Here is a 144,179-nt window from a genome sequence, read left to right on the forward strand (position 1 = left end):
AGCTAGCTGCTATACTCTCTCATCTCTCGTGCATGGTTCGTTCGTGTACGTCCGATCACGTATCATCGAGACAAGTCTTCACTCGTTTGCGCTTGATGATAATTATATAATATTGACTGGCCCTGAGGGAGGTACCAGAAAATATTGCCCAAACTGAAAGCATATTGCCCGAGTCGAAGACGAGGGCAATATGTTTTCAGTGCGGGCAATATTTATCTGGTACCTCCCGAAAGAAAGGCCAGTCAATATCATAATTATTACCTATCCCCTAGGTAAATTAAGAAAATATGTGAATACGGCAATACACAATGATACAGATCAAGCCACATTTGACTACCTGTAGACCATCAACATGTTGAATAATTGCAAAATTGTTCGTCAATGTATATCATTCAACTCCAACTTCAGAGACACATAATATGTAGTTGTAACAGGCAAACTTCAAACATCTGAACGCTCTTACACTTTATTTTTACTTCTCTGTTTAAAGTTGGAGAGTTGTAAAACTAATGGTCACTGTGCAATCACTGAGCACAAATGGACTAGTCATTGTTTGACGCCCAGTGCTGCTGTTAGTGGTCGACCTTGTATGAGTTGATTTATCAGCGTTCTTCTGCGGTGCGTGTAACTGACACCCTGGACGTCCTGGAATGTTTTCTTTTTGTGGTCGATCGGAATGTTTACGTTTAAAGTAGGGAGGTGGTGAGAGATTCTACTCTTTCTCTACCCACTTCCCTGTTTTACAGTGCACTCCTATTATAACGACCACGGTTATAACAAAATTCTGGTTTTAACGAAGTAAAAATTTGAGCTGCAATGTCATCCACTATATGTATTTCTATTGTTTATTTGTTCAGTTATAAAAACATTCCGATCTAAAGAAAGAAAACTGCCGGTCCCGAGGATTTCGTTATAACAGTAGTCCACTGTATATGTAAAACCCCCGGATGCTCGTGATATGCTCTAATGTCGCCTGCTGAACTCCCGACCCTGCAAAATACCAACTGTAATTGCCTCGCAAAACTACCTCGTATAGGTAATAATCAGTGATAACACCGTTGTCTTTTTGTACCTCTAGCTACATTTTCGCTCATCACTCGATCGTGGTGTAGATTTTGTTGTTGTCTTGTTTCTGGCAAAACCGTTCAGTTCTTGCTATGTTTCGGGCTCGGCCCAAGCAAGGAGGAGAGCCGTGAGTTCCTCCTCACTATAGTTCGAGCCCTTCGAGCAAGCCATAATTACCACTTGACCATGGAATGAAGGTTAGTAACTATTGTCCAACGTGTATTGACCTGCCGGCCAGCCGCAAATCTTCACCAACTCAAGTAATTGACAAAAATAGAAGTTAAAAAAAAATCAAAGTAAAAAGGGAAGCATAAACACGGCCTGAGAGTGGTTGTACCATTCAACCAGATGGAGAGTACAGATAACATGCACAGTAGCGAAAAACACCGCCTAAACTTAAAGGGATGGTACGTTATTGGTGGAGATGGGAATTGCCGGGGCTTTTAACTCTTTGTGATATACCAAGAAAACACTTGGATATAGCACAGAGCATACCATTTTAAGAGGAGTTCAAAGTTTATTTGATGAAAATCGGGTTTGGAATGACTGAAACATCCAAAAACAAAGTAAAACATAGCGATCGTAATAAAGTGTGGGTCCCACACTTTATTAGAATCGCTCTTTTTTGGATATCTCGGCCATTTCAAAACCAATTTTCATCAAATAAACGTTGAATTCCTCATAGAATTACATGCTCTTTCATATTTCATAAAAGGTTTCTCATTATTTCACCAAAAAAATGTTAGAAACCTGAAATTAGGTCTCAACCAAAAGTGTAGATCCCTTTAAGAAATGCTATCAGAGCTTCAAGTGTTACGACTGTTTTAAATTTCTCATGTGATACATAATCATAAGGAAAAGAAGTAATTAATTAAAGTAATAAGAATTTCCTGTGCTTCCATTTCACAGAACTCTGAGGGAAACTGAAAACAGCGCAAGAGTCCGACATTAACAATGATTTGTAGAAGAACTTTGCATTTTTTGGCTTGGTATATATCACAATATATTACTGTTTTGACCTGGTCTGAATTTCTTGACTTGCTCTCCCCTTCTTTTCTACATACAACCACTTACTATTCGGGGCTTACAGCCAAACAATCTGCTATTTGTTATCTTGACATTAATGCTTAAAAACAATGTAGGTCCCCGTCATACTTCCCTAATATTTGTACAATCCGAAACATAAATTCCGGTACACAAGTGGTTATTATCAACATTATTGGGTACATAATAATATATGATATGCGTGTATTCCTTTGCTTGTTCACAATTGAAAAAGAACAATAACGTACCCTCATACAATTTTTAATATGATATCCAATGAGGAAAAAAACACATGAAATAAAATAAATTCTAATTGAATTCTACATTGCTTGCGATTGTTCCATCTTCTGATTCGTTCCTATCTTGAGATTAATGGAGATGACACAATTATCAACTTGTACACCTTCCTAACCTGTTTATATAATACACTCCTCATCTCCATCAAGCTATATTGTGTCACATAAAACTAAAACATAAAAAACAGACATGACGTTTTGTAAGTTATGCTCTAGCCATTTTTTTCTATGTTGTTCAATTAATTGGGCATTTGTTATTTTGTGTTTTAATTGTTTCCTCATGGCATTTCCTACATCGCGAAATCGTACAAGTTTAACAAGGTGAATAGTAAAGTCAGGAAATGGTATTTACTGAAAAACAACAACAAACGGCCTAATATACAATCAGAGAAATTAAAACGGTGAATCGGTTGTTAATTCATGATATAACGACACAAACAGTTTACTTGTTTGATTATGAATTCCTATATGATACTAATCAAAGTAATTTTGAGTACTATAGTTATGACCGTCTTTTAAGTAAATATCTTGTGTATCTAAGGTTCGAGGAACTCGAAAGAAATGTCTTCTTATCAAAACACTGTAAATTATATCTAAAACTGCTACAAATTACAAAAATTGGCTGGCACCATTGAAGTGAAATGTAAGTGCCACATTCGTATGCATATATGAGTGTAACTGTAAACAAGTTTTAATCTTGCGAAGGACTGAGAAACAATATAGATATAAGTATACCCAAATCTGAACAGGCACGATAATACTATTCAGAACATATCTGAAAACCTTGACTGCTGACGGCCCTTCAACCACACTGTCGTGTCGTGTATCAATCTCTCATAAACTGCAATATTCAGTTTTGTAGAAGCCACGGCCTGCTGGAATTCTCGCGCGCTAGGGCCAAGATCCCGCGAGCTTATAAAATCTTGAATCTGTTGAAAACATTGAAAATGAAGAGACAGAAAACTTTTACTTTGAGAATAAAATCACTTTTCCAGACTTTGTTCGAAACGGTATCTTTTGTTCTCCCAGCGACGTCAGGGACGGCAAATAATTATGACATGATATCAGCACAATTTATATGCTGTCCTATATCGAGTAATGTCTTTATCTTTATTATTATTATCATTATTATTGTTTGCATACAGTAGTTAAATGTATAAGACATCTTAACTGAGGAATGAGAAAGACATCCCGAGAAGAGAGGAAAATGCTAAGGAATATTAGGTGATTCAGTTCAACATTACTACCGATCTTGCACTTTTCCTGTGCACTGTCCTTCTCCTGTATTCTGGCCGAAATTCATTTCAATTTGTGAAGAGATCCACCGTGGTGGAACCTAGATGTATATCTTGTGTGTGTGTGTGTTGTGTGTGTGTGTGCGTGTGTGTGAATGCGATAGTGCCCTGAGTATGCCAACGTAGTCAAATTTCAGAAATTTTGGAATTGTGTTAGAATTTACGCATTTTTGGCATGGATACGATTAAGTATTTTGATATAACGGAATTAAGAAGTGTAGATCGGCAAAATATGCACGTGGGCATCGAAGGGAATATTGCTCACAGAGTGAAATGGTGCAATACGGTTATCTTGACAACTAAATTTATTGTATATAAGGCAAGGTTGCAATAATAAAGGTACATATTGTGAGGAAGAGAATAAAATCTCCAATAAATGAAATGAATTGGGTTTACATTGATTGAAATGGGAGTGTTTTGAACATCATAAAAAATAATTTTCATTCCCCGCAGGTGTTTTTTGTGTCCAATATTTTTAATCATAACAACGGCGATACCTGGTACATCTTTCTGACAGGTGTTTAAGTAGGTGTCGATAATTTCTCTTCTTTTTAAAATCATAACAACGGCGATGTTGAGTGGTAAAATAATAAAATTGTAATGGGTAGGGTGGAAGGGAAAAGATGCATGGTAATTATGTATGGGTGAAGTGGGGTTCCCTTTATTTTTCTTCCTTTTTTTTTGGGGGGAGGGTAGTGTATAGTAAGAGTAATATATTATGGCTAGGGGCCGGGCGTTGTGGCGTGCGTCTGTAATCCAGCTACTTTGGAGGCAAGGGCGGTGATAAGGCTCAGTCAGTAGCGCGTCTACCTTCACATCCAAGAGTACCGGGTTCGATTCCCGAGTCTCACCGAGCAATTTTGTGTGTAAGCATTCTGTCCCCTCTGCAAGAGGCAAAAACACTCTGTCCCTCGGATAGGACTTAAATGGAGGTACCCTTGTGGGCGTTTTTTACATTTGTGGGCGTTTTTACATTTGTTGGTTTCAACAGTCCCCCTACCCGTCTACTACACACAAAAACGGGCGAATGATGCCGACCCCTTGTGGTTTGCCCCAGGTGACTTGTAATAGTCAGCAAACGGTATCAACCAGTCAACCACTGTACCATAAGCTTGGAATGAATATGGTTAGAAAAGGTAGTGAGGTTTAATTAGGGAAATGGGTTTTATCAAGATAATTTACTTCCATTTCTTTTTTCTTTTGTTATTTCTGTACTATTGCCATTTTATTTGTTATATACTGAAAATAGAAAATGTATAATTATTTAAGGTATCTTCAAAAGAATTATTCCCTTATGTTTGTATAGTGACACCAAAGAGAATTTATGTATTTTGTATTTTGAATTGATTGGAAGTGAATGAATATCATTTGAAAAAAGGATACATCTATACATTGCTGACGATGTCGTTTCAATAAAGTCTTTTTAACCTTCTTTAAATCGGGAGTCATGCTCAAGACACAGTCATGCTCAAGACACAAGACACAGTGAATCCTATTATTTTTCCCCTATCCGTACAGTTTTAGCCCTTAAGACAATTACTTCGACCGGCCCTTCTTTCTGGAATGAGTTAGATTCTGTTCGGTTGCAATCAAGTTCTTTAAGTTCCTTTAAGCAAAATCTTAAAGCCAATTTTCTAAAACCCTACGTTTAATTATTTTACCATGATCACTTGAAAAATTTCTGCACACTCATATGATGCCTCGCTCGGATGACTTCATTTGTTTGATCAACTTGCTACTTTTCTTAGCATTGAAACTATAAGTTTAATCATAAACATCATACAATACTTTGTACATTCCGTAAACTTTATAATATTCTCGACATCTTGTATTTTTTTTTTGCATGCTACGTCACTTTTGACATTGATATACTGTACTAAAAGCCTATATTATATTTTTGGAACCCACATCCTACAAGCTTTGCTTTTTAGTGATTTCCTCATATTACACGTCAATTAGACGTCCTTGTACATTTGTGCAATTTTGTTTCAAACTGACCATATTGTGTTAATAACATTTCTTTTTCAAAACCAACTGGAATATAAAACTTGTATGAAATGTGGAATATGGAACATGAATTAAAAAAATGTCCCATTGTTTATTTTCAGCCACTTCAGATGTATGGCAATAATACGAATGTTTTAGTACGTACGTTTACAATTCCAATCTATATCCTTTATACTTGCTGCTCTCTATCACTAATAAAACGTAAATCGATTGTTAATGTCAATGCTCTCACATGAGAGGAATTTCATCTATTAGCTGGGTATTGTCCTCACATTTTGATTGAGTATCATGTCTTCTTGCATGACGTCGTTTTACTATTTTCTTTGTCTTTTTCATGAATGTGTCTCTCCTTTTCTCCTTTCTTTCGTTTACCGGAGATCTCGCTTGAACCCTACAAACTGTTACTTTTTTCCAAGTTGTTTCTGTTATCGCTTCATGTAAGCCCACAAAGAATGGGAGTTATATCCTCATTCAACTGTTGTATGTGTTCTGCGCTTTTCCTCCTCTGTGTTACTGAACTTTCCAACGTAAGTACCCTGGTCTTTTCCTTGTTTCACATCTTCGCAGCGAACCTCTACTCATCCGAATTCTTGTACCACCCATGTACATCGATTGTTTCCCTATCTCGCTACATGCAGCTGCCTGGCCTAAATTTCGCGCTGTGCACTCATTCACAATAGGGACGAGTACACGAACAACCCCATATAAGTTTGTAGTTGATAATTGAAATTTAATATGGGCAGATAGAATAACTAAAAAAATGTACTATGCTGTAAGTATTGCAAATGTACATGTAAATAATTCTCCTTTCTCACAAATATTGTATGTGTGTGTGTGTGTGTGTGTGTGTATTTCTGATAAGGAGAACATTTGACCAAATTATTTGTCAGCATAACCTCAACCCTATTTTTTTTATTTGAACAAATGGGCGTGTATCTACTGAAATTATATATTCCTTGAAGAATTGATTATTACAGTTACAGTTAAAACAAGATGAATACCTTTTACTCAAAGGTGTTATATCCTCTTCTGCTGATCCATTATAGCTCATATACTACACTTTCATGTCAGTTTGTAATGATTCATTCCCTGATCAAAGTAATTCCAGTCTTCAAGAAAGGCGAACATTTAGATGTCAGTAATCATTGACAATTTTCTCTATTATTCTCATTGTCTGCAGCCATAGAAAAATATCTATAAAATATCTCGAAACTTCTCAAAATATTTGCATATTCTCACAGTTTGGTTATCATCACAAGCACAGTACTATTCACGCACTGCTGAGATCTGATCACAAAGTGGTGATCACTCTCATCTGATTAGTACTAGGTGTTACAAAAAAAAACATTTCCCACTTTTGATCCTTGATAGTTCAAAAACAATACGTCGGATAACACTGTCATTGATATGAGTAATAGCTGAATAGTGTACAATTTAGTTGGAAGTTATTTGAATATGAGATCATGAATCAGTTTCATTAAATCCATGATTAATTTCAAAGTTAAGTTCCAGATTTTGGTCAAATTTGATCCCTCTGTACAAAATCGAACTTTACACAAGAAGAAAATAATGACGTGTATATGAGAGTGTGCTTACAATGACCCTGAACAATAGACATAAATACTACGAATATCCCCTTTTCAAAACTCTGCTGACTATACTCTTGCTCCAGGGCACATCATTGCTTTGTTGATAATTCATGATGGATTGCCCTTGGCACTGCTAGTCTGATTTCCTGGTAAAGGGTAAAATGCATGTACATGAAGGAAATAGGCACATGTTTTCATGTGCTTGCATATACTACATTTCAGGATGAATAAAGACTAGCTGTGACAGTGGAATTTCTCATAAATATATAATCGAGCATTCCAATCCAGGCCATTGTTCAGAGTTTTAACCACACACTGCCATACACACCAGTTGACCCCAGTGCAAAATTAAAATTTTGTACAGAGGGTTGAAAACAGAGCTAAATCTGGAACCCAACTTCAAAATAAATCTTGAATTTAATGAAAATGATTTATGCTATTATTTTCAAATCACATCCAAAAAAAATGTACACTATTTAGCTATTGCTCATATCAATTAATGTCAGTGTTATCTGATATATAGTTTTTAAACTATTAAGGATCAAAAGTGGGAAATGTTTTTTTTTTTTTTGTAACACCTGGTATTTGCCTGACTTCTCCAAGGCCTTTGAAACAATCAATTACGATATAATTGGAATTTTTTTCAAGAAGTATCTGAGCGGCAGAAAACGATTAGTTTCTATCAAAGGTAATGATTCAATTAACAATTAACAAGTCACATAAAATGTATTGTTTACTTTGCAGGAGCTGTTTATAATTTAAGATTTGTTTTATTCAGTTTCGGCATGTATAACAATATGCACTTTCCTCCACTTTTTATTCTCCACCCCACACCCTCCCCCCCCCCCCAATAAAAAACCATCAATCACATTATAAATATTCCATTCGGCTTTCAAGTGAGTATCCCTGACTTCTATTAGCTCTGAGCACATTATGTTAATACCTGCCCATTTTTGAACTCCCTGAATAACGATATCACAATTGTCCCGTCTGTTTTGTTCATTCAAATAGAGACTAAAACCTTTCTTTTTTCTTTTTCATTCTTACGATGCCACAAAATCGAATTAGCCTGTAGATCAATCATTAATGTACTGCCACTATTACCCGATTGTAATTATCACCGTTTTTATCAAGCCTTATTTCTCTTCAAGTCATCTTCACAAATCCCCTTTTTACCTTTCCCTTTTCACTCTGCACAACTATTTGTCTGTAATATATTTCAACAGGTCGACTTGTGTCTTCTGTTAATTTCTTGCCATGTCCGCCTTGTTTCATATTTTCTTGTTGTCATGTCAATCTTGTTTCTTTTGTGGGGTTAGGAACCTATATTTGTTCTGATTTTTTTTTCCTTTTGGGGGGGATTCTTCACATTACACCCACTGGCTTTTCGATGGGTCTTTGCTTTTTTTTTTCGTACATACACATTGCTTGATTCGGTGATTTATCACGATGTACTCTAATACAATGTTGTTTCACTACAAGTGTTTACTCTGTTCATCCAACAAGATCGTCTATATTAATTTGTTACACAAAAGAATGAAGTGTATTTCATGTTTTTTTCGAAGAATGAACATTAAATATGAATTGGATTTATTCGAAATTCTTGATGAAAGATAAGTTATGCTCCATCTCTCAAAGAAATATCTCGGGAAATTTAGGCTAGTACGGGGGAGCTATCTACGTTTTTGCGGCATATCACATTTCATCATCTTATTATCATATTAATTCCTTTTTAAGATTGAATACAGACAATGGGACCTCGTGCCTATCATTTTATCAACATTTCACAAGTATGATGCTTAGTACATGTATACCAATTGCCAATGATACAACGTCCCAACGTTAAACATTTCACAAAAGATAGCACGTAAAGAAAACACATACGTATAATGCAGTTTCTTCATAATGAAAACCTCACAGCATCGAGGATAAATATCTAGTTAATGGGCGAAGTGCCTCTAGAATCGATGGTGCCTTACTGTTTTTAAATTTAAAAAAAAATGCGGCGTTTATGTTGAAAGCTGTTAACAAATTCTGAAGTCACATCTCATGAGCAAGAGTACGTGAAATGAATGAAAATGAGGTGGAAAACACGGAAGCACTTTAAATTTTTGTTTGACATGGAACTTAGTGTTGGAGAAAAGCCATATTATGTGATTTATCATCATTAAAGAGCATGTAGAAGTTTATTTCATTAGAAGTACTCATTGTATTGTAAAGTTACTTCAGAATTCCACAACCAGAACATGAAAGAATAGATCATGGTCATTGGAGTTTAACAAGAAAATTATTTTTTTTAAAGGAATTACTTTTATTCTTTTCTTGTAATTCTAGCATCATTATCTGAAAATTTGGCAATCATAGCACATCGCATCAGACGGCATAATGTATCTAATTAAAGAATGGGATATTTGTATTCGTGGACACTACACTTACCTCGTTTACCTCAAGATCAGTATTGAAATTTGCTGTCACTCGCCGTACCAACAATGGGAGCCGAATGTCACGTTGGTACCTAACGCACAAAAGAGAATCAAAGTGCGTGCAGTAACAGATTCAACTAATTGAGGAAAACAAGTGGGGTAAAGGATAGTTTTATTTACATGTTGACAGTGTATCCGATAATTTCGGACCTTGGTAATTAAAACTCTTCTGCTTAAAGCAGGTTTTAATGTATAGTAACATGAATATCAATATACCGTAGTATTCTTCAAGTTACATGTATAATAAAAAATTTCAACTTAAACATATCACTTTTATGTTTAAGGGTTAAATTGTAAGCGATTTTTTTTTTAAACATTGTGTATGATAAATGTTTATTTCTTCTCATCTCAAGTATTGATTCGAGTGTAAAAAATCAGCTGAATATCTCAAATTTACCCTTAACACTGTTCTTAGAGATTAATTTTGGAGAATTTTAAGACGTTGAATATAACTATATTAATGTTAGACCATTTAACATCAAAATAATCAAAATTACTTTGAATTATTGATTTATGAAATGTAATAGTCGTTTCAACTGATATCAAATGCCTTATTCTTTTTAACAAATAAAATTTTTAACTGTGCGTTTACACACAAAAAATGGCTCCAGTCGAGTGACTATCATTATACACACCAAGATATATTTAAACCAAGAGACTTGACTTATTCTGACATTGTTTTCAAAGCTTAACTCTTATCAATTTCTCTGTATAATCCAAATAAACCACTTAGCTGTATGAATAAAAAAATATAACCCCAAACATGTGTGTGTGTGTGTGTGTGTGTGTGTGAAATATCGCAATTATCATGGTAATATGGTAAAGTTCGGAATCCTCATTAGTAGAACTAATCTAAGCTGCTTTAGTTTTACTGAAATTGATTTACATCCAGGTTGGCCAAATTTCCACAATAAAAATAATGGAAAAACCGTATAGGCCATGGGGTGAGCTGGTTTTTTCGCTTGTTTCGTTCCGACAACTGCGGCACTAAAATTTCTCCACAGCTACGTGTAAACAAATAACCAAAAAGGCTACAGGAAAAAGTTCGACACAAACCCTCCTGCAGTATTTTGGTAATTTAGGGGGAAACAGTGAACTTTTTTGTCACTGAGGAGCTGAATATGTACACTTTGCCGTGTACGATATTCATTCGCGAACGATCATGTGATGTATGTTATCCAATCCGAATCGAGAATTATTGTTTACGAGTCAAAATGGCCGCCCCCTGTGAGCCTGTCGACGCGTCTACGTCGTCTGCTCAGCCGAAACTTATTATGCGTTATTATGCATGTAACATCGATGAAGTTTGAAAATTTCACGGCTATGACAAACCTAAAATAGACGAAACCTATTTTGTGTGCCAAAGAGTGGATCAAATTGAGTGGGGGAGACCGTGAAATCGCAGACCAGAACGAAGTGATTCAGCTGCTCAGGGCAGGGGGACTGACTGCAACCTACGTAGTAGGATAATTTACAGGTTAGTTTACGTGCGTACAGTCGAGTCGTAGCAGTCGACACTGCAGTGCAGTCTCACTCATAATAATGTTAATGACCATGATGACTACAAGTACAATTGTACAACGTTTAATAGCTATGTTATGAACGTTGCTTGTGTATGTTATAATGGGCGCTAATACAGTAGCTTAGCCGTTAGCGTTAGCGTGTCTGTTACTTAGATAAATTATCTTGCATTTCACCTTGGCATGGCATAGCGCCGTTATAATGTCGCCTAGATGTAATTTTACATGTTGTTCTATGTACAGCCCAGGACCAGGTTAGGTTGATGTAGCTGATCGGTGATATTGTTTTGTAAAAGTCTTGACACAAAGGACTGGATTGAAAAAAGTCTAAACTGCATGTAAATTTATATTTTCATAATCATGGCCATGGAGTATTAATATTAAAAATCCATCCTGTTTCTCTCACCCCGAAATTGGCGAATCCTCCCTCAAAACACACATTTAGCATCTCATTGAATTAACTTATTAATATTTGATATAAATAGATCTAAAAGACCAACAATGACAATAACATAATTGCAACAATTAAACTCCCTAAAACATATGATTACCATTATGTTGTGCCAAACTATAAAGCAGTGGGTGGTGGTGATAGTGAAAGGCCAAGGATTACTAGTATTAATGATGATAAGGCAGTTGTATTCATAATTATGATAATTGATATTGCATGTGATCAGGTGCTGAAAGCTGTAGATGTAACTTGAAATCAGTAATTGCACTGCAAGTACAAGTTGAAGTAGTTGATGATGACAATGATCATGAGGTGTTAACAAATGATTACCTGGCATAGTACTAGGGCCTGTGTATTGGTAATTACAAGATTCAAATATTGGCAGTCAATAGTCTACCGTACATTTAATGATATATTGAGTGTAATGTTCAACCCCTCCCTCCAGCATTTAGCCTTTTTTCCCCCTAACAAAATCCAACGGCTAATCATTGCTGTTCATTTCTCCATTGTATTAAATAGGATTCCATGAAACGTGCTACAAGAGGTTTATAGATAGCAAACGCCTGAATCTCGCTAGGAAACGAAAGCTGAAGGAGGAGCCTGGTCCGTCAGCAGGAGCATCTGTTTCCTCCCCTAAGACGCTCACATCAAGATCAAGATTTTCTTCTGGAAGCTCTTCAGGTTCTGCTGTGTTGCCTGTGAAATGCATCATTTGCAACAGAGTCAACCTGCTCATTACTTGCCAAGGGAAATAGGTTAATATGATTGATATTGAAGCATGAAAACATTGTCATGTTACTATAAGTTGTCCTTGATAAAATGGAGCAATATATAGGCCTATACACCACTGAAACATTCACACACATACACAAAGAACTTCAGTGCAAAGTTCAGAAACAACAGAATGTACTGTATATGCACCAATGCTTTGGTCAATGTGATTGATATTCAAGAATTGACATCTTACCAAAGTTGTGCATGATAAAATGTCTTTGTAATACAGATTGCTTCCTGTATTTTGAATGCCAATGTTTATGCAACATGTTTTGACTCCTTGCCTCAGTATGTGATTGTTCGCCCTTTAGCAAACATTTCTGCCCACTATTATGATTTGATTAGGGTTGAATTATTCTAAGAACAAAGATGTTTTCGTAAGTGTGTTTTTTTTCCATAAAACTGAATGACTACAATTAAAATTTGTTTCTCCCACTCTGGGGAAAAAATATGTAACTATTATTAATACTGAAACAGAATGTTCATGTAGAAAGGTCAGTACAATGTAGGTGTGAGTACAAAATCAGTTTGCTAAAACTAATACACACCAGCCAAATGAAAATTGTGCATAAGTTGAGTCAGGTTTGCACAGATCCTCTGATATTGGATGTTAATTGCAATGTTATCATAATTTTTAATGCCAAACCTGTTTTATTCTCTCCAAGATTTTCAGGTACACATTGCCTCCAATGCAGAATCCAACAGTTTTCACTCATGAATGGGTAAACTATAATTTTGCCTTTATTTTATATATTGGCATTTTTCAAAACTTTTACACCCTTCAAGGATATTTGGACCATGGAATGTTCCAGGAAATTTATTAAAACTAGAAAATTTGACTGATTATCATTTTGAGCTATCTTACATGAAAGGAGGTAGTGTCCCACCATGTTGTAACCTAATGATAGCAATGAAAACTTCAGGAAATTTTATGAAGATTAAATTTTCTAGTGCTAAAGTAATGTATAATATTTCATGAACAACGTGATTGCTATGTGATCTAAGTATATTAACGCTTCTTAAGAAGAAGAAGAAGAAGAAAAGAAAAACATGTTTACTGATAAACAATATGATCTGTTTAATAGTAATGTCTCATGTGTGTAAATGAGTTTGTATGTGTGTGTGTGAGTGTATATAATATGTCAGCGTTTTTATGCACCTGTGTATGTGTAATGCACTGATCAGTACATGTATTATATCATTGTGTGTGTTCATGTTTATGATAATCTTTTTTATGATGCTGATGTGATAAATGGCCAAGGCATGTAGAATAATATTTTAATACACTTGGGTATATTGAATCTTCATAACTATGTGTGTGCGTATGTGTGTGTGCATGTGAGGGTGTGTGTGTGTGTGTGTGTGTGTGTACAATAAGATTCTCCCACATGCACGCGGACACACACACAAACAAACACACTGATTTTTTTTTTGCCTTGAATGATTAGTCATTTAATAACATGTCTTTGAACAGAATATAAGGCATTTGCCTTGACCTCTGACGGTCAGTCAGTGCTCTCTCTCATATGGTCTTGAACCACTTTGCTCTTGTCCTCCTTTGCATAGCCAGCATCAGGAAAAGCTGAAACATGAGATATAATGCAACTATTAGACCAAAACTTCACTTTTTTTTCTAGGTATATGGCTAAAAGCAGTGCTTTACAAATGTGTATAAGATGTATTTCAGCTTAGAAACACTATGGGAACTATACTGCGGCTAGCAGCCCCATACGCATAACTGCGGCTAGCAGCCCCATACGCATAACTGCGGCCAGCAGCCCCATACGCATAGCGTCATGGGGCTGTGAACTGTAGCATACAGGATCATGACAGATATTTTATCGCGGACAAATATCAACTTAAAATCGGAAAAAAAAATCTTCAATTTGAAGACTTATTAATAAATTTGAAGTATTGATAACAGAGTTCGTGCAAGGTTTGCTTCTGCAAATAGTTCCTTTCTGTTCAAATTGATGACTAAATGTGACTCGGTCGAGAGGAAACTGGGAGAGCTACACTGAATTGACGGCCAGCGCATGCACACACAGACATCTAATATCCAGTCAATGGATACGAAATTTGTGCGCAGTGATGTGTGCGCCTGCGCTGACCGTCAATTCAGCGTAGCTCTCCCAGATTCCTCTCGACCTAGTCATATTAAGTCATCAAATCGAACAGAAAATGACTATATGTAGAACCAAACCTTGCACGAACCCTGTTGTCAATACTTCAACCTTACTTGTAAGTCTTCAAATTGAAGAATTTTTGTTCGATTTAAGGCTGACATTTGTCCGCGATACTTTCCTGTCATGATCCTAAATGCTACAATCCGCAGCCCCATTACGATATGTGTATTAGGCTGCTGGTCGCAGTTTATAAAATATGGATTTTCGCAAAAACTGCAGGATATTTCGAGGAGAACTTTTTACAGTATATTTAGGATGTACAAAACATCACATTTCCGCATTCAGAAAGTAGTGCCAGTGTTGCTGGAACGAAACCCATTTTCTAAGCCTCTTTTTCAGCTTCACCCCATGGCCTAGTATGTCTGACCCATCTAAGAAATATACACAATCATTAGCAACACTCAAGTTTTTGCAACTACACGCGTATTACATATAAGCATCTTGTTTTGACATACTAAATGCCCAGTCCATCATTCAAGGGTTGATCAGCTGTTGTGTGATCATAATTCATCAACGTTTCCTTTACATTTGGAATCTGCCCTTCGGTTAAGTATATATCACATGAACGCTTCGCTGTGTTTGGAACCACCTCTTCAGTTGGTGTAAGGAGTCGAATGACAACTTTGAGGAGTTGGTAAACAGGCCTCAGCATTAGCATTTGCAGCTAGCCTGTAGTAATGTTCATTTGAACAAAGATATGTTTGGCTCGTTTTACAGTGGATTTATTGGTTATTGATGTCTATTCGGATAAAATTTAGTATCGGGGTAAGAATTAAGCATCCTGACAAATGCGTTATCTAACATCGCACTCATAACTCACATTTGACCATGATCTCTATCACGTACCTTGAAAAAATCGTGTAACAGCAAGAAACGAACTTTTCATATAATTGTGAAATACATGTAGCTGCCACTATCATAAAACCCAAATACTATAGTAAACAAACAGACAATAATTCAAGGAAACTGCCAATTAGAAAATGAGAAAAAAATCAGGAGCACACAGGTTCAGGATGGTCAACAGGTTCTCCAAATCGTGCACGGACCTGCCCGATAAATACGTAAAAGCTTTGCAAAAAGCAGCAAAATTACTTAAGTCAAAATCAATGGAAAACTTAAAGATTAAAAGCACTCCTTAGAAGCTATATCTAGGTAATTTGTAAAATTACCCCAAATGAAAAAAAAAAAACCCACAGGATTGTTGTATGAGTTTTTTTCAATTTTGTCTGCCTTCTGTACAAATGGAATTTATAAGATCGCAACTGCTGCAACTGTAGATCAGCAGTTGGGATCTTAAAAATTTTATTAGTACAGAGCAGATGCTGAGGGCAGACAAAATTGAAGAAAACTCACACCTCATATCTTCTCTCTCTCTGCTTAATAATCTCTTGCGTTCATTTAAGACGGTGATTAGTGTTAAATTATGAGCATCATCATAAATTATTCCAAATAGACTTGCTAACGTAACTATAAAATGGGAAACAAAGGCCAAAGTTCAAGCTTAGAATCTACTGAAGGAGGAACCATAGTTAAAGTATAATCAGATAAGTGTAAACGAGTCAACAACACAAGACCGGATAATGATTTTGGTTAAACTCTATATTTTGGGTCCAATTGGATCAAGTACTCTGAACGCCAAACGGTCTGATGGGAACATAAAAAGAGAGTTCTTGACTCCTCTTCACTGATCCATCTTATTTCTGAAATCAAAGACACGCTTCCTGAAGTCTTCAATTTGTTTCCTATATACAGAGCTCGACATTAGCGATGGCCAGGTGGGCCGAGGCCACTAAAAATCGAAGTCGGGCCACCAAATTTCTAAAACGGTTATATTTCGGTGACCCGATCCGTCAGCTATAATTCTAAATGAATTTTTGCATTTCCCCTTATTTCGGGGCACTACATATCCTTTTTTTGGGTTACAAAAATGTCCAATTCAAAGATTATAGTGACCCGAACGGGCCATCAGAGAAAAAAAAAAGTTAATGTCGAGTCTCCCTCTCTCCCTCTCTCCCTCAGTCTCTCTCTCTCTCCCTCTCTCTCTCTTTCTCTCTCTCTATATATTTATCGATTCGTATGAACTCGAACTATCTCTAGCTGGGAAAAGCTTGATAAGCAAATTAGGGTCATTCTAAGTTTCAGTGGTATAGGCGGCTCTCCATTATAGTTTTGGAAGCTGGCTGACATCTCTCCATGAAATAGTCTGCCGGAGACAGTCAAGTAGATGGCAAAATATTGTGATCGCCTGAATATACCTTTCATTTTGTTGAAATTCCCTGATCCCGTAGAAAAAACAAAACAAAAAAAAAAAACTTTACGAGACCTGTTCTCGAGGTCATCAACTTTCAATGACAGAGATTTTTCGATTTAGCTTAGTGACTTCTACCTGAAACTCACAAACAACGATTTGACATTCCAGCAACGTTTTACCATGATCCTTTGCGTTCCTTAAGAGTTAATCGATTTCTAGCTCGCACATGAAAGATTCAATCTCTAGTTGTTTTTTTTTTCAAACAGAGATTCAAAACACTGGAAATACGAGATGAACTCACAAGGAGTTTCGTCCTTGTCATTCTATGAAGGTAGCCTCAAAGCTCATTTTTGAAGCGCTCTGTGCTGGAGGCGAAGTTGTCACTTTCTGAGGCTATATTTCCGACAACGAGCGTCGTGTCTCATTGACTTTGAAGGTTGGTTGAGATTGCACGGTGTAACTCTAACTGCACATACACTAACACTAACACTGACAGTGTACAGATGCGTGACTTCTTTTTTTTTATGAACCATTTCTGTTATTGCCAGCCAGTCTTTGATGTTTTTAACCTTCCATATTGATCACACTTGGTCTTCAGGGATGATTGACAGAATAGGATCCTTTAATTGAGTTTAAATTAAACTTTTGTCAAAAAGGCGGAAAAATTAACTCAAGATCATCTTGAAAGTCCCGAGAGCAGATTCTCATTGTAGAAGCTCTCGTCATACTAGTATCCTCTGGAATAGGCTTTTGCCCAAAACACACATCTAAGGGTGCGTATTCTCAGTCCCTATTCTCGAAGCGTGCCAGAGCGAACTGCACAGGTCCCGAGTGGTGTATCGACAGTGTCTCTTGTGCAGGGACTGAACGCTTTCAAAGCAAATCGTGAAAGGGCGAACCGAGTACGTTTAGCAACTCACTTCTGGCGCAAAATTAAGGTTTCCAAACAACTTACAGGGAGTTTTTGGCAGCTGATAAACGCAAAACTGTTTTGATTAAGGGATCACAAAATCAATGCGCTTCTGAAACGCGTCTCTTTAAAGTTGATAAACGTAAAGTGGTTTTGAAACGCGTTTATAGCTCGGACCTGTCCTCGCCAACCACTACCAACAACGCATCTCCGCTTTTCGGGTCAAAATGCGCAATGGAGCTCCGCAGTGACAAGTCCTCACAATCGACTCATGACAGAGTTGAGTAACGCAACAACTTGATAAATACGATCCGAAAGGTGCTTGCAAACACGTTTTGATAGTCGGCATTGAAACACGTATCAAACATGGCAAAGCTTTCGGTCACGAGCGGTGGATCACCTCGTGATGTGGCCCAGAGGATGCCCGAGAGAGAGAGAGAGAACCGTGCCGTGCCAAAGAATATTGGCCATAACACAACAGTGCCGCATTGAGTTTGTGTAGGGAACTGCTAGTTTAACATGTAAACTGTTATCGTACATTTGAAGGATAAATACATAAACTTACACAATATTCTGCAAGTTTTGTGTTTTAACTAAAAATCTTGTTAAAAATGAAAAATTATTTTTGACTTCCATCAAAACACCTTACACGAACACAGCACAGGCAATGTGGTTTGTCACTTACTGTTCTGTCTGACTTTAGAACTAATAGCAAACAAAACTTCTCAACAGGTAGGTACGTTTGAATACCCTTCACTATCTGCGAGTATATTACTCAAGCACATTACTTGACAACTATGAATTCTTTTTCAGTACGATTGCAAAGCAAAAAGTAATTGGAAAATAATAGAATGACACATAGTATGTGCTTATATCCCACCTCTTTATATGAATGCTCATTAGGTCTACGTTTTCTCGTAGCTAATTGTTCGTCTTGAATGAGTGAAGGGTTCCTCCAAGGTATTTTTGTGGTATAGTCTGGATCAGGCTGGTTACCCTGGCACGGTATACTGTCTATGAATGTTCGCTTGGGACTGCACGAGGCGTACGATATTGCACTTCTTTGACATGTGTTTTGAGGCTCTGAAAGGGAGACACTTTAGTGCATGTGTCATATCGACGGGGAGTGTCTTACATGCAATAATGAATTGTAAGAGACGTGCACGTTGCCAGCTAGTAAACTCACGTCTCGTAGAGTCCATCCCAGTTTTCCCGCAAGAAATCCCAGGCCAGGGAGCGCCCGACAGGTGTGGATGCGATTTTTGGCAGGACAAAGAAGAGAATACCCAGCTTGTTGGGTTTGGCCATGACATACTCCAATAAACTGCGATTAAGAAAAAGAAATACCAACAAAACCCAAACCAAATAAGATGGAAAAATAGTAGATATTACACAAAACCTTGATTATCTCTATCAGAAATAACAGCCAATCACTCGTAATTGTTCATTTGTATCTCGTAACACTAGTATAGGCACAACATAATTTTTCCCTGTGTGTATTTTCCTACTGCAGGGCAGTGGGAGGTGGGGGGGGGGGGGGGTCGGGCATTCTCCCTCACACCTTTTTTTTTTTCTTTTAACCCCGAAAGTGACACCCCAAAAGTGTGGTTAAGTCTTTTTTTTCTTTCTTTCTTTCTGCTTGGCACCAGAAAAGTGCGATTAGTTTTTGTTTTGTTTTGTTTTGTTTTGTTTTGGTTTTTTTTTTTTTTTTGGGGGGGGGGGGAGGGGGCTCGTCAGTCGATTAACCCTGGATGTGGCTCCATTGCCAAAATGCAGCACCGGCACTGTACTGTGCATTTTAGGACAAATTGACTGGACCTGCATTGCCGTATTTCTTTTGAGGCAACCTATATGCTGTTTCTTAGATTTGCACATATTAAGTCAAAAGTTCTGAGAACCGGTTTCGATACTGGCTGTTACGTTCAATTTTAGTTTCATTTAAATTCAATTAAGAATTTTCTCTATTGAATACAATATATCACAAATGAAATGCAATCATTTTTTTTTTTCGAACGCAATAAGGCATAAGCCCTACAATCTGTACATCATAACCTAACTGAAATTTACGTGTACAACTGACTGTTTACGAATTGAAGAAAAGAAAAAAGAAAACACGTCGATTAGGAGCTACTCCGGATAGTGGAACAACAATTATCTGACTGAACGAAGGTACATGTATTGTAGTATTCAAATGCAGAGGCTGTCGTCAAATAAGCAAATAGCTTGAAGATATGACAGCCTTGAAAAAAAAAACCCCTACAGCGAAAAAAAGCAAGGTGAATTGTCCGCTATTCTGGCGTCATATTAGTACAATATTGCTTTCTGAACTTAATTTGAAGGTCGTCAACATAGTAATCATGATAAACAAAAACATCATTATTCAATATTGTACTACAAACCTCTTTATCTCCCACGGTCTCAATGAACAGGTAAGTGCGCTCAACCACTTCTTCCGATATGCGTTGGGCATCTTTGGGTGAAGCAAGAGTGACCTCATGAAGCTCCACTCCTTTGTACTGCCTTCACGAATCCCCACGCAAAGCACAGTTTCCATCGTAACGTTGTCTGAACTGAAATTGAAGTCACATATTGTCTGCAATGTGAAATTGTTTACGGCCATACCCCTGGTAATAGCAGTAAATATTCGAAAAGATGTAATTGTCCATACACATGTGCCTTCTTCTATACCTTTATTCTGTATTTATTTCACTACACTCCTCGCGTCTGTTTTGAGACATTCTAACGTCCTGTCCCAATTTCCTCTTTTTATATTTCTTTTTCGAAAATTTGAGGGTTGCCTGTGTTAAAAAAAAACCAAAAAAAAAAAAAAAACCACCCCAAGTTGAATCATCCTTGCGGTTTATGTCAGGTTTAAGTGTGCGCGCGTGTGTCACATACAAACACAAGGCTAAAGCTTCTGACCATTCGAGCATTAAGAATAAAGGGTTTCTGAGACGAACATTGTACTACAGCTTTCTATAGCTCAGTCGGAAGAGCACAAGGCTATCAATCCGGAGGTCTCGGGTTCGAATCCCGATGGAATCCCATTTCCACTAAAAAATATTGACATACAACCCTTTTGTAATTGATTGTTTCATTTCTTAGATTAAAAGGAAACTACGTATCCAAGTTGACTTTAAGAAATGAGATGAAATCAAATAAAGAGGATGGTAAATGTTTAATTAAAATTTTGAATATAAAATTGTTCTTCGCAAGTCGCACGAAAGGCTTGCGGAGAACAATTTTGCTACCCGGAGGTCCCCGCAGATGACAGTACATAGCACGTATCTCGCCCGTAGTAAGCCGGAGTTGCGCACGCGAATCCTATTTACCCGCAGCCAAGTTTAGGCCCTAGCTGTCAAACCTTTCCACGCAAGCTAGCGGGCTTGTTGCATGTGGGGATTTTCCAGCATGCAGGACAACTTTTGCGGATGGAATAGGATTTGGACGAGTTTCGCATGCGTCTTTCCCGCTGGACCCGTGCTACTTATGTTCTACTTACGTGCATTCCGTGTGACCTGCGTGTCAGGCGCATGGATGGCGAGTGAGGGCTGACAACTCGGTGAAAGAATCCCTCTGAAGGAATTTGATTTGGCAGAAGTCCCACAGCATGTCATTATCTTGGCCGCAGCCGACTCTCAACTAACCAGCAGAAAGGCGGTAACTGACCATCAGCATGCACATAATTTGCTCGTATAGCTCGCTCCACGCCTGCAGAACTGACCAGCTACACGGATATTGGCAGTTTCGACACCGTTCCTTGCCAGTAAAACACCCGTATTATGCTCGTAGAATGCCCGCAGATGCACGCGCATCCGGTGCATAGGCATAGATCCATGGGCAATTTACGTACTTCAAGCAGGTCAACTGCCTGTGACTTGCGGTAGATACGGGCCTCCTACTGGTGTTCTGCGTGGACCTCTGCGGGCAATTCCCGCGACTCACCCAGAATTCCTGAAATGAAGTTTCCTGTCGAAAGGCCGCATGAGGGCAGTACAATCGTTGCCAAACGAGACACAATAAAGCGAAAACGTAGAGATCCTGTTGATCAGACTGGGGAGACTGTCAGTGACATCAGTGTACAAACCACCTGGCACTAAATTCGTATTCAAGGAACCTGACACCTTCGATCACCAGCAAATAAATGTCATCATTGGAGATTTCAATAGTCATAGCACTACCTGGGGCTACAGTGAAACAAATGAAGATGGTGATTCGGTTGAGGAGTGGGCTGAAACTCACCAACTCAGCCTAATACATGATGCAAAACTTCCTCCCTCCTTCAACAGCTGCGGCTGGAAAGAGGGTATACAATCCAGACCTGGCCTTCACTAGTGAGTACATATCAGCCCTCAGTTAGAAGCATGTACTAGAACCTATACCCAATTCCCAACACAAGCCAATTTCCATCGATATCATTGCTGCTGTGGTGCCCCAGAAAATTCTTCTCAGGCGACGTTTCAACTTCCAGAATGCCAACTGGGAGAACTTTACAAACGATCTTGACAAAGCCTTGGCTGATCTTGACCCAACTCCAGCCAACTATGACAGATTCATCAAGTTGATACGAGAAATGAATTATCTAAAAAGCATATCCCCCGTGGATGTAGGGAACATTACATTCCTGGCATCTCTGCAGATAGCTCAACCTGAAATAGATGAGTACCTGAGGCTTTATAACGAGGATCCCTTCTCAGATGACACCCTGAACGCAGGAGAGATGCTTATGGAGAATATTGTTGTTATTATTATCATTATTTCGTTTTATTTATACAGGGTGGCCCCGTCAGTAATCAGTACTGTTTTCCAGGGGGCCCTGTACACGCATACATGCAAGGTAACAATCACAACAAATAACATTAACATAACTGAATAGGTCGTACATCAAACAGAACAGAACTGTTCATGAAAATGAGAAAATGAAGAATGAGACTAAATGTAACAGTTTGCGACCGGGATGAAAAAAAAAATCCAACTTACTGACTGAGTTTATAAAGAACGATGCACCCCTACAATAAATATAAATATATCATATATATCAAAATATACGTGCCTGAAAAAAATAACACAACCATTAGAATTTATTCTATCAATTTACCAAATCAAAAACTATTATCTATACTAAACTCTTAATTCACTTATACATTATTCTATTCTGTACTTCAAAATTCAACATTCATTTCTAACAACAAGAATCAATTAAACACAACATTAATCATCGTACAATATTAAACAACATACAATCTCCTTCTTCTACTACCCTCCGCTACAAAATAAATCAGCATCCAGCGGAAAGAAAAATGATAGAAGTTATTATCCAGAACACCATTTCAAATACTGTGAACAAAAAGCGTTCTTACTCTGGGCATTTCGCACTTGGGGTGGCAGGCTATTCCATAGTAGAGCACCGTCAACTGAAAGGGCATGTTTACCACATTCTGTTCTTACTCTTGGAATGATAACACCAAAATTCTCCGAACTTCGTGTTCTATATCCATGAGTCTGGGTGGACAATGTGATCATGTCACACAGGTAAGATGGTGGACTGTCATTCATGATATCAAACAATAGTTTGCTTTTCTGGAACTCCCATCTTTTTTCCATGTCAATCCATTTCAAGGTACGGAACATTTCGGAGGTACAAGTGAGCATGTTTGTTTTAAGGACAATTCTTGCCATCTGCTTATGTTGCTTAATCAGAATATCTTTTGTTCCTTTACTGCAGTTGCTCCATGATATACTGCAATAGTCATAACAAGGGAGAATAAGAGAATTGGCGAGCAGTTTGGCACTATCTGTGGTAAGGTACTTTCTGACTCTGCGCAATAGGGCCAGCCTAGAACCAATTTTGCTTGAGATGTACTTTACATGATCCTGCCAAGTCATGTGCTGGTCCAGCCAGACTCCCAAATATTAACACTGTTAACCTGGTTTATTGATACATCGGACACATTGATTTTGATTGGTGGGTGTTGCAATTTTGATATTTTTTGTGGTGTTCCAAACATCATGAAACATGCTTTTTCGGTATTCAGGGTGAGGTGGTTTCTTTCTAACCACATTCTCACGCGATTCAGATCATGATTAAGGCATGTTTCAATGTCCCTTGGATTGGAAGCACAGTACATAAGAGCAGTGTCATCTGCGTACATGCTTTACCGTGGTCAATGACAGACGGAAGATCGTTCATAAACAGAGAAAAAAGAAGAGGCTCCAATATCAATCCTTGGGGGACTCCAGATTTTAACATCAGCACATCAGACGTTCTACCAGCAAAGATGTACATAATATAGCAGAAGAGCGAAGGAAATCTTGGCAAGAGCTAATCGAAAGTGTGAATATGTCACACAATAAAGCCTGGTCGACCATCAAAAAATCAACAATGACCCCAAGAAGTCAACAGTGCATTCCAACGTTACTGCAACCAGGTTGCCCACCAGATTCTGTTCAATGGGAAAACTCAACAGAAGCTGAAGCAAAGACATCCACCGTGGAATCAGTCTAATGAAGAATCCCCTTGGACTTTCACCTTCAAAGAACATCAGACAGCAATCGGCAGTCTTAAGAACGGCAAGGCAGCTTGACTTGATGACATCTGTACTGAGCAAAATTCGCATTAAGACAGGTTGCTCAACTATGTCTTCTCATCCTGTTTAATAATAATGATAATAATAATAATGATAATAATAATAACAATAACAATAATAATAATAATAATAACACAGGATACTTATAATGCGCCAATTCCACATAACTAACGTGCTCAAGATGCAGAAGTTATTATCATTTATTATCATTATATACGCTGACGACCTTGGCATCACAGCTCAGAACAGCAACATCAGTGAATTAGAGGACACCTTGACACTACCCTTGGACAATCTGTATTACAGAGACAACCAGCTGCAGGCAAATCCGACCAAGACCCAGGTTTGCTCATTCCATCTTGATACGCAACCAAGATGTTAGGAAGAAGTTGTCACTCGCATGGAATGGTGCACCGCTTGAGCACTGTGAACATCTGGAGTAGTGTAGTCAAAACGACCTGATGGCTGCAAATGAGAAGGCTCTGTGATGTGCCAGGTCATGGCCAAATATCTAATGACTATGTAGATATTGGATACAACGAAGAAGAAGACCCAGAAAAGGTTTTGGTCATGCTTAAAACATGGATGCGGGTAAATCGGACTTGCGTGCACACCTCCGACCAACAACGGGCAAGATACGTGCTAGGTACTGTCAGGTACTGCCAGGTGCGGGCCAACTGCGGGGAGATCCGGGTAGCAAAAATTTCCCCCGCAAGTCAACCCGCAAGGCTTCCCCAGACACGATGTGACAAGGCCTTGAGCATGCTCAAAACTTTTTACGGGTAAGACGCCGGGGTTTGCCCGCAGAGGTACGCGCAGAACACAGTAGGAGGCCCTTAGCGGTAGCACCTCGCAGGCACCTCCCACGAAGGTACTTCGCAGTCCCGTATGTCGCTCGTAACTGAAAACGGATCGGTTTCGAAGATTTCACGCAGGTCACACAGAATATAGTAGGTAAGTAGCGCGCGTCTAGTAGGTAAGACGCAAGTACGGAACTCACCAACATCCTTGCCCGCCCCCAGAAAATTCTCCTGCGTCCTGGAAAATCCTAAAGGCCGTGTCACACCATAACGCGGGCTTGTGGCGAGGAGGTAGTTTCCAGCACGGAGAAGATTTTCAGCGGGCGAACAAGAATGTTTGCAATTTTCATTCATGCCTTGTCATACCGTACGGGGGAACTTCTGCGGCTTGACTTGCGGGGAAACAAATTTACTCCAAGGAGCTCTCCGCAGTTGGTCCGCACCTGACAGCATCTAGCGCGTAGTTGCCCGGAGGTGCTCATGCAAGTCCGATTTAACCGCAGCCTAGTTTTGAGCATGACCAAAACTTTTTCCGGGTGAGTCGCGGGAATGCCCGTAGAGGTCCACGCAGAACGCCAGTAGGAGACCCTTAGCGGCAGTACTTCCCAGGCAATTCCCACGCAGGTACTTCGCAGTCCCGTATGCAGCCAAGATAATGAAATTCTGTGAGATTTCAGCCATTCCATTAGAGGAATTCCTTCACTAAGTTGTCAGCCCCCACGCGACTGGTACAAAGGTCACACAGTATACTCGCAAGTACAACGCGTCCAGCAAGTAAGACACATGCGCTGACTCGCACAAATCCTTTTCCGCCCTCAGGAATGTCCGGTATGCTAGAAAATCCCTACACGTAACAAGCCCGAGTAGCTTGCCCGGAAAGGTGTGACAGGGCCTAAACACGGTTGCGGGTAAAAAAATATGCGTGCGCACCTCCGGGCGACTACTTTTGAGATACATGCTAGGTACTGTCATGTGCGGGTATCTACGGGGACCTCCAGGTAGTCAAAATTGTTCTTTGCAAGTCGCATGCACGGCTGGTGTGACACGGCCTTTAAGGAGTGTAATATGGACCATGTGCACTTTAAGGCCGTGTCACACCTTTCCGGGCAAGCTAACCGGGCTTGTTGCGAGGAGGGATTTTCCGCACGCAGGAGAATTTTCCGCGGGCGGACAAGAATGTTTGCGAGTTTCGCACCTGTTTCTTACCTACAAGACGCGTGCTACTTACCTTCTACTTGCGTGTATTCCGTGTGACTTGCGTGAGAGCTTTAAACCGACCCGTTTTCTGTTACGAGCGACTTACAGGTACTGAGATGTATCTGCGTTGGAGTTGCCTGCGAGGTGCTGCTGGTAAGGGTCTCATACTGGTGTTCTGCGTGTACCTCTGCGAGCGAACTCCCATGACTCACTCGGAACAGGTTTTGAGCATGCTCAAGGCCTTGTCATACCGCATCTGGGGAAGTTTTGCGGCTTGACTTGCGGGGAAACGAATTTGCTACCCGGAGCTCTCCGCAGTTGGTCCGCACCTGACAGTAACTAGCGCGTATCTCGCATGTAGTTACCCGGAGGTGCGCACGCAAGTCCGATTTAACCGCAGCCAAGTTTTGAGCATGACCAAAATTTTTTCCGGGTGAGTCGCGGGGATGCCCGGAGAGGTCCACGCAGAACGCCAGTAGGAGACCCTTAGCGGCAGCACCTCGCATGCAACTCTCACGCAGGTACTTCGGAGTCCCGTATGCAGCCAAGATAATAACATTCTGTGGGACTTCTGCCATTCCTTCAGAGGAATTCCTTCACTGAGTTGTCAGCACCCACGCGACTGGTACAAAGGTCACACAGTATACTCGCAAGTAGTATTTAAGTAGAACGCGTCCAGCAAGTATATAGGACACATGCAGTGACTCGCTCAAATCCTTGTCCGCCCTCAAGAATTATCCAATATGCTGGAAAATCCCTACACTCAACAAGCCCGCGTAACTTGCCCGGAAAGGTGTGAAAGGGCCTAAACATAGTTGCGGGTAAAAAGATTTACGTGCGCACCTCCGGGCGACTACGGATGAGATACGTGCTAGGTATTGTCATGCGCGGGTCATCTGCGGGGACCTCCAGGTAGTAAAAATTGTTCTTCGCAAGTCGTACGCAAGGCTTGCCCGGAAAGGTGTGACACGGCCTTTACGCGCAACAAGCCCGCGTAGCTTACCGGGAAAGGTGTGACAGGCCTGAACACAATAAACGGAGACTCGGGGCCAATATTATTCTCTAGCATGCATGTGACACCTTGCTTTAACGTCCCAGTCACGTCCAGCATCATACCGCCATCTACGACGCAGTCAGAAGAAGCCACCAGTTGGAGGCAAAAGTACTCGCTAATGTACGAAATAACTTTCGTGATTATGAAAAAAAAAATTCTCTATTACCAAAATCAGTAATGGCGACACAACAGAAACAAACACATATATACACGATAACATGTGCACTTTGACACCAAACTCGATATGAAAACCTCGAGAGAACTAAAAAATATATGGTTCTCTTTATTGAAAGTATACCACCGACTGGCCAACAACATCGACGTCCCATTTCAAAGAAACATTCACTGTTCCAATTTACGCATAAATACACACGCTATTGGCAGTTATTTACACGATTCTATCGACTACCCCAATCTGGTGAAACAAACAAACAAACAAACGAACAAACAATAAAATTGAACGGTATCGCACGAGAACATATTTTCTTGTCACACACCAACACGCACATACGCACAGAGACATACGTACGCTCAGTCTTGGACATTCGAGTTACGTAAACGAGCATTACATGCACAGACCTATCCTGATGTAATTCAGAGACGTTGAACGATTCCATGAAGTTTTGAAATATGCTCAGAGCTTCTTGGACGCATTCTGGGTTTCGAACCTTGCACGCGATGGGGAGGATGACTTCCCGTGTATTCCTGCAACCATATCAAGTACGACAACCAAGGCTCTTCATTAGGTCATGAATTTTTGTATTCATAAATCGCATTTCTTACATCTCTATTCAAATCATATTCAACTGGAACAAAATATTAGGTAAATCCATTCTATGCTGTGAGCTGACTCACTGAGCATGCAGAATCAATGAAACAGAGCAACACAGGTTCATAAAATCTGATACCAATGATATGATCTTTTTTTCTTTTTCTATAAAATAGTGTTTATTTATATTTTTTTCACACAAAGAAATGATATTCACTTAACATTCAGGTACAAAATAAATTTCACATATGATACATAAAGACAAATAATACAAATTGACATGCAGCTACAAAGCATCTAAAATGATATGAAGACGATTCCAATTAATATTAGATACAAAACCTTTATTTTTCAGACATATATTCTACTTCTGTCTTTCTAGCTTGCTTTAAAAATGGACAAAATTGGCAAAAATCTAAAGATTTCTTTTTATTTCTGGCAGAAAATATGAAATATTTTTCACACAAATAAAACACATTGTAACACTTAAGGTTTTCTGTCGAACCAAGTATAAAAGTACTTCTATTAATTTGAGTTTGATTCTTCCTGTATTTGAGAACACCAATGAAATTATGAAATTTTTGTTCTTTATACAGGTATCTTCACAAAACAACAGTATCGGTCACATCTATCGTAAATTAAGATGAGGTGATGATGTCACCTCTTCAGAGCTGTCTATTACGGTTTCTAAATGGAAATGTCACATATGCATGTTTTTGTCGATAATTCAGCCACTACAACCACGCCCCCATAAGAATGGTCAAATTATAAAATTTGTCAGTACGGTGAGGAGGACATTATTCCCTTTCGAAAAGGAAAGTTTAAGTGAAGACTTGTGCATACAGGTCAGTGTGAGGATTGAAACTGTTTCATGAAACATGTGAAACTTTGAAATGAAATTTACTTCTTGTTGAAGTTGACTAAGAAAGAGAACAGTAACATCAATCATTGTCAATTAATATAATAATATAATCTAGAATATTATCATAATCCCCGTATCAAGTGTTTTGTAGAATTTTTGAAGAACTCGACAACGATCTCTTTGAAAAAGTAAATGGGTATAGTTACAAGGGGATGAGAAAATCATTTCCCGTAGAAACTCCCGTGCCCCCCCCCCCCCACACACACACTAACTTGTATGTCGTGTCATAGCAATGTCAGACTATTGATGGGATGTGATATAGATGACTTCATTCAAAATTGCAGGAACATTCCGAGAAAGCAGACCCCGAAAGGGCAGTTTCTTCAACACAAATTTGGGGGTGACGGAACATCTACAAGATACATTTGGTGGAAATTTGATCATCCATTGTGGGACCTACGCTCAACAAGCTTAAGTAGGTTCCATCATATTTCTTGAGTATTTGTGCTCAGATTCCAACTTTCATTGATTGACCACCATGTTCTATAATATGTTTGCAATATTCTACACTCAAGGAAAAAAAAGAAAGTATACACTTTTTCAAGGTCATATTTTTCATAGAAGAATAACATAAAAATGTATATATCATATACGATATTAAAGGTAATTTTATTGACTATCCACTTGATAGGTTGATACTGAGGAAAACTCTATGCATGAGTGAACATAATCGATTTTATCATCCAAAGCCCAAAAGTAAAAATTGCAGAAATTGATATTTTGTCATTCATTTACAAATACCCTTCAAGATAGCAATGATTATTAAAGACCAATTCAACTTAATGAGAGACATGAATGAATTTCCCCCCAAAAGTTTTTGTTCTCTTTTATCTCTTTATTTCATGAAACAAAAACGAAGTGGGAAACTAAAGAAGGAAAATAAGAATTTTCTGTCCATTGAAGCTTCAAATAACAGAAGGGAGTAAGCCGCAAAAATGATAAAATGGACAGAATTTCACTCTGTTAATTTAGAAAATGAAGAATACATGAGACGATTATTCAAGAACGAAATATGGTTTTCAATTTTCATAATTTGAAATAGCATTTCAAATTTCTACCATTTTTGTTAATATTGCTGCTTCTCTGACGTTATTTGAATTTGGATTTGACAGAAGATTCATTTTTCTCAATTATTTTTTAACCTTTCTTTATCTTTGGGTGCTAAAAAGGAATTTTAGAGATCATAGGTTCATTTTTTGCAAAGTAATTCGTGTTTCCTTTTGTGTTAAATGTGTCTTTTGTTGTCATTGCTATTTGGAAGTGCACATATGCATGAATGACAACTTGGTAATTTTTGCAATTGGAAGAGAAAAACGCATTGTGTTCACTCATGCGCAAAGTTTCCCTTTTGATTGACTAATCAGGTCGCTTAATGTCAAAATTTGGGCTTACCGTTACTGAGCGGATAAAAGCACCAGATTTTGAGAGGTAATCCCCTAGGACCTACTCATTGATATTAGAGTAGAAGCCCTCTGGAATTTTTCGATTTTTAGGGTGAAAATGCTGAATTTTAATATTTCTTTATAATATGAAAGATATATACTGTACTGCGTAAGTAAGGGAATATGATAACATATAAGTTTAGATCTGTTGTGAATTTATTTATTTTTCATGGAACTGAAAACATAAACCCAAACTTGAAACCATGATCAACATCAAAGCATCTGAAACATGGAGTTGGTGGAATTAATTACCGATTAAATATAATATACATATATCATATACTAATCAAATATAATGTATGCAGTTTAAATAGACAGAAGATAGTTTCTTCTGTGAGAAAGGAGGAGAGGATGGAGGATATGTCCTCCATGAAGTGTCAACATCTTGACATGTCAACACATCTCAACATGTCTGACACTCGCAAGGCAGGCCAGACACCAGAAAACATAGATGAGAGGGCTCCTACTCTAATATTGTTCCATGATCTCAAGGAATCCGTGTGCTGAGTTTTAACCTCTTATCCGCCGTGTAAGAGCAAAACGAAAAAAAAAGCACTCAAAAAAAAACAAGCAAGCACATTTTTTAAGGGGTTCCCACTCCTTTTGCCCTACCCCCCTCCCGAGTTCAGACACTTATATTACACAAAAATGTAAACAATGCTCCTACCACAATGTCCAAATTAAGGTTCTAAGCCAAACCAAATATAAAAATATACAAATATTGTCATCGAATCACCCATATGGCATGAAAAGCGGGGAGTTTGCCATAAAGTGTTGGCCACTTTGAAATTTGATTTCGTGTGTGTGTGTGTGTGTGTCTGTATGTTTTCCTTAAAAATTGCAGGAGGACTCCTATATACTCTAATGAGAAATCCGTGCGCTAAATTTGAAGTTTTTATTGGCCATGTATAAAGCAAGACGAAAAAAAAAAAGCACGCAAAAGAACAAGCGATGCACCACTTTTTAAGTGGAGGGCCGCACCCTTTGCCCTACCTCTCCCCCAGCCGTTCAGAGACTTTACATTACGCAAGAATATAAACAATGCTCCTACCGCAATGTCCAAATTCAGGTTTTAAACCAAACCAAAAATACAGATATATTGTCATGGTATCACCTATAAATATCACGTGAAAAGCAAGGGGATTGCCATAAGTGTCGGCCATTTTGAAATTTGATCTTTTGTGTGTGTGTGGTGTGTGTGTGTTTTTTTTTTTCTTTCCTTAAAAATTCCAGGAGGGTTCCTACTCTAATATTGTTTCTTAGTCCTCAAGGAATCCGTGAGCCAATTTTACGCTTTTATCCGCCGTGTATAGAGCAAAACGAGAGAAAAAAAAAAGCACTCAAAAGAACAAGCGAACAACCATTTTTGTTAAGGGGGGGGGGGTCCCACCCCTTTTGCCCTACCCCCTCCCCCAGCAGTTCAGAGACTTTGCATTACACAAGAATATAATGCTCCTAACACAATGTTCAAGCTAAGATTCTCAAGCAAACCAAAAATACAAAAATATGTAATATATTGTTATCGTATCACCCATGTGAAATGAAAAGTGAGGGTTTTGCCAAATAAATGTCGGCCATTTTGAAATTTGATCTTTTTAGTGTTCTTCTCAAAAATTCCCGGAGGGCTCCTACTCTAATATTGTTTAATACTCCTCAAGGAATCCGTGTGCCAAATTTGATGCTTTTATCCGCCGTGTAACGGTAATTTCACTAAGCGACCTGACTGGACCTACCAGGTCAATAGCCAATTAGATTATCTTTAACTTGGTATATATGGCATTAATATTTAGCTAAGTATTCTATGAGAAATATTATCTTCAAAAAGTTTTTACTTTCTTTTCTTGTTTACCAGCTTCATAGCTGGATATTATGTAAGGAATATTAATTAGTTTTGTTACATTTGATGTTCTTTTCACTCGGAAATATGAAAATGAATTGAAATTGAATTTAAATTAAGATTGAAATTAACCTCATTTTATGTCCTTAATGACCCTATATGACCTTTGACGTCATGATCCCCAGCTTCATAGCTGGATATTATGTAAGGAATATTAATTAGTTTTGTTACATTTGATGTTCTTTTCACTCGGAAATATGAAAATGAATTGAAATTGAATTTAAATTAAAATTGAAATTAACCTCATTTTATATCCTTAATAACCCTATATGACCTTTGACGTCATGATCCCCAAATTGTTTTTTTTTTTCATTTTTCCTTCACTGTGAGCACAGAAGAAAATCCAGTTATTCGTTCTTGAGTAATTGGGAGATTAAACTTATTTTATGTACTTTATGACCTCCTTGACCTTCGACCTCATGGTCCCAATATTTCATCCTTTCTTACTTCATTATGGCACACCCTGCAAGTTTGGTGAAAATGAGATCTTCTTTTATTGAGTTATTGAGAAATGAAGCTTTATTCACATAGTTAAGATTTAGCATATCATAAATTTATCATCATCTAATATACTTGCTGTATATCCTTATCGTCCGTTTGTATTTCTGTCACAAAAAACTAGATCTGTCGTCTTTGCGACAGGATACATATATGGTTTAAGTTTGAAATTGATAGACCGAGCACTTTCTGAGCTAACCTCTGCACAACTTTTGGGGAGAAATAAAGAAAGAATAAAGAATCAGTACAGATACAGAAGGTGATCCGAGAGGATACTCGGATCACCTAAAAAAATTAGTGCCTACAGTCTGTAAATGACCAAGAGAGCATGCTGGCCTTTTATTTCATAATTCACAAATGCAAAATGTTTTATGCACATCGTCTGCAGCACGATGTTTCTAATATTTTTTTTTTTTTTTAGAATTGAGCATAGTTATGATAGAAGACTAAAAGAAAATATGAAGTATAAGGCAACAGACATAAAATCAGAAATTGATTCTATGTCATATGCGGGTGATATGATTTGAAGAGGTTTGCCAAATTATATAAATTTAATTTACATAAGAATTTTCGCAAATATTAACGAAAATATCTTCTTTCGAATAGTGTTTAATGATCCCCAATTAAAACCTGTAAGTTTGTATATCATAGCATCACTTCCGTAATACCGTAAATCCGTAATATAATTCGTATTGTGAAAGGACTGGCCTCGACTAGCTTGCTAGTTATTGCTGATTCGTTTATACGAACAGTAATGCAGTAGTGCTCTTAAACTTTTTGCTATTTTATGTTTATTATCGATGTTATTGTTTAGTAAATAATTTTTATTTCATTTCATTTCAAAGCTTATCTTTTGTCCTTTATTACGCCTAAGACCTCTGACTTTCAACTTCATGACTCCAAATTTTCTGACTTTAACATAAATGAACCCTGCAAGTTTGGTTGGTGAAAATGCGATCATCCGTTGAGTTATTGGGAGAGTAAGCTTATTATATGTCCTTCATGACCTCTATGACCTTTAGCCTTTGACCTCATAACCAAAAATTCCATCGTTTCCTTCTTACCTTATTAACACACCCTGCAAATAATGTGAAAATTCATGCATCCGTTCACGAGATATGTACAAAAACAGGCAGACAAACAGACACACAAACATATATGGAACCGAAAATATGACCTCCGAGGTGACAATGTTTCTATCATTTTGAACATCGTTTCAGTGTACAGTGTAATTTATATGTGCATACACGATGTTTCCATAATCGAGCATTCAGATACAAGAAAATGTGGTCACATTCCACTAAGCTTTAAGTCATATGTCGATTATGAAAAACTGTAGTCTGGATGGAGGTAGAGGTGGGATGAGGCACTCTCGTAGTTGAATCGCGGGTGAATGCACATACATTAATTTTCCTTTTTTTAATAAAAAATTCAAGATTACAGTGATCATCCCGATTGTCATCTTGATAATTACATGCATTCAAATATAATTTGCATATCAGCTAGAATCAAGCTGAGAGTTAGCTCCGCTAGTAGGTGAAACCTACAGTTGGCGGAGGTAATGATTTCGGTTCCGTACGTTTTTCTGTCTGTTCGTCTGTCTGTCTGTCTATGTACAAGTTGACGATTTTCACCAAACTTGCAGTGTGTGTTCATAATGAGGTAAGAAAGAAATGGTTAAATTTGAGAGTCATGAGGTCAAAGGTCAAAACGGTCATAAAAGTAATGAAATAAGCTTAATTCCAATAACTCAAGAACGGATGATCAGATTTTCATCGAACTTGCAGGGTGTATTCATAATGAGGTAAGAGAGAAACGCTTCCAGTTCTTACCAGTTTACTTACTTCTAATCACTTGAGTTTTATAATAATGTATAATTATCTTAAGGTGCTACAATCATTGTACATTCTCTACATCCTACAAAGTTTTACGCACCTTATTTTCTGTTATCCCCAAAAAGTGATGTCTATATGTTCTTGGTGAAAAATGAAATAAAAAATTGAACTGAAAATTGACTTGAATTACATTTGGGGTCATGAGGTGAAAGGGCAAAGGTCATGGGATCATATAGGACATAGAATACCTTCGTCTCCCAGTAACTCAACAATGGATGATCAGATTTTCACTTAATGCATTCTGTAGATGTGTCTATACCTTTGTGTTTGTGTTGAAGATACTGCCCACGAAATTGCGATATTTAGATCAAGGATGCTTGGCAGAGCTCTGTTCTCTCAGAGTGCTTTTGTTACTATTGGTTTCGAAGTTGTTCGTATACCTTCATCATTTTGAGGAAGGAACTCACTTTTCATCGGTTGATGTGAAGTTACTTCCAAAGCTCAGCCTGTATCTTTGATATAACGGTCTCGTTAGATCCCTCAGAAACTCCTGTACATCAAAATCGGAAATAACATACGCAGACAATGTTAATGAGTACTACATGCCTCTGGTTTTTCAACAGAAGGATGGTAATACCCTATTCCATAAATATAGTTAAGGGGGGGGGGGGTGCGGTATTCACTGATTTTAACACGCAGAACAGTGAAAGTTCTTTATAACTAGGGCAAAGAGGATAATATTTCGGAAGTTTTGGAAGTTTAGAGACTTGAAATATTTTGACGACATATCCATAACGGTGACGAGTATGCACGTTATACGAATAGATTTTTTATTTATTCGTTCATCGGTGACAAGCACGTTATGCGAACAGATAACATTATCCTATGTTCGTAATAACGTGCTTGTCACGGCATTCAATGTGTCGTTAAAACATGTAAATCTTTCAACTTCCACAACTTCCAAAATATTCCATGCCGTAAGGTTGCCATTTTTCTCATAATTAAATCAATGCCTCATTGGTTCGCAATCCTTCAATAAATTGTCCTTTTCATGAATTTGATAAAGGAGAATATAAATTCTTAAATTCAATTATCATGAAATCTATGTACAGGGTTCAAGGCTGGGTTGTATGAATTGCTGTAATCATAACCGTCACACCGTCTTTTATCATAAAGACATGTTGTACAATGTTACGACGACAAATTGAGAATTGCAATCCTTTCCACACAACCAAATCACAATACTTTACTTTTTGGTCTATCAAGAGGTACTAAAGTAGTAAAAAGCCGTGGCAATAAATGTGTTCATTGCAATGAATGTGTAACGACAACATGAACAAACCGAACTTGAGAGCGCGCAGGGCAGAGCAGGAAACAATGTAGTCATTTCAGTTCATGTGACAGTTCCTCCCAAATCCCATGTCCACGGCTCTTCTCAATTATATGTTTTTATCCGATTTTGCCAGGGGTATGGGCGGCATGTCCTCATTCCCCACTCAGCCCTCCCCACCACTTAGGCCACTGTTGAGCCCGAATTTATATTTTGTGGATTGTTGGTGTGGCTAATTCGTGACTGACAGCTTCGATACACGTGCTTCCAGTCATTGGCGAGAACGTACCTAACTGGTACGATTACGGTACGATCTTCAAACTTTATTCAGTATTCAATAATATAAATGATTGATATCGACATAATATGTCGTCTCATAAGCATGACGTATTGGTGGAGAGATTGGCAATTCACATGCAGGAGTTGTACAATTTCAATATCCTCATTATTGAATCTATACTTTACTTTGTGGTAGACAACATTTGGGTTTACACGTAAAGATACATACACTAAGAGCGCCACAGGGCTCACTCCGTGATACTGCTGTCCGGAGCTGTCCGGGGGAAAAGTACCCGCAAAAGTTCCATCGCGTACACTATACATACTTCAGGTTTTTCATGTCAAATATCCGCAATATCAGAGCAGGTACAAATGTCCACTTAGCAAGACCTGTGTTTTATAAGGTAACTAAAGCTACGGTCACAAAGGTTCGTACGAATGATGCGTTCGTACGAATGTACGAATTCTGGAGTTCGTAGAGATTCGTAGATGGGGCACAGATTCTGACGGCCTTCTTACGAATTTCGTACGAACGCTGTTTTCGATTCGCAAGAACGACTTAAGACCTCCTAGGGAAACGGAATGCCATGGCCCTAGAATTCGTGCGTTTTTCGTAAGAATGCCTTGAGTTATGCTTTCGTCAGTCTCACGGCCATCTTACGATTTCTTTTTGTCGTAAGATGGCCGTACGTGCAACTCACGGCAATCTCAAGTCATTCGTAAGAAAATTTTACGATTTTTTTTTTAATTGTATATTTTGTCGGGTTTAAAAAAAGACGCTGCCTTGTCCTGTCGAAAATTCTGTAACAGCCTGCCTTGTCCTGTCGAAAATTCTGTAACAGTTGACAGTTTTATACTTCAAGACGGCAGAAGTGCCAAGGAGACTACAACTGCAGCTGCATCTCCAAGTAGAGGAGGAGGAGGAAGAAGAAGATCAAGTGGTTGTAGCGGTTGCTGTAGCTCAGAAGAGACAGATGCTCTCTGGTCGAACACCTATAACAGAGTGAGGATTTGAACTTCGCGCGTTTGGTTTTAAACCCCCTAAAACTCAACAGTTGCGCAAATTCTATACCTACGCCTTACGAGTCCCTTACGAACGCCTTACAAATTCGAAGAGTTGTTCGTAAGAACGCCGTACGAATCTCCGTTCGTAGGGCATTCTTACAAAAGACGTAAGAGCCCTCTATGAACGACTTAGGGCGTTCTTAAAATCATCGTAAGAATGTAAGGCTTCTAGAATTGTCTCTCGACCCTACAAGATCTTGCGTAGTTCTTACGATGTTCGTACGACGTTCGTACGGCCGCCTTTCGAAGAAAGGGCTTCGTACGAAGTTAAAAAAAAAATCTTGGACAAGACCACCGACCCGGCCACGAACTTACGAACTGTCTACGAACAGTCTATGAACGCTGGTTTCGTACGGCCTTCTTAAGAAGATCTTACGAAATTGTCTAAAAATCGTTCGTACGGCGTTCGTAAAGGCATTTGTGACCGAGCCTTAAGATGTCCACAGCCAAGTCAAATATCCACACAATGGAAATTCTTGCGTCACCTCAGCTCAATGAGACCATATCGGGTCAATCCTACTGATTCAGATGTCACACAGTTGATTTTGATATCAGTTGACTCCAAAACACAGCTGATAAGCATTATCAGGTGAAGACAATGGCATTATCATGCAGAGACAATCTTTCATGACTTTAGCAAAACAAATAAGAGTCTTAATCATTGTTCCCTTTTTCTTACAAGAGCACTTTTCATTTTTTTCAGGGGGAACGAAAGGGTGATGAATCATTATTTATATATAGAAAGCTGAAACTTGAGAAACAATTTTGAATTTGCAGTAAAATGACAGGAACATATTTATAAACTTCAACGAAACTGTAGTAAACGTAGGTTCATTTTTCCATGAGATGATGCAAAAGAGTTAAGAATAATTCTCATGAAGAGTGATTTCCTACGTGTGTTTTTTTTAACATAAAAAGTAAAAAGCTACAAGCCTGAAAATAGTTGTTAGTAGAAGCTTTTGAATAGATTGAAGTCTATTCATGAGATCTACAAAATGTTAGTTCTTTGTAAATTCTTGTAAGTGTACATCCACACAAAGATTTTTAAAAATTTTACATTTTACGGATACCCCTTTCTCACACCCTCCCCCATCCCCTCGGTCGCCGCGCTTCCTCGCACACGATCTTCCCATCGTGAAAACGGATCGACGTCCCTGCGTAGAATATTTGGAATCGAATGTTATGTGTTTATATCTTGTGCTTTATTCGATGAAGCAAGGAGTTCATTTCCCCCCAGTATGCGTCATTCGACACGTACGTACCTCGTAGGGGCCTTGAGCCGAAGAGCTCCCGAGCATGTCACGGAAAAAGATAAAAAAGTGCAGCGCCGTACTCCAAGGCGCAGAATTGAACTCGCCACTGAGGTAGCTCATCATATCGAAGACAGTGACGAGTGGAACATCGCCGTTTATAGCCAGAGCAAAAGCGTCGTCGAGCAACTTCACTCTATTCAGAAGGGGAATGACCTATATGATCACCGGGTATATGGGAATGACAACAACAAAAATAAATAGATAAATAAATAAACAAAAGTGAACTGCCGAATGTTGTCATCTTTAGAGACATCGAACCAGGGAAAACAAGAAGGAAACGAATCGTGATCAATGATGCTCATGAGGTGAAAAAAAAAATATCCATTAAAGGACAAGTTCACCTTCATAAACATAAGGATTGAGAAAATGCAACAATATTAGTAGAACACATCAGTGAAAGTTTGAGGAAAATTGGACAATCGATGCAAAAGTTATGAATTTTTTAAATTTTTGTGTTGGAACCGCTGGATGAGGAGACTACTACAGCTTGTGAGTCATATGCGTACAACAGTATAAAGAAAATGTAAAAGAAAATTCAACATATTTTCACTTTTTTCGCATAATAAAAGAGCACTTGACTTGCCTCTTTCTAAAGGAAGGGGGAATAATATTCCCCATAACATTTGTCGGTAACGAGTCAGGGGAATGGGTACTTTTTTCAAAAGATGGAATTTTGTGAAATTCTCTTTATATTTTCCTTGAATTGTTGTACGCATGTGACATCTAAGTTATTCATACACTGCAGTAGTCTTCTCATCCAGCGGGTACTGCACAAAAACTTCAAAAATTCAAAACTTTTGAACGGATTGTCTGATTTTCCTCAAACTTTCAATGATGTGTTCTACTAATATTGCTACATTCTCTCAATCCTTATGTTTATGAAGGTGAACTTGTCCTTTAAGGATATCAAATCCAGAATTGCAAAAATACAAAATGTCGGAGAGGGCACACACACAATATTAAAACACAACGTTCTCATTGAAGTTACATCAAACTATAAGAGATGGAAGAGAGATGGTCCAGACGTGATCTGTGCGTTTCCTGTACAGGGGCAGCGAAGAAGATATAGTGAAATAAAAGTGAATTCAAAGAACGACAAGGAGAAATGAAGATAATGAAGAATGAATCAAAAACAAGGAAAAGTTACAGAATGGCAGAGGAGATTGAAAAAAAGGCAAAGGGAGGGTAAAAACAGAATGGTGAATAAAAAATTGATTGATTGTAATATGTATCGTATATGTCTTCAATCATTTTCTGTCCATTTTGTGTACCCACTAAGCTCCTCCACCCCTCAAAAATATTCATTGCCTTTCGAAAGGAGAGCGTGGGATGAGGGGAAGAAAACAATAATTATTTTACTTCCTTCAGTGAGAATAAGCCCACATTAAAATATCAAGGTCTCGTTCCACAGGGTAGTCTTTTGAGGCCCTTCTGTTTATAGTGGACATTAAGACTTTTTTGTCTTTGGATCATAGTTCAAATTTGGTGTGTTATATCGGACAACGTCAAACAATTCGATTCCAAACATTTTGACATTTCATTTGTTGAAATCGTATAAAGCGTGTGAACACAACTGCGATTCACATGCAGCTACCCCCAATATAAAATTTACAGCAATCCCGACGCAGGTACTATAAAAGCATATCCTAGAAGGTACATGTTTTAGTGTATACAGAGGAAATACAAACTTAAAAGGTTTCAATCTTACGGCACAGACACTATTCATTGAGACGTGTGTATCACTGAAATACAGTGATAAAAACAACAATGCATACAAACACACATGATCGGTCAGGCAATGTTATATGTATGTATCATTCTTGATACAATATCACGTCTTGTGTTGATGTATAATATGTGTGATAAAACCTAAAAGTTTATGCAAATTTACGTTTTTATTACACATATACATCAACACAAGACGCGACATTGTATCAAGAATGAGAACATATATTACGATACAACGAAGAACATGGGAAAAAGGAGAAGGAGCAGAGAGAGGTCTGTGAACAAGTGAACGTGATACTCAATCACCGGGACAGGTAAAAGTACGTAGGTTAGACCTTATCGCGTAAACAATTTCGTTATCTAGTGTTGTGTGAAAATAACATATTTTCTTTGTTTAAATATCTAAATCTAATAAATATTTAGAAGACGCTTTTAAACTGTTGTATGAGCTATTCCAAAATATGGGTGCAACATAAACAAATGTACATTTGACGTGTACAATACTCTTTTAATGGGAGATGGAACTCACTGGATTGTCGCATCAGATACATGTAGTAGTGTGATTATTTCGATGAAATAACTCGTGAAATATTTTATACAAATAATTACAATAGAATTAAACATAAACTTGCCAAATTTAAATGAATACAAATCTTTTATTTTCATAGTTTTGATGTGCAGAAACAAAGCTTCAGTTCATGTGCTGGGGTATGGAGCTTAAGAACAATTCCAAGCGCCATCTTTTGCAATAAAATGAGTTTGTCTTGCAACGCAAGATAGGTATCGTCCCAAGCAAAGGATTCCATTATGTAGATACGCCATACGGTAACAAGGGTGCACGTCACGAGACCAACACCAACGAGTCAAAAAGCTTAAGAGTCATACAGCCCATGAGTTCGACACTAAGCTAATAAGGCCCATGAGACCGACACATTAAGCCCCGTGTTACATCTGTCAAACTCGTGGGCTGTTTTTACCTAGTGTCGAACTCATGGGCTGTATGACTCGTGAGCTGTACGACTCATGGACCTGTTTCCAATGTCGAACTCGTGGGCTGTTTGACTCGTGGGTATCGGTCTCGTGGGATGACCCCGGTAATAACAATAAACTTGAGTAAGCTAAGTAATGCAGATGAAAGAAGACAACATTTTTACCTATTCATTACACATACACTCACTGCAAAATGGTTCTCCAATAATATTATTGATATGGCACTTCCATAGAAGCTTGTTGTCAGTACAGATAATTAAGATGTACTGAAAAAGGGAGTAATATCAAATGCAATTTTTTCCTGCAGTCTATCCAAGGAGTTGCTGAAAACTTTATATTGTATTTTGTCATTCTAATATTCAATGACAATTTATTTGCGTAAATCTATTGCGTATCAGTTGGTAATGCATCACCTAAGGGGGTATCTCATCGAGCTTGAAACTAGTTCGCGACTAGTTCGCGACTCCAGAGTTTGCTAGTTGCAGAGACGTCTGTGAGACGTCTCCGAGACGTCTTCTGAAAATTACAGAGTCTCCGAAGAGTCGCAAGAAATTTAAACATGTTCGATTTTTTTGGAGACTTTTTCCAGTCTCCGCGAAGTCTCCGCGACGTCTCCGAGACGTCTCCATCAGTTGCGGAGACGTCGCGGAGACTAATTATATCCGCGACTGCGGAGACTTTTCCGCGATGTCTCCGCGATGTCTCAGAGACGTCTCAGAGACATCGCCGAGACTTGCTGGAGACCAGAAAAACTAGTGAGAGGTCGCAGAGACGTCTCCGCGACTCTATTTGACGCTGTTTGACCTACTTTAGAAACCACGTGACCCATCTGCGTGCTGACATGCTGCCTAGATCGAGTCAGGTAATCCTGCAACGGCTCCATCATATCTAAAACTTTTTGACACCTGCCATTACTCGTCTCAGAGACGTCTCCTTGGTGAGACCGCGACTGCTGCGACTGATAAGTTGGAGACGTCGCGGAGACGTCTCCGTTGGTGAAATACGGCCTTTACTGTTCATATCAAAATATTGGGATTAGGGGAAAAGTAGACAAAGCTTGAGCCTTCCGTGAATAAGAATGAAGTTACATCTGAGGAAACAAATAATCATTGATGTAAATCATGAATATGGCAATGAGCCCAGCAAACTTATTTGTTGAAAACCATATTCAATTGTTTCATTTGGGAATCACACCCGTTGGCGTGCACATATTTTTTATCTGTTATAAATTAACTTATGAAACACTGCACGATATTTCCATGTATACCGTAAAACAATTTAAAGAGACGTATATAGTGGTTAATTGTATCAAAAGCCCTGTTGGAAAAGTCCAGGAAGATGCCTATTGTACCGTATGTCCCCTGCGCCCCCCCCCCCGCAAAAAAAAAAAAAATACAACGGGACCCTCCGCAATGATAACTTGAAAAATAGGGAATCAATCCAAATATAATTTCACGGCATGAAACAATAACTCCTTGCCCACATCTTTCAGGAAACCCCATTCGCTTTGCTTCAGCGGTCAAAGAGAAATGAGGAATTTTGTAGAGCATGTCAGGAATCACTTCCCTCTAAATTCTGTCTATTGTGTTTACACATTAATGTGTAGTTCCAAGAGCATTTAAGCGCTAAACTTGAAAGAATCAGACTCATGACATGCTTTACAACAATTCACATTTCTCATTTCTCAGCCAAATTGAATGGGGTTTTCTGCAAAATAGAGCTAAGATGTTATATCTTAAGACAATAAAGTAGCATTTGGACAGTTTAATCATATTGCGTGTTATAAATGCGAAAATCGGATTGTAATTTTTGGGGGGACATACTGTATGTGAAAATGTATTCGGTGCGTATCTAAGTTTCTCAACAAAGATAAGAAGCGTAAGAATTGGGTGGTAATTTTCTTAAAATCCATATTGGAAATTTGACGACATATTGTAAATTCTAACAGTTCGGGTATATATTATTCTTAGATTTGATTTTGTAATATTTCTGTATTTCTTTTTCGTACAAGAATATAACAGAAATCCAATTGAACAAAGCTCCTGAGTAATAGCCTGAACAGTGAATAACATGGATTCAAGTCAATCAATTCATTTAATTCAAACTTTATTTTCACTTTTTCTCACGAAAATGTACAAAAATATGTAAAATTTGACAAGCATTATGTCGAAAGAAACACAGGCAGCAAAGAATAGCAAAACATGTTCATGTCTATGATCAGTACTAGTATACGAGAAGAGGCGTGATATGTACATATTTATGCATTCTCCAAAAAATGGGGATATCCTCTCAAAAGACTGTGCTTGAACTATTAAGGTACCTCAGAGAGAAGGGAGAAAGAGGGGGTAAAGAGCTTACAACTACAAAGAGTGCGGGAAAATGAGGAAGTAGACAGAAACTAGAAATATTGTTGTGGCTACTGGTATGCCTCCGCCATAATGTATGGTTCTTTTTATAGGTCTATAGTACAATGTCTTGACGATGTGTGACGAGGGTTCACATAATTGGCAAAAAATTAAAATGATATGCCTGTCACAAATGCAATATCTGTTCATTTTCCTTGAAGTAGGTTTAATTGGATAAATGGTTATGTTGTTTAAGAAGACAAGTATTTGGGGATTTGAGGATTTTAACTTAACCTTTGACCTTTTTTAGTTTATGAATTAAGTAATCACGAAGGTATTGAGAAAAGTTAAATTTCAGCATTAAATAGTAAAATTGTGGCATTCTAACCTGACCTTTGACCCTTGACCTTTAATCCCATGACTCTAACGTTATCCACGGAATCACTGTCAGGCAGTATATGCATAGGTATGTACTAGATTTCATGATGATACCTTGAGCCACTTCGGAGATGTGGAGGAAGAAGTGAAATTTAGCATTTTCTGTTGACTTTTGACCTTTGATCTTTGGGCGAAAACCTTTCCCAGCGAATCTTTATGGAGTATTACATGTATACACTAAGTTTCAAGAAAATATCTTCAGGGATTGCATAGAAATGAGGGAAATAGTGACATTTTGAGGAGTTGACATGGCCGTTTTTCTTTTACCTTTGACCCATGACCCCAAAATTCCCAATAGAATCACTGTCAAGCAGTACATGCATACGTACTAAGTTCCATGGAGAAACCTTGGACCATTTCCGAGATATGGAGAAAAAACTAGAATTTTAGCATTTTCACTGGACCTTTAACCTTATGGCCAAAGATTTTCTTTAGAGAAATATATACCTAATTTTCAAGAAAATACCTTCAGGCATATAATAGATATGGCGGAACTAGTGACATTTTGAGCATTTGTCAAGGTCAAATGCTCAAAATTTTGCCCCATATTTATGCAATGCCTGAATGTTTTTCTTGAAAACTTAGTGTATACATGTACACCGTACTACCAAAATAAAGATTCTCCAGAGAGATTTTTGGGTCATAAGGTCAAAGGTCAAAGGTCAAAGGAAATTGTCAAAATTTCACTTTTTTTCTCCATATCTCGCAAATGGTTCAAGGTATCGTCATAGAACTTATTACTTATGCATGCACTGACTGGCAGTGATATTCTAGGGAATTTGGGTGTCATGGGTCAAAGGTCGCGGTCAACTCCTAAAAATTTCACTTTTCCCTCTTTTTATGCAAGGCTTACAGGATTTTTCTTGAAGCGTTTATACATGTAATACACTATAGAGAATCTCCGGAAAGTTTCTTGTCAAAAGGTCAAAGGTCAAGTGAAAGCGATAAAATTCACTTCTTTCTCCATATCTCAAAAGTTACTCAAGGTATCATCATGAAACTTAGTAGCACATTTATGCATGTTCTACCTGACAGTGATTCTCTTGGGAAATTTAGGGTCCTGGGGTCAAAGGTCAAGAACCCAAGACCAGGTTAAAATGCTAAAATTTTACTCTTTAATACTGAAATTACACTTTTTCTCCATACCTTGAAAATTGCTCAATGCATAAACTTATAAAAGGGTCAAAAGTCAAGTAAAGATCCTCAAATCGTCAATATAGCAAACCTAGTTCAAGGAAAGTGAACATTCAACGCATTTCTGACAAACCTGTCATTATAATTTTTTGCAAATAATGTGAAATTGTCATCACACATTTTCAAGACATTGTACTATAGACCTACTAGGAGAACCATGCATTATGGCGGAGGAATACCAGTCGCAAAGTGACATTTCTAGTTTATTTCTAGCACTAGGTAAGGGGTGATTGACATTGTATCTGGTTTGACAATATAAAAAAGTTTTATCATTTGCTGTTGGGCATTTCTGCGCCGACGGAGTGTATATTCATATTTTGGCGAAAAGGATGTGTTTGCTGCAGGTGTTAACAACCATTCGCCCTTTTGACAAAGAGACGCAGTAATGAAAAAGCGGACAAAACAGAAGTTGATGCAGCTAATTAGCAGTCATCATAGTTTATGGTATACAGTGTATATAGCTGAACAAAGACGTAACCTCTGCACTCTCTCTCTCTCTCTCTCTTTCCTAGAAAAGATATTTGTACCTTTTTTCATTCACATCGATGAAAGGATGTACACAAACGTACAAAAAGAGCGCACTGCCATTAATTCTACGGAAATTTGAAATGAGTGGCCAGAACTTTGTCCAACGTCTTTATCACTGTGTTACATGGGTTACTTTGTTTAAGATATGAAAACGACTGCCTAACATATTAAGGCAAGAGTGAAGAAGTACAGGCATTGCGTCAACTGTTATCGATAATGATTACCAATAATTGGCGTCGTCGGGATCCATTTGCCTGTGTACCCGAGAGTTACCTTCTGCTAAATAAAGTTCTATGAAAATCAGAGCAAACTAAATCGTGCAATATGTAACCCTTTGATTGGCGTATGAGCAAAGACGAGGGCTCTGTCAGGAAATCATAATTTTTTTTCCCAATTCATGTTAACCCCTATGTTATAGACAGTGTTTCGTAAAACACTATTTGCCCATTCACCTCTTGGTATACAGAAACAAGATAAGTGCACATACCGTGTGGTCTGTATTAAGTTGCCTGGCGATCTTAACCCAATTCGCTGTATCGTAGTTGACGCGAAAGAACCCGATGCCATTGATATTTGCAAGATACCAGTCATCCGTGCCAACACTTGTATCCATCTTGAATCCATCTGCGGTTGCCGTGCCGTGGTAACGGAAGTGTAGTCATCAAAATCAATGACGGAAAAATATGACCAATTATGAAGAATGAAATTTGATTAGTTACTACCTGATCTGGTTACCTTTCGATCCTTTCTTTCCCCGCTCTCTCGCTCTTTTTTTTTTAATTGATTGATTGCATGGTTCATCTGATCTCACCCAAATAAGCGCACATTCAAAATCATACTTGAGACACCGATATAAATTTACTATCTAATGGCTTCCGTGCACAGGATTTCCTTGGCATATCATCGTACTAGATACCATGTGTGCAAATACCAGGTTTTATAATGCTAAAATGTTTCGCAGGCTTTTCTAAGCGACCATATCCACTTGGAACGGTGAAACCGTCATGATATGCACACCATCATCATCAAAATAATTGAAATACACACAGCAAAAAAAAAAAAGAAAGTAAACACTTTTTTTTTAGTTCATTATTTTCATAGAAGATTATGATGAAAATCAATGTACCATAGCATATTAAAGGTAATTTAATTGGCTATCAACTTAGTAGGAAAATATAAAGGGAAGTTTTATGCATTAGTGAACACATTTGTTTTTGTCCTCCAAGGCACAAAAGTAATTGCCAAAATTCACATACTGTCTTTCATTTGCAAATGCCCTTTAAGATGACAATAATAACAAAAAAGTCACTTTAACACAAGGAGAGACATGAATGAAATAGCAACAATAAGTTTTCGTTCTCTTTATCTCTTAAAACCTCAAACGAAATTAAAGTGGGAAACTTAAGGGGGGAAAATAAGAATTTTCTATCAACTCAACTTCAAATGACATAGGTAGAAAGGGCACAAAGATGATTAGATGAACGGAATATCTTTATTTCATTCATTCAATATCAATTTAAGAATTCATGAGACAAATTCAAGAACCAAATATAATTTACAATTTTCCTAATTTGAGAAATCAATTCAAAATCGTACCATATTTTTATATTGCTTCTCTAATTTCATTTGAATTTGAATTTAACAGAAAATTCATTTTCCTCCATTATTTTTAGCCTCTATTGATCTCTTGAGCTTCAAAAATGTAAGAGAGATCATAGGTATATTTTTGCTACTGAATGGATGTTTTTTATTGTGTTAATTTGTACGCATGTACGGAGGAATGACAACTTGTTCATTTGTGCAATTTTTACTTTTGGAAGAGAAAAACAAAAGTGTTCACTCATGTGTAAAGTTTCCCTTTTTATTGACTTACCAAAGTGATAATCAATTAAATTACCCTTCATATGGTATATGATTCATTAATATTTAGCCAAAATTCTATGAGAAATATAAACTTGAAAAAATGTTAACTTTCTTTCTTTCTTTCTTTCTTTTGATTATTTTTGCTGAGAATACTTACCATGGAGTAGCGAGCATACGATTCCTCCATGGTTATCTGCACAACAGCATTAAGGGCATACCAGACTTAAAATGATACAGGAACTATTGGTGGGACTTACGTGAACTCTGGTCATTGATCCATACTGAAGAAGGATTATCAAAATTCATGGTGCGTTGGTCAGTGTGGGTGAGATATACGTTCCAAACGTACCTAAATCAGGCAATGAAGGTTAAAATTCAGTAAGACTCTTAAATAGCAGCCATACACTCACATTTGGTACAAGAGGTTTCGAGGAGACATTCTAGTTTCAAAAATTTGATAGCTTTGGGATGTTTTTCTCATCATACTAAAGTTTACGAGCTGAGTAATAATAAGAACAAGTAGCTTTTGTAGTATGATATTCTTAGACTCTATTGTATTACCCAGTTTATTTGTCTGCTCAATTGAAAATCAATCAAATTGATGATTAGTAGCAATAGATTTTTAAAGCCTTTTTATTATTGTTATATTCGAATTTTGTCTTTGTAACGATTTACTGAAAGTTAAACACCACTCCATGTCCTTTCTAACTTAAAGCTATTTTATTGATGTGGGTTGTATAGGACAAGAAATTTGGAGAAAACATGATAGCTTTACATGTCGTCAGGCAGAACGGTCATTTCAAACGCAACCGCATAATCAGTAAGCAAACGATATGAAATGTTTTCAACGCCTCTAAACTCTGCAATTGGTTTGTACAATCAAACATGTAAAGCACATTTGTTGATGATTGAGCAAAGGCAACCCTCTCAACAAACTTACCGTTGCTAAGTTGTTACAGCTAAAACAGAAATTGCTCAGGATAAATAGTTGGTTTTTTTTTAATTTCATTCAAATAAAAAGAATAGAAAGTAGAGCTATTCAGCTATTCAATTTGAATCATCGCTACTTTTTCCTACCTCACAAACCTTAACGTTGCACAAGTATCATCAAGAGGAAAAACAATTTGCTCTGAAACTCGTAGCAATAACATTGAATAAGGGCAAATGCGTTTGATGCAGTTGTCATCACTGTTTTCCTCCACATTACCATCTTTATCATTGTCATGTTCAATTAAAGTACTCCTAATTCAATCCTTGGGCTGTTTGATCATTTTCAGCGACACGGAAGATCGACATGGGGGGTGGGGGCTCTACAATGTATTAGCTCAATCCTGAACAGACTGAAGAGCTGCTTCCGAATTTATTTCTTCTTCTTTCTTTCTTTTTTTTCTTACATATTCTTAGCAGCTTACATATCACAAGCATTGTTCTTTCAGTGGTTACTTCCACTTTCCGAACAATACATAACATTTTTCTCCTTTTTGATCTAGTACAATGTTTTGTAATAGTCGGGTTCCTTATGTAATTTCGCCGGATATTTTTGGAGAGTATCAAAATTATACATTTTTGGAAAGGTTTTTGCATAAGCAATCAGGAAAACAATGTTTCCATTTGCGCCGAAATCTATTTGGCAGCCATCTTGGATTTTTCCAAAATGGCCGCCGTAAAACATGTTTTCTTCAATAAGTCGGCTTCTAAATAACCCAGAAATTTGATTTTGACAGCAAAACTACCATTTTCAGGGCCAAGAAATCCAATGGTAGCAAAATGGATAAGCTTAATTTAACAATAACCTCACATAACTGACATTTTCAATTTTATCAATTGTTTTACCAGTGACCACGCATAAACATTGCAATAAGTTAGTGTCCATGGCTGTGGGACCAATATGCTCATCATAAGAGAAATGGATTTAATGTCTTAGGCATCTAAGAAGAACTCCAATGGCAGAGGAAACTGCATTGAAAAAAAAAGAAAGAATCAGATTCAACTCTGAACTTGCCTGACTGACATTTCCTATTTAATTGTCTGTATTAAGTAATCAGATATAAATGTTCCACTACTCCAAATCGGTCGAGCTAGCGTTTTAGGCTGTGCTAAAACTGCCCCCCCCCCCAAATTCTTGGCCATCAGTAGCATCATCGCGAAGTGTAATTTGGCATGCATGACACCAGTAATCTACACGAATGTGTTATTAGAGTTTTTGAAACAATACATTTTCAGTCTTTGATTATTAATTAATTATGCAAATTAATCCCAAAAATCATATTTAGTCTAATTAGATAATTGAGTGTCCACTTTTTGGTTCGTATATTTGTTGTAGCATATTCAACAATTGTACATCATAACAAATTTCTGAAAGTCATTTCATTTCAAATGTATTTTATTATTTTTTTATTTTCTTATATAATTTATATTTTGTTTTTGCGTTTTGTTTTTCTTTTTATTGCAAATTGACAGTGACCATTTTTCCAAAGTAATCAGCATAAAATTAATAATCAAGGTGATTAATTGTATTGGGTTTTATAAGTTGTGTCTAACCAAAGAACAAGCACGATCCTCCTGACAGAATTGGTTTAATCTCTGAGGCAGCCAACTTTCTTTCCATCTCATCTCAATCATTGTCATCGTCAGTTTAATTTTTGGTCTGAATGCCCTCATTATTTTGACACTCGCTGTACAGAAACAGAATGGTTTAAAAATCTTTGCTGTAGATTCAACCATAAACTGACATGTTCTATTTCATTAACTGTTCTACAAGTAATCAGACTTAAATGTCCACTTTTGTAGTTAGTGTCCATTACAAACCAATATACCCCTAATGACAGATATAGGTTTATTCTTTGAAGCAACAACTTTCTCCTCATTAATCATAATCTCCATTATCGCCACCCTTCAGTCCATACATTAATTTTGCTTGCTTGTTCTCGTCATTGTGACACTCAGTGCCGCACCAGCAAAGACATCGAGGGGAAACAAATAATAAGCTAGAATCAATCATAAACTCTCACCTGAATTGCTGTTTTCCGATTCATTGATTATTGTACAAATCCTGCGTAAATGTTCCACCGAGGAGAAAACATGCTCTTCATGATAGAAATTGTTTAAATCTTAGAGGAAACCATTTTTTATATCAAAAAGACATCCAATGCTAAAAGTTGATAGCCATACTGCAGAGGATCAAACTGAGGATCCTGCAGAGCAATGCCGGTGGGTCCTTTTACTCTGGATTGGGTATGGACTCTTAGGATAATGATGTGTCACAGCTCCAAGGGTGGGAGGTTGCTTGTCAATTTCTCCCCTATGCTCATGCAGAAGAGATGCCATCGCAGTTCCGAGATAGTCCTGATCTATGCATTTGGGTTAGTAAGCTGCACAGACAAAGCTTGTTAGAGTAGCCAGCAATCCAATTTCAGTCCCGTCGTCCCCTGTGAAAAGCATCTACAGAGAACTGATTACATCTCTTCTGCCTTCATATAAACTTGCAGCCAGGTTGCTATTCTTATCATATTCCAGTGTTGTCAGTACCTGTGAACGCATAGAAGATTGGCCCTAATGGCTCTCCAAGGTTCTACATCCATAGCTCAGAGGACATGAATATGGACATGTTCTACAGGATGAGCTCGAAGTTTGCAATTAATAAACACCAGTGACTATTATTGCTATGACTTTCAGGACACTAACAGTGTGCAAGAATCTTCAGTTAATTGATTGAGGCACACTTAATCAGAAGAAGATGGGAAGAAGAAGAAGAAGGAGGAGGAGAATATTTTGTGTCTGTAGAGAAGAAAACCTCTGCATTTAATGAGTTTCGCTGTGATGCTAAGACAGCATGGAAGATCAACAGTGTATCTAATTTTTCATTATTCTTATCCTCGAAAATAAGTCTTTAGTTGCTCCTGGTATGCACTGAAGAAGAGATGATGACATGTTGATGTGTTGTACTGTAGTACCCTAGAGTCTTGAAGCAAGATAGTTGGTCAGGTCATCCTTTGACTTGCTTTGTGAAAGGAATCCAGCTGCTCGTTGGAATATTTTGGGTCATCTCTGACCTGGTACTGGGTTGATCAGCATTTCTGGTTGTAGAGACAAAGCATAGGATTGCTTCGACTTTATGGAGGTAATTCATCATTGCCTTGAATATTGCAATTTAATATCTGTTTTTGTTCCTCACATTCTTCGAAAGCCATGATTTATCACTTTGCTCAAAGCCTCAAGTATAGAGTGGTGTTTGCTTCTTTTGCTTCGTTTCAGCTTCAACTTGGTCTGTTGCCTTCAGACAGACCTCTTTCAGTTATAGGATTTCCTTGAACTTTTCCAGCGCCATTTCATAGACGAGCACCCTATAAAGTGTGCATTACAGGATTTGCCTTATTGTTGCAGACCTAGAAATATGAACTTCTATAATACAGAAGATGATGCTGAGAAGGTATAACCCAGCATCATCAATGCCAAGAGGCACCAATAGCGCATACAGTAGCAAAGACAACATGAAGTTCTCCCAGTCATGGGACAACTGGGCATTTCAGGTTATGTCTGGCATCCAGCATTTGAACCACGCTGTCATAAAGAACAATATCAAAATATGACTGTAGGGTGCTGTTCAAGAGTCAGGTTTCTCAGTTGACTTGCTTGAATGATCACAGTCAGCAGGGTTGAACACTCATTTGCCACCTCTAGGAGTATTGGTATGGCTCCTGCCTGTGTCAGTGGCTTGCTTTCAGACATGTTTGAATCGCTCAGCCTGGTATATTGATTGATGTTTCCTCTACTTCCATGAAGGTGCAACAATCAATCTGTAGTTCTTTCAGCTGGTAGCATTCTGGGAAGCCTTTACATCAGGTAACATGTTGGTCTCCTCTCTTTGCAAGTTGTGGTCTTGACTTGACAAAATGTAGTATATCTACATGGAGTGGAGTGGCAGATAGACTCTAGGCTATGCCAATCGATGAGGATGGTGCAACCGGTTCTCCAGTAAACTCTGCCTTCAGCATTTTCAGGCTGTTATACCATTAATCGTGCCATGGGTGGTTCCTTTCTCATCAGCAGTGTCCTCTGACAAGTCTGTGTAATCTATGTTGTGAAGAACGCAAGGCACCCTTGAAGAATGGTGGTACATACAGACCATGGAACATTCTGGTGATTTGTACAAAACCATTGGCAAAGCGCTGTTCCAATTAACAGAATACAGCGATAAGACACAAGATCTACGCAGGTGTATGTAAACCATATTTTCTGAGGAGATCCATCAGCATTGATGTTATTATCCCTCTTGTCACACCACACCCCTTTGGTCTGTCCCATACACGAAAGAAAACTTTTACGCAGTGATTCCTACATAACACTTTAACGACTTATATCACAAGTTGCCCCAACATCACCATAAATTAAGCTCAGTGCTACACCTTGTACCTGCCTACAACATCTCATGGCATTCAAATCAAAGACAAACTTAACCTTAACTAGGCCGCAACGTTTCATGACTTTTTTCTTTCAAGTCTCCCGCATCTTTTGACACCAAATTTGCGATGCCCGGGCGCGTGGTTCCGAAGTTGCGAATAAATATGTGCATGTCAGACCGAAAATTGCTCAAAAACGTGAATTTGTGTACAATTTCAATGCAAAATGTGCTTTCAGGCAAATTTCATAAAAGCATGATTATTTTGGGGTTTCATTGATTAAAATCAATTAATTACATGTTTTCTTGTTCGGAACAATGTCGCGGACAAGTTTCATCGAAAAAACAACGAAAAACATAAAGTTGAAAAAACAAAGAAATACATAAGAAATTAAAAAAACAATAAAATACTTAAGAAATTTCTCCTGATGGCACATTTTTTTGTTTTATATTTGCTCAAGACACTAAAAAGCATATTTACACAAAAAATGTGCCCATTTTGAGCTTTATTTAGTAATTTATACCAAATTATCTGATTTCATGCACTGATATTACGTAATCTGTTCAAAATTAGTAAGTATTTGCAAAAAATGCTATAGGAAATGTCTCAACACACATGAAACTAGGATCATAGGAATCTCTGACCCTGAAAATGGTAGTTTAGCTGTCAAAATAAAAGCCCTATGTCACTTAGAAGTCGAGATATATTAACAAAAATATTGTTTATGGCGGCCATTTTGTAAAATCCAAGATGGCGGCCATAAAAAGTTCGGTGCAAATGGAAACATTGTTTTTCTGATTGCTTATACTATAACGATTCCAAAAATGTATAGTTTTCATACTCTCCACAAAAATCCGACGAAAGTTAAAATTGTAACATAAGGAACCCGACTATAATAGAAAATCGGTATTGGCACACTCTCTGTTTCTTTCACTATGTGCCGTTTACATTATTCTTTTGTCACAAAAAGAGTGAGTTGTATTTTAGGTTCTGAAAAAAAGAATATCTATTTAAGTTAAACTGAATTTGATCTAATTATAAGTGGATATCAACAACCGACTTCATCGTCAGCTGAAACTATAGTTAGTTGAAGCTGCTGTCTACCTGAGACTCACCCTAGATTTGAGGGATTGACCGGCAGACCTTCCTCCCTGTCCGCCAGGAACCTTCGCTGCTGGGCCAGGACTGTGGTCCTGTCCAGCCGAGTCAGGTTGACTACCGGGTAGCCCATCTGGCGTGTCCACGACTCCATGACCTGCCTTACGTCCGTGTTTCCATAACCACGGTCAGCCTTGTCAAAAAGACGAAAATCTCATGAGTAAATATGTAAGACCTACCGAACAATCATCCATAACTCTGTACAGACGAAAGAGAAATACAAGCAAAAACACTGTAAACGTAAAAGTACGTGTGATAATGTCAACATAATGCAGCGTATCCAACATGACCATTCATGCTCACTGACCATTTCGATATCTGCCTGCTGGAGTGACATATGCGAAAGGCTAGGCGGACTAAGAAGGTGAATGAAGAGACAAGCCATGTGCACCTCCGGCACAAATTGAAAAAGTCCCATGCAGTCCATATATAAGTTTTATGACAGTACACTTGATATGATGATGATTCAATGTTGGTGACGTTAATTATCTGTTCCCCTCCCTGTTCCCTGCATGTTGACTACTCGTTACTCTTTGAACATATTTAGAATAATAACTGCCACTACCAAAAAAAAAAAAAAATCAAGATAAATATTAAAAAAAAAAATCCAGAAGAACTGGGGATCTCATCCGAGGATCGCAGTTTAACTTATCATGCATTCTGGCATACGTTTACCTATGCTTCTATGTTTAAGAACACAGAAAAACTTGGGGCGGGACAGCTTTGATTGCCTCCAGTGGCATAGTGTCCATGTGTATATCACGCTGGCTGAAATATTTGCCAAGGATGCAGAAAATATTACCATGCATTTCTAAAAAAAAAAAGAACAAATATGTAAAATAAAGGCCTCCTGTGGGCTCACCCCTTGATCTATCATGAATATCCTCGAAAGTACATTTACTGATACATATATTACTCAGAGTATTCATCTATTTTTATTTATGGTTAAAGATTCTCTAATTGGGGGTTCTGGGATGGGTCTCCTGTGGGTCCCAAGGGATCATGGTTCTATAGGCTTTATAGGGCTGTGTTGGGTCCCCCCCCCCCCTCACGCTTACCCCGGGGGAAAAGATGAAAATGTAATACGTTTACGCACGACAGATGCTGGACGTATAATGATCGCAATAGCTCATTTGAGCCTTTGGCTCAGGTGAGCTGAACCCCCCCCCCCCCCCCCAAAAAAAAAAAAAAAAAAAAAAAAAAACAACAACAACAACAACAACAACAATAAAACAAAACACACACAAAACAAAACAAAACAAAACAAAACAAAAAACAACAAAAACAACAAAACAAAACAAAAAACAACAGAGACCAGGGGATCTCGCCCTCACCTGAATATCGCAAGTTCACCTTCCATGCATTTCTGAATACTCTTACCTGAGAACATTGGAAACTTGTGGTGGGGGTAGCTTTGAGAGCTGGGGGCATGGTGTCCATTTGCATATTCCATCACACTGGTAAAAATACCTGCCAAGTACACTGTACTCTATAGAATGTTGGATTATGCAGTTTGGAAAAGAAAAAAAAACTTAAAGCCCCATCACTTTTCATTCTAGAGAATAATATTATTGAATATTCAATCAATCAATCAGTCAATCATTCAATCATTCAATCAACTTTATTTTTCATTTCCATTAAATAAACAGGGAAAATTATATACAATGCATTAACAGAACATATTTGTAATAATTTCAAAAACGTAAATTAACAAAATACATGTGATCACGAGTAACAACATAAAGTCATTTTTCTAAGGTATATACATATACATAATACAAGGGTTGGAATGGAAATGGAGGTTCCCACTAAAAAGCAAAGCTTGTACGGTATGGGACCCTCAGAAAATAAGAGAACGAATAATGACTTAATGAAACTACAAACAGATATATGAAACAAAATCAAAGAAACCAATGTCAACTGACATGAAATCATCTTAGGAAGGAAAGAAAGAAAAAAAAGAGAAAGAAGAAAAAAAGGGGAAAAATGAAACGAAAACACGCGCCATCGTGGACACAAGCAGACTGGACTTCATGATGTAAGTATAATGATAAGACGCACACTGGATTGATATTGCACAGGATTGGGTACATATTATACTGGCAAGAAAGCAGAAGGGCGGACATACAAAAAGGAGAGGATAGACACCTTCATTTAGGAGGTTTGGACCTCCTGGGACCTCCAAGGAAAGCAAGGTGCCCATTCAAACACTTTGAGATACTATCCCCATAGGAATGCTACTTGCCAAGTTTGGTGAAAAGATATTTCGTTGTTTTCAGCAAGAAGAAGAAAATTTAGGTCCGCATTTGATTCCTCCCCCCCCCCCCCCCCCCCGGATCTGCAATCAACACACTTGGAACTACAGTCATCAATGTACAAACTCAAAGTAACTTTGCTTTATCACTTCTGATTCTAGAGAATTGTAAATATTCCTTAATGTTGGTGGTGGTGGTGGTGGTGGTGGGTGGGTGGGGGGGGGGGGGGGTTAGGCCCCCTCGAGTCCCCCAAGGGGAGCATGTGCCCTGTTGACCAAATTGAGATCTTAACCCCCTGTCCCCCTGGCATGCTACCTGTCAAGTTTGGTGAAAATTCATCATGGCATTTTCAAGAAAAAGATGAAAATGTACGATTTAGGCCCCATTAGGAACCCCTCCCACCCCCTCCCCTGGGTCCCAAGGGGGGCATCCCTGATTCCGCCATGAACAAACTTGAAACTACAATCATCTATGTACTAACTCATAGTGTTAACTTAGCTCTATCACTTCTGGTTGTACAGAAGATTTTTTTTTTAAGATTCTTTAATTTGGGGGGGTTGGGCCCCTCTGGGGGCCCTCAGGTGGGGTATGATGCCCATTTGAACAAATTGAGATCCTATCTCCCTATCTCCCCAGGGATGCTACCTGCTAAGTTTGGTGAAAATCGGTCGAGGGGTTCTCAAGAAGAAGATGAAAATGTAAAAAGCTTACGCACGACGGACGGACGGCTGACGACGGGCGCCGCACGAAGAGCGATCGCAATAGCTCACTTGAGCCTTCGGCTCATGTGAGCTAAAAAAACAAAAAAAAAAAACAAAAAAAAAAACAAAAAAAAAAAAAACAGAAGAAGAAGCTAATGATGTTATACTGTACTAACCATTGTGAAAGCATTCCATAAATCTGTGGATTCTGCGTTGCTGTAGTTAAAGGTGTGTAGGTAGATTTGGATCCCACGCCGAAACTCTTCCTCCCCTAGCACATTATGCAGCATCCGAAGTACTGCTGCGCCCTGTGTAAACGACAGTTCATGAGAATTACCCACGACCAGTCATCTTCGATGCCAACAGTACTTCCAATAGACCGGGGGGGGGGGGGGGGGAGGGGTGTTTCATCAACGTTTGTCAGCGCTGACAATTTCAGCAAAATCCTTGGTTTTGATTGGCTGAGATGCTCTGGTCACTGACTGTTACTATGGTGATTCAAGTTGTCAGCGCTGACAAACGTTGATGAAACACCCCCAGTTCATAATTCCACTTCGCGGATGAGCAGAAAAAAAGGTAATTTGTACCAACAGGCATTTTGGTTTGTAAATTCACTGAGATAAGCATCTGTGATGCGATGATTATTCATGTTCTCCTTATCTAAAGGTGCTTGCCAGCACATCCACCTGACAGCAAGAATGGTATTTCGCAATATAAAAGGAAATCTATAGGCGTTTTCACATCAGCCCGATGTTTCGAAATAGCGCGCTATTTTCTGACTTGGTAAGTTAAGAAATATCTCGAGCTTGGATTTTTATCGGGCTGATGTGAAAACGCCTTATGTTAGAGGCTGTTATTGCATTCAATAAAAAAACAATGAAATGGATGCCTGCTGCTAAATTGTCAACTGATGGAGTATTCTGATCACCTGATCTAAACGCAAGATCATTGTTTGATCATGAATTCCATTGTTACGTCGGGCAAGCTTATGCACTATGCCGCTTTGAAAACGAGTGAAGTGCCCTATCAACTGAGGAAAAAAAAAAGAAAGGTCTTGTACCATTTGGCGTTTTCACATCAGCCCGATAAAAATCCAAGCTCGAGATATTTTTTGCGATCGCAAATTAGCGCGCTATTTCATTTCCTATTCACATCAGCCCGAACATTATCAAATAGAGCGCTAGTTCGCATTAATTATCCTGCTATTTCGGAAATTTCCCGAGTTGGACTCGAGAAAGTTTCTCGATCAATTAATTTGTATTCACATTATCAAATAGCGCGCTATTTCGTGATCGGGTTAATTTCCCAAGTCAGAAAATAGCGCCCTATTTCGAAACATCAGCCCGATAAAAGTCCCAGCTCGAGATATTTTTCGCGATCTCAAATTAGCGCGCTATTTCATTTCCTATTCACATCAGCCCGAAGAGAATTAGCCCGAAATGTTTTTCGAGCAAATTCGACAGCTGAGCATGCGCAAACAGTGTAAGGGCATCCCAGTCACAAAACTATATAGTTCTGTGATACCAGTAGAGCGCGCGCTTTCGGGTCACACACGCTAGGCATGATGGGATGCATCGCGCTAATTTCTTGAGGCGATTTCACATTATCAAATAGCGCGCTAGTTCGCCAATAATCCCGCTATTTCAGAAATTTCCCGAGTTGGACTCAGAAATTTTCTCGATCAGAGCGATACAATTAGCGCGCTAATTTGTGTTCACATTATCAAATAGCGCGCTATTTCGTGATCGGGTTAATTTCCCAAGTCAGAAAATAGCGCGCTATTTCGAAACATCAGGCTGATGTGAAAACGCCTAGTGTGTACATGAGCTAATTACGTAGGCCCTACTGGCTTATATTGTGACAGTGCATTTTTGGAAGTCAGCGATTTGAATAGATTACATACAAAGATCTCTGTGACGCTCACTAACGTGTCTGTAAAATAAGTGTTTATTCAAACTATTGAATTATTGCATGAAATTGCGTTTATTACAAATGATTGACCAAGGAAATAAAAATGGGCACACATACTGTGAGTATTCGACTCGAACCAACGATATCCTGATTACTATACAGGTATCGTATCCACTTGACTTCCGACAACAAGTGCTGGGGGTGTTTCATGACTTACGAGCGACTGGTTATCAGTTCTTGTGCTGAATTATGGACATTCTGATAAGTATAGCACATCAGAACTGATCACTAGTCGCTCGTAAGTTGTTCGTAACTTTACGAACAGCTTTATGAAACAGCGCCCCGGTTTTTAACCTTTGTAAATATAAAACCAGCTCTTACTGTCAGGCGGGAATCCGTTAGTCAAGTTGATACGACGCCCTGTCTAGCAAACAGTCCAACAAGAGTATTTACTTAGTATGTGTAAAAATGAACATACTTTTACAAATTTTAAGGATCTGTTTCACTCTTTTCTGACCTTTAGTAAACATGTAATCCGTGAAATAAGAAGCAAGATACTGAGAGAAAGAGATAAAGAGAGAGAGAGAGGGAGAGAGAGAGAGAGAGAGAGGGAGAGAGAGTAAGAGAGGAGGAGAGAGTATTCATATCTATGCTGTTAATGCCCAACAAATAATATCTTTGCAAATTTCATTTCCAAATGTTTTACTCTAGGGTGGTCTTTTTGCTATACTTTTTGTTACTGCTGATTTTGCACAAGATGATCAAAGTTTACAGTTTTCTCGAAACAAAAACAGAGAATTTTAGCAGGAAGGAAAAGATTTATCAAAGTCATCTGGAAACGTCGGTGTTATCACGTCCGTTGTCAAAACAAAATGGTTTATTCAGATGCTTCCTTTCTCTAGTCTTTTCCTCTACAAGTCGCTCCCATGGTGCACTTGACTTCAAAGACTAAAATGTAAATGTGAAACGTTAGACACAGTGTCATGAGAAATTGAAACATTATGAGTGTGTGCATTCTGTACAGTATTGTAGGTTAAAAACTGCCTGAAAAGTTGACGGCCGCAAGCGGATAACACCGTGGAAGAACAGAGCACACATGGGCTTATACTGGAGGTTCTACTGGCTGTCCTCGAGCTGAATTTGTCGCGACATTCAAGGCATGGTTGCTAATGGTGTTATATCAAATCCATGTACTACCACGATGCTTTGGCTGGAAAACACGTCGACCATTAAAAAAACAAATACGAGACTACTCAAGGAAGACTGTAAATATTTCAATTGTGAGAGAGGATGAAAGTATAAACCGTCACAGAAAAAATCTTTTGTACTAAATGTTGTTCTTAGACAGGGATTTGGATTTGGTATAAATGAATAGGACTTGCAACAAAATGGTAAATTTTGATCAGACTCGGTTATCCGCGGTGACATGTTCTTTACATAACTTCTTTCAACACAGGTCTTCATTTTCATTTGAAGTAAGCATTTAACAAACTCTAACATTGACCGATTTCGATGTTTCAACAGGGACACCCTTGAAATGATGAATCTTCAATGTATATCTTTGACGAATATCACCATCAACAACAATACACCCTAAAAATGAATCTTGGGGTTCCGTTTTTCCCCTTCATTTCTTTAAGGGGACAATTTGGTTCATTTCCGTTGATTGACAATGGATTGTCAAAATGCTGCGATATAGCAATAATTCGCTTGAAAATTCCATAACGTATCGCCGAGTTAATCAGCTAAAAGCGGCTAAAATGACAGAGAATATATAATTCCACCTTATTAAACAGTACCACTCGAATAGTAAAACCATGAATAAAAAGATACATCAAAGTGCAGAAATTTAGTTTCTGAAATCTGACGGTTTAAATTAGCAGCTAATCGTGGAGTAGACTTAAGTCGCAATAATGGAAGAATATACACCCCCACCACAAAAAAAAAAACCAAACAAACAAACAAACACAGTTTCATCAACCAAAATTTACATCTGCAGGGTGACAGACTTCACCCTGAGGACATGTAGATCAACGACAGAAGTACATTTTGTCAGTAGCGTTTGTTATGCAATGGACAATTTACCTTTGTGTAGGAGATATCGTCAAAAATCATATGGATCTCATCCGGTGCGTCAACAGCAACTTGAATAGGATGTGAAGAAGACAGCGAGTCACTCATCATGACTATCGGTATGCTCTCAGACAAAAACGCTTCCATCTAGGGTACGTACATGAAGAAATGCCAATAATGATTCACATGCATATTCTAAAACATGACAACCACACTTAAAATATTCCAATAACGACTTATGTAGAAAGCTATGATTAGCAAAATTCATATCATTATAATCATTAACACTGTTATTTCTTCAAAATATGGAGCGGAAGGAGGCCTACTAGCAATATGAAAGGGAACAGAGATGTCCGTCCGTTTTAAAGATGGGGGAAAGCAAAATCTTGGAAGATAATTATGTGCGAAGGAGTAAAGGGACTGAACGGGGGAGGGTGTGGGTGTAGGGGTATTCCTGCCACACGAGGGAGCTTTTGCATTTTTTGAATTGGAATTCAACAATCTAGTGCACACTTTGTTAAAATATTTTGGAAATCAAATGAACTTAAAATCAATGCAACTAAAAATGACGCTATGGTGACTGGTATGCCTCCTCCATATCGCATGGTTCTTCCCATAGGTCTAGAGTATATCTTGACGATAAGAAACGACAGTTTCACAATGATAAGCAAAAATTGATATGACATCTCCGAAAGATTGACATGCACAACCACACAAACATGTTGAATGTTCACATGTAGTGAACTAAATTGTATTCGGATGGCTAAATTGCCCCCCCCCCCCCCCCAAATGGTCATCTTTACCGCATGCGTGTTCTCGATGCGTGTTCGCGAAGAATCGTTGAAATAAGGGGTTTTTCAGTATTTCCCCCAAAATATTTTAATAAGGAGTAGTTTTCAAATCTTTCACAAACATTCGTAAAATAGGGTTAGTTTCACCCCCCCCCCCTCCGAAAAAAAAATAGGGTAGTAAAGCGTCTTGTGTTTGCCCTGATTCTCCCAAATGTGCTTACTGCAATGTGCATGATTTGCGGCAAAGCATGCCGGGCTGGTCTTCTTTTCGCAAGACATTTCGCACCACGCACTGCACGCACGTCACGCTACTTCGTTAGATTCCCTCCCAAAAACGCAACATGGGGTTAATTAAATTTTTGCGGGCTTCCCTTCCATAGGCCTGTAATACGGGGTAAAAATCCTAACCCGTTTCCATCCTTAAATGGGGTACTCAAAGAATCTGGAACAGGCACATATTATGTGATATCATGTGTGTGGTTGAATGTGGGGCGGGGGAGGGGGCTATAATGTCTTAGAAATCAAGTAACCGGGAATTTGGGCATTTTCACTTGACTCTAAACTCTTAAGAACAATAACTTACCAACTTATTATAATTACACCTGATAACATCCGATTCTCACGATAATACCATGACCTATTTTCAAAATATGGGAAAATTATGATATTTTATTATTTTCAAATGATCTTTGACCCCATGGCCAAAATCTTTCCCTACAGAACTAGAAATGTCCATTGCTGCGCAATGCGATTGTATCCCCCGTCACTAGCAGCAGCTTTTGCTTCATCTTCACGTCTGAGCGAGGGACAAAGATCCCTTCCCCTTCTTCAAACATAAAGGTGAATATGGTGGAGACTAGGCACAGCTTCAGAAAACAATATTTACGTAGGCCCTATATAGATTTGAGTATAATGCATCTGTAAACAAAATTAAAAATATTATCTGAAGATGATGTCACCAACATGCAGAGTGGCTACGGAATTGCCGCGAATGCCCCAGTCACACAGTTGCTCAAATAATGCTCTGCGTCTGGCGTTGCATCGTAAAAAGTGTAAATTTTTGACCCTATGAAAAACGGAACGCTGGGGGCAGCACTTCCACAATCTTGACTTGTAGATTACATCATGGTAGAGCTTCGCACTGAATTTGAACAAAATCTGTCAAGACATGTAGCCTATAGAGCGCACACAAACCATCCATCAACAATAATGACCTTTGACGCTATAAAAGACGGAACACTGGGGGCAGCACATCCAAAATCTTTCGACTTGTAAATCATATCATGGTAGACCTTCATACCAAATTTGAACAAAGTCCGTTCAGAAACGTAGCCTTTACAGCGCACACAAACCATCCACCAACAATATGACTATTGACCCTATAAAAGACGGAACACTGGGGGCAGCAGATTCAAAATCTATAGGCTTGTGGATTATACTATGGTATACCTTCATACCAAATTTGAACACAATCCCTCAAGAAATGTAGCCTACAGAGCGCACACAAACCATCCACCAACAACACGACCTCTGAACCTATAAAAGATAGAACACTGAGGGTAGCACATCCAAAAACTATTGACTTGTAGATTCCATCATGATAAACCTCCATACCAAATTTGAACAAAATCCGTTCACAAATGTAGCCTATAGAGCGCTCACAATCCATCCATCAATAATATGACCTTTGACGCTATATAAGACGGAACATTGGGGGCGACACATCCAAAAACTTTTGACTTGTAGCTCATATGATGGTAGACCTTCATGCCACATTTGAATAAAACTCGTTGAGAAACTTAGCCTATAGAGCGCACACAAACCATCCATCAACAATATGACCTTTGACCCTATAAAAGATAGAACACTGGGGATAGCACATCCAAAATCTATAGGCTTGTAGATTACATCATGATAAACCTCTATACCAAATTTGAACAAAATCCGTTCGCAAATGCGACCTCTATAGGGTACACAAACTGTGCACAAAAATATGGCATTTGACCCAATAAAAGACGGAACACTGGGGGCAACATCACCCAAAGTTATATATTACCAATATGAACCTCCATACAAAATTTCAAAGAAATCCGTCAAGGTTTGTGGCTGCTAGAGTGCACACAAGAATGTGACGCTGCGGCGCGCCGCGGCGGCGGCGTAACGGTGCTGAATCCAAAGTATCCTGCGGTATACATGCCGGGGGCTACAATAATCGTGCAGTGATGCACGCATTACACATACCTAGTTGAATCAAGTGTATGCATTTAGTAATTTCAAAGGTAAAGAAAAAATATTGTAATACAGCAAAAAAAAAGTATATTCTAGCATCTTAACCTGACCTTTGACACTTGACCTTCGACCCCACATGACCACAAAATTCCGAGAAAAACCACTATCAGGCAGTGTAAGCATAATGTTCCAAGTTTCATGAAGATACCGTCAGCCATTTCCAAGATATGTAGAAAAGGGTGAACTTTAAGCATTGTCTCTTAAGCTTTGACCTTTGACTTTTGACTCGAATGTCCAGAACTTACCATAGAGAATCTTCATCTGGTAATACATTTTATATACTAAGTTTCACAAAAATACCTTCAGGCATTGCAGAGATATAAGACATACTGAAATTCTAAGGTAATATAGGCACAACATCATCCACTCATACAAAATTATCATAATTCATTTATACCAAATTATATATGTTCGCAAAATCTAGGGACGAATGGACGGAATTACGGATGGACGGACAACCCGAAAATTATAACGCCTCCGACATTTCGTGGGGGAGTATATGTTTTTTATATCAATATATATACACACATATATATATATATATATATATATATATATATATATGTTGATAAGGTAGTCCACGTGTTGGCAAGATAAAAAGATAAGTAACAAAGCTGCAACAAAGTTCATGCTGTATTCACCAACGGTTTATTTCTTCACACAAATTTTCGGGCGTCTCGCCGCCCTTTCTCAAGTGTTGATACTGAGAGAACAATAACAAAATTAAGCCATAACAATATATTGCAACCGTGTTACCAAGGATGCGCGCTTTAACGCATCCATGCTAGGCATCCTAACACCCAGCGCGGATCCTGGCAACAGTACAATGTTACGTCATAATGAAATTACAATGAGTATAAAGCATACTTTATGTGAAGAAATAAACCGTTGGTGAATACAGCATGAACTTTGTTGCAGCTTTGTTACTTATATATATATATATATATACATTATACAAAGTAGTATTGGCATACATTTATTGAAATTTTGAATTTGTATCGTTACAAAATTGTCAATTATTGTTACTGCCCATGGGTTATCCGACGAGGCCGAGTGATGGGAAGGGGTGTGAAACAGCCACTGCATTTTTTGAAACTGATACTTTACGATCCCTGATACACATTTTAACCTAACAGAACGCAACACCACAGTTATGTCCTCAAGATTCTGAACAATCGTCTGTTACAACAGGATAAAAATTACCAGTCTCAGATCCGGCTCGTACATTTCTGCCCCAAGGTATCCAAAGTATGTCCCGAATCCTTCGTTCAGCCAGAGGTCATCCCACCATTTCATAGTGACGAGGTTGCCGAACCACTGTATGAAAGGCAATAAAACAAATAAGCAACACTCTGTATTTAATTCTTTGGTGCGTTTGATGACATAATGCAGACCTGAGGGACGATTGCCCTCTCTCTTCCTGCACAGCGTAAACACGTGGTATACACAAATGTAGATAACTACACAGTCGTCGATTTGTAAGACTATTAGGGAACCATCATACATGTACGATGTAGAATACCACGTCGTGCACAATGTAGCATACCAGTATTTCATTTTTGTTACCTCAGCTACCACTGCAATGTGTCGCTCCTGTCAGTTTGGAAGAGTGTTTTCTCTGTAGAAATTTGCATGCTCGATTATTTCTGTCACTGAAGAAAGTGAGTTATGTTTATATATTATTTTGAAAAACGAAATAAATTTGAACTTGAACTTGAGCTTGATCTGGACAATAGCCGGGTTCACACGTACAAAATAGCGGGATGACGATCGCGATCCATATCTCGAGTTTTTTTGCGAGCGTCCACACGTACCAAATTAGCGGGATAGCGATCGCGATCGGTATCCCGCTAATTTGGCGAGCGTCTACACGTACCGAATTATCCCGCTAATTGCCGATAGAGATAACAGCAAAGCCTGCAAACTGGGTCACACAGCGCCCTTCTCTATCACTGCCTGTGCGCACTTTCCTTTGCCCATTGTCTTTTTACGCGTCAGTAGTGTGGTTCGCGCGCTGTTGTTTTGGTGCGCCAAAGAGGTGAAGGACCTCTTCGCAGAGGCCTTGCTGTTGTGATGTGCGCATTGCATGATGGGATATAAAAACTCTAGATTCTCATCCCGACCGTTCACACGTACCAGCGCGGGGCCAATTATCCCGCTAATTGATGAACCAGCGCAAGATTTCTTGGGATTAGCATCGCGATGCTTATCCGCTAATTATCGGGTTTTTTTCTGTCCACACGTGCAAAAAACTCGGGATGACGATCGCGATGCAAATCTCGAGATTTGTATTCCGCTAATTGGTGTACGTGTGAACCCCCCTAATATGTGGATCATGTCAGTGAGTTAAATGCTAGTTGATAACTTACAATCAATTGAAATCTTGATAAGTTCCAAAACGTTAATCTGTTTCATGGACAAAACTAACGCTGCAAAATTCACAGCAGAATATCTGCGCAAAACTAGCGCTCGAACTACCTTGGTATTTCTGCACTGATTCTTTTTTTAATTCTTTTTATTTTTGGTAAATAGTTCGGTGGTGGTACCGTGCGCTCGAACGTACGTACTATACGGTAGCCTTTTGACAAGGCCCTCTGGCTGTATGATGGCGAGTGAATGAGGGCGTCGTGTTGGCTGGGCCACAGAGTTTTGTGGGCTGGGCTCACTTAGAAATACCATACCAGAGGCCTTGTAAAACGGCTAAAATTGAACCATTAAGGACTACAAAAATGGCGCCAGTCATGTGACTATTGCTCGTCGCCATTGCTTGTCGCGCGCTGGCGACACTCGTACGCTGAAAAAAAAAAAATCACGAAAATTCACCGGATTATTTCATATTAATATTTTCACCTTTTCTAGTTACTGAGATCAGTCAGATCACTATCTGGCAAAGCTAATGGAAACCTCCCACAACCCTCTATGGGGGAACACCAATATGGCGATGTGTGCACTCAAGCGCGGAGCGCGGTTCGCGTTTTGGCGAGGGTGCGGAGCGTGCTTGGCCTACTGTCATGAGCATTATCTCGTTTCCATTTCTGTGGGAGTACCCTCTTGCGGGTAGATGTGTATACTATGACTATTATGACTGTAACTCCCGAATTGACAATAAGGCGAGATTTGGGTCTTAATATCTCGCTTACATGGTTTCGAAAAAAAAGTGAAAAAAAAAATCAATTTGAGTAACCTTATTGAAGAAGAAAAAACTGATTGCAACAACTTACGCTGGCCCTTGGCTTGGGTGAGCTAAAAATCAAAATTCTTATTACAAAAAAAAAAAGCATCATAATAATGTTTACATCAATAAACACTTTAACATTGTTACAAGAGTTACAAACAATACAAAGTTGTTACAAGTACACAACCACAGTAATAACAAAACAAGTAGGTAAAACAAGCTCCGACACGCACAAGTCATACAACCCACGAGCTAGACACTAAGTAAACAAGGCCCATGAACTCAGCATCAAGTGAATTGGGCCCACGAGCTATACAGTCCATCAGCTCGACATGTGGCTAAATAAGGCTCATGAGCCCGACAATCGGGGGGGGGGGGGGGGGGGTTACAGCTCGTCATTCCGAAGGTTCGTTATTCCAAAGGTTCTTTGGTCCGAAGGTTCGTTATTCCGAAGGTTCGTTATTCCGAAGATTCGTTATTCCGAAGGTTCGTTAATCCGAAAATGAAATGAGATTCGTTATTCCGAAGGTTCATTAATCCGAAAAGGATACAAGGTTCGTCATTCCGAAGGTTCGTTAATCCGAAAATGAAATAAGGTCTGCTATTCCGAAGGTTCGTTAATCCGAAAACGAAATAAGGTACGTTAATCCTAAAACGAAATAGGGTTCGTTATTCCGACGGTTCGTTGATCCGAAAATAATAATTGGATCGTTATTCCGAAGGTTCGTTAATCCGAAAATGGAACAAGGCTCGTTATTCCGAAGGTTCGTTAATCCGAAAATAAAATATGGCTCTTAAATTCCGAACAAAGGAGTAAAATTCTTGTCGGGAAAAAATATTGTGTTTTAATTAGAATACTGTCTTATGTGTTCGTTGTCACCTGTGCGCATATGTGTGAATGTGTGTATTGAGGTCAAGTATACATAGAACATTTGAAAACACTGTTTAAAAGCCCATCTTATCTTTCACCCCCACTACCGTCGCCTTATAGCCATCGTTTATTAGTAGTCTAAAATTCATCATCATCATCATAACAATTCAGGAGAGGACTGTTCACTATATGAAAAGGGGATGCCAGCATACTCAAACTCTCTTTTGACACATAAACATATACGCACACACACACACACACACACACACACATACACACATATGCAAGGGTGTTGTTCGTTATTCCGAAGGTTCGTTATTCCGAAGGTTCGTTGATCCGAAACACGCAAATTCCCTATACCTAGTGGTTCGTTAATCCGAAAATGAAAAGGGGTTCGTTAATCCGAACATTTGTTGCGTTATTCCGAAGGTTCGTTGACCCGAAAATAAAATAGGGTTTGTTATTCCGAAGGCTCGTTAATCCGAAAATGACCTAGGGTTCGTTATTCCGAAGGTTCGTTAATCCGAAAATATGATAATGTTCGTTATTCCGAAGGTTCGTTGATCCGAAAATCAAATAGGGTCCGTTATTCCGAAGGTTCGTTAATCCGAAAACGAAATAAGGCTCGTTAATCCGAAAATGAAATGAGGTTCGTAGTTCTGAAAATGAGAAAAACTCACTGTAATGACGAAATACGTCGTAATAAAAAAAAAATGCTTGAATATTACGCAATGAAAATTCCATATTGTCTCGGGGAGGATGATACACGTGTATATTTTCAGGTAAAGCAAAGAAGTGGTGTAGATCAAGAATCTTGATTTTAATTCAGTCTGAACAATTATTTCCCTGAGCGATTGGATTTAGAGCGTAGGGGATTGTGTCATTGTTCTATAGCCTATTTTCAGACACCCTCACATTTTTAATGATAATAACAGTAACGACGTCATATTGCAAGTTTGAAATTAAGTGCTTCATTATGCCCCACCTTCCCCATACTGTAGTCGGGATCTTCAACATGCAGCCGCTCCGAGTAAATATTTATGATCTCACATCGTCCACCTTCATAATGGTTATTTTTCAGCACTCGGTATCATATTTATTATGTGTGATAACGACCAATACAATCGCCAACATCTATAAGTATATGTTTGTTTGTTTGTTTTTTAATTAATTATACCAATATCCAATGACGGGGCGTGTTTTGTTTTTGTAAGGTGCTTGCAGTTAGTCTCCTTTTTGTCCCCGCCGAACGAGTGCGAGCAGGGGACTATGAAACGGGCTCCGAACGTGTGTGTGTCCGTGTGTCTGTCTGTCCGTCCGTCCGTCTGTCTGTGCGTCCGTGTGTGATCAAAATGTTCAATTTGCTACTTCTCTGTCATTTATGAGCCAATTTTGATTCTGTTTACTTTATATAATAGCACTACATGGGAGCTTTGAAACTTCTACACAGAATTTCAGTTGTGACCTTTGACCTTGACCTTTGACCTATATTGTACATTTTGCTTCAAAATGCTACTCCTTCGCCATTTCTAACCCGATTTCGATTCCGTTTGCTTTATGTGATGGCACTAGGTGAGGGCTTCAAAACTTCTACACAGAATTTTGACCCATGACTTCTTTGACCTTTGACCTTGATTTTTGACCTATATTGTACATTTTGCTACAAAATGCTACTCCTTCGCCATTTCTAATCCGATTTCGATTCTGTTTGCTTTATGTGATGGCACTAGGTGAGGGCTTCAAAACTTCTACACAGAATTTTGACCCATGACTTCTTTGACCTTTGACCTTGATTTTTGACCTATATTGTACATTGGCTACAAAATGCTACTCCTTCGCCATTTCTTACCCGATTTCGATTCCGTTTGCTTTATGTGATGGCACTAGGTGAGGGCTTCAAAACTTCTGCACAGAATTTTGACCTTTGACTTCTTTGACCTTTGACCTTGATTTTTGACCTATATTGTACATTGGCTACAAAATGCTACTCCTTCGCCATTTCTAACCCGATTTCGATTCCGTTTGCTTTATGTGATGGCACTAGGTGAGGGCATTTTTGACCTATATTGTACATTTTGCTACAAAATGCTTCTCCTTCGCCATTTCTAACCCGATTTCGATTCCGTTTGCTTTATGTGATGGCGCTAGTTGAGGGCTTCAAAACTTCTACACAGAATTTTGACCTTTGACCCCTTTGACCTTTTATCTTCATTTTTTACCTATATTATAGATTTGCTACTGACTACTTCTTCATCGCCATTCTTTGGCCGGTTTCGATTCTGTTTGCTTTACCAGTTTCCCTTTTTTTTCTTACCAGGGTTGATTCTACAATCATTGGCACTCTTCGTATTATTCACAGCCATTTATTTTCATTTTCAAATCAGACATTTTTCATTTTTAGCTGAAGGACATCCATGTTGATATGTGTAACATCAATCTGAGCCCACCAAAAGTGTGCCTTCAAAATCATTTGTTGTTATTGATGTTTATAAAACAACTCATAATAACAGTCAGTAACAGCTGTGAACAGTATGATGTGTGATCTGCGTCCCAGTCGCGGTGCCGGGCAACATGCTGCACTCACCTTAGCATGTAGCCGAGTGCAGAATGGCTGAAGGATCACAATGCATGCATTATTGGTGTTATCAAATTCTGCAAGTTTTGTCAAGTTCTCCATGCACTCGACAGTTTTTTATTGATTGTTGTTTTGTTTGTTTTTACTGTTTGTTTTCAGACATACACAGTTGGGTTCTCAAGTTGTGCATGCACTAACACAATTTTTTTGGGGGGTTGTTCAATTTACAGGTAATGGACCACAACCTCAGTTTTGTCCCTTATTTCATATTCTTTGAGCGGTCATCTTGAGCTTTGCAGTCCTGATGTTTAGTATTTGAAATGTGTAAAATGCCTCGGTGACCAAAAAAGTCACAACAAAGTTGTCATTTACAAGTTTTGCATGCATTAACATTCCTTACAATTTTTTATTGAGTGTTTTGTTCATTTCTACTGTTTGTTTTCAGACATACACAGTTGGGTTCTCAAGTTCTGCATGCACTAACATGATTTTTTTTTTGGTTGTTCAATTTACAGGTAATGGACCACAACCTCAGTTTTGTCCCTTATTTTATATTCTTATTCTTTCAGGTCATTGATCACTTTGATCTGTCATCTTGAGCGTTGCAGTCCTGATGTTTAGCATTTGAAAAATGTAAGATGCCTCGGCGATCGAAAAAGTCACAGGTGCTTCGAGCTCGACATAGACTTTGTCAAAAGCCAGACATTACTCTTGACCAAGGAAACCTAGAGCATCAAAAGCAAAATGAAAGCTGTCCGCTGAAGTGCTCTCAGTTTAGCAATAACGACAGGGAAACCAATGCAACACAGACTTTAGCAGAGAACGCACAGCTTACCCAACAAAAGCAACAAAATGAAGAATTTAAACAGTCTATAAGCAAAGACAATGAAGTCCCAAGCAGAAAAAAAACAGGAACAACAGGTTCCAACGTTTGATTTTGCAAAACTGATTTTTACGAAGACCAGTAGAGCTAGTAAACATGGATCAAAAAACAAACAGGACAAAGAGACCATCCACAGTAAGCACAATGAAGGAATGCGCAACAATGGAAAAGAGATCATCCACAGTAAGCATATTGAAGGGGTGCGCAACAATGGAAAAGAGACAAAGAGAGAGAACAAGAAAGAATAAAAAGAGACGTACAGATGATGAGTATGCAACAAAGGAGCAGCAAAGAGACGGAACAAGAAAGAAAAGGAGACGTACAGATGATGAGTATGCAACAAAGGAGCAGCAAAGAGACAGAACAAGAAAGCAAAGGAAACGTACAGATGATGAGTATGCAACAAAGGAGCAGCAAAGAGACAGAACAAGAAAGAAAAGGAGACGTATAGATGATGAGTATGCAACAAAGGAGCAGCAAAGAGAGAGAACAAGAAAGAAAAGGAGACGTACAGATGATGAGTATGCAACAAAGGAGCAGCAAAGAGAGAGAGAACAAGAAAGAAAAGGAGACGTACAGATGATGAGTATGCAACAAAGGAGCAGCAAGCAAATGCAAAAAGAATGAAAAGGAGACGTACAGATGAGGAATACACTGCAAAGGAGCAGCATGCAAATAAAGCAAGTAAACAGAGAAGACGCACAGACAATGAATACACAGCTACAGAGCAGGAAGCAAATAAATCTAGAATGAGAAAGATACGGACACATGATCTGTATAAAGCAAAAGAACATCAAATAAACAAAAGCAGGATGAAGACAAAACGAACATGTACTGAATATGTAGCCAAAGAAAAGAAATCTACTCAACAGAGACTTCAACAACTAAGATCTTGCAAAACTTCTCATGTAAAATCAGTTGAAACAGTTCTTCAAGAATACAAGAGAGCCATCGCCGAAGGACCCACTTACACATGTGCCTGTTGTTTCAGACTTTTATTTAGGCGATCCATGGTGCAAGTAAAATTGTCCAATTATGGAAGGTGTCCACCAAACATTCTGCGGAAATGCATTTCAACAACATTCTCATTGATCTGCAAAACATGCCACAGAACATTGCAGAAAGGAAACATGCCTGCCCAATGTCACCAGAACAATTTGTTGTTAGTGGATATTCCAAAAGAGCTCAAAGAACTGTCATCCCTAGAATGCCTTTTGGTTGCAAAAATCATTCCATTTATGCACATTGTATCTCATACTAAAGGAGCCCAGCATGGTTTGAAGGGTCATGTTGTTCTTGTGCCAGCCGATCTATCAAAAGTCTGCAAAATGCTACCAAGATGCACCAACAATGATAATATCATAACACTCGCCCTAAAGAGGAGACTTAGTGATAAAAGTGCTGTCCACAAACAGTTCATCCGACCAACATTTGTCAATGCTGCATTACTCAAACTCAAGCAAAGCAACCCCTTCTACAAAGATGTCACTGTAGATACATCATGGGAAAATGTATCGCAGCAGTCAGATCCATACCTCTGGGAGCTTCTGACACGACCAGTCAACCCAAATTCTCAACCGTCCACAAGTACGCAAGAACATCCAATTAATTCTAGAACTTCACATCAAACTGGGTTAGGCCAGCAGTCATCACGATGCCCCAATGACACCCTCACAGACAGTGAGGATGAAGTTGAAAAGGAAACACCAGCTGAAGTTCAACAACAATTACACAACAAACGGTCACTAAATGCAGTGACATGTCTGCAACCGACACATGGACCATCATTGTCCACTGAACAAATACTAGACATTGCACCAGCAGAGGGACAGATACCTGTGAGTGCTACTTCTGAGCCAAACTGGGAACCTATGGCATTTCCAAAGCTGTTTGCTGTTGGGAAAGGACATTTTAATGACAACAGACCGAAAAGGCTAACACCTGCCAAATATTTAAATGCCAGGTTACAAAATGCTGATGATCGATTTGCAAACAGCTACAGAATACATCTTCCATGGACTGCACTGGCTTGAGAGTGAACGATTAAAGAGTACCATTAACATATCCAAGATGAAAAGGCACCAGCAAGATATCAATGCAGGCAAACTTAAAGATCCACAGACTGTCCATCAACTCATTTCCAGTGATGAAATGTTCACAACCTTTAAGACAATCAGAGGGACACCCCAATACTGGAGAAACATGCAGTTGGATATGTTAGCTAAGATCAAGCTCTATGGACCTTACACATTCTTCATCACAGGCTCTGCGGCAGAATTTCACTGGACAGAAGTTATTCAAGTGATAGGCAAACAGTATGGACAGCATTTCAGTGAAGATGACATCAAACATATGGACTGGCAGACAAAGAGGAAGTGGCTTCAAACAAACCCAGTAACTGCTGCCAGACAAATTGACTACATCTTTGAACAGCTGTGGGATAAAGTCCTCCTCAGTAGTGTTCATCCTGTTGGACAGATCCTCAATTATGACATACGTAAGGAGATGCAAGGTCGAGGAACACAACACTTTCATGCAGCAGTGCATGTCAAAGATGCACCACGACTGGACCAAGAATGTGATGAAGAAGTCATACAGTTTATAGACAAATATGTGACATGCGCCATCCCAGCTGAGGAAGAAGACTCAGAATTGCATCATCTTGTCAAAACCCGACAAATTCATCATCACACCAGAACATGCAAGAAAAAACTAGGAGTTTACATGTCGCTTTCATTTTCCATGGCCAACATCTAGCAAAACAATGATTTGTCGTCCAGCTGAAAAGGATACTAATCCAAAAGATGTCAAAAAAGCCACAGTTGTACTAAAAAAGGTTCTCACTGCTCTTGCCCAGATGGATCCAACTCAGCCTCCAACAGAAAGTGAATTGCTCAGACAAGCAAATGTCAATGAAAATGACTATTATGCATCAATTCAAGTTGCTTTCAAACGTGAGACAATTGTAATGCAACGCACAACATCAGAGACCTGTGTTAATAACTACAATTCTGTCATTCTCAAAGCTCTCCAAGCAAACATGGACATCAAGTACATCACCAATGTCTGGGCATGTATTGCATACTTGACATCCTACATGTGCAAACCTGAACGAACAATGAGTGAACTGATGAAAAAGGCATGCAAGGAAGCAGATGACATAAACATTCAAAACAAACTGCATCATATTGGACAAGTATTTCTCAAATGTCGTGAGGTGTCAGAACATGAAGCTATAGCTCGTGTCCTTTCTCTTCCACTAAGGCGATCTAATACCAAAGTGACCTTCATACCAACTGGCCCAAAAGAACAAAGAACACGGATGTTAAAACCAATGAATGTCATTGCAGAAATGGATGACCAGGAGGATGATGTGTATGTTTCAAGTATGCTCGACAAGTATGCTGCCAGGCCCGACAGTTTAGAGGATGTATCCTTGGCCTATTTTCTGTGCAAATTATGTGACACGACCTAACACTGACACAACTGAAAACCAAGAAGAACAACTTGAAGTTGATGAAAGTATCACCACAAAGAAAGTTCATCTCAAGAATAACCTTGGTATTATGTGCAAAAGACTAAAAACCATGTGTTCTTCGCTACCATAGTGTGTCAAAAAACAAAGATCCAGAGATGTATCATTTCAGACTGTTGTTGCTATATTATCCATGGCGCCAGGAAGAAAGTCTACTCCATGCTGATGGATCATGGACCTCCAAGTACAAAGAGGTCTCGGATCAAATACTGCCAACTATCCAAGCATTTGAGCCTTTCCATGAACATGTTGAAAATTGCAGTAGAAGACATTGACTTGGATGAGGGTCTCTGGGCTGACCCAGAACTTGAGCAACAAGAGACCGCTCATCATATCGACCCACAGTTTTGCAGGTTTGGACCCAGATTTACTGGAGTATGATCAAGTTCCAAGTGACAAACCTGCCTCTGGAAGTTATACAGTACATGCTTCCACTACATTCTCACCAGATTCCACAATACTATGACCTCATATCTTCTCTGAATGATGAACAGTACAAATTATTTTGTTACATATTCCAGTGGAGCACAAATATTTGCCATTCAGCTTTGACAGATGTTCATCCAGGCCCATTCTACATTTTCTTATCTGGCGGAGCAGGTGTAGGAAAGAGTCATCTCATTCATGCTATTTACCAAGGTGCCATCCGCGCCTTACGACAGCCTGGCCAAAATCCTGATCAACCAACAGTGTTACCGCATCAACAGGAAAGGCTGCTGCTAACATCAATGGCACAACACTGCATTCAGCTTTCAACCTGCCAGTTCGCCAACGTGGAAAAGCTTTTCAGTATCGCAAGTCAAGTGATGAAAAACTCAACACAATGCGAGCCATGTACCAAAATCTCAAAGTCATCATTATTGACGAAATCTCCATGGTTGGAGGGAGTACACTAGAGCATTTGTCACTAGCATTGCAAGATATTTTTTGGCAATGACAAACCCTTTGCCAGTGTATCAATACTTGCTGTTGGAGATTTATTCCAGTTGCCACCATGTGGAGACAGAGCTGTATTTCAGACACCCAAGCTTGATTACAATGTTCTATGTGGCTCAATTTGGAAAACAGCATTTCCACAATTGTACATCAACGAGAAGATGCACAGTTTGCTGAAATACTATCCAGAATACGTGTTGGAGATCTCCAACCCCAAGATATGGAAGAATTAGCTGCCCTTCAACAGACAGATGAGTCATTACTGCCACCCAACACACTGCACCTGTTCTTTACAAATGAACAGGCAAACAAACACAACCAAGAAATGCTCCAAAAATCAGATGCCCCACAAATTACAGTCACAGCTTCTGATTCTAGAACAGATCTTCAGACTGGTTCCTGTAATGTTACCATAACGTCAAATAATATCCATGAAACAGGTGGCTTACGTAAATCACTGCAACTGTGTGAAGGAGCACGATGGATTCAGACGAAAAACACTGATCTCTCAGACCATTTGGTGAATGGTGCCACAGGGACTATTGTGAAGCTTCATATCAGTCCATCAAATCCACTAGGAGGTATCATTTATGTACAGTTCGATGATGAAAAGGCAGGAATTAATAGCAGGAGACACAATCCACCTCATCTAAAGCATGCAGTACCTGTCAGGGTAGTGACAGCCAGGTTTCCTCTGTCACCCAAATCTCCAGTAATTGTAGAGAGAAAAACAGTATCCAGGAATGCTAGCATGGGCACTCACTGCACATACAGCTCAAGGGAGTACCTGCACTCACATCATAGCTGATCTATCAATGCCTCCTCAAGTCAAGTCACCACCACCTGGTCTCACCTACACAATCATAAGTCGGGCCACAACTCGTCAAGGTGTAAAGCTCATAAATTTTACTCCAGACAAAATCAAGGTCAACAATGCTGCACTGCAAGAAACTGTCCGAATGCGCAACTCAAGTGTATTCAAGTGGCAACACCAATTGCTGGAGAATCACACAGAACTGACTATTGCTCATCTTAATATGAGATCATGGAAGTCCCATTACAGGCATATAATAAAGGATCCACTTATATCAAAGTGTACCATACTAGGCCTGTCAGAAACACATGCATCACCATCTTCCTCCAACCTAGCTCCGCCTGGTGACAAATGGCAAGTTGTTCATCATCACACTCAGCATGGTCTTGCACTTCTTGTACAAGGCACAACTGCTTCAATAAAGCAGCTTTCAAGTTCCAGCTCCTCATCTCCAGTGTCTCCCATGCATTGTGAATGTAGACAATCACTCCTGCCTCATAGTCATCGTCTATAGGCCACCTGGACCATTGCAAGGTTATACAAGGTCATATCGACAACTTCCTTAGCAATGCACCTGTTACACAGTACTCTACATACATCATGGGAGATTTTAATATGGATCTTTCCGCCAAGCAACAACTGGAGACAGTATTTCACAGCCATGGCTTCAACCAACTTATCAGCACACCTACTCACCAAACGTGGAGGAGTACTAGATTTGATCTTCACCAACACAACCCAGGGCCAGTATGGAGTATCCCCAATTCCATACAGTGACCACTGCATTGTCTGGACCACAGTGACCCATCATCCATAGACTACCAAGTGCCCCTATCCCGTAGGTAAACATTGTATCAACAAATTTACCATTTTATCCCTGTTTAAATGTATACAGACAAAAACCCTTTTATATGCATACATTAACATACAGCTTTCTTTAGCAAACAACACTAAAATGACTTCACAACCTGCTAATATTGTATTTACTACAACAAGAATATAACTGAGTTAGTGTGTAATTTTAACAGAAATTCTAGTTTATACTCTTACCACAGTAAGTGTATATCCATTTATAAAGAGTTTTTTTATGGTATCTAACTTCAACTTCAATCCTATCCCATTAACAACTTTTCTCCTATTTCTCTACACAGATTATACGATTTATTACATAATTTCACTGGCCTTGTAAGAAGCATTCTTTTTATTACAGGATATAGCTCCATTGGAGACGTGTACCTTTCCACTTTATTATAACTAAATATCAACTGCTTGTTATGACACTGTATGGTAATCATACAATGTACTACTTAAATAATGTATATATCTTTAGTTTGCAAACAAACTCATTGATGCCAGTCCAAGGATTTAAACTTCCGGCGGGGGACATATATTACGCACTGCGTAATTTCTACTTTTCCTTGTTTATTTTGTGTCTGTGTGTATGTGTTTTGGGGGTGTCTATCGATCGTCTGGGGTATTAGTGTCTTATGAAGGGATTTATTTCATACAGGCGAGGTATTCTAAAGGGATAGTATAGTTTTGGTTGAGATGGGACATTCAAATTTTAACTTTTTGCAAGATAATTAGAAATCACCTGTGAAATTTGAAATGATACAATTCTAAAATAAATTCAAAGTGTATTGTATTAGAAACGGTTTAATTGGCCGAGATATCCAAAAACATGGTAAAACATCGGGCCAAACAAAAGGTGGGTCCAACGATTTATTAGGATCCCTTTGTTTTGAATATCTCAGCCACTTCAAAAACCATGTTTCATCGAATAAACTTTGAATTCCTCGTAGAATTACGTGCTCTTTCATACTTCATAAGAAGTTTCTCATTATCTCACAAAAAAGTTGGAAACCTGACGCCCCATCTCAGCCAATACTATACATCCCTTAAATTTTGAATGCCTTCAATTTATTTAAAGATGGTGACCGCGGTCCCCCCCCCCCAAAAAGAAGAAAATTATATGTTAAAAGAAAGTGAAATGCATGCAAACTGACAACTCGGTTTTTTTTTCACTTCTAACAATGGGTACCGTAACTTGAACATCCAAACGGTACACCTAAATATGTGTCCAAAATCGGGTTTTGCACAAAAAGTTGCAGTTTCTTTTGGTAATACGTAATACAACTAGTGTCATTCTGGCAAAGGCTATCATAATGGAGTGTAAAAACCAAATTTACTTAACATCACGAGAGCTAGAAATAATACAAAGCACTGGCTTACATTTTGTCAGTTACCATAACGACACGAATTCCATGTATTACCATGTCACACAAAAAAGTGGAGAACTGCATTCAACTTCTCATTGAATTCATGCAAAAATAATTTCTAGCCTAGCGACTGATCGGTAGGACAAATTCGATTACAATTCCACTTTTCACAGTGAAGCTTATTAAAAGAGATGTTACATTTTGAAATCTGCTTGTTGAATATCTTTGATTGTTTAAAAGCTTTTATTCTTAAGTCCAAGCATGAGTGATTTTTTTTTTTCCTGCTTGAGACATGTTAGAGTCGGAGAATATGGTAATTATTTCTAATAATGAATATATTACCCTGACACTGACGAAGATATGAAGGAGTGGGAGGGGGGCGAACTCATCCTCCGGAGGAGAAAATACCTCTACTTTCATCGTTAGTATACATATACTAATGAAAATTGTAAATTACGACGGCATTCTATACGTCGCCGATAAAAAGTTTATATGTTCGTATGTGTTTATGTGTCCAAAGAGAGTATGAGTATGCTGGCATCCCCCTTTTCAAAGTGAACATGCCTCTCCTGAATTGTTATGATGATGATGATGAATTTTAGACTACCGATAAACGTGAGGCTATAAGGCGACGATAATGGGGGTGAGAGCGGATAAGATGGGCAGTTAAAACAGTAAATTTCTAAGGGTTCTATGTAGGCCCTACTTGACCTCAATACACACACTCACACATATGCGCCACACGTATCAACGAACGCAAAAGACATTAATTACAACACGATATTTTGTCATAACAAGAATTTTACTCTATTTTCGGAATATTAAGAGCCTTATTTTCATTTTCGGATATACGAACCTTCATTTTCGGACTTACGAACCTTATTTCATTTTCGGATTAACGAACCTTCGGAATAACGAACCTTATTTTATTTCCGGATTAACGAACCTTCGGAATAACGAACCTTATTTTATTTTCGGATTAACGAACCTTCGGAATAACGAACCTTATTTTATTTCCGGATTAATGAACCTTCGGAATAACGAACCTTATTTTATTTTCGGATCAACGAACCTTCGGAATAACGAGCCTTATTTCATTTTCGGATTAACGAACCTTCGGAATAACGAACCTTATTTCATTTTCGGATCAACGAACCTTCGGAATAACGAACCCTATTACATTCTGGGATTAACGAACCTTATTTCGTTTTCGGATTAACGAACCTTCGGATTAACGAGCCTTATTTCATTTTCGGATTAACGAACCTTCTGAATAACGAACCTTATTTCATTTTCGGATCAACGAACCTTCGGAATAACGAAGCCTATTACATTCTCGGATTAACGAACCTTATTTCGTTTTCGAATCAACGAACCTTCGGATTAACGAACCTTATTTCGTTTTCGGATTAACGAACCTTCGGATTAACGAACCTTATTTCATTTTCGGATCAACGAACCTTCGGAATAACGAACCTTATTTCATTTTTCGGATCAAGGAACCTTCAGAATAACGAACCTTATTTCATTTTCGGATTAACGAACCTTATTTCGTTTTCGGATTAACGAACCTTCGGATTAACGAACCTTATTTCATTTTCGGATCAACGAACCTTCGGAATAACGAACCTTATATCATTTTCGATTAAAGAACCTTCGGAATAACGAATCTTATTTCATTTTCGGATTAACGAACATTCGGAATTACGAATCTTCGGAATAAACGAACCTTCGGAATAACGAACCTTCGGATTAAAAAACCTTCGGAATAACGAGCTGTAAACCATATGCAAACAGGCAATCACAAAAAACACGCGATTCCTTACAAACTTTTTTTCAACGATGTAGAATGCCGTCGTAATTTGTAATTTCATTTGTACATGTATACTGATGATGAAAGTAGAGGTATTTTCTCCTCCGGAGAATGAGCTCGTCCCCTCCGACTCCTTCTTCACTTCTTCATCATTGTCAGGAAAAATACATTCATTATTTGAAATGATTACCATATTCTGCCATTCTAACATGTCTCAAGCAGGAAAAAAAAACCCACACACACACATGCGTGGTCTTAAGAATAAAGGCTATTAAACAAATAAATAATGAAAATATACTCAACAAGCAGATTTCAAATGCTACATCGCTTTTAATAAGCTTCACTGTGAAGAGTGAAATGTAATCGAACTTGTCCTACCGATTAGTCAATAGGTAGGAAATTATTTTTGCTTGAATTCAATGAGAAGTTAGATGCAGTTCTTCACTTTTTTGTGTGACATGGTAACACATGGAATTCATGTCGTTATGGTAAATGACAAAATGTAAGCCAGTGTATGTATAATTTCTAGCTCTCGTAAAGTTAAGTAAATTGCGTTTTAGTACTCCATAATGATAGCCTTTGCCATGGACACTATAGTCGTATTACATTCGCAGGATTCTGAAAAAGTTACATAGAAATGTTTGCATTCGGTTCAAGCCCAGGATAACCTCTTGTAAAGAGTGGAATTAAACGTAGGCCCACATTGTATTTCAGCTTGTTTCCCGTCATTTCTTGCTACGGCAAGTGCATTTCTTTCATTTCTCATCTCTTTCAATTTCTACAAACCCTTGACTTTAGTAGCTCGACGTCTTTTACATAAGCGTTAAATTATTCATTTTCTAAGAAGAAATGCATGTATATAGGCCTACATGTATGTCTATAACTTCATGTGTACGAAAAGAAACTACAACTTTTCTGTGTAAAACCCGATTTTAGACACATAGTTAGGTGTACTGTTTGGATATTCATGTCAGGATACCCATTGTTAGAAGTATAATAAAAAAAAAACAGAGCTGTCAGTTTTGCATGCATTTCACTTTCTTTAAACATAAGAATTTTTTTTTTTTTTTTTTTGGTGGGGGGCGGGCGTGGCCGCGGTCACCGTCTTAAAAAGGGAAGGCATTTCAAAATTAAAGGAATCGTATAGTATTGGCTGAGATGAGGTTTTTGCCACCTCAGGTGGTACCAATATCTGGCCTGGCCCATGGACTAATATTGGTCGTTATCATACGACCAATCATAATCTTGATTCTGAGTGCTAAAAATAACCATTATGAAGGTGGACGATGTGAGCTCATAATGAACCGCTGCATGTCAAAGATCCGGACTACAGTATGGGGAAGGTGGGGCATGGAATGGAGCACTTAATTTCAAACTTACAAAAATGATGTCCTCATTGACTAAAAAAAACAGTAAAAATAACAGTTTGAGATACACGTTGTATGAACTTTATTATGTAAACGAAAAAACGACAAAAACCACTGTACAATTTCAGGGAAAACTCGAAGCAAATTTTACAAAAGTAATATCAAAACTTGCCCTATCTCTGGGGATAATGGCACTTAAAGGGCTTACTCGCCAGTTTTCACTCGTGAACGGACGTAAATGGGGATGATTAACAATCTCTGTTGCCATGGTAACACTTAAAAGTTCCGGAAACTACCATGTATTTATGATGAAATCATGTAAAAACTTGACATAAGTGTCTGAAAATATCTCTTTCAGTTTAAAGCTTTGTTTGCCATTAGCATCTTGGTCATACAAAGTCACATTTCCCCTAGGGCATGGTGATTGGTATAGCAACGACTTTGCAGGAATATTGATAGAACAAGAGCACTGGCATCAACCACAACTTATATCACTAAATACACAATGCTCCAACTATGGCTCACTGAAACTAAAACTTAGTGGTGTAGGTTTACTATGGTGCCTGTTTAGCAATCACGAAGCTCCAAATATTTTCCATACTCGCTTGAACATCCACTGAACGTTCAAACGAGATATATACAATAATTGATATAAGAACAATAATTTGGTATGAAAGGAAACTATTTTCATAGGCCTGGGAGTAGGCTGGGACGTCGTCTTAGCCCCGAACCCCAAGCTGTAATGCGCTTGCATAACGGTTGAAATGATTGTGTATCTTATTTGATGGAATGACCTATGATTCGAACTTCCATCTTCAAACATAAAGAATATCAACCTGAGAATCAACCTTTCTCAGTTATAATGATTATGGACAAATACAATGTGCAGCGTCATATACATCCATTTGAAAAGAATGCTGCAGCGCCCATGGTTAAAGAGATGGTATAGTATTGGTTGAGGTGAGGATTCAGCATTTAACATTTTGCGAGTTACTTAGAAACTGCTTTATGAAATGATAAAGAGCATACAATTCTAAGGGGAATTCAAAGTTTATCTGATAAGAATCGGTTTTGAAATGGCTGGGATATCGCAAAACAAAGTAAAACAAAGCGATCTCAATAAAAGGTGGGTCCCAGTCACCTTTTATCAGGATGATGTATAAAATGATGTATAACTCAATTCAAATGGACTCTCCTAACCTATCTAAATACTAGAAAGAAAGCACACACTCTGAAAAATGTGAACTGAGAAATGAGGCTCTGAAGTGCAGGGACTTTTCAAGCGCTTAATCTTTAACAAGTTGTGCGAGCTATTCAATGAAAGGAACAAAAAACAGGAAGTAAACCACAGGAGCAAACAACAATGAAGGGATTACCAGATTAAGCTGAAATTGAGCATGTTTTATTAACCCATTCTGTCCATGATTAATGCTAACTTTTAAAGCAGCAGAGTTATCCTTTCAAAAGTTATTAGACTTGAAAGTGAAGAATGTGTAATGGATTTCAAGAAATGAAAAGGGGACTCTACAGTCTAACTGATCATTCTATTCTCCCCCCAAAATGGGTTGCAGAAAAACTGCTGCAAACACGCTTTCCACACTTTTCACTGTGAATCGAGTAATAATTAAAGTTGCCCTGCGTTATCACCATAGTTACCATCGATAATTATAGCCATTACTATACTATTAATGATACTTTTTAGTCGTGTCAATACGTATTAATCATTCTCTGTATTAGTCTTATCGTCGTTACTGTTATTATCATTAAAAATGTGAAGGTGTCTGAAGGTAGGATATAGAAAAATCACACAGCCCCCGTTGCTCAGGTAAATAATTATTCAGACTGAATTAAAATCAAGATTCTTGTTTACGCCACTTCTTCACGCAACACGACGTCCTTTAGCTGAAAATATACACGTGTATCATCCTCCCCGAGACAATATCGAATTTTCATTGCGTAATATCCAAGCAGTGTTTTTTTTTTTCCTGATTACGACAACTTATCACAGTGAGTTTATTTCATTTTCGGAATTACGAACCTCATTTCATTTTCGGATTAACGAGCCTCATTTAATTTTCGGATTAACGAGCCTTTTTTCATTTTCGGATTAACGTGCCTTATTTCATTTTCGGATTAACGAACCTTCGGAATAACGAACCTTCGATCATATATTCGGATTAACGAACCTTCGGAATAACGGACCCTATTTTATTTTCGAATCAGCGAACCTTCGGAATACCGAACCTTCGAAATAGCGAGCCTTATTTCATTTTCGGATTAACGAACCTTCGGAATACCGAACCCTATTTCATTTTCGGACTTACGGGCCTTCGGAATAGCGAACCCTACATTTTCGGATCAACGAACCTTCGGATTAACGAACCTTCGGAATAATGCCACAAATGTTCGGATTAACGAACCCTTTTTCATTTTCGGATTAACGAACCTCTAGGTATAGGATATTTGCGTGTTTCGGATCAACGAACCTTCGGAATAACGAACCTTCGGAATAACGAATAGCACCCGGGGGGGGGGGGGGGAGGGACCACAAGACCGACATTAAATCACGGGGCTTATGAACTGAGTGTGCTTGTATATGTACTGAGTGCCTGGAGCGTGGGCCTTATTTTGCCTATTGTCGAGCTGGTGGATCATAGAGCTCGTGGGCCAAGTTTACTTTATATCGAGCTCCTGGGCTGTATGACTCGTGGGTGACGTGCTTGCGGGATGACCCCAGTAAAACACCGTAAAACACCGTCATCATACTGGAATTTTTCCACGATTTGTAATAAAATATCATTATCCGTATAGAGATTTTCACATATTTCATTGTGTAACTCACTTGTAGAAGAAAAGGCAGCTATATCTTATGATTGCACACTTTTCACCCAAGTAAAATCAAGTTCCTTTTGTAAATATAACTGTCAACATGAGCTTGACCTAGATTCACAGTGCTAATCAATACAACATGTGCCTCACAGGATAAGGGTTGAAACACAAACAACCCTCACCTTTATTGCTAGAGCTTCACTGCCTCGAAATCTAAACACAAAGTGGTATGAACCGGATATGCCTACGGTATGCATGACCCCATCACACATGATTTTTTTTTCTCTCCTGCCATTCCGTTAGCGAAGAGCGATTAAAACATTATGACGAATCGATTTAGGTTTTTCATTTCTCCATTGCTATGGAGTGAATGCAATAGTGACTATGTTTCACAGACAAAAAAGAATAACAAATTGACAAATTCTCAATTCCGTTATACTATCTATTGTGTCAATGTGATTTCCATGGCTGTTTCTTATAGTGTCACTAAAGACATGTTTATTCCATGTCCATACGCACATCGAGACCGCTCAAACATTATGTAATCAGGGGCGGTGATGGGGGAGGGGACATATCATTTTTGCCCCCTACCCCTATAATTCCCGAGGTGTGGAAAATTTTCTTTCCTTTTTTTTTTTTTTTTTTTGGATAGAAAACTGTCCAAATATTTCACCCAAATTGTAAACCAGATTGTTTAATTTCAATTCTTTAGGTAAAACCTCCCCTGTGGGTCCTTTCCCATGGACTCAGTACAGATTTCGGATTATTTTTTTTTTCATCAAAAGGGTTCACCAGATACATCACTTCAGGTCCAAAAATACTTAAGTTCCCTCACCTGGAAGGGGATATCTCCTTTCTTTTTACAAACCCTTTCACTGCGTGGTTCCCCTCCATAGATGTATAGTGTACTTTTTGGAAAAATTGACATTTTTCCTAAATGCATCAAAAATAAGTTTACAACATCATAAAAGCTCCCTCGTATGCAAGGGGGCAGTTGACTGCCCCAAAAGATATTTGGATCAGATCTGTATATACATTATATATATAAATATATATACGTACATACATTATTCATTCACACACACCCCCACACACAATATGTCCTACCTGATGGGCAATCTCATGTGATACGGTAGTGAGCGTTGCTTGCTTGTCACGTCTCCCATTGACTTTCTCATCGTACAGGAAATTGTCTTCGTTGTAAATGATCAGTCCCCAATTCTCCATCGCTCCCGCAGCGAACATCGGTACGCCAATCATATCTGCAAAACGGGTAATTCACTTCTGCATTCTTTTATCTTTTTATACAACTAATTTTTATGGCAGCTGAAACTTTCTTCCCAGAGTCAACTTCTAATGTCATTTGATGGAGTTTGGGATGTCTTGCAGTTCATTCAAAGTCCTTTCATTTTGTCATTTGTGTTGTTTCACAGTGTGCCCGCCCAGCAACAAAATGCTAAAAAATACTAACATCAACAGAAAGACACAGACAAGCTTTTGCGAAACAATATTTCATGGAGTTGTATGGATGATATGAGATAACAAGAAAATCGAGCAAAGGACCTTAATTAAAAGCAGTGCTTGTTTGAATTCGGCTATCTCTCTCTCTCAAAAAAAATCATAAAATAAGAGAAGAACAAAGAGGAAACTAGATACATGGTTCCCATGCTTTACAAGATTTTTCTTTCTCTGATGCGGTAACTAAGAAAGATATATAGGGGGGGAGGGAGGAATACTCATTTGCATTTCGCTGTTCAAATATTGTGGATTATCGAATGTAATTGCCATGTTGTTGTTTTTTTTTTTGGGGGGGGGGGAATCAAACGCAGTCATCATGTGGGGGAAATGAAATTAATCACCCTATCTTGCGGGTTATGAGTGCATTCTATTATTTTTGTTTTTCGTTCGAACGAGAAAAAGAACATTTGGTACTCGATTACTCGATACCTCGATACATTGAGATTGCAGCAACAATGATTTTACAAATCATCATTTGCCAGGCATTGTGAAACACAACATTGGTATGAGTATATACGCCACTGTTATCAAAGGCTACTGGAAGACATTTTGAAAAGCGGCAATAGATTAAATTGGGCAATTGCACTGTTGCCCAACGCTATGAGATTCCATACTTACAAGTATACATCGTAGTATAAAATACAAGGTCATCAAAACGTTGATGTTAACTCAGCACTTCAGTTTATTCATCGCCCCAGCATTTCCAAACGAGAGTAGAAATGGTCAGTTTAACCTTTTTAAGTCAAGATTTTGTCTTTAAAGATGCCTAAATATTTTGTGATCAACATTTTTAAATGTCGAAGGACTTTCTGTTGAGTGTCCTAAAGGAGAAAGTATAGAATTATGAGATAAATTATGTCATATGATTTGAATTAATCATATTGATCCCATCAACCACTGATTTCAATCATATTTTGTTTGTATCAAGTTTAGTGTGTATATTTCTGTATACCCCTAGTCAGCAAAGCATGTAATTAAAAAGAAAGATGGACGAATTTAGAACATCATTAATGTATAATTATTTTGAAAGGAGTGGACCTACGAGAGACCCATGAGAGACACCACAAGACACCTGTTTATGGCACAAACACAAATTACTACATGCATGAGATATAACATGACTGTCTTTCCGCCCAAGGGACCAATGCATTAATAGGCCCGGTCACACTGCCCAAAAGTCGCGTAAAAAAATGAATCACGTAAGAAATTCTGACACTTGCACGACTTTTGGCCACGATTTTGTCGTGGCAAGTCGTACCATTTTGGGGCACGAACTGGGAGGCTCCCGCACTGTTCACGACTAGTTCACGCATAGTTCACGACGAGTTCACGGCGAGTTCACGAATAGTTCACGAATGCGTGCCCATCAGTGTCCACATTGACACGAACTGGCACGACGAGTTCATGCATAGTTTGCGCATAGTTTGCGCATAGTTTACGCACTTCCCGCATTGGCGCAACGAGTTTGCGCAATTCGGACGGCGTCGTGCCGACTTGGGCACGCCATATAAAAAGGGGGCCTCCCCAACCCCTGGTCATTTTTGGATTGGCTGTTCTCATGTTAATAAATTGTTATCTTATTTCAAAACACTTGTTTTTCTTTTTAACCTTAAAATACAGTTAAAGAGAAAAGAAAACGAAACGAAACGAAAAAAAAAAGAAACGAAAAAGAAACGAAAAAAATAAAGGACAACGAAAATAAAACAACAAAACTCCCCTCCCCCACTCCCCCACCAAAAAAGAAAAGAAAAAGGAAACCAAAAAAAAAAAAACCGAAAAAGAAACGAAAAAAGAAAAAGAAACGAAAACAAACAAAAGAAAAAGAAACGAAAAAGAGAAAAAGAAGCTAAAAAAAGAAAAAAAAGAAGAAACGAAAAAAAAGACACGAAAAAAGAAACGAAAAAGAAAAGGGAAAAAGAAAAAGAAAAGGAGAAATGAAAACGAATAATAAAAGAAAAGAAGTTTACTCCCCCATTCACCCAAAAAAAGAGAAAAAAGAAACGAAGAAATTAAAGTAAACGAAAAGAGAAACGAAAAGAAAGAGAAACGGAAAAGAAACGCAAGAAACGAAGGATTTTTTTTTTTTTTTTTTTTTTGGGGGGGGGGGGTTGGGGGTTGGGTGAGGGGACTTTCTTGCGTTTCTTGCCCTATATATACACCCCCGCACCGACGCGAGCGCCTCTGTCGCGCAGTAGTCGTGAACTGCTCGTGAACTCGTCTTGAACTGCTCATGCCATGCGCAAACTGTTCGTGAAGTGCGTAAACTAGTCGTGAACTGCTCGTGCCATCAACGCGTGAAGTACACGTAACCGTGACAGTGGGAAGGCACGGCCACGCTGCGACGCGCACCAATTCATAAAAATGTCGTGAACCAGTGAACTCGACGTGAGCTGTTCGTGAACTATTCGTGGCAGTTCGTGACAGACGTGGCATGGCGCGCACTGCCACGCACTGGCACGCATCCTCCCGCATCGTCCCGACGAGTTCACGACGAGTTCACGAACAGTTTGCGCATAATTCACGACCCGGTCGCGAAATTTTGTCGTGACCAAAATTTTGAAAATTTCAAAATTCTCGTCCCGACATGGCACGCAGTCACGACGGGTTTACGCACACTTCACGCCAGTTTACGACTAGTTTGCGCACTGGCACGACTCGAGTCGTGCCAATGCGTGCCACAGAATCGTGCAAGTGTCAGCCTGGCTTTACGCGATACATGCGCGATTTGCGCATTTCATGAGTTTAGCTGCCCTGACACTTGCATGAATTTGGGCTTGCGCACTGCACCGCATTATGGCGTGCCAGTACGTGATATTTAGTGGCGCGCAGGCCGAGTTTAAGCTACCCTGACACTTGCACGAATTTGGGCTTGCGCACTGCACCGCATTATGGCGTGCCAGTACGTGATATTTAGTGGCGCGCAGGCCGAGTTTAGTCATTTCGAATTTACGAATGGTTCAAGAAATGCGTGCTCTCAGTAAAACTCAATGATACGTCATGTTTACGACACATTTGCGCACTATTTACATATTCGTATTCGTTGCAAGGACACTACTTCCAATCAAAAGTAACGATCAGTACACACATGTGTATTTTTTTTTTCCGGGGCGGGGGGGGGGGGGGGGGTCCTGCCTTTGAGTTTATTTTTGTTTCTTACCAAAAAAAAAATGCGTGACTCATCCTGATGATCATGTAGGAGAGGAGAAGAATATTTTTCATCAGAATTCAATTATTACAAATTACGATAGCATCCCAGTTCGCAAATGAATGCGTTAATCTTTACTGTATGTTTGTATTTGTCTATTATATAGGCCCATATGTATGTATATATATATATATATATATATATACATTCAGCAAAAAACTTTTTCAAGTTTAGATTTCTCATAGAATATTTGACTGAAAGCAAATGTATTATATACCATATTGAAGATAATTTAATTGGCTATCAACCTGGTAGGTCAACATAAAGGGAAACTTTACGCATGAGTGAACACCATTGTTTTTCTCTTCCAGGGCACAAAAGTAAAAATTGCTAAACTGAACAAGTTGTCATTCATGCGTATGTGCTCTTCCATGGAACAATAAGAACAAACAACAAATTTCACACAAAAAGAAACATGAATTAAGTTGAAAAACTAAATCTTTGATCTCTATGATATCTTTAATACCCAAAAGGTCAATGAAGGCTGAAAATAATGGAGGAAAATAAAGCATCTTATGTCAAAACAAAATTCAAATGAAATAAGAGAAGAAGTAATAACTAATAAAAATGGTACAAATTTGAACTTTTTTTTTTCAAGTTAGGAAACTGTAAATAATGTTTGGTTCTTGAATTTGTCATATGGATTCTTAAATCACTAGATTAAAAGAAATAGATAAAGAAATTCTGCTCATTTAATCATTTTTATGCTTATTATTCCCTATGTCATTTAAAGTTTGACTTGACAGAAATTTCTTATTTTCCTCCTTTAGTTTCCCACTTTGGTTTTCTTAAAGGTTATAAAGAGATAAAGAGAACAAAAACTTATATTTCCTATTTCATTCATGTCTCTCATTGTATTAAACTGGTCTTTTGTTGTCAGTGTTATCGTGAAGGGCACTTGCAAATGAAAGAGAACATGTCAATTTTTTTCAATTTTTAATTTTGTGCCTTGCAGGACAAAAACGAATGTGCTCACTCATGTGTTAAGTTTTCTTTCTAATTGATCTATTAGCTTAATAGCCAATTAAATTCCCTTCGATATGGTATATAATACATTGATTTTCATAAAAATCTTCTATGAAATATATGACCGAAAAAATGTTTACTTTTTTTTGCTGAGTATGTATATGTGTGTGTGTGTGTGTGTATACCACTTCTCATTCACTTTTCAATGCTGAAAGGGAACGCAAACCCAAAGAGCAATGTGGACTGAAGGAAAGCAGCAACATTGGTAGAACACACCAGTGAAAGTTTGAGGAAAATTGGATAATCAATGCATAAGTGTTGAATTTTTAAAGTTTTGCTGTATATGAACAAGGGACCGCTGGACGAGGAGACTACTAGAGGTTATGACGTATTAGTGGACAATAATACAAAGAAAATATAAAGAAAATTCAACAAACATTCACATTTCTAGCATTATGAAAGAGCACTTGACTAACCGCTTTCAGAAAACAAGGGGAATGATAGCTACCCTTTACATACGTCAGTATAAAAGTTGATGGGATTTGTAATTTTCATGAAAAAGTGAATATTTGTAGAATTTTCTTTATATTTTCCTTATATTGTCCACTCAAACGTCATAACCTCTAGTAGTCTCCTCATCCAGCGGTTCCAACGCCAAAACTTAAAAAATTCATAACTTTTGCATCGATTGTCCGATTTTCTTCAAACTTTCACTGATTTGTTCTACTAATGTTGCTGCTTTCATTCAATCCACATTGCTTTGGGGGTTTGTGTTCCCATTATTCAAAAATCTTGTGACATCACCGTACTTTGTCACTAAAGGAATTTTATTTCATGATTTAAATTGTGAAACATACGTCATTATCGGATTATTGAACCTTCATATTATTGATATTAACGAACCTTCTAAATAAGGGACATTGTCCAATTTTTGGAATTAACGAACCCTGCATCATTAGGATAAATAAACAATCGTATTACCTACGAAAAAGTGTAATCCTAGTTGCGCCCAAGCTTAGTTTATACTTCCTAACCAACTCTTTTCCCTCTTTTCTTTTACTGCAATGTATTTGAAAAATTCAACAAACAATATTATCGTGTATCCCGAAATGTCCTTCCTTGACCCATCAACTGTCTTCCCTCCCTTGTCTTTGACCTTTGAACAGCTGGTCTTTGACGGCAGACTACTGAATCGACAGCCGATTTCCTCAAACTTTGGCTGATATCATGATCTGCTAATACTGCTACTCTCACTCAATCCAAATTCATACTTGGGTTTGGCTTTCCTTTAACGCGCATATCATGCGTAGACTATGCGGTTGACATGCGAAAACTATGCGGGAGTATGCGCATGTTATGAGCAGAGGATACGCAAGTTAGTCGTGAACTAGTTGCGAATTAGTCGTGATTTAGTCGTGACCTGCGTGCCACTAGGTTGATGGACACGCATTAGTACGTACTGGTAGGGCTAGTTTGGGCATAGGTTGTGTAGAGTTCACGAAGGGTTTGCGAAACTTGCCCAAAAATTTCGTCGTGCCAAAATTTTGAACAGTTCGAAAATTTTGTTACGTCTTTCGCGCATTAACCGCATTGGCCAGCATCCTCCCGCAGGTTGCCACGAATGTTTCTCGCATTGGCACGAAATGAGACGTGTCAGTGCTGAAACCATACGCAAACCAAAATTCGTGCAAGTGTCAGGGTAGCTTTTGTCTGACGTGGAACTTTCGTAGTTGTCCGCCGATGTGCGCCGGATCGGCGCTTTACGCGATTCCAGGTTTTGAGCAGCTCAAAACTCGGCTTCGTGTAAAAGTTTACTCAGTATTGCGCTGTTTTACGTAATTTTTTCGTAGTTTGCGTAGTTCTTACGCGAACAATGAGCGAAATATGCGTGGAATATCAGTGATCGTTATCGAATCATGCGCGATTCATACGCAGTTCATTCAACGCAGTTCATTAGTGATAATGTGCAGACTATGCGTGGTTTTCCGTGGACCTCTGTCCTCGCGCACAGCCACGAATTCGCCCTATTTGGGGCCTTTGCGTGCCTATGCGCTGAAAGAGCATGGTTTGTTAGTGATTTCTTGCGCAATTCATCGGTGATTTTCATCGCGTAAATCAGCGAAAATTCTCGACGGACAAGCAACCAAATTTCTTGCGTGATTCATGCTTTTACGCGACTTTTGGGCAGTGTGACCGGGCCTTAATATTTTATGTAAACACATGAGGGACCCATCAGTTAATTGGGATAAATAAATGGTTATTACATAAAACAACAACAAGATCCAAATTATACCTCCTGCAAGTACAGTGCGAACATAACGGACAATTTAGAGATTTTATTCTCCCTTAGGTCGAAGAAGATCGAAACTGACGGACACTAGCTAAATCGTCAGGCAGAGAAATAAATTTGGAAAATGGTAGAGCGCTAATCAAAAGGCGACGCGAATAACAGTCTGCTGACTGCGAAATAAGAAAAAAAAAGAGAGAAAAGCAAGAAAGAAAGCAAAGAGAATCAAAATAATGATAGGCAAGAAAATGACTGGAAGTCTGTTTTGTAGCTACGTTGATGAATAGAGCGATAACTTCTGTCGAATTACTACTCATAAAAAATCACTAAACACTGACATGTAAATGTATCGAAGGAGAAAGGGAGAGACCTGAAGGAAAAAGGGTTGAAAATGGAATGATGGGATGATGCGATGGGATAAAAATCTAATGAGCGCAAATTTCTTGTGCAATCCTGTTGAGTTAATCGACATAATACCTGTGTTACTGTTAAAACATCAATCCTGTGTTAACCAATATTTTACTGGTCATGTTTTTTTGCACAAACACTCCATATGTGGAAAATATCACTCCTGCGACTTTTTTCTTCATTTTTTTTCAGAATTCAGTTGTTGAAATTGTATTTTCAAAATTGTGATTTCAAAATAATGATCATTTTTAATTCAGAATTTCATTACGATCATCAATTTATAAAATCAATTGTAGAAAGATGGTACAGTATAAGGATGATTTAACTAGGCATGCGAACGATTTGGGAAGGACGCAAATGTCGAAAAAATGGTTAAGTCCAATATTCGGAAAAAGTTTTTTTCTCCGAGTTTCCGGACGATGGAGCCGTAAACCATTCCTGCGCAGTTTCCGCGTAGTTCTCATGACGTATGTACGCATGTCGAGGGCACCATCGCTGAACTACAGCCAGTCACATACACGAAGAACACGCGACTTAATGCGAACGACGCAAATTTTCCAATAACCATGTGCAAAATGTTTCCAAGCAGAATTGATAACTGCCTTGAGTTGAAATAAAATTTGTTCTCTTTTCTTTCTTCTTCCTCTCCTTTTCATTTCTCTGTTGTTTGTTGGTTTATGCACGCACGCATGCATATTCACTACCTTTTGGAGACTCCTACGGTACCATCCTTATGGAGACCGAAGTCCCTTACGGAGACACACCATTTTGCACGCTTAGGAAAACTTGCTAAAAGCAATTCTAAAACTTGAAAGAAAATAAAATTAATTATTTTTCTGGGTTTTGAGAAATACTCCCAGAATGCAGCCTTATGGGTACTTGAGAGTGTGTGGAGCTAGGTGTGTGGTAACTTCTAAGAACTGTGAGAGATCTGACAAAAGAATAAAAACTTCCATTCAAGTTTACGTCAAGTTGTGGTTCCACCGCAGGCATCTTTCTCTCTCTCTCTTTCTCTCTCTCTCTACCGATAGAGAAAATGACTTGCCTCCGATCACTCGATAAACGCAAATTCCACTTTTTGTGTCTATCATAAAAGTACGTGCAGTGGTTCTAATGCGGTAACGTTTGCGTGCATGACGACGACGCTTCCGAACCCCCGCGCAAATTTGGCGATATTTTGCAAACTAATACGCATGTTGCACTTTGCCATATTTCGTTCACGCGCTCCGTGAAATCAGCCCACTGCCAATGGCCGAGGCAAGTGTATGGTATTACATAACGTCAAATAATAGGGCGACCATATTATATATATATATATATATATATATATATATATATATACATATATATATATATATATATATATATATATATATATATATCTTGTGGACAAGTACTTACCAAGTTTTGATATCGGATACGGTATGGCGAAGTAGTTTTCAAAATAAGTCAAGATACTCTGGCCTGCGTTCAGTGCGTAAGACGTACTCTCCAACGCTTCTGGGCGACTCCACACCCGCAGCTGGAATGAATGGAAACGCTGCAAATGTTTGCCTTCTTATAAAATGATATGAATGCACCGGAAGTTGTAATGTAAGAAGTACATAATTGCTTGATGCGAGAGCAAATGATGCACCACAAATTGTATGACTTGCAAAGATAGGCATGTAAAAATTATAAAATTAGCTAGGTTAACATTTTGATCATAAACTGTAATATGAATAGAAATCAGTTCTCCATGATTTCTCTTTAACATTCGTGCATTTTTTTTCTGAAGGAGATATTACACCCCAACTATCTTATTATCTACAATTACTTTACAATTTTTTTTTCGATTGCATTAGAACTTTACAATTCTGTCCGTCTTATTTCACTGCATTCATGAATGTGACTATCCCAGAGCAGAGTACAAATCTCGAGCGATGAAATACTATTGAGTCGTGGTCTAACTCTTGAAGAAAAAAAAAGGCATGCAGGTCTTAGCAGCAACGTGGAGTGTCTTATCTGCCTGCAAAAAAAAGTTTCCTTATTCTAATTGACCATATATTCTTCTGTTTGTTTTTCTCATTCTGATACTGACAATACTGACCCTGATAGTGCAGACTGTGGCATCGATGCATCAACGTATAATGACGTGATGCGTATTCTCTTGTTTGTTTCATTTTTTTCATTCCCAGTTGTTAAGTATGGTATGTATCACTGACCGCATGAAAAGACATGTTTTCGAGCAATGGTTTGATATCTATAGCAAGAGACCCAGTGGGCCTAGTACTCACCCGAGTATCGCAAGTTCACCTTCCGAGCATTCTTGCAATTTATTACCTAAGATGAACATAGCAAATTTGGAGGGCTTTGAAGGCCTCCAGGGGCTTAGCGTTCATAGTATATTCTATCACACTGACAATAATACCTACTAAGTTTTTAGGAAATGTAAAATGCGAAAACCTGCCTCAGTTAGGTCCCGGCCCAAGTGGGCCATCCCCGAATCTGCCATAAACTTGAACACTATAACATAATATGAAACACTATACATTACGCCATACACTATAACTCCGAGCGTTTCTGATTTGAAAAAAATTTGTTTTTAGATGAAGTTGAAAAGGTGACAACAGAGGCCAACTTTGAGGCGGGCGGTGGGGTGTCATGGTGTGCATTTGTATATTCTATAACTCTAGGAAAAATCCTGCCAAATATTTAGAAAATTTGACTATGCAGTGTCAAAAAAAGGAAAAGAAAAAAAAAGATTAGGTTCGCTAATTTTGGGACTTTGGAGTCCTTATATTTTGATAATGCTTGCCATGTTTGATGACAACTTTGACCATGTGTTTTCAAAAAGAAGGATTATGTGAAAATTTGGCCCCGATTTATCCTTCCCCCTCCCCCCCCCCCCCCCCCCCCCCCCCTCCCATGGGGCATTGGGCCTCAGGTGGTCCCCCAAGTGGAGAATTTATATGTTCCCATTTATTAAAATATAATTCATGTTCTACAATCTGGAGATAACAAATGCCAAGTCTGGTGAAACCCTGATCATAAATTTTCTAAAAGAAAATAACAATGTGAATGTGAAAACTGAGCCAAGCTCTATCTAACCCCCCCCCCCACCCCCGCCCTATAGCCTGTCACCCGGATCTGCTATGAGCAAACTTGAAACTACCGTCACCAATCTACTTAACCATAGCACTAACTTTTGGCTTATCCCTTCTGGTTACAAAAGGAATATTCATAAAAGTTTCTGAATTGCAGGCTCCCACCCCTTCCCAACTTCAGGGGCATTGTGCACCTTGGGGCATCCATGGTACCCCACAGATATATATTGCGATATAATATCACCCTTGCGATAATCCCTACCAAGTGGGTTGAAGATCTGACCATGCGCTTTCACGTAGACGACAACGCTATGAATTGGTCCCAACTTGAACAGCCCCCCCCCCCCCGCCCCCCGCCCATCCGCCAATCCACCACGAACACACTTGAAACTACCGTTGTAGTACAGTCTGCTATGTCAAAATATTGGGTCCCGTGAGATTTTCGTGCCAAAATCGATTTTTTTTTGTTTTTTTAGCTTACTTGGTCAATTTGGGGATGTTGAATCCCAAAAACTTTGATTCCATTTTTTTCCGACCACGTCTTAAGCTGCAATTTTGAATTTCAAAATGGCCGCTATAGCAAACTGTATTTTACCCATGTCTCATAAAGTGAGCACTGTAGAAGTTTCAATTTTGGTGCGAAATGCATGGTTGTGATGTCAGACACTCTGATATATCTTTTCTGATATTGTGGATTGTTTTCATACAATTTGTAGGCTGCCATCTTGAATTTCAATATGGCCGCCATAGCAAACTGTATTTTGACTCAATTCTCATAATGTGAGAATCATACGTTCAAATTTGATGGAAAAAACACTTTTATGATGTCAGACGTTCTGATATACCATTTTCTGATATTGTGGATTGTTGTGATACAATTTGTAGGCTGCCATCTTGAAATTCAAACTGGCCGCCATGGCTAACTGTATTTTATCCTTATCTCAGGTTATAAGCGTCATGGATAGTTTAAATTTGGGGAAAAAAGCATGCTTATGATGTCAGACATGCCAATATGTACATTGTTTAAAATGATGGATCAAGATGGCCACCGTAGCAAATGTAATTGGGCCTATTCTCATATCGTATGTAATGTGTAAGGCTCTAATTTGGGGCAAATGGCTGCCATACCAGAATGCATATTTTGACCCATATATCACGTTGCAAGCAATGCAGAAAGTTCACATTTCGGGAATAAACCGGGCTTATGATGTTGAACATTCACATGCACTTTTTTCCTCCCCGAAATCGCAGATCATTTTCGAGGCTATCGTCCTATCATTCAAAATGGCTGCTTTTCAGCCATTATATCTGGTTCAAGCAACTTTTGGCCATATCATTGTTTATAAATGTGGCATACAGTGTATATTTTCGTTAAAAACACACACATATACATTCTGTAGTAATGGATTATTCGTATTGGCCGCCACTCTTGAAATTCAAGATGAATTTCGACCCATATTTGGTGATGTAAGAGCTTTAAACCGCAAACTAAAGCATCCTGGAGCACTCGTGTGTAAGTCAATCACTTCAATGAATTCTGTAAGCGGGACTGCTTCCTGTAGGTACACTGCCATATTGAAATGCAAAATGGCTGCCATGAGAAGCATTCCTTTAAAAGCATTGCATTTGGGTAAAATTTGTGAATAGGAATCATGTGATTCTGGTGTCAAAACAAATGACTTTCAAAAGTACCTTCAACGATGTGTCTGAGCGACTAAATGCCCCCATATAGACGATTTGGTTGTAGAATTTAAATAAACAATATTAGCCGTAGACTCTTAAATTCATGGGTTAGTCACTTAAGCCCCTTTTACACTTCCACGGATCGCATCACGGATGACCACGGATCGTCGATCCTTGATCATCCGTACTGTTTCCGGCATGACCGTGTTGACTCCGTGAAGTCATCCGGCATTATCCTTGATCACCCGGCATGTCCGCGGGAAAAATTAAGCTTGCTTAATTTTTCATCCCGGACATCACGGATGAAAATCAATACGAACTCTTCCTTGTTGGCACCGTCTACTCCTTGTTGCCTCCGTATTCCTTCCTTGTAGGCACCGCCTACTCCGTGTTGCCTCCGTACTCATTCTGGGACAATCCGTGAAGACATCGGGACGTCCGTATTATTATCTGCTCCATCCTGGAGAAAAATTCGTGTATTTTGCCAATACAAGCTCACAAAGTTCATGAAATTTGCTCACATCTTCCCCCATCAGTACAGCCATCAACCCCTCATACTGTTCGTATAGTGTTCGCCTGAGAAGCTTGGTGACCCACACACACCTCCTTGCTGGTTTGTGTTCGTGTGTGTTTTGATTTGTTTTATTTTGTTTTGCTTTGATTATGTCATGATTTTCCAGGGAAAAAATGGGAGTTTGCAACAAAGAGATTTAATTGCCTTAATTGTGTCGACAAGCATAGAAGTATGTAGGCTGCTGCGGATTTTCTGGTGCGCTTGTTAGCTCTGGAGGCATGCCGAGCGAGAATGATAAAGCATCAAAAGCACAAGCAAAAGTCATCCGTCAACATTTTGGGGATATCCGTATAAGGACCGCGAAGGGACCCAGTTGCATCCGTGCTCTTCCTTGATATCCATGTTAGCCCCGTATCGTTTCCGCTGTGGTCCGCGTTCGTTCCTTGTTTGTCCGTGTAGGCACCGTACTTGTCAGTGTATCCTCCGTACTTGTCCGTGTAGACACCCGGTTGGGATCGTATTCACACCGGCATTGAGAGGAAAATCGATATTTTGCATGCCGGAACAGCACGGATGACGATCCGTGGTCATCCGTGTACCAATCCGTGAAAGTGTAAAAGGGGCTTTAGTTAATGTCTAAGTTCAAGGCTCATTCCCTGCGTGTGTTTTTAAAGTCACAGCACTTATATAGGGCTGTACACATGGGAGAATTGGTTCTAAATTCTTCGAAAAACAATGATTTTGCATTTCTTGCCAAATGAACATGATAATGAATTCTGTGGCTACCGTTGGTGTAGAAAACTCAAAGCATTTACATGCACAGTTCATGTATATCCTCTGAAAATAACTATATACCAAATTTTATTCCCCTGTAGTAGAGGCAAAAATTAGGTAGTGGAAGTGTACGAGGTTTGTTCTCTGGATGTGTTGTATCATGACTCTACAAGGGTAAAGCGGGAGATTATCCTGGTTGAAGTGATCCACGCCCAACTTCTGGAAGGCATGGACTGTGCCATTGCACATTCTGCATGATTCAAGGCTTAGATACTTCTTGGTCCATCTGCTCTTTGAGACATCCTCAAATTTTCAACTTCAACCAGCACCACGAAAGGCAAGACCACGCAGACCTTTGGTTTTTTCGAAACCAGAAACCAACTGCAGAACATAATCTCTCAATAATGTCCATTGTACTTTTATCATTTCCTTTTCCAGTGATGGAACAGACAACATGCGATACAGTTAGTACAACAAAGATCCATCAGAAGAATGAAAATGTCAATGTCTAAGTAATAATCAATAATATCTCGGATTTCCCTGTTGCTCTTGAAGTAGCATCTAATACATGCAATGGAGTGAGGATATCTGCATTCTCCTTGTGAGTGATAGGTAACAGCTCCCATGGCATCTAATATGACGAACCCTTTGTTTCTTTTCTTTTCCATGTGGTATCTGTGTCAGATGGAATTGACTGCTCAGTATGTCAACTTTCAGGATGTTTTGTGGGTTTCTACGGCATGGGTATGAAAAATGAACCTTTGCTAGTGAAAATGAGGAGAAGGCCATAAAATTATGAGATGAAGAATGATTGTGGAAATTACTCATAACTTCACCCTTCCGAGAATTGTATCGTCCAGCAATGACTGGAAAATGACAGGTCTATCAGACTGTTGAACCAGTAGAAATGCTTTGAGAAGTTGGTGATCCTCTTAAGCTTCTTGACTTTGGATCCAATCTTACACGGTGTATCTTAATTGCAAGATCTCATTGTCTAGCCTGTCTCATATCATCCCAGATTGTTCCTTTTTTAAATTTTTCAGATACAAATTCTTAGTACAGAATATGAAAACATCACTTTTTGCATCTCTGTCTAGAATATCTCCTTTGAATGTTTCCGATACCTAATTGCCAAACACCACATTCATCAGCTTCAATGCAGTGACAATTTTTGAGATAACCCTCGCATAATCGTGAAATGGTCTTTTAATGGCCATTTTGAACTTCAAAATGGCGGCTGAAGATGTGGTCGGAAAAAAAATGGAACCAAAGTTTTTTGGATTCAGCACACCCGAATTTACAAGGTAAGCTAAAAAAAAAAATCAATTTAGGCACAAAATCTCAAAGGATTACATACACATAGTAGCATCTACTATTAGCAATCTGCTTACCCATAACACGAACCTATTAAACTGGTCACACAAGGTGCGAGAAGGTTTGAAAAGATTCCTTGCTGCCCCCCCCCCCTCGGGGGGGGGGGGGGGGGGGGGGCATTGCGCTCCAGGAGGTTCCCAGGTTGGGTGTGGTGCCCGTTTGTATATCTATCAGCTCAGTGATATTTTGCCCCGTTTTTGTTTTATTTTCTATTAGACCATGCATTTCAGGGCGGACGTCCACTTGGGCGCGGACAAGCCCCGGAAGGGTTGCGGAAGCAAATTTTGTTATTTCGGCATCCTGTCCGCGACAGACGCGGAATAACTTTGTGAATCGGCTTGTCCTGGGACATTCCTAGGACTGTCCGCGGACTGACTGGGGACATTCCTAGGAATCACTCCGGAAGAGCACGAAATACCTCGGAATATGCTAATCGTAGCCGGGCAGCGCGGAAACATCTAGGATTACACCAGGAATGAACGCGGACAATCAGGATGCCTTCCGGACAACACAAGTTAGGCATGCGGACAAACTGCGGACAATACCAGGAAAATGGAAAGGTGTAAATTTGGCGCTGACTTTGACTTTTCCTCATTTGACTGCTAGCCGTCATTGATGCTCCTTGCTGTGCTTCCGCAGTAGCTGCTGATATTATATTGATATGACTGGTCAATATTATTTGATAAAATGTGACCACCAAAAGTCGAAGAATAGGATTGTCTGCATGTCGGCTGACGACTCATTTTTTTTTCTTTTTAATTTGTCTCATCTGGGAGAACAATTTTCTTCTCTGCCTACAGTCACATGGATGATATTTGCAAACTTTTTGAACCATATATATATATATATATAAATTTCTTTTTTATACATAAAAATGTAAATGTATATACATATATATATATGTATATCTATATATCATGTTGATAAGGTAGTCTACGTGTTGGCAAGATAAAAAGATAAGTAACAAAACTGCAACAAAGTTCATGCTATATTCACCAACGGTTTATTTCTTCACAAGAAATAAACCGTTGGTGAATACAGCATGAACTTTGTTGCAGTTTTGTTACTTATATATATATATATATATATATATATATATATACATATATATTCTTTATTCCCTTTTTTAGACCTGTGCTTTATCCATCGGGAAGTATATACATGTTTTGCCAAAATGATCCTAATCATTAAATTTGTTTTTCTTTCTCTCATTTTTACCCTTGTGCATCTCTAACCCTCTCTTATTTTGATCACTTTTGAACATTTTCAAGTCCGAGAATTTTTTTTTCATGCTTAGAGCTTACTAGCCTATTGTCAATGAAGTGTAAAAATGGGGAAATATTTTCAACCTACTTTTATTTCCTTTTTTTTTTGGGGGGGGGGGTTCAGCTGGGCTGTCAAATTGGACAATCGAGTTTATTTGCAACTAAAACAAAAAGAGAAGAAAAAATTATTAGGTAATAACAACTACGAAAGTCATTCAGGTAAATAATATTTCTGAAATGATTTGTAATGCTTAATGTGTACTTAAATATGTACACTCAGCAAAAAACAAAATAAAAGAAAGACAGAAATTTAACACTTTTTCGAGTTCATGATTTATTGCTTTTTCTCTCATTTCACTTGAATTTTGAAGTGACAGAAAATTCTTCATTGTCCTCCATCATCTTTAGCTTTCATTGTTATTCTGGGCTTCAAAGATATTACATTGTAATGAGACCACAGGTATATCTTTGCAATTGAATTCATGCTTTTTAGTATGATGAATTTGTCTTTTGTTCTAATATGTTGTATCATTAGAAAGCACTTACGTATGAATAACAACTTGTTCATGTTTATATAATACATTAATATTTAGCCAAAAATTCTATGCTTTTTTTTCTGATTGTACTTCCACCTACTTTTGTGATTTTTCAGCTGGGCTGTCACATGGGACAACCTAGTTTGTTTGCAAATAAAATACGAAAACAACATAAAGGAAAATGTACCATAGTAAGTAACAGGAACCAGGAAAGTCACTGAGATGAAAAATAATTTCTGAAAAGATCAAATCAACACAAACTTACTAGGAAGTTAGGGGGCTGATTTCACCTCTTTCTGGTTGCTTTTGGCACAGTCTCTATACTACTTTCTTCTTTGCCTTCTGGGACCGGAAATTCCATAGATTTACCTGTTCTTCATCACTAGACGAAAGGTGTGCCTGTGATGGGGATATTTGCATGGGGGCCTCGCCTCCCTTCTTGCTCATTTTGCGTTTCATTGGCATGACTCTCGCGGAAAGTGTCGACATTTTCGTGTCTGGATCACAAAATTTCCGCATCGGTTCCGGACACTTGCATATATAGATCCGCATCGGCTCCGCGCTGTCCTAAAGCATTCCTGATGTCTTCCGCTTTCATTCGCGAAGCTTCCCCACACCGCGGGATTCTTTCCGGAGCGTGTGCGGAAGGAGCGGAAGGGTTCCGGACAAGCGGGACATCCTCAGGACATCGTCAGGACAAGTCGCCGAAGGTGTCAGGCAGTTCATTTCCGCGTCCAAATTTTGGTCTCGATCAAAATTTGGACGCGGAAATTTTTCTCTCTCCCGAAGGTGGGGAAACGCCCGGACATGTTTAGGACAGTGAGCGGACACGTTCAGGAACGTGCGGACAGGTTCCCGAAGGAGTGCGGAACACCAAATTTGCATTCCGGGGCTTGTCCGCGTCTTGTCCGCGCCCTAGTGGACGCCTGGTCTTATGAAAATACAAGAAATATAAAATGTGAAATTTAAGTCCCAATTTCAATCAAACATTCCCCCGGGGGGGGGGGGGGGAGGCATTTCCGGATCCGCCATGAACAAACTTGAAAATACAGTCACCAATGTACTTACTCATAGCTCTAACTTAGCTACATCACTCCTGGTTTTAGAGAAGAAGATTTTTAAAGTTTTCTCTTTCTTGCGGGGGGGGGGGGGGGGGGGGAGGGGATGGAATAATCTGATAGTTCACTTGTGCCGTTGGCTCAGGTGAGCTAAAAGGTTTAAGCACGACGGACGTCAGACGATGAATGATCGCCAAAGCTCACTTGAGCCCTTGGCTCTGGTAAACTATACCTGAGCATTTGAAATACAAAGTGATGAATTTGTGGCTCATACTCTGACTCCATTTGTCGTGTTCACCTCCTTGAATTCAAATACTCCGACAGCGAAGGCGAGAAGGTAAGTGGACATGATCGGTGACTGGTCGAAGGTGGTAGTCATCCACCCGTCTCCGTGTTCGGCGACCTCTAGTTCACGTCCATTAGAGAGAGCGACCATGTTTTGGCGGTGGGTAATCTTCACGTCGAAAACAGCCTTGAGGTCTGGTTCATCGAAGCAGGGCAAAGCAAGGCGGGCATCCACGGGCTCAAACTGCGTGTTGGCCAACCAGCTGTGAGTGAGAGGTTAATAACAGGTCGCGAGGTTAATTCTGCACGACACTTATCATGACTGACGGGAAAGGCATGTGAGCGTTATCTCCTGCATTGGATTCCTTCAAGAAATGTGGCTAATGGTATTTTTTCCATTGCTACTTTCGCTCAAAATAAGTCAATAGGCTTTTTGAATAGAATACAAACTTTACGTGCTGCCACCATAACAAATTTTAAATCTGGTAACACGATATTTCTCCTGCGACAATTGCTCCGGTCCTATTTTCTCCGAGGACTTCATGGTTACGGTTAGGGCGTCTGATCGGGCTAGGGTCATGATAAGGTTTAATGTTTAGTTTAATGTGAGGATTAGGATTCGGGTTAAGGTTAGGTTTGTGGGTTTAATTTATGTATGGTTTGATGTTGAGACCGACACCCACGAGTCATACAGCCCACGAGTTATACAGCCCATGAGCATAGGCGCCGGAAGTGGGGGGGCAGGGGGGGCGGCCGCCCCCCCAATCCAAAAAGTGGGGGGGCAAAACGCATTTTTGCCCCCCCAAAAAGCCCCCCCCCAAAAAAAAAACAAAAAAAATAATAATAATAAAAATAAATGAATAAACAAAGAAAATAAAATAAATATGTATATATATGAATAAAAGGGAAAAAATATGGCTACAAACGGCAGCTTTTCGACTGTAAAATGTCAAAATTTTGAAGCGCGCTCGCTTCGCTCGCTCGCATCCAGCAGTTGACCCCGGTGCGCCTCCCCCTTAATTTCTAAAGCGAAAAACATAGCTACGACGGCAGTTGTTGGACTCTAGAATGTCAAAATTTTCAAGCTCGCTCGCTTCGCTCGCTCGCATTGAATCGTTATGCCATTCTCCTAATGTTGCCGACAGTAATTGCCAGTATAGTTGCGCCCGATGCCCCCACCCCTTAATTTCCAAAGCAAAAGATAAATATAGCTACAAACGGGAGTTTTGGGACTGTAAAATGTCAAAATTTTCAAGCTCGCTCGCTTCGCTCGCTCGCATTAAATCGTTATGCCACTCTCCTAATGTTGATTGCCAGCAGTTGCGCCCGATGCCCCCCTTAACTTCTAAAGCGAAAGGTATAGTTACAAACGGGAGTTTTTTGGACTGTAACATGTCAAAATTTTCAAGCTCGCTCGCTTCGCTCGCTCGCATTAAATCGTTATGCCACTCTCCTAACGTTGCTGCCAGTAATTGCCAGCAGTTGCGCCCGATGCCCCCCCCTTAATTTCCAAAGCGAAAGATATAGCTACAAACGGGAGTTTTTGGACTGTAAAATGTCAAAATTCTCAAGCTCGCTCGCTTTGCTCGCTCGCATTGAATCGTTATGCCATTCTCCTAATGTTGCTGCCAGTAATTGCCAGCAGTTGCGCCCGATGCGCCGCCCCATTAACTTCCAAAGTGAAAGATAAAGCTACAAACCCCAGTTTCGGGACTGTAGAATGTCAACATTTTCAAGCTTGCTCGCTTCGCTCGCTCGCATTGAATCGTTATGCCATTCTCCTAATGTTGCTGCCAATAATTGCCAGCAGTTGCGCCCGATGCGCCCCCATTTATTTCCAAAGCGAAATATATAGCTACAATTAAAACTCCAGTTTTGGAACTGTAGAATATCAAAGTTTTCAAGCTCGCTCGCTTCGCTCGCTCGCATTTTATTATGCCATTCACCTTATGTTGCTGACAGTATATAATTTGTCGATCGTTTCACACCGTCATTCCATAATCCATGTAAGGAAAACTTACAATGTTCCTCAATGACTGCGTTGTTGAATGTATCACATTCCGTAATGTATTGTAGTCCCATTATTGCTCACGCACACACACACACAAGCATACAGACCGTCAAAATTACTTTATGGTTCCCCCCATGTTTCGACCCACAGTACGCCACTTTACATATATATATATATATATATATATATATATATATATATATATATAATAGATGTGTGTGTGCGTGTGTGTGTGTGCGCGCGCGCGCGCGTGTGTGTGTATGTGTATATTGTGTAACATATGCATGGTCTAATCTTGAGCCCCCTCCAATGTTTGCCCCCCCAATCCAAAACTGCTTCCGGCGCGCCTGCCCATGAGTCATACAGCTCACAAGTCATACAGTTCACTAGTTAGTTATACAGCCCATGAGTTCGACACTACGCACAAAAGGCTTACGAGACCGACACTACGCAAAAACGTCCCACGAGACCGACAAAACGAACAGCGCCACCTATAGACCAATCAATTGTATAGGGTGTCCAGACAATGGCATAAGAAATGAGAGATTTAAAAGGAGAGTTGCTAGGGTATTATTCCGTCAGTTGCCCTCTTTCACCCCCTGAAATGTTTAAGATAATAAATTTTGTTTGCGTGTGTGAGTATTTGTGAAAAAAATGATTAAAATTCAGTAAAAGAGTGCATCAGATCTTTCGACATTAATTTACAAAATGCCAAAACACCCTCAATTCAATTTTCAATTCAATCATAGTTTATTTCCAGTCAACGAAAATCAAAAACATAGTACAAAGTATACATGTCATGAAATAATATTGTTCAAACGTTTGCAAAAGATTCATGTAGTATACGAGATAAAATTCAGAAGAACATATATATACAATAATTAGGAGGAACAATGTATAGATACTTCGTGGGCGAGCGGAAAATAAATTCGATTATGGAAAATAGTGATCCACTAAAAAGCAAAGCTTGTCGGACGTGGATCGCTAGATGAATAATGAATAAATGATATACTATTCAAGTATTTAATATAAGTTATTTAAGTCATTTATAACAATATACATTTAGTTATTTTGAGATACACAGGTCGGGGAAAAAAATAGAATACCAATGCTAATGCCCGGACACTGTTCACTGAACCACGTGTACTGGGAAAATATGACAAGGACAACACATTCGTACACACATTCAATTACCCACACGCATATACACTGTAAGACGCGAGACAGTACCGAGAGGGGAGAAGACGGTAACAATACAAGTCTACGAAGAACGAAAGGCAGGAAAGGAAGAGGAGAGAAGAGAGAAGAGAGGTCTGCATACAGAACACGCCAAGTGCTGCGACATCAGGACAGGTGAAAGCTCAAGCATGAATTAAAGCAATTTGAATTATCTAGAATTATAAGTAGAGAGTAAATGTTTTCTGAGTTTGTATTTAAATGTGACAAATTTGGGGGAACCTTTTAAACTATTATCTAGATTATTCCAAAGTCTGGGTCCGGTATAAAGAAATGTATTTTGGGCATGTGCGGTTCTCATAAATGGAAGGTGGAATTCGTCGGATCGTCGCGTGGGATAGTTATGTACATGACTGTTTCGATGAAATGAATCGTGGAATATTTTAGGTAAAAAGTTACTGTTGTAATTAAACATGAACTGGCCAAGTTGAAACACATACAAATATTTTATTTTTAGTATTTTATGGTCAAAAAACAAAACATCTGTATGTTCTCGGGTATGTAAATTAAAAACAATTCTAAGCGCTTTCTTTTGCAATAAAAAAAGTTTATCAAGTAATATCTGATATGTATTACCCCAAGCAAGGATCCCGTAGTTTAAATAAGGTAGTATCAAGCTAAAATAAAGAGTTAATAATGCAGATGAAGGAAGATGATATTTTAATCTGTTCATTACGCCAATGTTACGTGAAATAATTTTACATATGTTATCAACATGATTCCTCCATGAAAGCTTGTTATCAACGCAAACACCAAGAAATTTAAAGGAAGAAACTTCTTCTAGGGGAGTAGTATCAAATGTTATATTGCCTGGGAGGCTATCTAAAGAGTTACTAAAAAGCATAACTTTTGTTTTTTGAATATCTAATGACAATTTATTTGCGTATATCCATTGTATGACCTTTTTCAATTCTTCATTGACTGTTCTTGTTAAGATATTTGGGTCAGGGTGGGGAAAGAAAAGGTTAGAGTCATCCGCGAATAATATGAATGATAGTTTCTCCGAGGATCTATGAAAATCATTAATACAAATAATGAACAACAATGGGCCTAATAAACTCCCTTGTGGAACACCACATGCAATTGTTTTACTTTGAGAGTCAAAGCCGTTGACATGTACAAATTGGGATCTTTTTGATAGGTAACTCGTGAACCACTCCAAGGCCTTTCCACGTATTCCATAATGGGATAGTTTGGCGAGAAGTATTCCGTGGTTAATCGTGTCAAAGGCCTTGGAGAAGTCCAAGAAGATACCTATTGTGTGTGAAAGTGTGTCGAGTGCGTGTGTGACTTTGTCGATGAGGGCAAGTAGTGCGTGTGTTGTGCTGTGATTTTCCCTGAATCCAAATTGAAAGTTTGAACATATGTCGCAGGTTTTAAGAAAACGTACTGTCCTGATGTAAACTATTCTTTCGAGAATCTTCGAAATAGAAGATAATAAAGATATGGGTCTATAGTTATTGACGTCATCCTTCTCCCCTTTGTTATAAATAGGAATTACTTTCGCAATTTTCATGCTATTTGGCACATGGCCAGTTGTAAGCGATGAGTTGATAATGTGTACTAAGGGATCCACTACTTGGGGAATTATGTTTTTTATCAAATGGTTGTCAATTCCGTCGTGGCCAGGACTTTTTCCTTCTTTCAAATTAGCAACGATCTTTGTTATTTCTTCTTTATATGTTGGGTCAAAAAATATAGTTTTGGAGTTAGGTGTATCCAAGAAATCACTAAAAGATTTACTAGAAAGAGGAATTTTTGAAGTAGATTTTTTCCAATTGAAGAGAAGAAGTCATTGAAAATTTCAGCAATGCCAGCGGGAGTGTTGCTGGAGGCATTGCCCCACCGAACTTCAGAAATATTAGATGAATTGTTAGGTGTATTCATAGCATTTTTTAATGTTTTCCATGTGTTTTTAATGTTATTTTTATATTTGCTTATCTGATTAACATAAAAAATTTTCTTCTGCGTACGTAATAATTTGGTGAGTGTGTTTTTGTATGGAACATATTTTTTTCTTATTTTTTGTCAGTGGGGTTGCATCTATATTTATAAAACAAATTATTTTTCCTATTTATAGATCGTAATATAGGCTGGGTTATCCACGGGAGTCTTAGAATTTGCTTATATCTATTTTTTATGTTACGCAGGGGAATATGGTTATCGATTTCGGAGGTAATAGTAGATATGAAGTAGTCATAAAACAAGTTGACATCGGTAGTGTTGTATACAGAAGACCAGTCAATTTATTTTAAACTGTTTTGGAGACTTGTAAGATTATCTGCAGTAATCTTACGTCGCTTATAATAATTATTTTGTGTAGTCAATTTAATTGGAACCTGAGCAAATATAGGATAATGGTCAGTGATGTCTGAGAGGACGATATCAGACTCAGGGTGTGGAAGAACATTACAAACAAATGTTGTCTATGAGGGTAGCCGATTGGCTGGCGACACGGGTAGGCTTGGAAATTAATGGTAAAAACGAAGCAGACATTAATGTTTCTGTAAATTCTTTTGAACTGTTTTGGGAGTTTGAGTTTCATGAGATCGATAGTAAAATCACCCATCAAAAATGTATCTTTATTAAGTATCATGGGATTTTGTACTAAATCCTGCAAAATTGTCAAAAAATCATTCAAATTCGACCGAGGGGGCCTGTAAATTACGCCAATAACAATGTTTTTTCCAATGGATTTATCAATATATATTCAATAAAAAGGGATTCGAGTACATCGCCTATAACACTAATCTCCTCATGTATAATACAGGGCTCGACACTAACGGTGGCCCGGTGGCCCGGGGCCACCAAAAATGAAAGTCGGGCCACCAAATTTCAAAAAAGGGCAAATTTGGTGGCCCGCCTCGGGCCATCAAAATTTTTTGAAAAGTATGTCAATAAATTCGTAACTTTTTCGCCGGAAATTAGCAGTTAAATTTGTTCAAAGGATGGATGAAAAGGACTGAATGAGTGCCTGAGAGTGAGTGTTGCAAGTTTGTTGAAGTTTATTTATGAGTAGATATGTCCAACTTCTAATTCTTACTATCATAAATCTTAAATATTTGACTCATTTAAAAAAAAAAGGACTTTTAATGTTTTTTATTGGGGTTTTTTCGGGACACCAAATTTTTCTCTCGGGCCACCAAAATTTGAAATTTAGGATTTTGGTGGCCCCATCGGACCACCAAACAAAAAAGTTAGTGTCGAGCCATGTATAATATATTTAAATTTTTTCGAGATGTACAAACCAACTCCACCACCAACTCTCTCGTTTCTATTTCTAAATACAAATTCGAATCCGGGTAAAGAAAATAAATGACTGATATTAGAGTTTAACCATGTTTCTGTTAGCCCTATGATGGAGCAAGATTTATGATCTGGGTTTTCTAAGAGTAAGCGCAACTTGTCAAAGTTTTTATTGATACTGCGTATGTTAAAGTGAGCTAACAAAAATGTTTCGACTGTATTCATAATACGATTTTTATACTGATTTTCGGTCAAATAAACACATGATGGACTCTGAACTGGATCATGTGAGTCAAAGTTATAATCAAATTCTTGTGCTGAGGTATTGAATTTATTGTATATGCAATCTTCATATGAACTGGAAATAATATTTGCATGATCAGATTCAGAGTGCCTTACTGTGTTATAAAATTCATCATTCAAAAAAATTAAAAGCAAAATCTATTGTGTTAGCCATGGGTTAAAATATAAAACATTCGGGAGTTAATAGCTGGCTTCCCGCCTGGTCCTAACTCAGCAGCTACGTGGGGGTATGCAGACCTAGAAGAAGAAAGGAAACCCTCGTTTCCCTTTCCGCAAAACAAGATACACTTACTTAGAAAAAAATATGATAAAGTGATGTGGACATTCAGATCGGCCAACTAGAAAAATACGCAGCTGTGAAATAAATTTTACACGGAAATATTTCACAAAATGGTCAATGTTGCAGTGCACATCTGCTTTACATGATGTGGAGGGGAGTAGTCATCTGGGAGGGTGTTGATTTAGTATAAATTCACATAAATTTTGTAAGCGTCTATTAACGTAAGCGTCTATTAACGTAACGTTAAGGAATCGGAAAAAGAAGATGCATCCATGAAAAAAGTCATTCTATTTCATGAAAAATGTACCGTTTTGAGAATAATTAACACATGCTACAAATCGAGGTGAATCGCCGCGAAATGTATGACTTGTGAGCCGTATAACTCGTGGGCTGTATGACTCATGAACCTCTTTTTGATGTCGGTCTCGTGGACCGTATGACTCGTGAATGTCGGTCTCGTGGGATGACCCCGATATTTCATGGGAGCAAAAGTCGCAGGAGCAAATGTCATTGAACCATTAAATCTATCAATTCAACTCTCCACAACCATCCACACAATATAATTGTTTTGTTTTCATATCTGTAAATTACCCAATTATCTATCAATCAATTATTCCTTTTCGTTAATACGGAGTGATTTTTCATTACTCTAACGTTTTTGTTTTCATATATAAGATATATAAAATAAAAAAAATGTGCTTAAAAGTTAGTTATTCAAAATACATGGGAAGAATGAGGAAAAAAGCACTAGAATGACTTCTCACAGCAAAGTTTATACTTTTGTTATTGGCTACGATGAGATACGTTGCTACACCGATTTTTAAATCTGCACACCCAGATCCTCGAAACATTAATCGGTCAAACAGACAGATTACAACATGTTTTGCTTTATCGTGAGTGTTCTACATCTGTCCTGTAAATCCAAAATGTCGCAGGGAGTTCTGAAATGTGATTTTCATCTGCTGAACTACTTAACAGCTTGTTTCCTCGGTGGAGAGAAGATTGTTTCAAGGGCGGTGAAATACTGTCTTTATGGCATTAATGCTGGATGTAGATTCGAAAGAGGTGAAACATCTGGCTAAATACTAACACCTGTGAAACAGATGCTTAGTAGGAAAAGTTGGAGTTGAAGCAGAAGATGAAAAGGAGAAAGGGAAGGCAAAAGAGAAACAGATGAGGGCAGTCACTGAAAAGGGCAAGAACCGGGAGCAAATGGGAGGGCACGCCTGAGAAGTAAATATGGATTTAAAGTTCAATGCCGCGTTCAAATCGACTTTGATGAACACATTGTTAGTGCATTTAATTCGAAAAGCGATAGCGATAGGGGGCAAAATCTCGAAGGGGGCACAATAAGTGACGGTGTGAAATCCTCGGCGAGGGAGTGAAGCGACCGAGTGGGGGTACCACGGTAAGGCCTCTTTGTAGAAACAGAGTACAAAAGTCGCGTTTATAGAAAATTTAAAAGAAAATTTATAGGAAATTACACATTGTGAAAAAAATTTTATTGCGAAGGACTATGATTATAACATACGGGGGTACATTAATGTGACGGTGTAGGATCCTCGGCGAGGGAGCGAAGCGACCGAGCAGGGGGAGGGTGTGGGAGGGGGGATACCCCCCTCCGACGGTAGGGACTTTTTGTAAAATCATAGTACAAAAGTCGCGTTTATAGAGCATTTACAAACAAATTTCTACGGAATTAAACATGTCGAGAAAAAAAAAACAGTGTGAAGGACTACGATTATAACATACGGGGGTACATTATGTGACGGTGTGAGATCCTCGGCGAGGGAGCGAAGCGACCGAGCGGGGGGAGAGTGTTGGAGGGGGATACCCCCCTCCCACGGTAGGGACTTTTTGTAAAAACATAGTACAAAAGTCGCGTTTATAGAGCATTTACAAACAAATTTCTAGGGAATTAAACATGTCGAAAAAAGAATTTAGTGTGAAGGACTACGATTATAACATACGGGGGTACATTATGTGACGGTGTGAGATCCTTGGCGAGGGAGGGTGTGGGAAGGGGTATCACGGTAGGCACTTTTTGTTAAAAAAAGCCAGAGTGTAAAAGTCGCGTCACAGAACATTTTTATTCAAATTTCTAGGGAATTAAATGTAGTAAAACAAACATCACTGCGAAGGACTATCATCATAACTTATGTAAACTGTTCATTGTACTATAGGTTTTCCCATCCATTTTCGCACTTTTGTCATTCAATTTCAAAGATTTATTATTCAATTTCGTCCCGAGAAGCACGTGGAACGCAAATCCTTCAATTTCGTCAGTTGTCAGTAGCCATGTTCAGACGTATTTCTAGTCGGAGTAAAAATTTATGGCACGGCAATTAAAATTCAAATTCATGCATATTTTACCACGACCCTTGTGTCCACACGACGGTCGTGGGAAGAAACTCCGACCAATTTATGTGCGAGGGTCGGTGTAACTTCCGGAAGTGGTAGCGCGGCGCAGGCCGACCATGCGATTGTTTTTTTTTTACCAGTGGCATTTGTCTTCTCCATTCTTGTTGATGGAAATTTCTGCATGAGCGCTAGCTTCTTCGTCGCGATCGACTAGGTTAGAATTGCACTACACGCGCACGTGTACTCGCAAAATGTCAACATTGTGATTTGACCCAGGAAGTTTTACCTAGGTCGTAAGGTATGTAAGTTCATAGATACTCCGGGGGCTTGTCTGCACGGGCAATTTATTCCGACCGGCTAGTCGTAAGCTGTGTTCAGACGGAGGCAGTTTTGGTCGGAGTAACTTCGGAGGATAGGTCGGAGTAGTGCCCGTCTGAACAAGGTCGTGGTAACTTCCTCCGATCGGAGGAACTTACCACGACCTCTTCCTCCGAACGAGATACTCCTGAGTTTTCTCAGGAGTATCTCGCTGCCACGACCAGCCGGTCGGAGTTACTTGCCCATGCGGACAAGCCCTCGGAGTATCTATGAACTTACATGCCTTGCGACCTAGGTAAAACTTCCTGGGTCAAATCGCAATGTTGACATTTTGCGATTACACGTGCGTGTGAAGTGCAATTCTAAAGGCCGTGTCACACCAGCCTTGCGTGCGACTTGCAAAGAACAATTTTGACTACCCGGAGGTCCCCGTAGATGATCCGCACATGACAGTACCTAGCATGTATCTCAAAAGTAGTCGCCCGGAGGTGCGCACGCATATTTTTTTTTTACCCGCAACCGTGTTTAGGCCCTGTCACACCTTTCCGGGCAAGATACTCGGGCTTGTTACGTGTAGGGATTTTCTAGCATACCGGACATTCCTGAGGGCGGAAAATGATTTGTGCGAGTCAGCGCATGTGTCTTACTTGCTGGACGCGTTATACTTGCGAGTATACTAGTCCATGGGCCAGGCCAGATATAGGTACCACCTGAGGTGGCAAAACCTTTTTGGTGTCATTTTGTTTGTCGGGCATAGATATGCTTATCAAGCTATGATAGCATTTCCAAATGAGTAGCTTAGTCATAATAAATGAATCTTTAACCACCTTGGTCTCGTTGTTACATCCCTATACTTCTGAATCGAAACTAACCGTTATACAAAGAAGAGCACTGTCTTCTCTATGTTCACATGTGTTCTGTTGTAAACGCGGTGTGCTTAGTCTTTATTCAAGGCAGCGAAGGGAATATCCAAATGATGTCCACAGCGCTTAGTCTTTATTCAAGACGGCGAAGGGAATAGCCAAAGCTTATGATACAGTGTATATCCTTTTATCTAAAAACAGCAACAACAACAAAAGCAATTCCTCGTGAATTTTACCGTATTTTTCAATTATTTATCATTTTCCAGTGGAAACGCTACAGTGGAAACGCTAACACCACGCCGATGTCGCTTTATTTCCATCCAACAAGAAAAGATAATGCAAAAACAATATACCGGTATACTACAATACATTATAATGAATAATACTGTAAATGAGCAGGGTGATTTTTGTTTAAAACTGATGTATTTGTTGAGAGGGTAGTATAAAAACAGTATAGATAATCCCTTTATGAGGAACTTTTGATATGATAACGGTACATTGGTCTAGATAAAGACTAAGCACACCGCGTGACAGCTGTGGACATCATAACCCTTTGGATATTCCATTCGCTGCCTTCAATAAAGACTAAGCGCACCGCGTTTACAACAGAACACCTGTGAACATACAGAATACAGCGCTCTTTTTTTGTATAGCGGTTAGTTTCGATTCAGAAGTATAGGGATGTAAAAACAAGACCAAATTGGTTAAAAAATCATTTATTATGACTAAGCTACTCATTTGCAAATGATATCATAGCTTGATAAGCATATCTATGCCCGACAAACAAAATGACACCAAAAAGATTTTGCCACCTCAGGTGGTACCAACAACCTATTTTTCGAGCCTTGGCCCATGGACTATACTGTGTGACCTTTGTACCTTAACCTAGTCGATCGCGACGAAGAAGCTAGCAATCATGGTTCAGTGACGTGGTTCAGTGAACAGTGTCCGGGCATTAACATTGATATATATTTTTTTCCCGACCTGCGTATCTCAATATAACTACATTTATATTTTTTACAAATGATCTAAATAATCTATATCAAATATAATAGCTACAAAAAACCCTCGAATAATATATTATTTACTCATTATTTATCTAGCGATCCACGTCCCACAAGCTTTGCTTTTTAGTGGATCACTATTTTCCATAATCGAATCTATTTTCCGCACGTCCACGAAGTATATATGTATTGTTCCTCCTAATTATTGTATATATATATATATATATATATATATATATATATATAAACATATGTTGCTATATAATTTATCTCGGATATTACATGAATCTTTTTGCAAATGTTTGAACAATATCATTTCATGACATGTATACTTTGTACTATGTTTTGATTTTTGTTGATTGGAAATTTGTGCTATGTTTCTTTGATTTTCGTTGATTGGAAATAAACTATGATTGAATTGAATTGAATTGAATTGAATCATGCAGAATGGAGAAGACAAATGACACTGGTAAAAAAAAAAACATGCATGGTCGACGTGCGCGGCGCTACCACTTCCGGAAGTTACACCGACCCTCGCACATAAATTGGTCGGAGTTTCTTCCCACGACCGTCGTGTGGACACAAGGGTCGTGGTAAGATATGCATTAATTTGAATTTTAATTGCCGTGCCATAAATTTTTACTCCGACTAGAAATACGTGTGAACATGGCTTTAGTAGCGAGATACTCCTGAGAAAACTCAGGAGTATCTCGTTCGGAGGAAGAGGTCGTGGTAACTTCCTCCGTTCGGAGGAAGTTATCACGACCTTGTTCAGACGGGCACGACTCCGACCTATCCTCCGAAGTTACTCCGACCAAAACTGCCTCCGTCTGAACACAGCTATTGTAATTCGTTTTTCGTCAAACATTTTCAAAGACATAGCATTCAAAATCGTCAATTGTTATTCAGATTCATCCCTCCTGACTAAATTGAATGGACTTTATTTGAAAATGAACGACGAAAGACGAATTTGAAAGTAAGATTGGCCTATTCCCGACATCCCGCGACGAAATTGAAGTAAAAATTTGTGAAATTGAATGAAAAAAGTTTGAAAATTAATGGGAAAACCTATATTTGTACGGGCAGAGCGAGCGAGCCACTTTCACTTTGCCATTCGTCTGAAATGAATTCATTAAAAGCTTAAACGTGATAGCATTGTTCATGCAATAAAAATTATTCTTATGTCGCTAAAAAGCATAGAAGAAAGGGAAAATGTAAGGTTTACTAAAGGTATGTTTCAGGGGGCACACTCGAGGACGCGAGGCTACCATCTATGCATTAAATTTACTATATTAGTGTATAGATATTAAAATGTATAATAGTAACGAATTTTGATTTTCACCCCGTTAGGGTCGAAAATTTTGCATTTTCAGTTATGAAATTGACAACTTTTAGACAAGAAAAGTGCCTTTATTGTTCATTTTGGTCTTTAAATAACTGTTTAATCATTTGTCACAGGGGGCACTTGGGGGGGGGGCAAAAACTCGTTTTGCCCCCCCCCCCCAAATTTTTTTTTTTTTTTTTTTTTTGGGGGGGGGGGGGGGGGGGGCAAGTGCCACCCCTGCCCCCTCCCCCCCCCCCCCCCGCTTCCGGCGCCCTTGGCTGTATGCCGGACTCGTGGGCTGTATGACTCGTGGGTGTCGGTCTCGTGACGTGCGGCCGTTTTAACTCCAGATGCCGAGTACATCATTCGCTAACTACTTTGTATATAGTGAACATCGTTGTGACTGAGATCCACTGCTATTTTTGTTTCATACTGTAATGAAAAGTCTTTATCATCGAATCACATCTACTATTGCTGCTTCCACGACTAATACCGACACTTTCACTGGTAGGTACTACAAACTACAAACCCACTACTAATTGTAATTCTATACCTGTACGTCTGCCTCAGTTAAAGGGTGTATACTGTTCTGGTCGAGGTGAGGATTTAGCTTTTAACGTTTTGTGAGATATTCAGAAACCACTCTATGAGATGTCAAAGAGCATGCAATTCTCAGGGGTATCAAAAGTTTATTTGATGAAAATCGGTTTTGAAATGGCTGAGATATCAAAAACAAGGTGAAACAAAGAGATCCTAATAAAAGGCGTGGCCTGTAGTCTTTTACTATTATCACTTTTTAGGATATCTCAGCCGTTTGAAAACCAATTTTCATCAAATAAACGTTGAATCCTTCTTAAAATTACATGCTCTTTCATATTTCATATTAAGGTTTCTCATTATCTCACTTAGGAATGAAAAAAAAAAAACCTGAATCCCCACCTCAACCAGGTATAATACTGCAAATAATATGACCATATCACCATTTGTACGACAGCTGCTACAGCCTATTTTTAAAAGAATTTAAGTGTTATTATAAATTACAAGAAAAGTCACTGCCACTGCAAATGCTACAATTTGGGCGTATAGCCACCTGCTACCACTGCTGAAACATCAGCTACCACTACGTTGCTGCTGCTATTATCTAATTCACATTAAAAACAATATTTTAATTTTATATGGACCTCTATCCCTGAGAAACATCTTCTAAACTCTGTAAGGCATACTCTAGTATACTCATACTCGTACTTACAAAGTGCGGCCCTGCTCATTGGTATAAGTGCTGCGATAAAATCCGTGCAAAGCGTCCCTGATTTCACCGATGTATTCGATGAACACGTCATAGTGATTGCCAGGAACGAGTGCTTCTACCAGTTGGATGCGCATTATATACGTTTTTTCGTTGTATGATGACATCGACTCGTATATGTTCCTCTGCGTCCATCCTGGTTCTACCGTTTGCACGGATATGTTTGTGATCGTCAGATTACTGAGATGAAATGCAATTTGATCAGTCGATACATCGCATCGTATTCGGATCACTACCGAACCGTCGAAAGTAAATCTTCTCTTGCTAGTTCCTACGACATCGTCTGCGTAGATGTATGGCTGGATATGGAGGTCGTAGGCCAGGGGAATAACATCGCGGGGCAACCGAACAGATTGAGAACCATCCCCTGGTAACTCATATCCCGAGGTGGTACCGGCGTCTCCGTCTGCATATACATCACTTACTGTAAGCACTTCGTCGTCGTGGTCCTCGTTAGAAAAGCCATGTTTACCACCACACTCTCGTTTGGCTTGATAAAAACACAACACCCCCACTACCACCACCACGATAACGAAGACGGACAGGATAGCCGCAACCTGACTTTTGCTCACGGTTATGATCTTCGACGTCCTCGATTCGACTTCTGACATTTCGAAATCACATTTTGTTGTGTCGCAGTCACTTGTAGTTAACTTTTCAGAAGCCATAACTTCATAAAATGTTTATTTGCACAGAGGTTTGACGAGATTGAAAAAAATCAGTGTATTTAAGTTTTCCCACACTAGGAAAATGGGTTTCAGGTATGACTAGATTGTATACCTTCGTGCTGCAGGTTCTATGCTTAAAGCAAGATTTCCATTCAACCGCAGGAGTATTTTCCAATCTTCCACATCGGCTGGTTCTCTCACCGAGGCGAACATGCTTCGCACGCACGGAGGCAAGAGAGCGGAAAAATTCTCAACGTGTAGGCAGTACATGCCATGCATGCTACACGAGCGCGCAAGCCACAAGATCAATGCTCCACCTGTCACATGATATGCCACTGCATTCAAAAGTGACCTCAAAGGAGTTAGGCGCACCCTCAGCGCAAGCCACCTGCCCATGGATGCCTTCAGTAAATACGGAACAGTCGCCTTTTTATTTTTCTGTGCGCGCCGGTACAATCGCCATTAAATAAAAGGAACCTAAGTACACGTCCTGACATTGTGAGATGCTAAGAAAGCAGAATAAAACAGTGATATCTTGTACTTTCTTCCTGTCTTTTTTTTTTTTTTGCTTTTAAAAGTATAAAATGTGATGTTGGAGCAGGAATACATTCCATCATTGGAATTTTCAAGAGTGTTCTATTAACGTAATAAACAGGAGGAAGTGAATTTTCTCACATGAAAATATATCTTGCGTTTGAAAGGCATAGCATGACTTATTTCAGCACATGTATTTTCTTTCTGCACACACGCACTTTGATTTTAAAGGATATTTGTTAATATCAAAATGATTTTTTTCCACCAACCAGCGTCTGAGTATCTATGAGATATAGGCCTGCTAATGTTGTCCGGTTTCCGGCCCGTTAGGATTCACATCAAGCTCGAGACGACTGATGCATGCATCTAGGCATCGATCATGGCCGACTGTTGTCCGCTGCCGCCGGGGGGGGGGGGGGGGGGGTGATGGCCTGTACAAAAAAAAAATGGAAGAAGAAGAAATGTTATTGTAATAATTTCGGCTTACTGCATGACGTTCGATCGCGCGCCCGTCTAGTGAGAGTTACTCAGAGCTCAACAGTATCCTATCTTTTATGATTTGTATATATGATTTTTGTCAAGCGCTGGCTCGCTTCGCTCAAAATGTCGACGAAATCTCATGTTATTTTGATCAGTCCCAAGCCCAGGGGGGGGGGGGGACATTGTGCCCCATATATCTTTATTATTTGATGTATCACCGTCATATTTAGCACATGGGTAGAGGAACTCAACCTCTACATGGCCGTACATTTGAACTTTCTAAAGGTCACTGCCGAGGGCGCTATTTACCAAAAGGAATACATAGGAAAGAAATACTTGGTGCTAAAAACATGATTTTTCTTAACATTTTTTCCCGAGTATATATGTTGGTTGTTGTATTTTTTCAAATCGTTCCCATATTTCCTACAAACCTAAAGCAAGTCAAGCATGTTTGTGTGAACAGGGATGATGTTATAAATCTCAAAAGTGGTAATAAAGATATTAAAAGGAGGGTAATAACAGATGCCAGAATTTTAATGTTTAAAGAACATCTACTTTTGACTGATTGGCAAAATGTGTATTTGTTTGGAGATGCTAATGACGCTTATGATAATTTTTTCATACTTTTTTTCTGAACTATATGATAAATGTTTTCCTGTTGTTGAAATATCTAAGTGTAATAAGGACAAATGTATTAAGAGGCCTTGGGTTACCCATGGCCTTATGAAGTCAATAAATCGTAAACACAAACTTTACAGTGCTTACACTAAAAGACCGACTGATGTTAACAAGTAAAAGTATGTTGATTATAAAAATATTTTAGTCACTACTCTCCGGCTAGCCAAACAAAGATTTTATAAGAATTTGTTTCAGGAAGCTGTGAGAGATATAAAGAAAACATGGTCGCATATTAATGATATATTAGGACGGGCTAAGAAACAGATGTTTCCCCCAAGATATGTTCCATGAAGGTCGTTTATTGGCTTCAAACAAGGAGAAGGCTGACTGTTTTGATAAATATCTTTTTGGGTTGCCAGCTAAATTAAGCAGTGAAATTTCTTCTGTCCATAAATCTTTTCATCAGTATTTAAAGCCGACTAGGGATAATGGGTCTCTATTTTTATAACCAACTTCCATTTTTGAAATCTCAAAAGTTGCTTCAACCCTTTAGCCAGGAAAGTCAAGTGGGTCTGATGATATTGCCCCTAGGGTAGTTAGAGAATGTTTTCATTTCTTTTTTTGCAGAGCCCCTGTGTGATATATTTAACAAATCACTATTACAGGGAGTTGTTCCCAACAAGCTTAAGGTAGCCAAGGTAGTACCTGTGTATAAAAAGGATGATAATAAGAATATTTCTAATTATAGACCTATAGCTCTTTTACCAATTTTTTCCAAGATCTTGGAGAAAATAGTTTACCAACGCTTGAATGATTTCTTGATAAAACAAGGTATTTTAATTTCTTTTTTATTATTGTTTATTTATTTATTTTTTCATTTTTTATTATTATTTTTTTTTTTGGTGTGCGCCTCCATAGAGTGGTAGCCTCTCCCATCTAGGCTCTGAAGTTTGTCTTTTTAGGTAATGATTTTGTTTGTATTTTGTCATCTATTTTTCACGATTGATATCTTATTGGTCAAGGAACATTGTAGACAATTTGTAAGTATTACTTTGGTCTAATTGTTGTGTATTTTGACAGATAATTTTGTCATTGGTTCTGTTTGATTTGCTCTGTACTGCCAATACACTTTGTACGTACAGTGTATACATGAGTGGCTCTGTTGTCAATCTTGTTGCACTCTCCATCACTCCATTGACTGTATGTTCTTTGTATCCAGCTGAATTGTCTGCTTGGCATTCCTGCTTCTTTTGTGCATGCCTGACATGGTATTTCATGACAATGCTGGGTACTAGACTTGTGAAAGTGCTCATTTGCATTACACTTGTTTCCATCCGTTCTAAGTGTTGACAGTGATGTTGACCTGTCTCTTGTATGTAAGGAATGGTGGCTAAACCCACAACCCGCTGCTGATAGCAGGCGGTTGAAGTTTTGTAGTAAGCCAGTACTGTACTACAGCAACACAACAGCTTGTTTTCATCTCTGTTCTTTAACTTCTGGTGATATTGAACCTAACCAGGCCCACAACAACCCAGTGCTCATCGTTCTGATCATGTCCGCGACCCTAGGTTTCATCATACATATACTGATGTTTCTTCAAATCGTATTTGCTATAATGTCAATACCCTATACTGTATCAGTTGAACAGCCAGCCTTACCAGCTGCTGCCTCAGCCTGTGTGGAATAGGATTTGCGAGCTTGGTATCGGCTGCAGTGGCGTATCTAGGGAAAATGGCGCCCGGGGCAAGCGCGAAAATTGCGCCCCTAATTTCTGAAAAAGTGTTCAACCCCACACCCATCCCGGTAGGGACTTTAGACAAAGTCCATATGATATGCTTTTTCAAGCACTTAAAAGGGGTCTTTTGAGGGTGATTTAAATGTAATGAATTTTGATAAATTTTGGCGAGCGAGCGCAGCGAGCGAGCCGAAAATTTTTGTATTTCAGCTTACAAAACATGGAATTCTTGTCATTTTTTGCTTATCAAATCTTAGAATTCTAATCAAAATATACTGACGGCCTTATAGATAACGATTTATACCAACAAACTGAGGATTTTAAAAATACTCTAAATCATAACGTGCGAGTGCGCCGAAATTTGTATAATTCCACGACATCACGTTTTGTTCTTATCTCTCTTTTTCTTTCTTTTTGAAAAATTTGGCGAGCGAGCGCAGCGAGCGAGCCGAAAATTTTTGTATTTCAGCTTACAAAACATGGAATTCTTGTCGTTTTGTGCTTATCAAATCTTAGAATTCTAATCAAGATATACTGACGACCTTATAGATAACGATTTATACCAACAAACTGAGGATTTAAAAAGTACTCTAAATTATAACGCGCGAGTGCGCCGAAATTTGTATAATTCCACGTCATCATCACGTTTTGTTCCTATCTCTCTTTTCTTTTTTTGATAAATTTGGCGAGATTGGCGAGCGAGCGCAGCGAGCGAGCCGAAAACTTTTGTATTTCAGCTTACAAAACATGGAATTGCTGTCATTTTTTGCTTATTAAATCTTACAATTCTGCTCAAGATATAGTGACGACCTTACAGATAACGATTTATACCAACAAACTGAGGACTTATAATACTCTAAATTAGTACGAGCGAGTGAGCCAAAATTTGTATATTTCCGCGTCATCATTACGTTTTGTTCTTATCTTTTTTGATTTTTTTTTTGCCCCCCATGTTCGAAACCGTTGGCGTCCTTTTGATCCAATCGGCGATCGCTTCAGAACGAATGAAATTGCAGCCGCTGCTCCGTGCAACATTTTTCCTGCTAAATGTAAAATGACATGTGTGAACACAATAGACATTGTCATTTTATCCGCGTCATCATCACGTTTTGTTCGTACCTTCTTTCTTTGATAAATTTTGGCGAGCGAGCGCAGCGAGCGAGCCCAAAACTTTTGTGTTTCAGCTTACAAAACATGGAATTGTTGTCATTTTTTCCTTATTAAATCTTACAATTCTACTCAAGATGATTATAGTGACGGCCTTATAGATAACGATTTATACCAACAAACTGTGGACTTATAATACTCTAAATTGTACGAGCGAGTGAGCCGAATTTTGTATATTTCCGCGAGTAGTATTATGATGTCTCGGGTGCCATAACTTAATTCTATTGTTTAGGACAATAGAATATGAAATATGAATATGAATATGAATATGATAGATCGATGAGTTATGAAATATGAATATGGGATATATAAATATGAAATTATGAGTATGAATAAGATATAAAATCAAATTAAAAAATTAATCAAATAAATAACGTGATAGGAGAACTGGAAAATGAATGACGTCACTCATTTAAATATTCATAAGGACGTCAGGAGCTTTATTCATTTGCATAAATGACGTCATAGGTTGTTTTGAGAAGAGAAAACAATAAAGAAAAAAAGAAAGGTGTATAGTGAATAGAGGGTGAACGAGTTGGGGCATGAAAGTGACGTCATGACATAGAACGCTGCATGAAGGTGTGCAGGAGTACGTGTGATTTATACATACAGTGCATTCGTATAATATATATATATATATATATGGTTATATATACTCCTTCCCTCTGAGAAGGAAACAGACACAATTTTGTCAACCAGACGAAACAGTCCTACAAGAACGAGAGAAAAATGAAGCAGAGTTATTACAACTACGTGTATAACACGCCATCAACCCCATCGCCTGAAGGCTCGCAAGACATGAGCAGTATTCAGGGGGAAGTCGGGAGTGATTGCACCGTGGACTATTCTCCAGACCGTCTATATATGGAGGAGGGAACATGTTTTCCCCAGTCGTCTAAGCGGAAAAACATGGAAGAAGGTGAACATCGTGTTGATCTTTCACGTAAAAGAATGAGAGGAGGTGGAAACGTGCAAGGAAAGAAGACCACGGGGAACCCCGAACCTACGAGCCATACTCCGGGAACGAAAGATGAGGATGATTCAAAAATTATTTGCAAAGTGTCCATCAGCGTGAAACCGGACCGCCTGAAGTACATCGTGGCCAAGACGTTCCGCAGCAAGACTTACATTGACATTCGTGAGTACTTTGAGAAAAACCACGAAGAACTACCTACCAAGAAGGGAATCACGCTCACCATGGAGGAATTCAGAGCTTTTACATCGGTGATTAAGAACATCAACGACGCCATTCAAGGGCAACATGTGAGAGGGTGAAGTGGATCGGCTGAACGATGGGAGAAAAAAAAGGAAGGCTATACAAGAAAGATTATTTTAAATCAAGATGAATACAGAAAATAAAGGCCGAGATTCAGGAGACCGATGGAGAAATTATGTGGACTTAACTGATTTGAAAAAAAAAAAAAACAATTTATGTTATTTTATTCTTTTTTTTAATGTCAATGTCAAAGGAGAATGAGGAATAATAATAAAAAATACATCATATAGAGAACTTGTTTCATTTTACCGTCCTTATTACGTTGTTCCTTATAGATATTTCGTTGAAAAATAACTATGAGACATTGATTGGATAACTATGAGTGAGCATATGTGTTTGGATGGGTATTTGTTTGCCTCTAAGATCAAAATGTACTGAATTGCATGCTAGTGAGAGAAGAGGAGGGGGGGAAGTGAGTGAGTATGCATGATGAAGAGATGAGGTGTTTTTCAGTCCAAGTCCCCAGTCCATTAACGCAGTACAAATATCGGTTAATGCGCACTGTAAAGAAAGTTTGCGAGGTGCAATAGTAAAGAACGATGACTATTATTTGGGGACTCAAGAACAAGTTTATTGTCTCTCCATTAAGAGAACTCCGGACTAAAAAACACCTTTGTCGACAGTCCAAGTCGTCAGTCCATTAACGTAGTTCAAAAAAATTGGTTAATACGCACTGTAAAGAAAGTTTGTTAGGTACAATAGTAAAGAACGATGACTGTTATTCGGGGACTCAAGAACAAGTTTATTGTCTCTCCATTAAGAGAACTTCGGACTGAAAAACACTTTTGTCTCCTGTCCATTAACGCAGTACAAATATAATGCGTACTGTAAAGAAAGTTTGCTAGGTATAATAGTAAAGAACGATGACTGTTATTTGAGGACTCAAGAACAAGTTTATTGTCTCTCCATTAAGAGAACTCCGGACTAAAAAACACCTTTGTCGACAGTCCAAGTCGTCAGTCCATTAACGTAGTTCAAAAAATTTGTTAATACGTCCTGTAAAGAAAGTTTGTTAGGTACAATAGTAAAGAACGATGACTGTTATTCGGGGACTCAAGTGCAAGTATATTGTCTCTCCATTAAGAGAACTCCGGACTGAAAAACACCTTTGTCCACAGTCCATTAACGTCGAACGATTCAAAGTTAATCCTTACTCAAAAGAATTCTTCCAAGTAGGTCTACGTAAGAACAATGGATGGAACTTCCTATGCGGGACCTATGCGCAAGTACAGAATTGTTTGTCCTCCACTTGAGAAAATAATCCCTTATTTATTGATCGGTCCTTCCCGATGACTTACATGTCTCAGCTTGAAAGTAAAGTGACGGGAAAATGGAGCGAGAGTTAGATAAAAAGGCCTGAGCAAAACCCAGTTCTCCACATTTCTTCCTATTTTATACACGAGCTATATCGTGTGGTCATTGCTCTGTAACTTAATACGTTTATACAGAATCTAGACGCCAAGAGGGGTGACTGAAACCATTATGACTGTATTTAGCGTTTGAATACTTGTCAAGTTTGCACTTTTTTAGAGTTAACTTGTTACTCACTTTAAGCCGTAAAATGGATGAAAACCATCCTTCACAACGCAGTTCTACTCTTAGAAACAATCTAACCAACACGATTTCAAACTTGTACGACCTCACGTCTTCTCAAATTCAAAGGATTGTGAACAGAACAGTTGATTTAGTCCGTCGTGCTCCTAGCGTTCATCCGGCAGATCAAAATGAGGTAAGTGAATGCGATGTTTCTTTTCCTAGTTCAGATAGAGATGTGGGTATTTGTAAAAACGCCTCTACAAGTGAAGTTATTGCCGCTTCAGCAGTTTCGTCGAAACCAATATTACTTTCAAAAAATGTTCCTGTTAGTTCCGTTTGCAATTGGTCTGATGATGATGACTTTGTTGATCCTAATCCACAACAGTCACGAGTTAGAAAGCGGGAAAAACCCCGCTCTAATAGAGGGAAAGGTGGTGGTTTGAAAAAGAAAAAATCCGAATTAATTGCTGAAAGAAGAAAGTCAAAGGGAAAGGAAGCAAGACGTGTGTCTGATTCATTGAAAGGAAACAAAAAACGATCGGAATGTTGTCAGAGAGAAATTTATCTTTGATTTTGCCAGTGAAGTGAAATTGAACTTGTCCTAGAAAGCCACTAGGTCAAACTACAAGAAAGTGACTGTCTGGAAATTCATATTAAATGAGACAAAGTAAAAGTTAAAGAATAAACTGGCATAGCAACAGTGTGTCTAGATCAGTTAAATTTAGACAAGGCAGTCACATGAAATGAGACAAAGCAAAAGTTAAAGAAATAGCATGGCAACAGCATCCCCGGTTTGCAATATTATGTATTAACTCAGACTATAGAAATTGAGTGAATAGAGGTGTTATGTAATAGCTCCCATCCAGGTGGTGGCTAGGAATGTTCTCTAGCTCAGTCGAGACTCAGCTATGTCAGTGTCACTAGGGTGTTGGTTGTAGTTTATTGTTCACAAGTTCATGAGTAAAGATGTTATGTAACAGCAGTCTAGACGATGGCTAGACATATTGTGTAGAGTTTCAATAGGGCTATATTTAAGCATGATGATTGGATGATCCTTTTTGTGTAGAAAAGGCATGAAAAAGCAAGTGTATGGGAGTGTAAGGGACTTTAGTGTTAATCTCTATGGTTAGGGAAGCTAATAAAAAGCTCAGTAATGTAGAGGATCGAGGAGAAACACTTTAATCAGACATCCAGCATAGATCTCCGCTTAGGCAGCAGTCGTTTTTCTGGGGGTTTTCCACGTCGGTGAGATGCGAGCTCCAGCTGCTGATAACTTGGACAGTTATGATCCGAACTTTGGTACGGAGCTCAATCTCCATTCGCCTGCTCGTCGTCGCTTGAGATCGGGCATCGCAGATCAAGGCATGAGTCTGCGTGGTAGCAGGGACTAGTGAAGGCCGAGGAGCTGAAAGGACCGCCGATAGGGTAGCGTCTAGCTGAGTGGCCAAGTCAAGGGGTGCTTCCGAGAGACAAGCCAAGCGACTGTGCCGAGGTCGACGACGAGTGTATCCGGCATCGATGGCGACTGAGCCAAGCTGAGGGGATCACCAGTTCAGGTCATCCAAGATAACTTAAGTTATGTATTTGTGATTTGTTTCATATTATGTTTTATGCTCAATGTATTGTTATGAACGAGAAAGCTGCAAAGATTTGAAAGATTAAACTCGAACATAACTGTATACGAACAGTTTGAATTTCCATTATTTCGATGTCAGAGTAGCAGAGAGAAAAAAAAAAAGTCACTCACGTGACAAATGTCCAATTGTAAAAGAAAAAATATTTCTCTCTTCTCCAAAACAACAAAGAGGAATGAAGCGTAGAATGGACATCGGAAGCGGTTCCCAATTCAAAAGATCGAAACTGAGTCTCCGACAAAGGTCAAGACGGAAAAAAGGAGAAGACAATAACATTTATGATATTCCTGGCCCTTCACATTTTCATGGTACCCCCGGAAATTACGTACCAGAACATGCCCCTCCTCCCCTTACCCGATATCATGATAACGATGACGAAGATCTCGATGATTTTGACTACTCTGATAACAACTGTCATCATACTCCATGTGGTCATGTACAAAGTGGAGGAAATAGACAAAATTCTGATCTTCCCTCTGAGACGAAACAGCACGGAGGCAAGAGAAAGAGAAAAACAAAGCATTTAGACCCACCCCACAATCAGTCTCGCCCCCCACTGACTTCTTCGTCAGACATAAATGAATCGGAGAGCGATTGTTCAAGCCAGAGCAATGAAACTACAAAAACAGCCTCACCTCAATGGAAATTCATAGATTCACGAATTAATAAACGCTTCGGCGTACGAGAAGTCTGGTACGACTTTGTCGGAGATATACCCGATCATTCTTCAATTAGACATGTTCTTGACTATATTAGATCATCTCTCGAGGAGCTACGAACGCTCCTTCTTCACGATACGAATGAAAGAGACTATGTGCGACTGGTGCTAGTCTCGGACCAATTGAATATTCCGATCGCTTTTCCCTGGGCAGTGGTCAGGCACTTTGACATCGCGCTTATATTAGAACGGATAGAACGAGTTCTCAATAGTAACCAGAACTTTTTCCTCAAACCTGGTTTTACTATCAGATTTCACCATGTGCAAAACCCCACTGGTGGATATACGCGAAAAATGGATGGCTTGCCTGATGACGAGGCATCCATAAGAAAAACTTCCATCATCACCGTTCCCTCCAGCAAAGAAGAAAAAACCTGTTTTGCAAGCGCAATTGTCATCTCGCGCTATTACGTTAATAATGATCGAAAATATCGAACCTGGTCTCGAACTAACAGACCACCCACAAAGGGTTTACTTCATGAAGCCGCAAAACTTCACGATCTAGCTGGCGTTCCTAAAGGAGAGGTTGATTCGAGTCAGTACGACGCCTTTCAACAAGTCTTACTACCTGAATATAGATTGATCATATACAGAGGTCGTAAAAAACATGCCATGATATATGCAGGCCCCCCAGCTGAGAAGACATTGTACTTGTATTTGACTGAATCCGGTCATTATAATGTCATCAAAAATGTTTCTGCATTCTTGTGTGTCAAGCATTTGTGCGAAGAATGCCATGAAGTTTACAACGATCCCAGAACTCACAGTTGTTGTAATACCTGCTACGATTGTTTCAGTACAAATTGCAATCGCATGGACCCCATTAAACGCGATCCTCGAACGTGCGCCGATTGTAACATGACGTTCCTCACTGAGCAATGCTTTAAAGCTCATTCGGTGACAATTTTCAAGGGATCAACTGCCTGTAAGACCCGTCGTAAATGCCTAAAATGTGCGCGCGTGTTTGATTCGGAAGTATTTCCAGGCATATTTGATAAACATGACTGTTCCAAGATATTTTGTCAAACATGTAAAGATTATGTCGATGGACCCACCCATGAATGCTACATGAAAGTAACAAAAGAAAGCAAATACTACGTCCCCACAGAGGCTGAGAAAGAACTTGCAGCTATGAAAAAGAAAAAAAAGAAATCAAAACCTACCACGCAAGCTGATTTGCCAGACCCACAGAGATATATTTTCTTTGATTTTGAATGTACCCAGAATACCACTTCTCATGTTCCTAATCTAGTACACGCTACCTGGGATTGTAGTAACTGTATGGATGGTGTAACTCCCGATGGGTGGGGCTGTCTTTGGTGCGGTAATGTAGATGAAGGAAGAGAGATCACTTTTCAGGGGGAGGACACCCTGGAACGATTTTGTACATGGTTGTTGTCAGAAGATAACCACAAGGCAATAGCTATTGCACACAACGCTAAGGCGTATGACACATATTTCCTTCTTAATCACCTCGTTCGTAAAGGGATAATCCCCGAAGTCATAATGAATGGAGGAAAGATCATGTGTCTGAGCACACAAGACCCCAAAATCGTAATTAAAGATAGCTTAAACTTCTTCCAAATGGGCTTGGCCAAACTTCCAAAAACTTTCGGTATCAAAGAGCTGAAGAAGGGATATTTCCCACATCTGTTTAACGTAAAAGATAATCAAAATTACGTTGGTCCCATTCCCGATAAGAAATATTTCGGGACAAACACCATGATGAAAGAAGCGAAGACAGAATTTGATGCATGGTACGATAGCCTTCCTGACAATTTTGTGTTTGATTTTCAAAAAGAAATTTTGGAGTACTGCAAGAGCGATGTAAAAATACTGCATGAAAGTTGTAAATTATTTCGCCTGCATTTCAAGACAATAAGTGCCACAGAAGCTAATCCCGATGGCATCGATCCCTTCTTACGCAGCCTCACCCTTCCGAGCGCGTGTAATTATCTCTACAGGAGTAATTTTCTAAAACCGAACAAGATAGCCCTTATTCCGCACGACGGTTATTCTAACCCTAAGCGTCATTCGCTTAAAGCTGGAAAATGGTTACATTATCAAGCTGAGGAACGAGGGATCGATATCAAATATGCATTTACTGGTGGGGAGCGCAAGGTTCATGGCCGCTATGTGGACGGGTATGCCGAGGTAGGGGAGGAAAAGCACATTTTTGAATTTCTAGGTTGTTTTTACCATGGATGTAGTCAATGTTTTAACCCCTTCACAATCAACAAAAGATGTAACAAATCAATGAGTCAACTCCATAACGAAGTTATGGAAAGAATCTACCGTCTCCGAAATGCAGGTTACATAGTACATTACATCTGGGAGCATGAATGGGACATGCAGATCAAAGATCCTGCTGTGAAAGCCCGCGTCCAGCATCTTCACGAAAAATTCAAAAATCCCCTCAATCCAAGAGATTCTTTTTTTGGTGGTAGGACTGATGGATGCTCACTTTTTGATGAGGCAAAACAGGGTGAAAAAATTTTATACTATGATTTTACTTCTCTGTATCCATTCATAAAAAAATTTGGAAAGTACCCACCCTCGAATCATCCGCTCAAACTTTCCACCCCTCGAGAAAATGTTTGGCCTCATCCAGTGTGAGATAACTCCTCCCAAAGATTTGTATCACCCTGTCCTCCCCTACAGATCCTCGGGTAAACTCACCTTCCCACTGTGTGCTACATGCGCAGAGTCATTGAACCAAACTCGGTGCACGCACGAGGACCGCGAGAGAGCGCTTAAAGGCGTTTGGGTGTCAGAAGAAGTAAAAAAGGCAGTAGAAAAAGGATACTACGATATCAAAATTTCTGAAGTATGGCACTTCGATCGATATACCAAGTATGACAAACGGGAATGCAAGGGGGGCCTTTTTGCGGAATATATCGATACTTTCATGAAAATAAAGCAAGAGTCGTCGGGCTATCCAGCTAGTGTCGAGACAGAATCCGATAGGATAAATTACATTCAAAAATATCACAATCACGAAGGAGTATCGTTAGATCCTGACCGTATCGAGAAGAATCCGGGCATGCGTGCCATTTCAAAATTGCTCTTAAATACATTATGGGGTAAACTTGCTGAAAAGAATAATCATAAGCAAACGAAATATGTCAAAACACCAGCGGAACTATTACGGTATTTTAGAGATGATTCCGTTACAGTCCATGACATGTGGGTTATCAATGAAGACATGATAGAAGTGCAATACAATAACGCCCGCGGGTTTGTAGAGCAAAATGTTAATACTAATATAGTGATAGCGAGCTTTACAACGGCAATGGCTAGATTGAAGCTGTATTCAATTCTGGAAATCTTAGAAGAGAGGGCGCTCTATTATGATACTGATAGTGTTGTTTTTAAGACGAATCAGTCCCTCGAACCCTTTGACCCAAAGACTGGCGATTACCTAGGTGATCTCACAAATGAAATCGACCCCACTAATGATGAATACATTCACACGTGGGTGTGTGGTGGACCGAAGAATTACAGTTACAAAACTAACAAAGGAAACACAGTGTGCAAGGTGCGGGGGTTCACGTTGAACCACACTAATTCTATGGTCATTAATCATGACACACTCAAAGAACTCGTTATGTCCAAAAGCGATGAAATACGCACCATTCATGAATCAAAAATTGTCCGAGACACCAAAACCAAGACGATTCACACAATCGAATCTAAAAAAGATTACAGGGTAGTCTTTACTAAAAGGGTTCGAGTTGGAGATGGAACCAAAACCCTACCATATGGCCATAAGGATATTTCATAACCAGTATTTTATATACACCGGTGTAAAAAAATGCTGCCTCATTTAGTCCCCGACTCTAGATCTGTAAGGTTGTATTATTTTTGAGGTTGAGATAGTGTTGAAAAAAAAAATGGATAGTATGATTTTTTTAAGAATGCATCGTGACTTTGTGAGGCGTATTCCGTACAACACGTGTCGTATGAATATTTTGATTACCATTTTACTGATAGTTGTTATTTTTGTCAGTTTTTCTCTCGACATTCTTCTTGAGAAACAAGGCATGACAAACTCGACTGTAATTTTATCCCATTTAAACACTTCTAGCTCTGAAGAAAGCGTCAGTTATATTTCAGCTGGATGAATGTGAAGACGTTCCTGATGGGGGACAGTAGTTACATGTGTAATTGTTTTAACTGCTCCTAGCTTTAAGTCATGAATATTGGTACCCACATCTCTATATTGTAAATATACATCGCATTCACTTTGAACTCAAATATTTGTATTTTAATGTTTGCACTCTTATAGTATTTTCGTGTTGATTTTGATTACAGATCTACCATGGATGTCCGTCTAAAACATCCCTTTACAATGTGCGTTGTCGGACCAACTTTTTCGGGAAAGACTTCTTTTGTCAAAAGACTAATTAAACAGCGTGAGCGTATGTTTAACCCTGCTCCTCGAAAAATTGTCTGGTTTTATGGGGAATTTCAAAAGGATTATGCTGAAATGATGCATGAGATTCCTCAAATTGAATTTCACGAAAACCTACCAGAAGACTTTTATGCATTTACTGACAACGCACGACCCACGTTATTTATAATTGATGATTTGATGGATGTTGTTAGTGATAGTAGAAAAGTGGCTGCTCTTTTTACAAAGGGATGTCACCATAGAAATGTAAGTTTGATTTATCTAACCCAAAATATGTACAGAAACGGAAAAGAGTCTAGGACAATTTCCTTAAATACTCAGTATTATTGCTTGTTTAAGAATAGTAGAGATAAAATGCAAGTATCATGTTTAGGGCGTCAAATGTATCCAGGCCGCACCAAGTATTTCCAGGATGCGTATGCCGATGCTACCCACGAACAATATGGCTACCTTTTCATTGATCTGAAACCCGACACGCCAGAAGACTTCAGACTGAGAACTAATATTTTTCCTGGAGAAACGCAGTTCGCATATCTTCCTAAAGTATAAAGAGCACGATCCCATCTTAACCTCGTTATTTTTTAAAAATGTCTCGTCGTATCAAGACACATGCGGTTCTTCTGAAGACATTGGCACACTGTACAGCTCAACAGCGAAGGGCCCTGCTGAAAACCGCTGACAGAGGGTTGATAGACGCCATTTGCGAATGCATCGTGAACGTCATTAACGGTAATATCAAAATTTCACCGACACAGAAGCGAACTCTGTCTAAACATAAACAGAAGTTACGAAAGCTCTCTGATCGGTCCACGTCATTAAGAGAAAGGAAGAGACTTCTAACTCAACGCGGTGGATTTCTCTTACCCCTATTGATGAGACTCGTGGTTCCAGCGGTGGGAGCACTAGCGACAGCATTTACCGGAAAGAAATAATCTGTATAGACAATCATGGAACACGCACGCAAAATGGTCCTTGTTCCGCCTAATATGTTACAAACACTGCAAGCAGCTTCTTCATCGTCATCGAACCACCACCGAAATGAACTGGACGAAAAGATGCGCTTGGTGTTAGAGAGGAATGATTTGGACGTTCATGAGAAAGCCAATATGTATTCGCAATATCTACAGAATTTTTTAAAGTCGGGCGAAATTGCGAGGAAACCATTGTCTATTGAGGTTCGAGACATTTCGTCCGCAGATTCTCCCGACCAACCATCGACTGTGACAGAAACTGAGCCCGAACATATTGAACCTGATCCGCTTGAACTGGAAATTATTCGACATATTCCAAAATCTTACGTCAACCGAGCCTCTCATCTTTTACAGAAACTGAAAACCAATCCTAGCATTGGTTGGACTTCTGCGGGTCAGCTTGTCATAGATGGGCGCACAATTCGTGGGAGTAATGTTTGCGATTTGATGTACGATATTTTCCGTGAACGACGAGGATATTCTCCCACAGGTAGCGAACAATTCATGCGCATACTGGCAGCGATGAATATTCCAGAAACATTTCTCACTAATCCTAAGAGGAGACAGGACCTACAACGGTGGAAGCGTATGGACAGCGCAGACGAAGGAGGAAGTCGGGTAGATCGTGAAGAAAGGGTGGCCCCGCGAGTACGTGGTGGTGCAAAAGACAAACCTAAACGTGAGAGTTTAAGTGGTATTTCTCAAAGCAAAAAATGGGTTAGTTTCTAATCCCCCTAATAAATAATGGTTTCAGTCACCCCTTTCTATTCTCTAATCCCATGAGGATTAGACCCCATTACACAGGGGTTCTGTTTATGGTGAATATGACTGCATATTCATAAACGGATTGAAAAATATTGTGATATCATTTTGATTGTAAATAGATATAGGTTTTACTATTACTTAGATTGATTAATGTATATATTTTTCCTCTGAAAATGTGTGATGGAGACTGTAATATTTTTCAGTTTCCCATATAACTCACACTGAAACAAAAACGAGCAAATTACCAAATGAGCAAATGGTCAAATGACCAAAAGGCCGAATGACCAAATGACCGGAAGAGTATTAAAAATGGTCAGACGATACATTAGGTAGACTGATAAAGTATCTTCATATTATGTTGAATCATATGATGAACTGACTTACAATAATTTTAAATTTTGACTTTTATGTATTATATGAGGCATCAGCTTTGTAAACGTAAAATGAGTGAAAGGCTTATCTATTGATTGATTTGCTTATTTTTTGTTTTTTCTATTTCATTTCCTTTCGCTATCTGTATTTACAAATCGTTGCTGTGAGGGCTTATCTCATATTGAAATTATGAGGAATATATTGAGAATTCAATTGTGTGTGTCTGTTCCTGCGAATTATTTGTGCATCATTATAATTAGCAAAGGAGTATGCACAAGACCATCTTGAAAGAAAAAAAAAATAATGCTTAAAGTTATTTGTATTGATTATAAGAATGTGGTTGATACCTAGATACATTTTTTCTTTCCTGCATAGATTGTACTTAGTTCGAAATAATCTTCTGTGTGTCTGTTCTTTTACTTTTCTCATTAATTCGTTATGTCTATGTATATAGGACAACAAATAACAAGATTTTGTACATCGATTGGGATAATATGTAATATTTATTGATTGTAAACGGAGTATAAATCACATTCAATACAATGATTTACAGAGCTTGTTACCTTCATTTGGTTCTTACATTACGAGTGGAATGAGTGTACGGTTGCATGAAATAGCGAGGTGAAAGAAAGAGTTGGCCTACATGTCCATATTCTAAGATTTGATCATGTGATTATTGGTTTCGGAGTGAAATCATATTCAGTACAATTGATATCACTTATTTTACAGAGCATGCTATCATTATTTAGTTCTTACATTACGTTTGAAATGGATAGTGCATGAGACAAGGAGGTGAAAAGAGAGTAACCCTATGTGGATATTCTAAGATGACCTTAGAATATTGACATGGTCAGTGATTAAGTGACTAGCTCTTACATTACGTTTGAAATAAATGATGAATAGAACACGGATGTGAAAGGATTATGTACACATTCTATTACGGTCGTTACGTAGTATACTCAAAGATGTAAACTTACATTTACAACACTTTGTCCAACAATCTCATACCATTAAAAAAGAAAAACAAGTACAAGCATATTTACATACAAAAATATTTTCATATTTTTCGTTATTTAAGAGACAGCTTTGTGTATTGAATTCAACCTCTTAATACGGAATAGATATTTAGTATGCATGAATGAATTCATAACGTGTCTCCACAGCCATGAATGAATCTGAGTTAGAGCCCGTGCTGAATACATGCATCTGTGACTATTGGGTGTGTGTGTGTGTGTGTGTGCGTGTGTTAAGTATTGACTTCTCGATCTTCAAAACTACGGGAAAATTGAGTGAATGTGAAACCAATATCATGCGTTGGAAAGGCTGAATTGTATTTTCGATTAAACCACGAATTAATTTTTTCGTCATTTAAATGCAAATCCTTACCGAATACATTAACAATGTCTCGCAGGCTTTTCCCTTCACATTTTTTGATTAAATAGTAAATGCAATATTGACCACAGACAGTAGAAAAAGTTCCCTGAAGCCTCTTTGTATTAAAGTTCCACTTTTCTGCAAATGTCTCCATAAATCTTTCTAGGCGATCGTCGTAAAATGAGGGCGGATTCCCATATGAACAGAAAAACTGTCCTTTGTTTCCATCAAAATACACCGCTAACCAGTGGGAACCGCTTTTGTCACTCGTGTCTGAATTCACGATGCAACAATTCTTTTCCCGCTTTAATACACGGGGAATCTCATCTAGGGCATAAACTCCCCTGAAATACGCCTTGGTAGCTTGATGACGAGTCAAAGCGTAGGTAATCTGATGGGTATCCATGACAGATAAGGTGATTTGATGTAATAGTCCTCCCCTCTCTTTCTTCACCCTTTGAAATCGTAGACGACGTTTCTGCTTCTATCGATTTGAATCAGTCCCTGAGATTCAGAGTACACGATACAGTTTACGGTGTTGGGTAGAGCTTGGTCAAATCCAGCTTCAAGTCGCACGTTTCCTTCCTTGACTAGATTCAAGTGACATCCGTCGCTTAAGTCAGGGGTGAGATCAAACGCGTACAATGTATATCCTTTAGCATACTCCTCTCTATTTATAGCAATCCCTTTGTCAGTAAATAGACGATTTGTTCCTAGAAACAGAGTATTGTACGCCTCGATGAAGTTTTGACCATTTCCCTCTCCAAAGCTAGGACGGAGGGGTCTCATTGGTAAGGGTTCACCATCGACAGTAACTGAAATGTAACTTAGATGAAAATTTTTGAAATTAAAGGGATTTTTCATGTAACTCCCATTATAGGCGTCGTTGTCAACAAATCCAATGATAATCCGATTTGGAATTTGACCTAGAAAGAGATTATCTTTGTTCACTGACATATTTCCAGATGAAATTGTAAAAGAGCGTACATCAACTTTGTTGATAGGATACTTCGCAGGTGAAGACTCGATCATCTTGGCGTGTGAGAGCATCACTGATGGATTTACTTTTACTTTTCTAACGTAGAGGGAGGCCTTTTCAATCATAACTTTGTACTTGATCACAGCTTGTGAAGACAGTAAGCAAAAGGCATCCTTATTACGAATGAGTTTAATTTTGATATCCACTCCTGGGAGTAAAAGCCTTTCTTGAAAGAAGATATCTCCATATATCGGGCCAATTAAAGAGACCGGTTTACTCGTGCCGATGAACGTCTGTCTTTTCTTCAGTCCTAAATTAGCATCTCCTCCCGTTGCAAAAGGGTTCCCAACATCCATATGTCCAGCAGTGTCCTTGTAGAAAAGTTGTTGAGTAATCTGAGAAGACAATGCATCGGGTCCGTAGTGAGTTATCACGTCCAAGTACGCTCTGTATGCATTTGTGTTTGATGGCTGTGACACTAAAGTTTCATTCAGTTTCACGTCTACCTGACTAAACAGTGAAGGCAGGAACAGATTGACTGGTCCAACTTGCGCATCGTTCGCTAGATTGGTTCCATCTGGGTTCACTACTTTTGCTTGTACATGGAGCATGGTTTGTGACAAATCCACATATTCTTCAGCAGTACCGGCGATATTAAATTCGATGGGGCCGGAGTCGGTGATGTTGCTTACTGGGTGATATTCCACCCACGGTCCTTTCACGATGCTCATCTGCGTGAATGGTACAGAAAAAATGTCCAATTCTGACTTGCAGCAGGCGTCGCTCTTCTCGTGAAGCAGAGACATGATGATTGCTTATTACACGAAGGATATAGGCGTGGTTTAATCGAAAATATCAAGACGACGTCTTTTCGCACGGGTTCCTTTAACTCGAATGACACGTTTCCGACCTCGTTGCTTCTTTTTAACCAAAATAAATTTACCTCCTCCGCTCTGTACCTTCCTTCTTACACCATTTAGAGCCTTGTGAGCCATTCTCTTGCCTGCTTTTGAAACATTTCTTTTAGCAGCTTTTTTAAACGATTGACCGCTTAATGTGTCTTGCATTATATTCATTCCCGTTGTCATAGCTTCTCGTCCCAACGCCATTGCTCCTTTTTTTAGTAATGGGGTAGCGGAACGAAATAAGCCTTTTACTAAACTTCCCAGTCCATGACCTCGCTGTATCGCAGCTCCTTTATAGACGGGAATACCCATACCACGTTGATATGAATGGAAGGGTCTAGACAAATGATTGACACTTCTTCCAAATGATCTAACATACACCATTCTCAAGATAGATTCGAAGAGCGCTCACGAAAGTGTAGTTTCACTATGACTTTCCCGCGTTCAAATGGAACAACATTACCCGTTTCAGTAGTTAATATAATGTCAATAGTCTCAAAACTGAAAATTTTCAGAGGAACGTAGTGTGGAGAGGCGTAAGTGTTGACAATATTTTCATGCCTCTTATTGGGTACCACCGCGACTGTTCTCAAAAGGGGAACAGCTACATCACCCACATGTTGAAACTGAACAATGTCAGAGTAGACATAAAATGTATGAAAATTCATATGGACATCTACTGGTAACGGACTCATCGTTGTTTCAGTGATTCGGCATTCACGTTCAAAACCCAATATCATAGCCAGTTGACATGACATCAATATTTCTAAGTGTTCTCGTATTTCGACTTTACAGCGTCTTGATTTCTTCTTGTAATGAAATTCAACATTTCTTTGAAGTCGGTCTGGCAAAACATCATTTATCGCATCACACAGCTCGTCACCAGTGAAGTAGTATCCAGTTGGTATGTTTACTCGGAACGACAGTGGGACGGCTGTGTCTGTTCCGTCACTCTCGTCGAAAGTAACAATCTCTAACCAATTGTTGTCCTCTCTCACGTTGTACCATGAATTTTGAAACTGTATTTCAGCTAACCCTACCTCGTAGTCTTCATTTAGAGTAAGTGGTCTGTGCAATTTAGTTGAATATCTGCATGTCTTGTTCTCCGGAAAATATTTCATTGAGCTATTACTCGGTAGAGTAATGTAAAATTGCGAACCCATGTCAACCTTCCTTTTTCACTCGCAATAGAGAGAATGAGGGCTGTATGCGAAACTTTTAACTTTTAACGATTTTCAATCCGATCTACCCAACTGTCAAATTCTTTGCCATACCCCTTCCACCGAACTAGGTATTGTTTCTTTCCTTTTCTCTTTCGGGTCTTTAACACTTTTTGAACGGAATATAATTCATACTTTGCTTTAGACACTTTTTCAATTTCGTCTTGGTAGAATGTGCCGTCTAACTCAATTCCATTGTAATCTTTTAGTTTGTACACTGGAATCCGCCTTGACTTTCGAGCGCTGACGGTAAATATTTCCTCAGACCAGTTTGCTTCATATCCTTTTTCGAATCGCAATTTATTTCTACTTATACGAACTTGATCCCCAATCTTGAATTGGAAAGAGTTTTTCGCTTTGGGAATAACATTTCTTCGTCTGTGACGTTTGTCCCCGTACAGAGCATCCAAGGCTTGTTGCTGATTTTCAATGTTTACTTCCAGCGGTTTCATCCGAATGCTAGTGTGAAATGTAGAATTGTACCCCTTGACCAGTTGTTGTAAAATGTTTATGTACTTGAATGAATTAGAAAAAGTGAAATACCGCCACATTCGTGCTTTTAAGGTTCTGTTAAACCTTTCCACAATACATGCCTTTGTTTCATTTTCCGTAGTGAAGAAATGGATATCTCGATTCTTAAGGAATTTTTTGACTTCTTTATTCATAAATTCACTTCCCTTGTCTGTATGTAACATCTCGGGAACGCGATCGCCACTGGTAATTTTCTGAAAAGCTTGAACAATATTCTTCCCCGTTTTATCTTTGAGTGGGACGACCCAGGCGAACTTTGACAGCACATCTATACAAGTTAACAAGTATCTGTATCCATTGTTATATTTTTTCAAGTTCTGAACATCGACTAAATCAGCCTCCCAAATTTCGTCGACCCCTCTCACCTCAACTTTGTTTCGCACAAACCTCTTTCTCGCAGGCGCATGCAGTGTGTACGTGTCTTGCTTTTCTAACCACCTTTTGATAGTTTCAAGAGGTACATTCTCAATTCTTCGTTCTCTAACCGCTCTCCACAAGTTAGTTGCTCCACAAAAACTTCCCTGGTTTGACGCCGTGTAATAGATTTTACGTAATAAGTTGTCTAACGACGCCATGCTCCTGTCTTCTCTCTCCTCTGACAAAACTCATCAATGAACAGCAAGTCACTCACCCCATTCATTTAAAAGACACTGAATATAAAAAGATGAAGAAAGCAAGTGTTTGTACATTAATGCTATGTGTTTATTGATCACCTAGTCTACATAAAAAAGTCAAGTTGTCGGAAATATACGTATAAATGTTTTACACATGCAATTAAGTTGCTATTCTGTTTACATCCACAGTATACAATTGACAGAACCCATCTAATATAACATGCATTATCAGGTGCAATTTACTACGTTTGGGGGGTTTACAGGGCCATGGTATATCATATCGTCGCAGTTCATTCGTGAACAAGAGTAACAGTTCATCTTTACATCGTTCCTCCAGGTTAGAAAGCATATACATTTTCAAGAAATAACAAACGGCTGTCATTCCACGTTCCAGTACATTCTTTCGTGTCTCATTTCCAATACAGTTTGAAAGTATAATCTTGACGAAATCTTCGAATGAGTCGTCTGGTTCTAGCTCGACAATTTCCACGTTTTCAAATTCTTCCAATGCCATGATGCGTTGACTAGTGGAAAATATTCTTGACATATCCACATTTAAACAGGATTTTGTAGTAGTCTGTCGAATGATGATTGACAAGACATCCCTCCATGAAGTATCTAAAGCGATGATGTCTTCATGACGCTGTCTGACAGGTCGCTCTCCTCCCCCATAGCACGGTACACGACGCGCACAGCGGCGTCCAGTCCTTCGAGGTGACGAGCCAGTTTTTCCCGTCTCTCTTTCAGATCCTCCACTGTCTCGTTCCTGAGCAGATATTTCATGTACTCCGTAAACATGCATGGATCCATCAGTTTTGGATTCATCCACATCACCCTGGCTGCATGAGGATAATACTTGGCTACCTTCTGAGGGTCCAAGTACGTAGCCGCTTGTCGAACTTTCAGTTGTGGGTCGTCCGACACTAACTGGTCGATGTAGCTCGATGGGGTTTTGTTCAGTTCCTTGAACAATTCCACCAACGTAAGGTACTCTATCAGCATGAGTAGGTCTGCTTTCTCCGCAGTTTTTTGAAACTCCTTGCAACATTCACTATCAGGATCAACGTCAGACTGAGACATGATATACCTCTTATGACTAAACCAACCTTTTGCAAAGTGATAACAAGTATGGTCGACTGCGAGAATTTATACATCCTCCTGACATACACCTTCATGCAGCGTTCTATGTCATGACGTCACTTTCATGCCCCAACTCGTTCACCCTCTATTCACTATACACCTTTCTTTTTTTCTTTATTGTTTTCTCTTCTCAAAACAACCTATGACGTCATTTATGCAAATGAATAAAGCTCCTGACGTCCTTATGAATATTTAAATGAGTGACGTCATTCATTTTCCAGTTCTCCTATCACGTTATTTATTTGATTAATTTTTTAATTTGATTTTATATCTTATTCATACTCATAATTTCATATTTATATATCCCATATTCATATTTCATAACTCATCGATCTATCATATTCATATTCATATTCATATTTCATATTCTATTGTCCTAAACAATAGAATTAAGTTATGGCACCCGAGACATCATAATACTACTTCCGCGTTATCATTACGTTTTGTTCTTATCTTGCTTGATTTTTTTTTGCGCCCCCCCTCCTATGTTCGAAACCGTTGGCGCCTTTTTTTATCCAATTGGCGATCGCTTCAGAACGAAAGAAATTGCAGCCGCTGCTCCGTGAAACATTTTGCCTGCTAAATGTAAAATGACATGTGTGAACACAATAGACATTGTAATTTTATCCGCGTCATCATCACGTTTTGTTCTTACCTTCTTTCTTTGATAAATTTTTGCGAGCGAGCGCAGCGAGCGAGCCCAAAATTTTTGTGTTTCAGCTTACAAAACATGGAATTGTTGTCATTTTTATGCCTCCGCCACGAAGTGGTGCCGGAGGCATTATGTTTTCGGGTTGTCCGTCCGTCCGTCCGTCCGTCCGTCCGTCCTTCCGTCCGTCCGTCCGTCTTTCCGTCCGTCCGTAATGAATTTTGTGGACAAGGTAACTATCAAAAGCTGTTGAGGTATCCTAATGAAACTTGGCATGTATGTGTATTAGGGGGTGAAGTTGTGCCTATCAACTTTTGGGTGCACGTGCTCAAGGTCAAAGGTCAAAAGGTCAAGGTCAAATACATAAAATTTCACTATTTCCACCATATCTATGCAATGCCTGAAGATATTTTCTTGAAACTTAGTGTATGCATGTATTACCCAATTTAGATTCTCTGGTGAAAGTTTGGGTCATGAGGTCAAAGGTCAAAGGTCAAAAGGTCGAGTAAAAGTATTAAAACTTCTTTTTTTTCTCTGTAAATTGGAAAATTGTTCAAGGTATCTTCATGGAACATAGTATATATACATGTACTGACTGGCAGTGATTATCTAGAGAATGTAGGGTTCATGGGGTCAAAGGTCAGGGGTCAAAGGTCAAGTGCAACACTTCAAAATTTTACTCTTTCCCTCATGTTCATGCAATGCCAGCAGGATTAGTATTTTTTTTTTACACTTGGTGTATGCATGTGTAACCTAATAGAAATTCTCTGGAGAGTTTTTTTTTTCTTTTTCTTTTTTATTGCCTCAAAGGTCAAAAGGTCAAAGATCAAGTGAAAGTGCTGAACTAACTTTTTCCTCCATATCTCGGAAGTGGCTCAATTTATCGTGAAACTTACTGCATATCTATGCATGTTCTACCTGAAAGTGATTATCTTATGAATTTTAGGGTCAAAGGCCAGATGAACATGGTAACAATTTACTATTCAGTACAGAAATTGCACTTTTTCTCCATACCGGTACCATGAAAATTACTCAATGCATAAATGTATGAATGGGTCAAAGTCAAGTTAAAGTTCTTAAAGGACAAGTTCACCTTCATAAACATAAGGATTGAGAGAATGTAGCAATA

The 144,179-nt window shown here is 38.9% G+C and overlaps 1 protein-coding gene across 2 annotated transcripts; it reads right to left on the bottom strand.

Moving 5' to 3' along the window:
• Nucleotides 1-1,923: 1,923 nt before the first annotated feature.
• LOC139740109 (aminopeptidase N-like) lies at nt 1,924-119,683 on the bottom strand. 2 transcript variants are annotated; one of them, XM_071650694.1, is made up of 17 exons: nt 118,694-119,683; nt 104,512-104,761; nt 95,325-95,445; nt 86,647-86,801; nt 65,726-65,839; nt 61,455-61,589; nt 57,635-57,766; nt 54,460-54,635; nt 48,203-48,294; nt 46,570-46,706; nt 38,809-39,012; nt 35,340-35,422; nt 28,089-28,214; nt 20,271-20,441; nt 19,058-19,195; nt 9,733-9,811; nt 1,924-3,334 (listed from the first exon to the last, which is right to left on the bottom strand). In XM_071650694.1, the coding sequence occupies exons 1-17, from the start codon at nt 119,416-119,418 to the stop codon at nt 3,170-3,172; spliced, it is 3,003 nt and encodes a 1,000-aa protein (XP_071506795.1). In that variant the 5' UTR covers nt 119,419-119,683; the 3' UTR covers nt 1,924-3,169. The 2 variants fall into 2 exon arrangements, with proteins under 2 accessions (XP_071506795.1, XP_071506794.1); XM_071650693.1 differs by having other exon boundaries at nt 104,488-104,761.
• Nucleotides 119,684-144,179: the final 24,496 nt, after the last annotated feature.

The sequence above is a fragment of the Diadema antillarum genome, unplaced genomic scaffold (genome assembly GCF_040938485.1).
Source record: "Diadema antillarum isolate AM-2024a unplaced genomic scaffold, OU_Dant_1.0 seq00000835_RagTag, whole genome shotgun sequence".
NCBI lineage: Eukaryota > Metazoa > Echinodermata > Echinoidea > Diadematoida > Diadematidae > Diadema > Diadema antillarum.

What these genes read in the sequence shown, in the direction of transcription:
- LOC139740109 (XM_071650693.1), bottom strand. Translation starts at nt 119,418, where the DNA reads ATGGCTTCTGAAAAGTTAACTACAAGTGACTGCGACACAACAAAATGT. An exon ending in TTCACATCAACCGATGAAAA is followed by an intron (nt 28,215 to 35,339) that starts GTGAGTTCCTTC and finishes ATATGGTTGCAG; the next exon opens with GAATACACGGGAAGTCATCC. An exon ending in TCTGAATTACATCAGGATAG is followed by an intron (nt 20,442 to 28,088) that starts GTCTGTGCATGT and finishes CTTCAATTTCAG; the next exon opens with TTCAGACAACGTTACGATGG.